The sequence below is a fragment of the Amblyraja radiata genome, chromosome 6 (genome assembly GCF_010909765.2).
Source record: "Amblyraja radiata isolate CabotCenter1 chromosome 6, sAmbRad1.1.pri, whole genome shotgun sequence".
NCBI lineage: Eukaryota > Metazoa > Chordata > Chondrichthyes > Rajiformes > Rajidae > Amblyraja > Amblyraja radiata.
The window spans coordinates 103,321,268-103,465,446 of record NC_045961.1 but is presented as its reverse complement, the minus strand read 5'-3'; the positions used below and the strand labels follow the sequence as shown (position 1 = coordinate 103,465,446).

The following is a 144,179-nucleotide window of genomic DNA, read 5'->3' as shown; positions in this document are numbered from 1 at the left end:
ATTGCATTCTATTCTATTCTATATTTAAAGTAATCCAGGAATTAGATCAGAAGAAATATCATCTTGTGTGGGAAGATCAAAGTCTTTCTGTCTAACGTTAGACTGCTCGTTAGCATGAGTGACGGTGCAGTGGCTAGGTTATGAAACTGGTCTAGACCATAGACTCAGGCACAATTCCCACCACCCTAGATGGGAATTTGAATTTGAGTAATCAAATGAATCTTGAATTTGTAAAAATAAACCAGTCTTAACAGTTGTGAGTGTGATGCATCCGAGACCATCACACGGAACGACCCAGACACCCAGACCCAGACAAAATACCAGATCTAAGGGAGGCTACAGATTTCTGGCTGTTGAGTAGAGCAACTACTCGTGGATAAAAACTGTTTTTACGTCTGGCTGTGGCAGCTTTGACAGTCCGGAGTCGCCTTCCAGAGGGAAGTGATTCAAAGAGTTTGTGGCCAGGGTGAGTGGGGTCAGAGATGATCTTGCCCGCTCGCTTCCTGCGGATCAGGCAGCATCTCTGGGGAGAAGGAATGGGTGACGTTTCATGTCGGGATCCTTCTTCAGACTGAACCTGGCGGTGTGGGATTTCATATATATTCGAGTTTGTTGATGACTCTTGGCAGATCAATCTCCCCCCTGGGATAAATCAAGTCCTATCATATCGTAACATTATTCCCGAGGACAAGACTGAGTCGGAGGGATAGTGTTGCCAACTGTCCCGTATTAGCCGGGACATCCCGTATATTGGGCTAAATTGGTTTGTCCCGTACGGGACCGCCCTTGTCCCGTATTTGACCGCTACTACTCGGGTCGAGGGGACAGTCGGGTCTGAGCGCCACGTCCGGCCCCGCCTCACCCGTCCCGACGTAGTGCAGCCCATGGAGTGCAGCAGCAGCAGCAGCAGCAGCAGCGCCTCGCTCGTGGCCCCATCGGTCGGCAGCCCGGCCAGCTGTCCGACCTTCGGACCTTCGCTTACCGCCGACACCACCACCACCCCTCCTTCTCACGACCGATCATCGGTTCATGAGTTGGACGGGGCGCCGGACTTTGCGCGTGGCCCGGGCCAAAACTCCACAGCTGGCCCGCCGGCTGGGCTTTGTGTACAGTCCAGCACCCGGGGCCAACTCATCATTCACCCAGACACGGCCCAGTCGGTCAACGAATTGCCGTCGGGAATTTGTCCCGTATTTTTTATCTTTTGTCCCTTATTTGGGAGTGAGAAAGTTGGCAAGCCTACAGAGGGGGGACAGGGAAATGAGAGATATGCAGAAGAGAAACACGTCACGCTGCCTCGGCAAGGCCAGCAGCGTGATTGAGGACGAGTCGCACCCCGGCGACTCCCTCTTCTCCCCTCTCCCATCGGGCCTACTCCTGCACCTATTGTCTATTATTTCATGTTAATAAGTGACAGGAGCAGAATTAGGTCATTCGACCCATCAAGTCCACTCTGCCATTCAATCATGGCTGATCTATCTCTCCCTCTCTACCACATTCTCCCCATAACCCCTGACACCCGCACCAATCAAGAATCTATCTATCCCCGCCTTTAAAATATCAATTTTCGCTGAAAACATTTTTTTCCACACAAAGGGCGGTGGGTGTATGGAACGAGCTGCCGGAGGAGGTGGTTGAGGCAGGGACTATCCCAACGTTTATGAAGCAGTTAAACAGGTACATGGATAGAACGGATTTGGAGGGATATGGACCAAAATGGTGGCAGGTGGGACTAGTGTAGCTGGGACATGTTGGCTGGTATGGTCAGGTTGGGCCGAAGGGCCTGTTTCCACACTGTATCACTCTGTGACTTGGCCTCCACAGCCTTCTATGGCAATGCATTCCACAGATTCACCTTCTTCTGACTAAAAAAACACACTCCAAGGACGTACAGGTTTGTAGGTTAATTGGCTTGGTATAATGTAAATTGTCCCTAGTGTGTGGGACAGCATTAAAATGCGGGGATCGCTGGTCAGTACGGACCTCGATGGGTCGAAGGGCCTGCTTTCACACTGTATCTCTAAACTAAACTAAAAATAGGGATGAGGTTTGACCATCTTTCATTATCCCTGGAAACTATTTAGCGCAGAGCACTGTGTTATTAGATTTAAAAAAAAATTAATTTCAGAAATTTATATTTGCTCATAAATAATAAAAAATAATCAAACTTTCTGATATTCCCACTAATAATTTTTGTGATATTACCAGCTGTTATCAGGCAACCGAACCATCCTATCACCAACTAGAGAGCAGTCCTGAGCTACTATCTACCACATTGGAGACACTCGGACTATCTTTAATTGCACTTTATTGAACTTTATCTTGCACTAAAAATTTATCCTTTATCTGTACAGTGTAGACGGCTTGATTGTAATCATAGACAATAGACAATAGGTGCGGGAGTAGGCCATTCGGCCCTTTGAGCCAGCACCAACATTCACTGTGATCATGGCTGATCATCCCCAATCAGTACCCCGTTCCTGCCCTCCCCGTATCCCCTGACTCCGCTATCTTTAAGAGCCCTATCTGGCTCTCTCTTGAAAGCATCCAGAGAATTGGCCTCCACTTCTCTGCCTTCTGAGGCAGAGAATTCCACAGATTCACAACTCTCTGGGTGAAAACGTTTTTCCTCATCTCCATTCTAAGTGGTCTACCCTTTATTCTTAAACTGTGGCCCCTGGTTCTGGACTCCCCCAACATCATGTATGATGTTTTCACTGACTGGATAGCATGCAACAAAAACACTTTTCACATCATCCGTCCATTCCTTCCACAGATGCTGCCTGACCTGCTGAGTTCTTCCAGCACTTTGTGTTTTGCTCAAGGTTCCAGCATCTGCATATCCTGTGTCTTCTCTCAGCCTTTTCTACCTCAATTTATATCATTTCAAGTCAGTTTAATTCATTTAAGAGATACAGCGCGGACACAGGCCGTTTGGCCCACCAAGTCTGCGCCGACCAGCGATCATCCCGTACTATCCTACACACGCTCAGGACGATTTTTAACAATTTACATAAGCCAATTAACCTACAAACCCGCACGTCTTTGGAGTGTGGGAGGAAACCGGAGCACCCGGAGAAAACCCACATGGTCACAGGTGGAACGTACAAACTCCGTACAGACAGCACCGTAGTCAGGATCGAACCTGGGTCACCGGCGCTGTGAGGCAGCAACTCTACCGCTGCGCCACTGTACTGCCATGGTATCGTTTTGAGTCTGTTTATCAAGCTAATATTGTAAGTGAAATAAGAGCAACTAGGATATTATTTAGATGTGTGCATTGTTGCACAGTTGCAGCCGGTCAGATTCATTCCAGTCCGCTTTATTTCTAAGATCCTTTTGAGGGCATGTATTCATATCCTGGGACCATTCTACGTACCGAACAAACAATTCTTCCTAGCCCAACGATTAATATCTTTGTGCAAACAGTCTTTAGTACGCCGATCCCACCATGTGAGGAAAACAAAGCATGTTCTAAATAGATACATAAACAATAGGTGCAGGAGTAGTTGAAGAAGGAACTGCAGATGCTGGAAAATCGAAGGTAGACAAAAATGCTGGAGAAACTCAGTGGGTGCAGCAGCATCTATGGAGTGAAGGAAATAGGCAACGTTTCGGGCTGAAACCCGGAAGGGTTTTGGCCCGAAACGTTGCCTATTTCCTATAGTGGAGATTGTTCAACTCTTTGCATGGAGCGAAGGAAATAGGCAACGTTTCGGGCTGAAACCCTTCTTCAGAGGTTCAGGAGTAGGCCATTCGGCCTTTCGAGCCAGCACCGCCATTCAATGTTATCATGGTTGATCATCCCCAATCAGTACCTGGTTCCTGCCTTCCCCCCATACCCTTTGATTCCGCTAGTCCTAAGAGCTCTATCTAACCCTCCTTTGAATGCATCCAGTGAATTGGCCTCCACTGCCCTCTGAGGTGGAGAATCCCACAAATTCACAACTCTCTGGGTGAAAACGTTTTTCCTCATCTTATACCCTGTCCCACAGTACAAGTTCATTCCAAGAGCTCTCCCGAGTTTGCCCTGATTCGAACGCGGAGATTTACGGTAATGGCCACTCGTCGGTACTCGGGGCTCTAGTGGAAAAATCTTTGTTGAATGTTGAAAAATCTTCACGAGTCTTCCCGTGCTTACCTGCCATTAGCGAGTCTTCCCGAGTACCTGCCGTTAGCGTTACGAGCCGCTAAGAGACGTCCCCGAGCTCCGACGTACCCGCTACGTTCATTCTCCGTGCTTACCATGAGTTTGATTTTTTTTTTTAAACTCGGGAGAGCTCTTGGAATGAACTCGTACCGTGGGACAGGGCTATTAGTTGTGTGGCTAATTGTGAGATTAAGACAGAGATGTAAAGAACTGCGGATGCAGGAATTTTGTGCTGGAAGATCTCAGTGGTCAGGCAGCATCTGCGGAGGGAACGGACAGGTGATGTTTTGGCTTGGTTCTCCAGTGATGCTGCCTGACCCGCTGAGTTACTCCAGCACTTTGTGTCTATCTTCGACATAAACTAGCGTCTGCAGCTCCTTCCTACAAGTTGAGATGCACTTGCTTATTCGTCATCACGAGATATTTGTGCCTTGCGTTACTGCGTTGCATCAGGTTGTACCTTCATCCCGTGACTGCGTGGGTTGTCTCCGGGAGTTCTGGTTTTCCCCCACACCCCTAAGACATATAGGTTCGCCTGGGCCCGGCCAAGCTGGCCATCCGCCAGTCTCGGCGCCAGGTGGAAGGGGGCTCTGCCCGAGCCGGCTGCGTGCCCCGTTTCTGGGGTTACGTCCGTGCCCGGGTGGTGTTAGAGAGGGATTACGCGCTGTCCACGGGCACCACGGGGGATTTCCGGGACCGCTGGGCACCGCGGGGGGTGGAATGCATCCTTGACAAGGATTGTAACATAGTTGTATAGTGGTTCATTTAGTATATTTGTGTGTCTTGTATTATGGTGGTGGGTTCTGGTTTGTTTTATTATATTGTATATAATCTTTTAATATTTGAATAAGTATTTTTGATTTAAATAAAAGACATATAGGTTTGTAGGTTAATTGGGAAAAACTTGTAAATTGTCCCTAGTGTGTGTAGGATCGTGTTAGTGTGCAGGGATCGCTGGTCGGCATGGACTCGATGGGCCGAAGGGCCTGTTTCCACGCTGTATCTCTAATTGAAACCTAACTAAACTAAACTGAGTGGCACTTCTGGATAAGCAAGTGGATATGCAGAGAAGGATGGAGGGATACTGATTATGTGCAGGCTGATAAGAGATGGTCTTAGCACAGATATTACGGGCCGAAGGGCCTGTTGGAAGGAACTGCAGACGCTGGTTTACACCGAGGATAGACACAAAAAATCTTCACGAGTCTTCCCGTGCTTACCTGCCATTAGCGAGTCCTTGTGGCTAAGGGGATCAGAGGGTATTGAGAGAAGGCAGGTACGGGATACTGAGTTGGATGATCAGCCATGATCATATTGAATGGCGGTGCTGGCTCGAAGGGCCGAATGGCCTACTCCTGCACCTAATTTCTATGTTTCTATGTTTCTAAAATGCCGGAGTAACTCAGCGGGATGGGCAGCATCTCTGGAGAGAAGGAATGGGTGACCTTTCGGGTCGAGACTTCGGACTTGAGAGTGGCCTGTTCTTGTGCTGTTTTGTTACAGGTTCAAGAGTCGAGAGAGTTTTATTGTCGTGTCCCAGAGAGGACAATGAAATTCTAACAGCTTCTTGAGGCTATGAAACTCTGATCTTTCCCCCCCACTCAGTCTCTGAAGCCTTGGCTTGCCACTGGAACTTTGGTTGCCTTTGGAAATGTCTTTTCCGCTGTTTGGAAGCTGTGATATCTGCCGTTCACATTGATCCAAGCCAGTTTCATTGGTTTCTTACAGCCTAGCACCAGTTTCCCCGACAAAGGAGGCAGCTTCATTTCACACAATCATTATCGTGCGTTCAATGAGAAATAGGCTGGTGATTTACAACCCCTCAAAGTATATCCCTTTGCTTATTTGTCAAACTGGTTATTAATCTGCCCTGTTCCTTAAAATATTTAAAAACCACTTTCCTCCTTTAATGACAGACAATTGAAGTTTTTGTACCCTTGAAGCTGCACTTGCAATAAAGAATCATCTTTTACTGTTCAGGGTGATGGGAAATTAAATATCGACCAGGAGTGAAAAACATACAGTGTATAATCGATGTTTACACACCAGAAAACTGTACGATAGGCAGAGAGAAAGCAAAGTTACAATAACCTTTTCTCTTTCAATTCATTGCAGAGTTACATATATAGGCATAGAGTGATACAGTGTGGAAACAGGCCCTTCGGCCCAACTTGCCCACACCGGCCAACATGTCCCAGCAACACTAGTCCCACCTGCCTGCGTTTGGTCCATATCCCTCCAAACCTGTCCTATCCGTGTACCTGTCTAACTGTTTCTTAAACGTTGGGATAGTCCCAGCCTCAACTACCTCCTCTGGCAGCTTGTTCCATGCACCCACCACCCTTTGTGTGAAAAAGTTGCCCCTCAAATTCCCATTAAATCTTTTCTCCTTCACCTTGAACCTTAAGAGTTTACATTTAGAAGGATGAGAGGGTATCTTATCGAAACATATAAGTTTATTAAGGGATTGGGCACGCTAGAGGCAGGATCTAGCTAGAGGCAGGATCCCGATGTTGGGGGAGTTCAGAACCAAGAGCCACAGTTTAAGAATAAGGGGTAGGCCATTTAGAACGGAGATGAGGAAAAACATTTTCACCCAGAGAGTTGTGAATCCATGGAATTCTTTGCCTCAGAGGGCAGTGGAGGCCTCTGGATGCTTTCAAGAGACAGTTAGATAGAGCTCTTAAAGGAAGCGGTGTCAGGGGATATGGGGAGAAGGCAGGAACGGGGTACTGATTGGGGATGATCAGCCATGATCACATTGAATGGCGGTGCTGGCTCGAAGGGCCGAATGGCCTACTCCTGCACCTATTGTCTATTGTCTATTTAGACGGAAGAGTGACACAAAACGCTGGAGTAACTCAGCGAGCCAGGCAGCATCTCTGGAGAGAAGGAATGGGTGGTGTTTCGAGTTGAGAACATTTCTTCAGACTGAGAGTCAGGGCAGCGGGAGACGTGGAGATATGGAAGGGTAAGATGTGAAACAGTAGATCAAAGGGGTGGAAGGTCAAGGAAAATGTAGAGTAGATCATGGTTAGCTAGGGGTAAGATGACAACAAGGCATACTTCCTATCCATTACATTTATACCGTGCCTCTTGAAAGGCAATTTTGTTTTCTTCTCCCCCCCCCCCACCACTCTGTTCCCTTCCATCAATATCCTATCCTCTAGCTTCACATTTCACTCATACAGTCATGGAGACTTGCAACGTGGAAACAGGCCCTTCAGCCCACTTGCCCACACCGACCAACGTGTCCCATCTACACTGGTCCCACCTGCCTGCGTTTCGCCCCATATCCCACATAATCTACCCTGCAGGTCTAAAAGACATACGACAGAAACATAGAAAACATAGAAAATAGGTGCAGGAGTAGGCCATTCGGCCCTTCGAGCCTGCACCGCCATTCAATATGATCATGGCTGAGAAGGCGGATGAAGGCTGCAACAGATCTATCAGCTTCAATCATCTTGGTTCCCTTGCCATTGGAATGTGTTGATTGATTTGTGAAGGACCGTGCTGGCTTGGAGTGCAACATCAAGTACACGTTAAACACACACACACACGCACAGGTGTCTTCGTTCTGTAAGCAACGCAATGTAGACTCTCATCCTCGACCTCGAGGAATAACCACCACCACCCTATTCATATACCTGAGTAAATGTTTCCTAAATTTTGTGATAATACCTGCTTCAACTACCTCCTCCGGCAGCTCGTTCCATGTAACCATCACCCATTGTGTAAAAAGTTGCCCCTATTGCCCATAGATTCCTACAGCAGGTACTTTGGAGCCGTCTTAATAGACAATAGACAATAGACAATAGGTGCAGGAGTAGGCCATTCGGCCCTTTGAACCAGCACCTTCATTCAATGTGATCATGGCTGATCATCCACAATCAGTACTCCCTTGATCATTATTTGCTCATATGGGAACAAAGAGGTCCTTCTGCAGTTGTACAGGGCCCTAGTGAGACCACACCTGGAGTATTGTGTGCAGTTTTGGTCCCCTAATTTGAGGAAGGACATTCTTGCTATTGAGGGAGTGCAGCGTAGGTTTACAAGGTTAATTCCCGGGATGGCGGGACTGTCATATGCTGAGAGAATGGAGCAGCTGGGCTTGTACACTCTGGAATTTAGAAGGATGAGTGGGTATCTTATTGAAACATATAAGATTATTAAGGGTTTGGACATGCTAGAGGCAGGAAACATGTTGGGGGAGTCCAGAACCAGGGGCCACAGATTAAGAATAAGGGGTAAGGCATTTAGAATGGAGATGAGGAAACACTTTTTCACACAGGGGGTTGTGAATTTGTGGAATTCTCTGCCTCACAGGGCGGTGGAGGCCGGTTCTCTGGATGCTTTCAAGAGAGAGCTAGGTAGGGCTCTCAAACATAGCGGAGTCAGGGGATATGGGGAGAAAGCAGGAACGGGGTACTGATTGTGTATGATCAGCCATGATCACATTGAATGGCGGTGCTGACTCGAAGGGCCGAATGGCCTACTCCTGCACCTATTGTCTATTGTCTATTGTCTAAATCTCTCCCCCTACCCCTTACTTTAAACCTATTTCCTCTGGTTCTTGATTCCCCTATTCTGGGTAAAAGTCTCTGTGTATTTATGCTATATATTCTTAGCTTAGGTCAGGTTAGAATTACAGTGTGGAAACAGGTTCTTCAGCCCACTGGGCCCGTGCCAACCGACAATCACCCGTGCACTAATTCTATCCCACACAACCAGGGACAAATTTCGAGCAGCCAATAAATCCCCAAACCTGCACGCCTTTGGAGTGTGGGCGGAAATCGGAGCACCCGGAGAAAACCCACGCAGGTCACTGGGAGAACGTGCAAACTCTGTACAGACAGCGCCCGACGTCAGGATCGAACTTGGGTCTCTGGCGCTGTAAGGCGGCAAATCTACTGCTGCGCCACCATGCAATCCACTACATAAAGAACACAAATGCATCGTGATCCCCATGCATAGTCCTCTATACACCTCTATAAGATCCCCCCTCATCCCCTTGTGCTCCACCTCTCCCTATAGCTCAGTCTTAGCCTGCTCCACCTCTCCCTATAGATAGGCTTGATGGGCCAAATAGCCTCCACGGATGCTGGGAGATCTCAAATGAATTGTTACAGGACTGTAATCGAGTCTAGCCTCCAGAGGACTAAAAGCCTGCTTGCTGCAGGCAAATTAGTTGAAAGGTCTGTCGGTAACTGCTGGTCAAATAAAGTGTTCCTTTGTACCAGTGGCACGGTGGCGCAGCGGTAGAGTTGCTGCCTTACAGTGCTTACAGCGCCGGAGACCCAGGTTCGATCCCGACCACGGGTGCTGTCTGTACGGAGTTTGTACGTTCTCCTGTGACCTGCGTGGGTTTTCTCCGGGATCTTTGGGTTCCTCCCGCACTCCAAAGACGTACAGGTTTGTAGGTTAATTGGTTTAGAATAAATGTTAAAAATTGTCCCAAATGCGTGTAGGATAGTGTTAATGTGCGGGGCTCGCTGGTCATAGAAAGATAGAAACTAGGTGCAGGAGTAGGCCATTCAGCCCTCTGAGCCAGCACCACCATTCAATATGATCATGGCTGATCATCCAAAATCAGTACCTCGTTCCTGCTTTCTCCCCATATCCCTTGATTCTCTTAGCCCAAAGAGCTCTATCTAACTCTCTCTTGAAAACATCCAGTGAATTGGCCTCCACTGCCTTCTGTGGCAGAGAATTCCATAGAATTCTCAAAATGAAAAAGGTTTTTTCTCATCTCAGTCCTAAATGGCCTACCCCTCATTCTTCAACTGTGACCCCTGGTTCTGGCCTCCCCCAACATCGGGAACATTGTCCCTGCAGCTTGGTTGGCGTGGACTCAGGGGGGGGGGGGGGGGGGGCGAAGATACAGTGCAGTATCTCTAGAGTAGAGTGTGGCATCTGAGATACATGGAACCATCCACCGTGGCTGTATCAAACATCTGAGCCTATGACCTGCAGCAGGAAAACCTAATCTTCAAAACTTGCTCATATGTTACTGATCTCCAGATAAGGAATTATCTAAGAGACTCTCGATTCTGCTATGTTATTTAAATCACATCCCCTCTCCGGCTTTTGAAAGGCTTAAGATAAACTTAAAGGCATCAGGCAACAGAATAAATTAAACAAATGTTGTGAAGTATTAATGTTTACGAGGGAACTGCAGATGCTGGTTTACACACAAGAACACAAAGCGCTGGAGTAACTCAGCGGGTCAAGAGCATCCCTGGGGAACATGCAGAGGTAAGGTTTTGGGTCGGGACTCTTCTTCAGACTCATGAAGGGTCCTGACCTCTGGATACTTTCAAGAGAGAGCTAGATAGGGCTCATAAAGATAGCGGAGTCAGGGGATATGGGGAGAAGGCAGGAACGGGGTACTGATTGGGGATGATCAGCCATGATCACATTGAATGGTGGTGCTGGCTCGAAGGTTCGAATGGCCAACTCCTGCACCTGTTGTCTATTGTCTATTGACCTGAAACGTCATCTATCCATGTTCTCCAGAGATGCCGCCTTGACCCTCTGAGTCACTCCAGCACTCTGTGTCCTTTTATATTAAGAATATGTTTACCGCATTCTGCTTGGGTAGCGTACAACCCAATTCATCAATTTCCGGTAACCAACCTACCATCACCCTCCATGCTCCTTTCTTCTCCCCCTCTCTTCACCTGTGAATCACCTGGATGTTCACCCATTTTCCCCTTTCCCTCCCCCCACCTCCTTCCATCCATATTCCTTCCTCTGGCTTCACTTTTGACGTCTCCTTATCTCACCACAGTTTGTCTATACATCTCAGGTCCTTGCCCAACCATCTGTTAATCAATAACCCCTCACCTGTACCAACCTTTCACTTGCCAGGCTTTGTCCCACGCCCACCTCCCTTCCAGCCATCTTCTCCCTGTTGCTCCTTGTCTGAAGAAGGGTCCCGACCTGAAAGTCACCTAACCATGTTCTCCAGAGATGCTGCCTGGCCCGCTGAGTTACTCTGGCACTTTGTGTCATTTTTTTTGTTCCAGATTCCAACTACAAGTCCACCACCACCCATTTTCCGGCAACTGCTAGTCCGGCACCTCCTTTAGTCCGAGACCCGTGGCCGATCGGCGAGTGGAATTTGCCGGAGCCGGCAGATCCGTTCCCATGGCTGACTTTGCCAGCCGGTATCTCGGCCCCTTGGCAGCTTAGGCGGACCGTTCTGGTACCATCAGACTCCTCTCGGAGGCCGTGACCTCTGTTGGTTTGGCAAAACGGATAATCATAGAAACATAGAAAATAGGTGCAGGAGGAGGCCATTCGGCCCTTCGAGCCAGCACCGCCATTCATTGTGATCATGGCTGATCGTCCCCAATCAATAGCCCGTGCCTGCCTTCTCCCCATATCCCTTGACTCCACTAGCCCCTAGAGCTCTATCTAACTCTCTCTTAAATCCATCCAGTGACTTAGCCTCCACTGCCCTCTGTGGCAGGGAATTCCACAAATTCACAACTCTCTGGGTGAAAAAGTTTTTTCTCACCTCAGTCTTGTCAAGTCAAGTCGTCAAGTCAAGTTTATTTGTCACATACACATACGAGATGTGCAGTGAAATGAAAGTGGCAATGCTCGCGGACTTTTGTGCAAAAGACAAACAACCAAACAACCAAACAAACTATAAACACAATCATAACACACATATTCTTTTACATAATAAATAATGGAAGGAAAAACGTTCAGTAGAGTTAGTCCCTGGTGAGATAGGCGTTTACAGTCCGAATGGCCTCTGGGAAGAAACTCCTTCTCAACCTCTCCGTTCTCACCGCATGACAACGGAGGCGTTTGCCTGACCGTAGCAGCTGGAACAGTCCGTTGCAGGGGTGGAAGGGGTCTCTCATGATATTGTTGGCTCTGGAGTTGCACCTCCTGATGTATAGTTCCTGCAGGGGGGCAAGTGAAGTTCCCATAGTGTGTTCGGCCGAACGCACTCATCTCTGCAGAGCCTTCTTGCCCTTGGCAGAGCAATTCCCAAACCAGACGGTAATGTTCCCGGACAAGATGCTTTCCACCGCCGCTGCGTAGAAGCACTGGAGGATCCTCGGAGACATTCTGAATTTCCTCAATTGCCTGAGGTGGTAAAGGCGCTGCCTTGCCTTACTCACAAGTGCTGAGGCGTGTGATGCCCATGTCATATCCTCGGAGATGTGGACTCCCAGATATTTAAAACAGTTCACCCTATCCACAGGATCCTCATTTATCCTCAATGGAGTGTACGTCCTCGGATGATGTGCCCTCCTAAAGTCCATGATCAGCTCCTTCGTTTTTTTGATGTTCAAGAGGAGGCTGTTATCCTGGCACCAGAGTGCTAGATCAGCCACCTCCTCCCGGTAGGCCTTCTCGTCGTTGTCTGAGATCAAGCCCACCACCACAGTGTCATCAGCAAACTTAATTAATGAGTTGTAGCTGAACCTAGCCACACAGTCATGTGTGTACAGGGAGTACAATAGGGGGATGAGGACGCAACCCTGGGGCGATCCTGTGCTCAGGGTGAGGGACTTCGATGTATTCCCTCCCATCTTGACTACCTGGGGCCTGGCGGTGAGAAAGTCCAGGACCCAGGCACACAGGGAGGTGTTGAGCCCCAATTCCATTAGCTTCCCGGCCAGTCTGGTGGGGACTATCGTGTTGAAGGCTGAGTGTGTTCTAAGACTAAGAATAAAGGGGAGGTCATTTAAGATTGAGGTGAGAAAAAACATTTTCCAGAAAGGCTCTGGAACCAAGGGTGCCCGAAAACTGATGGTGGACCTGTATTCCAACCAGATTCCAATTAGCTACTTATCAGGATTCTGGACGGTCCCTGCATAAGTGAGGTAACGTTCCAAAGATGTAAAAGTTTGTAGATTAATTGGCTTCGGTAAGAATTGTAAATTGTCCCTAGTGTGTGTGTGTGTGTGTGTGTGTGTGTGTGTGTGTGTGTGTGTGTGTGTGTGTGTGTGTGTGTGTGTGTGTGTGTGTGTGTGTGTGTGTGTGTGTGTGTGTGTGTGTGTGTGTGTGTGTGTGTGTGTGTGTGTGTGTGATAGTGCAAGTGCGCGGGGATCGCTGGTCGGCGCGGGCTCGGTGGGCCGAAGGGCCTGTTTCCATGCTGTATCTCTAAACTAAACTAAACTAAATTTGAAGATAGACACAGGAGAACTCTCTCTAACATCTACAGGTGCACAGTAGAGAGCATGCTGACCGGTTGCATCGTGGCTTGGTTCGGCAATTTGAGCGCCCTGGAGAGGAAAAGACTTAAAAAAGTAGTAAACACTGCCCAGTCCATCATCGGCTCTGACCTTCCTTCCATCGAGGGGATTTATCGCAGTTGCTGCCTCAAAAAGGCTGGCAGTATCATCAAGGACCCACACCATCCTGGCCACACACTCATCTCCCCACTACCTTCAGGTAGAAGGTACAGGAGCCTGAAGACTGCAACAACCAGGTTCAGGAATAGCTACTTCCCCACAGCCATCAGGCTATTAAACTCGGCTCGGACAAAACTCTGATTAATAGCCCATTATCTGTTATTTGCACTTTATCAGTTTATTTATTCATATATTTATATAATGGTATATGGACACACTGATCTGTTCTGTATTCATGTCTACTATGTTCTGTTGTGCTGAAGCAAAGCAAGAATTTCATAGTCCTATCTGGGACACACGACAATAAACTCACTTGAATCTTGAATCTTGAATGCTGGAGTAACTCAGCGGGACAGGCAGCGTCTCTGGAGAGAAGGAATGGGTGAAGGAATGGGAATGGTCGAGACCGGAAACGTCACCCATTCCTTCTCTCCAGAGATGTTGCCCGTCACACTGTTACTCCAGCATTTTGCGTCTATCTTCGGGTTAAACCGGCATCTACGGATCTTCCTATTCGCTGTGTCTCGGTGCATGTGTTAATAATAAACACTGAACCCAACTCTAAACCGAAAAGCATTGACCAAAATTATACACAATATACTTTGAAACAAAACCTTGTTGACTTGAAGCAACATTTAATCCCAGTGTGGGATCCTGAATCAGTTAGAACTAATTATAAGGGAATTGAAAGGATAGATAATTAAAAATTTAAAAACTGAGTAAGATCATTCGAGCAACAAAAGCTGCATTAGTGCTTGGTGTGCTCATATACTCTGCAATATTTCTTACCACTAATCCTTTATCATATCAGTCTTTTGCAGTCTCTTGTAACAGATTATATCGGTGGTGGTGTTGTATAGTTTCAATTAACATTTCTGAATTGTGCTGCAGTGCGGATCTTCATTTGGCAGACTGGGGAAGTCATAGGAGCAGAATTAGGCCATTCAGCCCATCGAGTCTACGCCGCCATTCAATCATGGCCGATCTTCTTTCCCTCTCAACTCCCATTCTCCTGCCTTCTCCCCGTAACATTACACAACGGAACGAATCAAGTACCTGTGAATCTCCACTTGTTGGATTCATGGGAGGTGGTCTCAGAGGGGAGGATGATCCTCAAAGTCGCAATCACAATCACGATAATACTTTATTAGCCAAGAATGTTTTGCAACATACGAGGAATTTCATTTGCCATACAGTCTTACAAATAAAAAGCAACAGAACACAGAACACACATTTTAACATAAACATCCACCACAGTGACTCCTCCACATTCCTCACTGTGATGGATGGCGAAAAAAAGTTCAAATCTCTTCCCTTTGCTCTCAAGCCCTCAAGCTCTCGGTTGACGGGACGATCTTGACTCCCGTAGCCGGTGGCGCTTGGGCCCTCCGCATCAGGACGATCAGCTCCTGCATCGAGGGGATGTCAGCTTCTCCGCGCCGGGCAATCGGACCCCGGGTCGGGGCTGGTTGAGCCTCTGTGTTGTTAGAGCTCCCCGACCCGGCCTCTCCCGAGACCGCGAGCTCACGATGCTAAACTCCGCAGGCCGCGGTTGGAGCGATCCCCGGCAAGAGATCGACTCCGATGTTACGTCCACGTCCCGCGGTGGGGCACAAAGTCAGTCCGAGGATGCCTCCAGCTCCATCGATGGTAGGCTGCAGATCGACCGGAGATACGACCCAGAAAACAATCGCATGTCCAGCATGGTAAGAAACCGAATAAAAGTTTCCCCCCGACCCCCACCCCCTCCCCCCACCGGAGAACATTTACACAAACTTTTAACACACACTAAAAATTAAAAAAAGACGAAAAAACGGACAGACTGTTGGCGGGGCTGCCAATCGTGCGGCGCCCCCTGGTGTACTGTGGAGCGTCCTGGACAATACATCTCCACCCCCTCCATGACACACGGGTCAACCTGAGGAGCACCTTCAGCAACAGACTGGTTCCACCAAGATGCAGCACAGAACGCCACAGGAGATCCTTCTTCCCTGTGGCTATCAACGTGTACAACTCCTCCCCCTTCTGTCGTGGGGTAGACTGACTCCCCTCCACCCCCCCCCCCCTCCAATCTTTGCACATCCGCCAAGCCTTTCCACTGCTCACTTTAATTTCATGCTTCATGGATCTTGTTGTGTATTTTATGACCGTTGGCAGATCAATTTCCATCCTGGAATACATAAAGTTCGGTCATATCATATCGTATTGTGCCGTATCGTAAAAACACCCATTGACTTGGCCTCCACAGTTGTCTGTGGCAATGAATTCCACAGATTTCACCACCCTCTGACTAAGGAAATTCCTCCTCATCTCCTTTATAAAGGTACGTCATTTTATCCTGAGGCTGTGCCCAGTGGTCCTAGACTCTCCCACTAGTGGAAACATTCTCTCCACATCCACATTATACAGGCTTTTCATTATTTGGTAAGTTTCAATGAGGTCCCTCCCCCTCATCCTGCTAAACTCCAGCGAGTACAGGCCCAGTGCCGTCAAACGCTCATCGTACGTTAACCCCATCATCCCCATTGCCACAGATGGCTGTGGTGGGCTAGCCTGGGCGGCCAAGGTGGCGCAGCGGTAGAGTTGCTGCCTTATGCCCCTGTCCCACTTAGGAAACCTGAACCGAAACCTCTGGAGACTTTGCGCCCCAAGTCAAGTCAAGTCAAGTCAAGTTTATTCGTCACATACACATACGAGATGAGCAGTGAAATGTAAAGTGGCAATGCTCGCGGACTTTGTGCAAAAAGACAAACAAACAAACAACCAAACTACAACCAGAATGGAACAGAATCACATGTTCTTTTACATATTAAATATTGTGGGCGGAAGGAAAAAGGAAAAAAACAACAGTTTACAAAAAAACAATAGAGTGGTTCAGTAGAGTTAGTCCCTGGTGAGATAGGAGTTTACAGTCCGAATGGCCTCTGGGAAGAAACTCCTTCTCAACCTCTCCGTTTTCACAGCATGGCAACGGAGGCGTTTGCCTGACCGTAGCAGCTGGAACAGTCCGTTGCAGGGGTGGAAGGGGTCTCCCATGATCTTATTGGCTCTGGAGTTGCACCTCCTGATGTATAGTTCCTGCAGGGGGGCAAGTGAAGTTCCCATAGTGCGTTCGGCCGAACGCACTACTCTCTGCAGAGCCTTCTTGTCCTGGGCAGAGCAATTCCCAAACCAGATGGTAATATTTCCGGACAAGATGCTTTCCACAGCCGCTGAGTAGAAGCACTGGAGGATCCTCGGAGACACTCTGAATTTCCTCAATTGCCTGAGGTGGTAAAGGCGCTGCCTTGCCTTACTCACGAGTGCTGAGGCGTGTGATGCCCATGTCATATCCTCAGAGATGTGGACTCCCAGATATTTAAAACAGTTCACCCTATCCACAGGATCCCCATTTATCCTCAATGGTGTGGACGTCCTCGGATGATGTGCCCCCCTAAAGTCCACGATCAGCGATTCCCGAATGTTGCAGGTAGGGAGACTGACAAAAACCTCTGGGAACCTCCGGGAACCGCACGGAAACCTTGGGTGGGGCGCAAAGTCTCCAGAGGTTTCCATTCAGGTTTCCTAACTGGGACGGGCATTACAGCATTTGCAGCGCCGGAGACCCGGGTTCGATCCCAACAACGGGTGCTGTCTGTACGGAGTTTGCACGTTCTCCCCGTGACCGTGTGGGTTTTCTCCGAGATCTTCAGTTTTCTCCCACATTCCAAAGACGGACAGGAATGTAGGTTAATTGGCTTGGTGTATGTGTAAATTATCCCTAGTGGGTATAGGATAGTGTTAACGTGCGGGGATCGCTGGTTCGGTGTGGACTTGGTGGGCCGAAAAGGGCCTGTTTTCACGCTGTATCTCTAAAATAAAAAAATAAAAAATAAAAAAGTCATTGGGTAGTTTTAAAGCTGATAGGTTCTTGATCAGTATGGGCATCAAGGGTTTTGGGGAGAAGGCAGGAAAATGGGGTTGAGAAGGAAAAAAAGAGGGTATGGAGAGAAGGCAGGTACGGGATACTGAGTTGGATGATCAGCCATGATCATATTGAATGGCGGTGCAGGCTCGAAGGGCCGAATGGTCTACTCCTGCACCTAATTTCTATGTTTCTATGTTTCTAGATCAGCCATGATGGAATGGTACAATGCACTCAATGGGCTGGATGGTCTAATTCTGCTTTTGTGCCTTATGGTCTGTGGTCTAAGAAACACACTGAAGATGTCCTAGTCATCTGTTTTTATTTATAATGGTTGAGGCACCAACTAAGACACTTGGTGGACCACCCTTCCTTTGACCAACCAATATTGCAAAGGGTTCTTTAATATTTATAGGGCTGCACTCCTCACCTCCATCATGGTCTGGTTTGCCTCAGCCACCAAGCACGACATCCGGAGGCTGCAGCGAATCGTCCGATCAGCTGAGAAGGTTGTTGGCTGCCAACTTTCCTCCATTGACAAACTGTACACTGCAAGGGCCAGGACGCGGGCGGGTAAGATCATCTCTGACCCCTCTCACCCTGGCCACAAACTCTTTGAATCACTCCCTTCTGGAAGGCGACTCCGGATTGTCAAAGCTGCCACAGCCAGACATAAAAACAGTTTTTATCCACGAGTAGTTGCTCTACTCAACAGCCAAAAATCTGTAGCCACCTTTTGCTCTGGTATTTTATTTAATTCACATGTTTAATTAATAATGTTTTATTATTAATGTTTAATGTTTTATGTGCCATTCCTAACTGTATGTCATGTTGTCACTTGCGGGCGGTGCACCAAGGCAAATTTCTTGTATGTGGATCCTTGGCCACTAAACTTATTCATTCATTCATTCATTCAAAAAGTGCAGAATGCAGTTTTGCATCGTTGTCACGTTACAGTTACAAAGAAAAAGTGCAGCATCCGCAATGAAGGTAGGTTGGAAGATCGGGACTACCTGAGGGCTACCTGACTAACAGAGGGCAGTTTAGTAGTCTGATAACTGGTGTTTAAAATCATGAGAGGAATAGATTGGGTGGACGCACAGAGTCTCTTGCCCGGAGTGGAGGAATCTAGAACCAGAGAGCATAGGTTTAAGGTGAGGGGGGGGGAAAGATTTAATAGGAACCTGAGGGGTAGCTTTTTCACGTAAAGGGCAGTAGGTGTATGCAACGGGCTGCTGGAGGGGGTGGTTGAGGCAGGGACGATCGCAACGTATAAGAAACATTTAGACAGGTACATGGATAGGACAGGTTTAGAGCGACATGGGCCAAACGCAGGCAGGTGGGACTAGTGTAGATGGGACATGTTGGTCGGTGTGGGCAAGTTGGGCCGAATGGCCTGTTTCCACACTGTGTCAAAGTCAAAGTCAAAGTATCCTTTAATGTCATTCAGACCTTTCAGTCTGAACGAAATGTTGTTGCCTGCAGTCATACATGTAATAAAATAACAAAACACACAATAAACACAAATGTAACATCCACCACAGTGAGGTCACCAGGCACCTCCTCAAGTCTTAAAGCCTTTATCTCTTCCCTCCTTGCTCTCCCTCTGCGTTGAGGCGATCCAGGCCTCCGATGTTGTGGCCCCACTGGGTGATGGTAAGTAAGTGCCGTGGCTCAACCGTGCTCCGCGAACGGGCCGGTTCAAACTCCGCGGCCCGGGGTGGTCGAAGCTGCCGAAGCTGCCGCCCTCCAGTCCAGCGGACAAAGCTGTGACTCTTTGACTCCAACAAATGAGAAGAAACTGTTCCAGAGCCATGGAATAAAAACACTAAGGCTTCATGTTCAACATAGAAACATAGAAACATAGAAAATAGGTGCAGGAGTAGGCCATTCAGCCCTTCGAGCCTGCACCGCCATTCAATATGATCATGGCTGATCATCCAACTCAGTATCCTGTACCTGCCTTCTCTCCATACCCCCTGATCCCTTTAGCCACAAGGGCCACATCTAACTCCCTCTTAAATATAGCCAATGAACTGGCCTCAACTACCTTCTGCGGGAGAGAATTCCAGAGATTCACCACTCTCTGTGTGAAAAAAGTTTTCCTCATCTCAGTCCTAAAAGATTTCCCCCTTATCTTTAAACTGTGACCCCTTGTTCTGGACTTCCCCAACATCGGGAACAATCTTTCTGCATCTAGCCTGTCCAACCCCTTAAGAATTTTGTAAGTTTCTATAAGATCCCCCCTCAATCTTCTAAATTCTAGCGAGTACAAGCCGAGTCTATCCAGTCTTTCTTCATATGAAAGTCCTGACATCCCAGGAATCAGTCTGGTGAACCTTCTCTGTACTCCCTCTATGGCAAGAATGTATTTCCTCAGATTAGGAGACCAAAACTGTACGCAATACTCCAGGTGTGGTCTCACAAAGACCCTGTACAACTGCAGTAGAACCTCCCTGCTCCTATACTCAAATCCTTTTGCTATGAACAATCAATGTTTTATAATGGAAATGACGAGTAGATTCTCGCCAGGAAGTTGATTTTGACTTGGTGCGAGCATCAAGGCATAGCTACCTCGACGAATAAATAAATGTAAAGCCAGGTGGTGTACCAGCTTGTCTTAATTTACATTGGTCTTATGTTTAAAGTTCAAGCATTGTCAGAACAGGAGCCCCGCGGTGGAACAGGTGCTGGGCGACATCGCCAAATCCTTCCGTCCCAGATGAGTGGAAAACAGTGCAATTCATCGGATGCAAAACGCTCCAAAATTCTGGCATTTGGACAAAGTGGGAGAGGGGATTACAGTCCACTGCGTGCTGTCATTAACTGAGTAAACACGGACACTGATATTCCTTCTTCTCCGTGCTGTATAGCACGCAGCACCCGACACAGAAGTGTGGAGGCTGCTAACGGATATTTATTAAGAGCAGGGAAAGATAGATTATTTGATTAGTGCGGGTGTCAGGGGGTAATGGGGAGAAGGCAGGAGAATGGGGTGAGGAGGGAGCGATAGATCAGCCATGATTGAATGGCGGAGTAGACTTGATGGGCCGAATGGCCTAATTCCGCTCCCATCACTTATGACCTTATGACATACGACTCATAGAACGTTGGACATAGAGCAGGCCATTCGGCCCACAATGCCAAGACCATCTCTTACACACAATCCCCTGCACGTAATCCATACCCTGCATGGCCATATGCCGTTACACAAGTCTCTTCAACACCACGATTGTATCTACCTCCACCACCACCCCCGGCAGCGCGCTCCAGGCACCCACCACCCTCTGTGTAAGAAAACTTGCCCCGCACAACTCCTTTAAACATTGCCCCTCTCACCTTAAAGTTCCTAGGTTCATAAGTCGTCGGAGCTGAATTAGGCCATTCGGTCCATCGAGTCTACTTTCCCATTCAATCATGGCTGATCTATCTTTCCCTCTCAACCCCATTCTCCAGCCTCCTCTCCGTAAACTTTGACGCCTTTACTAATCAAGCTTTCAAAATACCCAATGACTTGACCTCCAGTGATATCTGGGGCATAAAGCTAAGTCCTCTGGCATTTGATTTTTCTGTCCTAGAAAAAAAGGTTCTGACTGTCTACCCGACTTCTATCAAGTCTCCGCGTAAAACTTGGTGATCCTGGGAAAACAATCCAATTCTATTCAACCTCTCCCTGTAGTAAATACCCCCCTTAATCCCAGCATCATTCTGGTAAACCTCCTCTGCACTTTTTCCAAAGCCTTCCTGGAATGGGGTACAGTGCAGAAACAGGCCCTTCGGCCCACCGAATCCGTGCTGACCAGCGATCCCCGCACATTAACACTATTTTACACCCACTAGGGACAATTTTCACATTTACCAAGACAATTAACCTACAAACCTGTACGTCTTTGGAGTGTGGGAGGAAACCGATGATCTCGGAGAAAACCCACGCAGGTGACGGGGAGAGCGTGCAAACTCCGTACAGACAGCACCCGTAGTCGGGATCGAACCCGGGTCTCCGGCGCTGCATTTGCTGTAAGGCAGCAACTCTACCGCTGCGCCACCGTGACCAGAACTGCACTCAATACTCCAAGTGTTCCATATGCCCACCACCCTTTGTGTGAAAAATTTGCCCCTCGGGTTCCTATAAAATCTCTTCCCCTTCAATTTGAACCTATGTCCCCTGGTTCTCAATTCTGCCGTTCTGGGCAAAAGACTCTGTGCATCTACCTGATCTATTCCTCTCATGATTTTGTACACCTCGAGAAGATCACCCCCTCATCCGTCTGCTCTCCATGGAATAAAGTCCTAGCCTGCTCAACCTGTCCCCTGTAGCTGTGACTCTCGAGTCCTGGCAACATCCTCGTGAATCCTCTCTGCTTCCCTTTCAAGCTTGACAACGTACTCCATGTCTGGACCTATGAAAGCAACCACCACCGCACGCCTTCTTTACCACTTTGTCTACATGTGCTACCACTTTCAGCGAGTTGTGGCCCTGGACGCACGGGATCCCTGCTCCACAGTGGGGATCCCTCTGAAGCGCACATTACTATACCTGGATGACTCTACGAGACCCATGACCCATGGTCCCACCAGGTCTACCGGCAGTGAGTTCCACACCATGGCAGGTGCACGGAACGTGCTACCAGATGAAGTGGTAGAGGCAGGCACCATAGCTACACTTACAAGACATTTGGATGGGTGCGTAGACAGGACGGGTTCAGAGGGATCTGAGTCACAAGGGGGGCAAATAGGACTAGAGGAGATGGGCATGTTTAAGAAGGAATTCGGCGACAAACCGCATAAACCTTGCACGTCAGTTGAGAAAAATGGAAAAGGATCATACTATTCAAAAAATTAGATCAGAAAAAGGTGAACTGTTTACACTTCCAAAAGATATTAACGAAAGATTTGTACAATTCTATCAAAATTTATATACATCCAAAACTTCAGCAGAAATGATAAAAATTAAAAACTTCCTTGACAACTAATCTTCCATCACTCAACGTGGTGGAGCGTGAAGAATTAGGAGCACAGATCACAATTAAAGAAATCGAAGAGACTATTAATTCATTGAAGAATGGTAAAACCCCAGGCCCAGATGGGTTTAGTAATTAATTCTATTAAAAAAATTATGATGTAAACTCCCCACGTTTACAAGACCTTTATATACACGAATTTAAAGAACAGACGCTACCACAAACCTTAGCCGAATAAACTATTACATTGATACCCAAAAAAGATAAATATCTTGAAGAGCCGGGATCATACAGAGCAATTGCCCTTTAAATACAGATCAGAAAATATTAGCTAAAACTCTGGCAAGAAGACTAAGTAAGTATGTTAATAAATTAATACATTCTGACCAAACTGGGTTTATACCCAAGAGGCACTCGTTTAACAATTTTGAGACACCTGTTTAATATAATGTACTCACATAGAACGATAAAGGAAGATTTATCAATTATTTCATTAGATGCAGATAAAGCATTTGATCAAGTTGAATGGAAATATCTTTTTACAGTATTGCAAAAATTCCAGTTGGGAGAAATTTTTATTTCATGGATAAAGTTGCTATATGACAAGCTGACTGCCATAATACTGACTAATCAAATACTCACCTAAATTTCAGCTATCCAGTGTGCATTATCACCCCTGTTATTTGCCCTTGTGATTGAACTTTAGCAGCAAGTATAAGAGTATATCCGAATATTCCCGACTATAATACTAAATATGCTAATAATAAAATATCATTATATGCAGATGATGTATTACTATATATCACTAATTACCAAGTTAGCATTCCAAACATACTAAATCTTATAGAGGAATTCGGCTCCTTTTCAGGATATAGAATAAACTGGAACAAAAGTGAAATTATGTCAATAAAACCTCAAGATCCCACACACCGTCTAAAATTTCCTTTTAGAATTGCTGTGGAAAAATTTAAATATCTTGGAGTTTACATAACTAGAAAATACACTTCTCTATTTCAAGCAAAATATCCACCATTAATTACCAAATTAAATGCCCTTATTCAATTTTGGAAAACGCTTCCAATGTCTCTCATAGGTAGAATAAATGCCATAAACATAGAAACATAGAAAATAGGTGCAGGAGTAGGCCATTCGGCCCTTCGAGCCTGCACCGCCATTCAATATGATCATGGCTGATCATCCAACAGTATCCTGTACCTGCCTTCTCTCCATACCCCCTGATCCCTTTAGCCACAAGGGCCACATCTAACTCCCTCTTAAATATAGCCAATGAACTGGCCTCAACTACCTTCTGTGGCAAAGAATTCCACAGATTCACAGAAAATGTTTTTCTCAACTTGGTCCTAAAAGATTTCCCCTTTATCCTTAAACTGTGACCCCTTGTCCTGGACTTCCCCAACATCGGGAACAATTTTCCTGCATCTAGCCTGTCCAACCCCTTAAGAATTTTGAAAGTTTCTATAAGATCCCCCCTCAATCTCCTAAATGCCAGTGAGTACAAGCCGAGTCTATCCAGTCTTTCTTCATATGAAAGTCCTGACATCCCAGGAATCAGTCTGGTGAACCTTCTCTGTACTCCCTCTATGGCAAGAATGTCTTTCCTCAGATTAGGTTCCTAGATAAAGATGATCTTCCTTCCACAAATCCTGTACCTATTTCAATCAATACCGATTCATCTCCCTAAAATTTAAAAAAAAACAACCCGATTCTCTGATCACAAACTTTATTTGGGATTATAAAACACACAGAATCCATAAACGACATCTATGTAAACCCAAAGAAATTGGCGGATTGGCTCTCCCCAATTTTCTGTACTATTACCAGGCAACAAATATTAAAAACGTAATCTATTGGATGGACAACACAGGCCATCAGGTAAAATGGTTAATAATGGAGAGAAAAGATTGTTTGCCTTTTAATATAGACGCGATTCTTCTCTCTCCAATAAATTTGAAGAAAATACTATATGAGAAAAATCCGATTATCCACAGTTGACTTCAGGAGGAAGAGGAGAGAGGAACCTGCTCCCTTATACATCAAAGGAGACATGGTGGAGAGAGTCACTGGCTTTAAGTTCCTGGGAATAAACATCTCCCAGGACCTCAAATGGCAAATGAACACCGTCACTCTCGTGAAGAAGTCATGTCAGTGGCTGTATTTCCTGAGGTCTCTGCGGAGAGCAAACGTCTCACAGCCGCTGCTGTTGTCCTTCTACCGATGCGCCGTGGAAAGTATCCTCTCCTATGGAATCCTGGTGTGGTTTGCCAGCTGTACTGTGGCTGAGAGGAGGGCGCTGCAGAGAGTTATAAAAACTGCACAGAGCATTACAAACGCCCAACTGCCCTCCTTGGATGATATATATAGGGCCCGATGCTTGCGCCGGGCCACAAATATCAAGCAGGACACATCCCACCCTGCCAACCACCTTTTTACTCTGCTACCCTCTGGGAGGCGATTCAGGTCTCTGAAGGCTCGCACCGGTAGACTAAAAAATAGTTTCTACCCATGTGCGATAAAAGAACTTAATTCCAACAGAGAACACTGGGGAAGCAAAATGTAATTCCAAGAAATGCCGCCAAATTCTTTTAAAATACTTATTTATTATTTTACTAATAAGTGTACATATGTGTCAATGGTTGTCGTGTTTGTATTTTTTTAACCGGAGGAGATGTAAATGGAATTTCGTTGCACAGTATTGTGCAATGACAATAAACGTATTCATTCATTCAACCCTTAAACTGAGAAATGTATCTCTTCTCTCACCAATTGCCAATAATCCCTCGTTTAAGCCGTCTATCTTAGACAAGATGTTCATGCACTGGGAAAGATTAGGAATTAAAAAACTGGGAGATCTTTATGAGATGGGAACTCTTCTCTCATTTCAAGAATTACAGTCGAAATATCATCTGAAAGGTTGTCAATATTTTAGATATCTTCAAATACGAGACTATCTGAAATCATATATCCAAGACTATCAATATATGTTGCCAGACACACTAGACGAATGCATGAATAGAAACTCGGATTCAAACAAGTTAATCATACCTTTGTAATACCCTTTTAAATATACAAACACCATCATCGGATGTAATTAGAAGAGCTTGGGAAGATGACCTTCTCTCCATACCCCCTGATCCCTTTAGCCACAAGGGCCACATCTAATTCCCTCTTAAATATAGCCAATGAACTGGCCTCAACTACCTTCTGCGGCAGGGAATTCCAGAGATTCACCACTCTCTGTGTGAAAAAAGTTTTCCTCATCTCGGTCCTAAACAAGGTTGTTCATAAATAAGTGAAATAATATTGTTATGTGATATTAAAATTAGCAGGGGTAAACAAAACAAAATAGTTTGGGAATCCCTGCTCTAGAGCTAAAGGTAACAGTGGTATTTTAGAGACTTTTGGATGTGCACATGGATATGCAGGGAATGGAGGGATGAGAGTTACATTGCAAGCAGACACCCACAACTCTCTGTGTAAAGAGGTTGCCCTCATGTTCCTATTAAATCTTTTCCCTTCCACCTACACCTATGTCCTCCAGTTCTTGATTCTGCAAAAAGGCTCCATGCATTCACTCTATCTACCTCCCTAAGGTCACCCCTCAGCTTCCTGCTTTCCAAGGAATTAAATCCTAACCTGCCCAAACTCTCCCTATAGCTCAGGCCCTTGAATAACATACCTAGTTGTTGGAAACATAGAAAAATCAGTGCAGGAGTAGGCCATTCGGCCCTTCGAGCCAGCACTGCCATTCAATATGATCATGGCTGATCATCTAAAATCAGTACCCCGTTCCTGCTGTTTCCCCATATCCCTTGATTCCTTTAGCCCTAAGAGCTAAATCTAACTCTCTCTTGAAAATAGATTCCTATTAAACAGGAATTCACCTAAAACCAATGTCCTCTGGTTCTCGATTGTCCTACTCTGGGCAGGAGACTCTGGGCGTCTACCCAATCTATTCCTCTCATGATTTTGTACATCGCTCTAAGATCCCCCCTCAAGGGGCTGTCCCACTTGGGCGACCTAATCTGCGAGTTCTGGCGAGTTTGCCCTCGACTCATACTCGCAGCATGGTCGACACGAGGTCCTAGGAGGTCTTTGTAACTCTCCTTCATGCTCAAGAGTGGTCTCCACGTACTCGAGGCCTCAGCTAGGTCGCGGCGTTTATTTCAATATGTTAAAAAATGCCCACGAGTGAAAAAAGGTCGCCATGGAAAAAATCAATACTTTTTTTACTCGTAGGTTTAGTCGTAGTAGGTCGGCATGTTAGTCGTAGGTAATCAAGGGTAGTCGAAGATAGTCATAGATAGTCTTCATCATAGTCGAACGGAGGTTGAAGGAGGTCGTCTTCAATCACCACTATTCGGTGTCCAATGTTCCCGAAGTTAGTCGTAGCTAGTCGAAGCTTGTCGAAGCTGGTCTTCAACATAGTCGAATGGAGGTTGAAGGAGGTCTTCAACATAGTCGAAGGAGGTCTTCAACATGTCATTTTTTCAAAATCTCCTAAACTCTTCAATTAGTCCCAGCCTGTCCAACCTTTCCCTATAGCTGAGGCCCTTCGAGTCCTGGCAACATATCTGGGGAGAACGAGAGGCAAGAGGTGAACAGCCGTTACAACGAGGAAATCAATGAGAATTAAATGTAAGTCTTGTCCTAAACTGTCATTGTTTCACCTTCCACAGAGGCTGCCTGACCTACTGACTGCTTCCAGCACTTTACGTTTCCATTTCGCTTAAGGATGGAGAGGGCAGAAGCACAAAGTGTTTTACTAGAGATGAGTGAGTTTAGTTTGAGAAAAATATGATCTTGGCCTTAAAATCCCATCACCCCAGCAACGGCACTGAGTCAGTTCAGTTTAGTTGAGTTTATTGTCACGTGTACCGAGGTACAGTGAAAAGCTTTTGTTGTGTGCTAACCAGTCAGCGGAAAGAAGCTAGTCTGAAGAATGGTTACGACCCGAAAAGTCACCAATTCCTTTTCTCTAGAGAGACCGCCGGCTGCTGTTCGGCACGGACTCGATGGGCCGAAGGGCCTGTTTCCGCACTGTATCAATGGTTAGTATGGGCACAGGGGGCTGAAGGCCACAAAATGCTGGAGTAACTCAGCGGGACGGGCAGCTTCTCTGGAGAGAGGGAATGGGTGGAGAGGTTTCAGGTCGAGACCCTTCTTCAGACTGACATAGAGAGGAGGAGAGAGAAGGTAGACAAAAATGCTGGAGTAACTCAGCGGGTGAGGCAGCAACTCTGGAGCTCAGAGAGAGGAGGAGAACTTCTGCAAAGTAGACATACCTTGAGGAGATTTCGCAGTGGAATGGACAAAATGTGGAATGGACAAAGGAGAGGCTGTTTAACACTCTGTGATTCATATATAACTCCTATTATTGAAAAAGAGGGAAGGATTGCGAAGGCAAGGACTGCTAGACCGGTCATCTTGACATCAGTAGTGGGAGATGTGGCGGAGTCTGTTATTAAGGACATGTTGCAGAGTACTTGGCAACTAATGATAGAGTCATGAAAATCGTGCCTGCTGAATCTGTGTGTGTTTTTCCAAAGGAACAAATAAAGGAGAGCATGTGGATGTCGGGTGCTCTGCCTCTTAAAAGTTTTTTGAAGAGCAGTCGGCACAAAAGATCAATGTTGAACAATGTTATAGCACATGGGTACACAAAAATGCTGGAGAAACTCGGGTGCGGCAGCATCTATGGAGCAAAGGAAATAGGCAACGTTTCGGGCCGAAACCCGGAAGGGTTTCGGCCCGAAACGTTGCCTATTTCCTATAGTGGAGATTGTTCAACTCAACTGCATGGAGCGAAGGAAATAGGCAACGTTTCGGGCCGAAAACCTTCTTCAGCCTGATTAAGCACATGGGATTAGGAGTCTGAAGAAGGGTCTTTGACCCGAAATGTCACTGGAGTTTAGAAGGATGAGAGGAAGATCTTATAGAAACATACTCGCTAGAATTTAGAAGATTGAGGGAGGATCTTATAGAAACTTACAAATTTCTTAAGCTGTTGGACAGGCTAGATGCAGGAAGATTGTTCCCGATGTTGGGGAAGTCCAGAACAAGGGGTCACAGTTTAAGGATAAGGGGGAAGTCTTTTAGGACCGAGATGAGAAAAAATAAATTCCCACAGAGAGTGGTGAATCTGTGGAATTCTCTGCCACGGAAAGTAGTTGAGGCCAGTTCATTGGCTATATTTAAGAGGGAGTTAGATGTGGCCCTTGTAGCTAAAGGGATCAGGGGGTATGGAGAGAAGGCGGGTACAGGATACTGAGTTGGATGATCAGCCATGATCATATTGAATGGCGGTGCAGGCTCGAAGGGCCGAATGGCCTCTACTCCTGCACTTATTTTCTATGTTTCTATGTTTCTATATAAAATTCTTACGGGATTGGACAGGCTAGATGCAGGAAAAAATATTCCTGATGTTGGGGGGAGTCCAGAACCGAGGGGGGGGGGGGGGGTCACACCGTTTAAGAATAAGGGGTAGGCCATTTAGGACTGAGGAGGAAAAACTCAACTCAACTACCTCTTCTGGCAGTTTGTTCCATACACCCACTACCCTTTGTGTGAAATAGTTACCCCTCGGATGCCTATTAAATCTTTTCCCCTTCACCTTAAACCTCTGTCCTCTGGTCCTCGATTCCCCTACTATGGGCAAGAGATCCTGTGCTTCTACCCCATCTATTCCTCTCATCAGAGCCATGATAGATAGCACAGACATATCCCTTGATTCCGTTAGCCCTAACTCTCTTGAAAACATCCAGTGAATTGGCCTCCACTGTGTCTGTGGCGGAGAATTCCACTCAGATGAAGACTAAAGTCATCAATGGTTTAGTATTTTAGTTTGTAGTTGACAGATACAGCGCAGAAACAGGCCCCGTGGCCCACCGCGTCCGCGCCCACCAACGATCCCCGCATATTAACACTACCCTACACACACTAGGAACAATATTTACATTTACCAAGCCAATTTTACCTACATACCTGCACTTCATAACAAGAGGAATCGAATATAGGAGCAAAGAGGTCCTTCTGCAGTTGTACAGGGCCCTAGTGAGACCACACCTGGAGTATTGTGTGCAGTTTTGGTCCCCTAATTTGAGGAAGGACATTCTTGCCATTGAGGGAGAGCAGCGTAGGTTTACAAGGTTAATTCCCGGGATGGCGGGGCTGTCATATGCTGAGAGAATGGAGCAGCTGGGCTTGTACACTCTGGAGTTTAGAAGGATGAGAGGGTATCTTATTGAAATATATAAGATTATTAAAGGTTTGGACACGCTAGAGACATGTTCCCGATGTTGGGGGAGTCCAGAACCATGGATTAAGAATAAGGGATAAGCCATTTAGAACGGAGATGAGGAAACACTTCTTCACAGAGAGTTGTGAGTCTGTGGAATTCTCTGCCTCAGAGCATGATGGAGGCCGGTTCTCTGGATGCTTTCAAGGGAGAGCTAGATAGGGCTCTTAAAGATAGCGGTCAGGGGATATGGGGAGAAGGCAGGAACGGGGATGATCAGCCATGATCACATTGAATGGCGGTGCTGGCTCGAAGGGCCGAATGGCCTCCTCCTGCATCTATTGTCTATTGTCTATTGTCTATTGTCTTTCGAGTGTAGGAGGAAACAGAAGATCTCGGAGAATGTACAAACTCCGTATAGACAAGCACCAATAGCCAGGGTTGAAACTGGGTCTCTGGTGCTGCATTCGCTGTAAGGCAACAACTCTGCCGCTGACATAGAACAGAGTCTATAGAAGGGTCCCGCCCCGAAACGTCACCCATCCTTCTTCCCCAGAGATTCTGCTTGACCCGCTGAGTTACTCCAGCACATAGTGTTTGGCTTTGGTTTATACCGGCATCTGCTGTTCCTTTCTACACATGGAACAGTACAGCTCAGTAACGGGCCCTTCAGCCCACAATGTCTGTGCCAAATAAGATGCCAAGACTAACTCTTATCTGCCTGTACTTGATCTACGTATATCACTCCATTCCCTGCATATCCACTCACCTATCCAACAACCTCTTAAAAGCTAATGTCATATCAAAAGTGATTATAGGCTACAAACCTGCTCATGTTTTGGATGTGGGAGGAAACCGGGACACCCGGAGGAAACTCGTGTGGTCTCAGGGAGAACGTGCAAACTCCGCACAGACAGCACCGGAGGTCAGGGTCGAACCCGGGTCTCTTGCGCTGTGGACGCCAGTGTGGACACAGCCCAGACCCTCAGGCAAACTGGCCTCCCTTCCTATGACCCCATCTACACCTCAGGCTGCCTGAGCAAGGCCAGCCACATAATCAAGGACCAGTCTCACCCCTCTTCTCCCCTCTCCCATCAGTCAAGAGGTACAGAAGTTTTCACGTTGTATCTCTAAACTAAACTAAACATAGAATATAGAACATAGGTTTAAGGCGTAGCGAAATATATTGTCAAGCTTGAAAGGGTTCAGAAAAGATTTACGAGGATGTTGCCAGGACTAGAGGGTGTGAGCTACAGGGAGAGGTTGAGTAGGCTGGGTCTCTATTCCATGGAGCACAGGGGGGTGAGGGGAGATCTTTTAGAGGTATACAAATTTATGAGAGGAATAGATCGGGTAGATGCACAGAGTCTTTTACCCAGAGTTGGGGAATCGAGGACCAGAGGACATGGGTTTAAGGTGAAGGAAAAAACATTTAATAGAAATCTGAGTGGTGACTTTTTCACACAAAGGGTGGTGGGTGTATGGACCGAGCTGCCAGAGGAGGTAGGTACACAAAATTGCTGGAGGAACTCAGCGGGTGCAGCAGCATCTATGGAGCGAAGGAAATAGGCGACGTTTCGGGCCGAAACCCTGTGATCCCCCCTGCCCTCCAACTGATTCAAGGTATGCCAGAGGAGGTAGTTGAGGTTGGGACTATCCCATCGTTTAAGAAACAGGAAGAAGGTACAGGAGCCTGAAAACTGTAACGTCCAGGTTCAGGAACGGCTGCTTCCCCACAGCCATCAGGCTATTAAACACAACAAATAAGCTCTGAGCTCTGAACTGCAAAATACTATATTTGTTTTTTGTTATTTGCACTATATTTGTTAATTATTTAACTTTTTATTTTTCCCCCGTTATATACAATGTTTACATGTTCACATATTATGTTGTGCTGCAGCAAGTAAGAATATCATTGTCCCATCTGGGACATATGACAATAAAACACTCTTGACTCTTGGATAGGACAGGCTTGGGGAGATATGGACCAAACGCAGACAGGTGGGACTAGTATAGCTGGGACAATGTTGGCCAGTATGGGCAAGTTGGGCCGAAGGGCCCGTTTCCACATCAGACTTTTCGCTGATGATTGTTTGCTGTACCGTCCAATTAAGTCAGCTGATGATGAAGATGCTCTCCAAAAGGATCTCGATACTATGGTTGAGTGGTCACAACAATGGGGCATGCAGTTCAACCCTTCCAAATGTGAAACCATGCGTGTCACCAGAAAGAGGAATCCAGGCGTCACATCCTACAATATACTTGGTGCCACCCTTGAAGAATCCAAACAAACCAAGTATCTTGGCATCAAATTGCAGAATGATCTGCGTTGGAATGGTCAGACTCATCATGCAACGGTGAAAGCAACAGGTGTCCTAAACTTCCTGAGGCGCAACTTTCATCATTGTTCAACTTCTGTCAAGGAGAAGCTATACTTCACCCTCGTTAGACCTCATTTGGACTACGCAGTTGCAGCATGGGACCCATACACAAATAAAAACATTTCTTCCATCGAACGTGTCCAAAGACAGGCAGCTCGATTTGTTACTAACACCTATGAGAGAGAAGCGAGTGTCACCAAACTTCTGAATTCTCTGGTCGTGGTGGAACCCTCTCCAAGACAGACGTGAAGCTCACCTGTTTGACCTGTTTTTACAAAATGTTAAATGGTCAGCTCGACATAAACTACAAGACCTACACCAAACCCAAACCAATTAGGAGCAGACGAGGGCATTCGATCCAATTTGTGATCCCAGCTACAAAGACAGATGTGTACAGCAATTCGTTCTTCCCCCGCACAATTAAAGCATGGAATAATCTCCACCCTACTATAGTTACCCAACCAGATGCAACTAAATTTAAGGTAGCTCTTTCTTCCCAAAAACCCTTTCTGGTTTAAGCCCTCCCTTCACCACCTCCAGTTTAAATTCCATTTGGAATATTTTGGAGGACCAAGAGACCAAGAACCAAGTACCACTCTATGTCTCTAAGACAGTAGAACGCAGGAACAGGCCCTTATGCTCACAATATCTGTGCCGAACACAATGCCAAGTTAATCTAATCCTCTCAGCCTGCATTTGATCCATCTCCCTCCATCCTTTACCTGTTCTTGTGCCTGTCTAAATGCCATTTAAATACTGTTGTCATATCTCCTTACATTGACAGCCCAGGCAGTGTGTTGCAGGCACCTACCCCTGTGGACACCTTCAGCACAAATCTCCTCCAAACCTTTCCCCTCTCGCTTTCACTAAAACCTGATGGAAGGTTATGTACTGAGCGATACGCTCCTGGAATGATGTGATCTCAGAGGAGAATCCCTGGGATGTTTACGCTAATTGAACGGTAGAATAAAGGTCTCGACCTGAAACGTCGCCTGTTCCTTCTCTCCGGAGATGCTGCCTGACCCGCTGAGTTACTCCAGCATTTTGTGTCTACCTTCAGTGTAAACCGGCATCTGCAGTTCCTTCCTGCATGGCCGAATAAAGATGATGGGTTTGTTCTTGTTCATAGAGTGATACAGTGTGGAAACAGGCCCTTCGGCCCAACTTGCCCACACCGGCCAACATGTCTCAACTACACTAGTCCCACCTGCCTGCATTTGGCCCATATCCCTCCAAACCTGTCCTATCCATGTATCTGTCCAAATATTTTTTTAAACTTTGTGGTAGGCTGAACTACGTCCTCTGGCAGCTCGTTCCATACACGCATTATATTAAATAATGGAATGGACTGGAATAGGAATACTTTATTGCCACGAGTGACTAGGCACGGTGAGATTCTTTGCTTGCATGTCCAATGTATACAAACAGCAGCCACCCACGGCACTGACAAAGTTACAAAGCACGCCGGCTCCTCCTATTGTTCATCCCCCCCCCACCCCACATCTGTCCCCCCCACGCAGGGTCCTCCATTGTTCTTCCCCCCGCCTCATAAATAATTTTTTTAAACTTCCCCCCGTCACCTTTGACCCCCCTCACTAATCCAGAATTTGTCATCCGCCACTTTAAAAAGCAGAGAGTCCTGATGGGGTTTACAAGAATGATTGAGTTAACATATGATGAGCGTTTGTCGGCACTGGGCCTGTACTTGCTGGAGTTTAGAAGAATGAGGGGGGGACCTCATTGAAACTCACTGAATAGTGAAAGGTCTGGATAGAGTGGATGTGGAGAGGATGTTTCCACTAGTAGGAGAGTCTAGGACTAGAGGTCACTGCCTCAGAATTAAAGGGCGGTACTTATAGGAAGCAGACGAGGCGGAATTTATTTCGTCAGATGGTGGTGAATCTGTGGAATTCATTGCCACAGACGGCTGTGGAGGCCAAGTCAGTGGATATATTTAAAACAGAGATGGCTAGATTCTTGATTAGCACGGGTGTCAGGGGTTATGGGGAGAAGGCAGACAAATGGGGTTGAGAGGGAGAGATAGATCAGCCATGATTGAATGGCGGAGTAGGCAGAGTAGTGATGGGCCGAATGGCCTAATCCAGCTCCTCCGACATGACTTATCATTTACGACGCCTGGCTTCACCAACCACTGCACCTCTCAAAAGATGGGGGCAAAAAACGATGAAGTATTTTCAGAACTCACCCCTGACAAATATGCGACTACTCCTTGCTCTCCATCTCTGGAATTAGGTTCCGCTAACTGAGTTTTGGAAATAGAATGTAAGATGCAGCCGTTACTGTACAAGCCAGTTTCTAGTGTGATTGAATCGTACAAATGTACATTACCTCTGGGCTGAATGATGGATGAATTTACAATGCAACCAATAAGATAACATTCATTGCAATGGAAACGTACAAGATTGCTTTCCCAAAGACTGTGGGAAAATTAACTTTTCTTCTGTTAGACTAAAAAAAAACAAAATTCAGTTAAGTTCAGTTTAGCTTATTGTCACTTAGTTTAGTTTAGTTTAGTTTAGTTTACCGGAAACAGGCCCTTCGGCCCACTGGGTCCACGCCGACCAGCGATCCCCGCACATTAACACTATTCTACACCCACCAGGGACAATTTACATTTACCAAGTCAATTAACCTACAGACCTGCACGTCTTTGGAGTGTGGGAGGAAACCGAAGATCTCGGCGAAAACCTACGCAGGTCACGGGGAGAAGGTGCCAACTCCATACAAACAGCACCCGTAGTCGGGATCGAACCCAGGTCTCCGGCGCAGCATTCACTGTAGGGCAGTAACGCTACCGCTGGGCCACCGGGACCGCCCTTTACCGGGTTACAGTGAAAAGCTGTTGTTGCGTGCTATTCAGTCAGCGGAAAGACAATACATGATTACAATCGAGCCTTTTACAGTGTACAGATACATGATAAGGGAATAACGTCTAGTGCAAGGTAAAGCCAGCAATGTCCGATTAAGGATAGTCACCAAAGAGGTATCATGGTTAAGGTAAGAAATGTTTCTGCAGGAGTAGAGATTTAAGCGTGTGGAGCGATTGTTATACGTGGTTGTAGATCTGCTTCTGTGGCCGGCACCAAAGATCCTACCGCGAGCAAGATGGTCCACTCGACGAAAAAGACGTAGTACGGTCATGGGCAGATTCATGGGTCACTTTCGGCCCCATTTCCGTAACCGGCTTCCTTCTCAGCACCAAAGATCCCGTAGCGGAGCAAAGATACTAGTGCGGAGACGGAAGCCGGTTATGGAAACATCCTCGTAAACATTCATACCAGTGGGCCGTCACGTGCCCAAGCGAAATATGAGATGCTGTTCCTCCAATTAGCCTCACTCTGACAATGGAGGAGACATTGAAACATAGACAATAGGTGCAGGAGGAGGCCATTCGGCCCTTCGAGCCAGCACGGCCATTCAATGTGATCATGGCTGATCAACCCCAATCAGTACCCCGTTCCTGCCTTCTCCCCATATCCCCTGATTCCGTTAGCCCTAAGAGCTTTATCTAACTACCTCTTGAATACATCCAGTGAATTGGCCTCCACTGCCTTCTGTGACAGAGAATCCCACAGATTCACAACCCTCTGGGTGAAATACCAAGGACATAAAGGTCAGTGTGGGAATGGGAAGGAGAATTAAAGTGTTTAGCAACCGGGAGATCAGGTTGGTTCAAGCGGACTGTTCAGCGAAACGATCGCCCAGTCTGCGTTTGGTCTCGCCGATGTCCACATCTTGAACAACAGATACAGTAGATGAGGTTGGAGGAGGTTCAAGAGAACCTCTTTCAGGTTATGCAGAGTGTCAGAGTGAGGCTAAACACAAATTGGAGGAACAGCATCTCATATTTCGCTTGTGGGCAGCTTACAGCCCAGTGGTATGAATATTGATTTCTCTCACTTCAGGTAGCCCCGGCATTCCCTCTCTCTCTGTCCCTCCCCCACACAAGTCGCACCAGCTTCTAGTTCTCACCCAACAAATAGCATACAATGGCCTGTTTCCTTCATCATCGTTACTTGTCGTGCATATCTTTCATTCATTGTTCTTTATATCTCCGCATCACCGTCTAGATCTCTCGTTTCCCTTATCCCTAACTAGTCTGTAGAAGGGTCTCGACACGAAACGTCACCCATTCCTTCTCTCCACAGATGCCGCCTGCCCTGCTGAGTTACTCCAGCTTTTTGTGTCGACCAAGATAAACTAATCTCCCAGTCTACACTTGATCCAGATCCCTCCTTGCCCTTTCCTAAAGCCTCTTACAGGCTACTATTGTACCTGCCTTCACCACCACCCTTGGCAGAAAGTTGCAGCCACTCTGTGTAGCAAAATGTGCCCCGCACATCTCCTTTAAACTTTCCCACTTTCCCGCTTGTTTTTTTCGTTTTTTTTAGTTTATGTTAAAAGTCTGTGTAAATGTTCTCCGGTTTGTTTTGTGTGGGGAGAGGGGTCGGGGGTCGGGGGTCGGGGGTCGGGGGTCGGGGTCGGAGGAAACTTTTTTTTTCAGTTTCTTACCTTGCCGGAGCTGCGATTAATTTTCGGATCGCATACTCCGGTCGCTCTGCGGACTACCATCGATGTAGCTGGAGGCCTCCTCGAACTAACTTTGTGCCCCACCGCGGGGCGTGGACTTAACATCGGAGTCGATCCCCTGCACGGGGTTTCATCATGAGCTGACATCCCCCCCAATACAGGAACAGATCGCCTCGACGCGGAGGGCCCGCCACCAGCTACGGGAGTCAAGATCATCCCGTCAACGCAGGCACGGAAATCGTTATCAAAACATGGGGGGGACACGATTTCTTGGAGGCCGCGCGTGCATGCGCACACACGCGTGCACACACACACGCACGCACGAACGCACGCACGCACACACACACACACACACACACACACACACACACACACACACACACACACACACACACACGTGAGGCTTCGGAGGCTTCAGCCATGGGCCTGTGGAGACCCACTGTCAAAATAAACTTGCGAGAGAGGTGGCGGAGCGAGTACTCGGTGCTGGTGCTCAGTTTGTTCAGCAGCAAGGGTGAGATCAACATCAGACAAGGCGCAAGTGGGGAGAAAAAGACTCCGTACAGACAGCGCCCGGAGTCAGGATCTAAACCCGTGTCCCTGGCTCTGTGAGGCAGCAGCAACACGTGGGCCGAGTGGCCTCTCTCTGTGTACCTGCCAGCAGCCACAGCAGACCCTCGGCTTCCAGATAGAGAAGCGCTTCCCTGGCGGTGACCCGGTCATCGGGCGCCAACTCCACGCTGTACCGAATCACCCCCGAGTCAAGCGGCGCGCTGGGCAAATCAATAAATTTGGCAAACAGCCTCCCTCAGTTTGTTAAATTATAGATTTATTGCTTGGACACTCATTATTGTCTTGGGTCTCCCATCTTTCCGCTGCACCTTCAGGTTTTGTATTCCCAGATTTGGAATTCACTGATTGTTGTCTCCTAGTTTCCAGCAATGGTAACCCTCGAACTATCCCTGATTGGACATTACTGGCTTTACCTTGCACTAAACATTATTCCCTTAGCATGTATCTGTACACTACGAATGGATCAATTGTAATTGTGTGTTGTCTTTCCGCTGGCTGGTTAGCACGCGATAAAAGCTTTTCACTGTACCTCGGTACACGTGACAGTAAACTAAACTGAACTGAACATAAGTTTAAGAAGGAACTGCAGATGCTGGAAAAAATCGAAGGTAGACAAAAATGCTGGAGAAACTCAGCGGGTGCAGCAGCATCTATGGAGCGAAGGAATAGGTGACGTTTCGGGTCGAGTCTTCCGTCACCTATTCCTTCGCTCCATAGATACTGCCTAACCCGCTGAGTTTCTCCTGCATTTTTGTCTACCTTCTATAAGTGATAGGAGCAGAATTAGGCCATTCACCCCTTCAAATCTACTCCACCATTCAATAATGGCTCATCTATCTCTCCCTCCTAACCCCATTCTCCTGTCTTCTCCCCATAACCCCTGACACGCGTATTAATCAAGAATCTGCCTTAAAAATATCCATTGACATGGCCTCCACAGCCATCCGTGGCAAAAAATCCCACAGATTCACCACCCTCCGACTAAAGAAATTCCTCCTCATCTCCTTCCTAAAGGGAACGTCCTTTAATTCTGAGGCTGTGGCCTCTAGTCCTAGACTCTCCCACTGATGGGAACATTGTCTCCAGCACAACCATTGGCAGTGCCTCCTGTAGATCCCTTCCTTGGTGTGGAGAGGTCAGTACCAGTGATGGACCGGGCAGTGCCCACCACATCTGCGGGCCGACGCGGCAGTAAGCCTGAGCGAACCACAGCTGTTTAACGCGGGCAGTTGCCATGACGGAAACTCATCCCCATCTGGTTGGTAAAGAGATGGGAACATCTTGTGTGACGCCTTGTTATTCCTAACGGGCTTTGCTGACGAATTGTGAGTTCGGATAATGTGGTCACGTCTCATTAAGCTGATGGGGCTCAGTCGAAAAATTAAACGCTCGGGCTAACGAGGTTGACAGATTAATAACCCCGCCTCCTCTTTCTCTGATTGAGGTTAATGTCGCTAGACAATATTTCTGCCATTTGCCAAGGCTGTGAAATCAGTGGAGATTTAATGGAGGGATGTGAATGATGGGTGGATGGGAGTTTGGTGGAATGGGGGTGTGACCACGTTAGATAGATATACTTTACTGTCAGGTGTATCGTGAAGAGACTGGTCCCTTCATTGTCTATTGTCTATGTTACCCCCGCATCACGCGCTGCCACAGGTCCCTCTTGTTCTTGGTTCCCCTCCCACCCCCTTCGCCCGGACCCCCTTTTCTCTCGAAGACAGACAAAAAGCTGGACTGGGACAGGCAGCATCTCTGGACAGAAGGAACGGGTCACGTTTCGGGTCGAGATTCTTCCTCAGACGCTGAGTTGGGGATGATCAGCCATGATCACTTTGAATGGCGGTGCTGGCTCGAAGGGCTGAATGGCCTCCTCCTGAACCTATTGTCTATTATTGAGTTACTCCAGCTTTTTGTGTCTGTTTATCTTCGGTTTAAACCACCATCTGCAGTTCTTTCTTACATCCCCCCCCCCCCCCCCTTGTTCTCCGCGACCTCTGCCTCCTACCTCATGTTCCACTTCCCTCCTCGTTCTTGGTCATTGCCGGTGTATGGGGCCCTGAGTTTGGAGTCGGCAGTTCGAGGCCCCACTAGATCCACCGCTGGGCCCTTTCCTCCCCATCCCTGGCAACGGGCTGGCTTCACCCACCGCATACTTCACATCGATTCAAAGCGCCGGAGTAACTGAGCTGGGGTCAAGCAGCATCTCTGGAGAAACTCCCTTGGCCCGCTGAGTTACTCCAGCACGTTGCGTCTATCTTTGGTACAAACCAGCACCTGCAGTTTTTTTTATTTCTACATTTTGTCTCTTCTCCGTGGATTGTCACCTTGTCGTGGTGGAGAAGCTTGTGTGGACCTGAGATCCTGAGAGCGATGCCGTCTGGAGCTATGCTCCTGGTAGGGCCACCCATGGTGGTAAGGTCGAGGGGGAGGTCTCTGACAAAGAGCAATCCAACCAAGACCTCAACGGTGGAACAGGCGGAGGACGATGGCTGACCTTAGTGGAGCGTCACGACGGCTGGGAAGGCGGATGAAGGCTGCAGCAGAAAAGGGTCTCCGGTCGTCTTGGACTCCATGCCACTGGATCCTGACCCAGATCTGTCAAGGACCCCACGTGGGGTGGCTGTCTGTGCACCAGTCTCCCCACGTTAAACAAAGTCACGCACAGGCCTCCTCCATGAGAGGACAGTCAGACTCGTTTCCAGTGACCAGCGATGATGATGATGACATTTTGTCTGCACCACATTCTTTAGTTTAGTTTTCAACTACAGCATGGAAACAGGCCCTTCGGCCCAACGAGTGCTTCTGGATAGTCAATCACCTGTTCACACTAGTTCTATGTTATCCCACTTTCTCATCTGTAACAGGTGGACTGGATATGCAGGGAATGGAGGGATACGGATCATGAGCAGGCGGAGGAGATTAGTTTATCTTGGTTAGCACAGTTCAGTTTACGTTCAGCACCACCATTGTGGGCTGAAGGCCCTATCCTGTGCTGTACTATTCTACATACTATGTTCTGGTGAACATGGGTTTAACCATATAACAATTACAGCACAGAAACAGGCCATCTCGGCCCTTCTAGTCCGTGCCGAACACTTATTCTCCCCTAGTCCCATCTACCTGCACTCAGACCATAACCCTCCATTCCTTTCCCGTCCATATAACTATCCAATTTATTTTTAAATGGTAAAATCGAACCTGCCTCCACCACTTCCACTGGAAGCTCATTCCACACCGCTACCACTCTCTGAGTAAAGAAGTTCCCCCTCATGTTACTCCTAAACTTTTGTCCCTTAATTCTCAAATTCTAAGATGCAAGACAAAAAATGTAATAGGAACCTGAGGGGCATCTTTTTCAGACAGAGTGTGGTGGTGTATGGAACGAGCTGCCAGATGAAGTGGTTGAGGCAGGTACAATACAGCCATTTAAAATATGTGTGGGCAGGTATATGGACAGGAAAAGTTTGGATATCCAAGGGCCAGATGCAGTCAAATGGGACTAGCGTTAGTTTGGTTTAGTATAGTTTGGTTTAGTTCAGTTTTAGTTTAGTTTAGTTTAGAGATACAGAAACATGCAAACTCCGTACAGACAGCACCCGTAGTTGGGATTGAACCCGGGTCTCTGGCGCTGTGAGACAGCAACTCTACCGCTGCGTCACCGTTTAGTTTGGTTTAGTTTAGTTTAGTTTAGAGATACAGCATGGAAACAGGCCCTTCGGCCCACCGGGTACATGCCGACCAGTGATCCCCGCACATTAATACTATCCCACACACGAGGGACAATTCACAATTTTTACCAAAGCCAATTAACCCAAAAACCAGTACGTCATTGAAGTGTGGGAGGAAACCGGAGCTCCCGGAGAAAACCCACGCAGGTCGCGGGGACAATGTGCAAACTCCGTAGAGACTGCACCCCGCAGTCAGGATTGAACCCGGGTCTCTGGTGCTATAAGTCAGCAACTCCACCACTGTGCCACCGTGCTGCCCTTAGATGCTGAGCTTAGATGGGGATGAACAAGGTGGGCTGAAGGCCCTGTTCCCATAGTGTATGACTTTTTGACTGTATGACTCTAAGTGGGAGTGGAAACATAGAAACATAGAAAATAGGTGCAGGAGAAGGCCGTTCGGCACTTCGAGCCTGCACCGCCATTCAATATGATCATGGCTGATCATCCAACTCAGTATCCTGTACCTGCCTTCTCTCCATCTCCCTTGATTCCGCTAGCCCTAAGAGCTCTATCTAAAGGGCCTGTCCCACTTGGCGATATTTTCGGCGACTGCCAGTGTCATATCAGTGTCGCCAAAAGATTTTGAACATTCCAAAATCCAGCGACAACAAAAAAAACGTTGAGACACTTTAAAAAAAATACGCACGTCAATGCGCCACCACGCCGCGTCACGCCACAAATTTTTCGGTGACCTGATACGTCAGTCAATTATGCCGGCGGTTGCCGAAAAACTCGGCAAGTGGCAGGCCCTTAACTCTCTTGAAAACATCCAGTGAATTGGCCTCCACTGCCTTCTGTGGCAAAGAATTCCACAAGGGTTATCAAATGAACCTGGTCTGGTTTGGCACCTTGGCATAGTACTGGAGAATGGCCAGTTATTGGGGTTTTCCCAGTGGGAAACGTGAGAAAACTCCTTGCAGTTAAAAAAACAAAGAACACACAAAAAAACTAAGCTCTGAAAGGAATTAATAGCAACACTTTAACACTGCAAACTTTTGTGATAAATTACTTTAATTTGCAATTTCAATTGATAAGCAAGTGCTTTACGAGGGAACTTTAGCTGAGGAATGTTGTGCGAGTACATATAATGTTACCCTGGGACATGTTGCCATCTTCACAGCTTGCAATGCAATATTTCTTGCGTGTAGGCAATTCTTTTTTTGCTGGCTGCCTTCAACTATCTCTCCCCACAGAAAATACACTTTGGCGGGTGAGCTAAATCAAATTAGTCGTAATATAGAACGATGCCAGAACAATGGTGTTTTTTTTTTAACGATAGATATAAAGTGCTGGAGTAAATCAGCGGGTCAGGCAGCATCTCTGGAGAAATAACATTGGTGACGTTTTGGATCGAGCTCCGTTTGGAGAAGGGTTCCAACCCGAGACGTCACCCATCCTTTTTCTCCAGAGATGTTGCCTGACTCGCTGAGTTACTCTAGTATTTTGTGCCTATAACCATATAACAATTACAGCACGGAAACAGGCCATCTCGGCCCTTCTAGTCCGTGCCGAACACTTACTCTCCCCTAGTCCCATCTACCTGCACTCAGACCATAACCCTCCATTCCTTTCCCATCCATATACCTATCCAATGATAAAATCGAACCTGCCGCCACCACTTCCACTGGAAGCTCATTCCACACAGCTACCACTCTCTGAGTAAAGAAGTTCCCCCTCACGTTACCCCTAAACTTCTGTCCCTTAATTCTCAAATCATGTCCCCTTGTTTGAATCTTCCCTACTCTCAATGGGAAAAGCTTATCCACGTCAACTCTGTCTATCCCTCTCATCATTTTAAAGACCTCCATCAAGTCCCCCCTTAACCTTCTGCGCTCCAAAGAATAAAGACCTAACTTGTTCAACCTTTCTCTGTAACTTAGTTGCTGAAATACAGGCAATATTCTAGTAAATCTCCTCTGTACTCTCTCTATTTTGTTGACATCTTTCCTATAATTAGGCGACCAAAATTGTACACCATACTCCAGAATTGGCCTCACCAATGCCTTGTACAATTTTAACATTCCATCCCAACTTCTATACCCAATGCTCTGATTTATAAAGGCCAGCACATCGAAAGCTTTCTTTACCACCCTATCTACATGGGATCTTTGGTAGAAACCGGCATCTGCAGTTCCTTGTTTCCAAGTATATATTTTGTATAGCTGTGTGAATGCCAACTAACGCTTCCGTAACACATGCTATGCTGTTGATAAAAAAAGACACAAAATGGTGGCATAACTCAGCGTCTCTGGAGAACATGGGTGGGTGATGCTTCGGGTCGAGCCCAACTCGGTGGGCCGAAGGGCCTGTTTCCGCACTGTATTCCTAAACTAAACTCGGGGTGTATGGGATGTGCTGCCAGAGGAGGTAGTGTCAAAAGCTTAAAGCGGGACTGTTGTATGCTGAGAGAATGGAGTGACTGGGCTTGTACAGTCTGGAGTTTAGAAGGATGAGAGGGCATCTCATTGAAACATATAAGATCGTTAAGGGTTTGGACACGCTAGAGGCAGGAAACATGTTCCCAATGTTGGGGGAGTCCAGAGCCAGGGGCCACAGTTTAAGAATAAGGAGTAAGCCATTTAGAACGGAGACGAGGAAACACTTTTTCACACAGAGTTGTGAGTCTGTGGAATTCTCTGCCTCAGAGGGCGGTGGAGGCCGGTTCTCTGGATACTTTCAAGAGAGAGCTAGATAGGGGTCTTAAAGATAGCGGAGTCAGGGGATGTGGGGAGAAGGCAGGAACGGGGTACTGATTGTGGATGATCAGCCATGATCACATTGAATGGCAGTGCTGGCTCGAAGGGCCGAATGGCCTACTCCTGCACCTATTGTCTATTGAGGCAGATACGATCACGACATTTAAACAGGAAAGATTTAGAGGGACTTGGACCAAATACAGGCAAATGGGACTAGTGTAGATGGAACACCAAATGTCGGCATGGGCAAGTTGGGCCGAAGGGCCTGTTTCCGTGCTGTATGACTCAATGACGAGAGGAATAATGTAGGTGGAAGGGAGATGCTGAGTCAAGGTGGGGAGGGGGGGGGGGGGGGGCAGGGGGGTGGAGACTGGGAAGGTCAGAGGGAAGAGGTTGGGGGAGCTAGGATTTGTGTTTATCTAAAAATCAATGTTCACACCGTTGGATTGTGACCTACCCGAGGGGATTGCGCAAGAATCCCTGTGGGCGCAAGAACGAAGGGGGACGGTAGGAGGATCCGGGGTCTTGCCCTCCGCACCCTCAAGGTGGTGGGATGACGGTTCGCTGGACGAGCCGGATGGAGGAGACGGCTGCAGGCCACACAGACAGGGCAACGGGCTTTTATACAGCACCCGCAGTCAGGATCGAACCCGGGTCTCCTTCGCTGCATTCGCTGTAAGGCAGCAACTCTACCGCTGCGCCACCGTGACCGTCCTAACGTGACTATGTCAAGTCAAGGGTCAAGAGGGTTTATTGTCATGTGTCCCAGATAGGACAATGATATTCTTGCTTGCTGCAGCACAACAGAATATTGTAGTCATAAATACAGAACAGATCAGTGTGTCCATATACCATAGAATATATATATACACACACATAAAAAACAGATAAAGTTCAATAGGCTGTTATAGTTCAGAGTTTGTTGTGTTTAATAGTCTGATGGCTGTGGGGAAGCAGCTATTCCTGAACCTGGATGTTGCAGATTTCAGGCTCCTGTACCTTCTACCTGATGGCAGCGGAGAGATGAGTGTGTGGCCAGGATGGTGTGGATCTTTGATGATGTTGGCAGTCTTTGAGGCAGGGTGGGAGGAGGTGAAGTCCAGATAAGGGTGGGAGTCAGTGGGTCAATAACTTGGTGGCATGGTGATGGGGTGAGCTTATGCATAGTAACAATTTACTGAAGTGTAGGCAAAAAAGTGAATTTCACTGTTCCTCTCTACGTGTAATAATGAAGAACTATCGAACCATATGAGGTGCTGTTCCTCCCGTTTGTGTTTGGACTCACTCTGGCAATGGAGGAGGCCCAAGACAGAAAGGTCAATATGGGTACACACAACATGCTGGAGTAACTCAGCGGGACAGGCAGCATGTCTGGAGAGAAGGAATGGGTGATGTTTCGGGCCTTCAGCCTGAAGAAGGGTCTCAACCCGAAACTTCGCCCATTCCGTCTCTCTAGAGATGCTGCCTGTCCCACTGAGTTACTAAAACATGTTGTGTCTATCTTTGGTTTAAACCAGCATCTGCAGTTCCTTCATACACACAAGGTCAATGTGGGAATGGGAAGGGGAGTTAAATGGTTACCAACTAGGAGATCCAGCAGGCCTTGGTGAACTTGGCAGGCTGATACGGGCCCAGGAAAGTAGCAATGGGAGCAGGTTACTGTAGGGTGCAAAGCACATGAAGAGTCCATTCAATCCAACATGTCTCTGCTACCCTCATCTCTCCCTGAACATCTCACCGCAGCACCATGCCACCAAGTTATTGACCAACTGTCTCTCACCCTTATCTGGACTTCACCACCTCCCACCCTGCCTCTTGCAAACACGTTATCCCCTACATATGCGGCACGGTGGCGCAGCGGTAGAGTTGCTGCCTCACAGCACCAGAGAGCCGGGTTTGATCCCGGACTACGGGTGCCGTCTGTACGGAGTTTGTACATTCTCCCCGTGACTTGCGTGGGTTTTCTCCAAGTGCGCCGGGGCACAGAAACAGGCCCTTCGGCCCACCGAGTCCGCGCCGATCGGCAATCACCCCGTACACTAGCACTATGACTTGACTTGACTATCCTACGCACACTAGTAACAATTTTACAATTTTGCCAAAGCCAATTAACCTACAAACTTGCAAGTTATTTGGGATGCGGGTGGAAACCGGAGCACCTGGAGAAAACCCACGTGGTCACGGGGAGAACGTACAAGCTGTGTACGGACGGCACCGAATCCGGGTCTGGCGCTGTAAGGCAGCAACTCTACCGCTGCGCCACCGTGCCACCCTAAATGTGGATGAGAATTGCAAGATTTACAAGCCTTCATGCCATTCATTTACCTATGGGCCTGCCCCACTTAGGCGATTTTTTTTGGTGACTGCCGGTGACTGTCATAGTCGCAGCAGGTCGCCGAAAAAACGGCGACTGGACCTCCCCTATGAAAATGTCTACGACCATGTTTTAACAACCTACCACGTAGTCGACGTCCAGCTACGGCAAGCTACCAACAACCGGCGACCCATTCGGACGCCCACCTACGACCACACCTACGACAACCTACGTCCACCCGCGGCAAGCTGCGGCAAGGTACGACCCTGTCGGCGACAACTGAAGACAATTCAGTCGCCGGTACCTGTCGCTGGTTGACGTAGGTAGTCGCCAATGGACTTCACCGAAGTCAGCACCGGCAACAACCAATGTCATCCTGGTGACAACCTGCGTCAGGCTAGACAATAGACAACAGGTGCAGGAGTAGGCCATTCGGCCCTTCGAGCTAGCACCGCCATTCAATGTGATCATGGCTGATCATCCCCAATCAGTACCCCATTCCTGCCTTCTCCCCATATCCCCTGACTCCGCTATCTTTAAGAGCCCTATCTAGCTCTCTCTTGAAAGTATCCAGAGAACCTGCCTCCACCGCCCTCTGAGGCAGAGAATTCCACAGACTCACAACTCTCTGTGAGAAAAAGTGTTTCCTCGTCTCCGTTCTAAATGACTTACCCCTTATTCTTAAACTGTGGCTCTTACAATACAGGCCACACTCCAGTGACCATGTGGTGACAGCCTAGTCGCCTGTTAGTCGTTCCTGGCGGCCAGGTTCAGCAGTAGCTCTTCAGTAGCCGGGAATGTGTGAATGTATGTACAATGGGAGTGAATTGTCAATATACAAGCCTTAACATCACAGCATTACTAACTCATCCACTCAACCATTCAAATGAAACACAAACAGACTTACATTTAATGTGCAAACATCGATTCAATTCAAGAACGTTTCAATGCATCTTGGTGCTCACTGACGGCAGATTTATGAGTCCCACCAGTTTTGTAATTAAAATCTTGATAATTCAAAGTCTGACAACATTAAGCATCATTGTCGCAACAAAGTAAAGGGCAGAATTCTGCAAGAGAACACTGCAGCACAGTAACAGGCCCTTCGGCCCACAATACCTGTGCCCACCCCGATGCCAATAGGAAAACAGGGAATTGTGAGAATGTTCATAATACATAGATACATAGAAAATAGGTGCAGGAGTAGGCCATTCGGCCCTTCGAGCCTGCACCGCCATTCAATATGATCATGGCTGATCATCCAACTCAGTATCCCTCAGTATAATGCCACGGAAAACCGAAGCACGTTATGTATGTTATTGGAGGTACAGCGGGTGCAGCAGCATCTATGGAGCGAAGGAAATAGGCAACGTTTCGGGCCGAAACCCTTCTTCAGACATGTATGTATGTTATTGTTGTTTAGTTTAGGTTAGTTTAGAGATACAGCTTGGAAACAGGCCCTTCGGCCCACCGAGTCCACACCGACCAGCGATCCCCGCACACTAACACTATCTTACACACACTGGGGATAATTTACAATTATACCAAGCCAATTAACCTACGAATCTGTGTGCCTTTGTAGTGTGGGAGGAAACTGGAGCACAAGGATAAAACCCACGCGGGTCACGGGGGATAACAAATTCAGTACAGCGAGAACCCGATGGAACCCGGGTCTCTGGTGGTGTAAGGCAGCAACTCTACCGCTGCCCCACCGTGCTACCCCTGTTGTCACATGTTGATTCAAGATTCACGATTCAATGTAATTGTCACATGTACCAATTAAGGTGCAGTGAGATTTGAGTTACCAAACAGCCATACTAAGTAGAAAGCAAAAATACACACAGCACATGAAATAAAGCTTAACATAAACATCCACCACAGTGGAATCCACATTCCTCACTGTGATGGAAGGCAATAAAATTCAGTCAATCTCCCTCCTTTGTTCACCCGTGGTCCGGGCCTTGAATCCTCCGCAGTCGCTGCTGCCGACGGTCCGATGTTCAAGCCCTCTCGTCGGGATGATCGAAACTCCGGCATCGGGATGGATCGGAACACTCCTGTCAGTGTGGAGTTCCCGAATCGTCCGCTTCTTACCGGAGACCGCGGCTTCACGGTGTTAAAATCCACAGGCCCCGCGATCGGTGCTCCAACACTGGCAATCCTTGGCAAAAGATCCCAAGCTCCGCGATGGTGAGTCCGCGCCGCTCCCACGTCCGCAGCACTCCACGTTGTAGGCCGCAGGGGGGCGGGGGGGGGGGGAGGGGGCGGAGATGCGACACGAAGAAAAATTGCATCTCTGTCGAGGTAAGTGACTGGAAAAAGTTTCCTCCGATTCCCCTCCCCCACATAAAACATACCAAGAGACATTAAAACAAACATTCAAGACATAAAGGCAGAAAAGGGACAAGACAGACTGCTGGTGAGGCGGCCATTGCTGGCGCCACCCGGTGGTGAGATGGGATGATGGAGGGGCAGGTGGTCGGGAGACCAATACTCTCAGGGTGACTAGTCTCACCTTCTTCTCTCCCTATCCCATAAGGCAGGAGGTAGAGAAGTGTGGAAACGCACACCTCCAGATGTGCAAAACCTGCACGTCCTTTGAATGTCGGAGGAAACCAGAGCAACCCGAGAAAACCCACATGGTCACAGGGGGAACGTACAAACTTCGTACAGACATCACCCGTGGTCAGCATCCAACCCGGGTCTCTGACGCTGTGAGGCAGCAACTCTTTATCTCTGTGTCTCCCTCTCCCCTGACTCTCAGTCTAATGAAGGGTCTCGACCCGAAACGTCACTCATTCCTTCTATCCAGAGATGCTGACTATCCTGCTGAGTTACTCCAGCATGTTGTATCTGTCTACCGCTGCACCATTGTGTTCATAGGGCTGTTGTGCTGCCACAGGGAAGAAGTTTGTTGTTCATTGTCGGTACATATGGACATGAACCAACCTTGAATCTCTTGACTCGCGAATTGCAAACGAATGATTCAAGAGGAAAATCGTGACTGGAAGTTGCCCTTAACGAGCGAAGTTAACACCAGCAGAAGGCAGGTGTTCTAATGAGGTTAGACAGCAAAATATAGTTCTCAGCATTGTAGCGCAACTGTTCCAGGGACAAAGTCCACAATGTCTGCAATGCGGTAGAGGTGAATCGGAGAGTACCCCAGCTTCTGGAAGGACCGTTCAGAAGGTCCACACTTCTGATCTACATCTTAATGTGTCAAAGACTGTCTGTATGTTTTTCTCCAAAAAGGCAAGTACTGATGGAGATCCTGATGTGTTTGTACATGGAACAAAACTTAAAATTGTACATGAGTTTAAATATTTAGGAATCGTGATCGATTCACAGCTCTGCTTCAAACAACAGGTGAAAAGAACAGTAAATTTAATAACATTTAATTTGTCCAACTTTAGACATATTAGAAATAATTTAACTATTGATTCAGCCAAACTATACTTGAATGCAATGATTGTGCCATACATGACCTACTGTATAACAACTTGGTCACTGGCATGTAAGTCCACACTAAAGCCTGTTGAAATTGCTTATAAACAAGCCCTAAAAACTCTTGACAAGAAGCCCAGAATGTACCATCACTGTAGCATCCTGAAGAAATTTGATCTGCTGAGCTGGGAAAACGTAATAAAATATTCGGACTCGATTTTGGTTTACAAAATCTTCCGTGGACTAGCCCCACCTTCGTTAAAGGACTTCATAAAGAAAAACATGAATAGGTCGACAAGAGCAGCCTCCAGGGGTGATTGTATAATCCCGTTTAGGAAAAGTGTCTTTGGGCAGTCAGTACTTTCATATCGAGCGTCGCAGACCTGGAACGCGATGCCATGCGTCATACGGGATCTGCCAACCCTTACCTCATTTACCAAACATCTAAAAACATGGTTACTGCAAAATCAAAATTGCAATCATAATCTACATTAAAAATAACCTATGGCACTCTTTTATTGCTACTTTTTTACTTTATTGTTTGTTTTGTTTTTGTTTTTGTCTTTTGTTTTTACCTTGTTTGGGATGTGTTTACCTTGTGTTGGGACTAAAGATGGAAATTAGCTACTGGCTACAATCTTGCATATTACATGCAAATGTTTATTAATATGCACCGTCCCTAATAAAATCAATTAAAAAAAAAAAAAAGAAAAAAAAAAGCCTGATAACTATAGCCAGGATGTTATAGCCAGATTAAAAAACTCTGAAATAGGCAGGCAGGCAAATAGGCGTAATAAAATTGCAAAAAAGGCATGAAAAAGGCATTTATTGACCAAAAAAGGCATGTATTTCCCCCACCAAAATATGGTTAAAATTGGTAATATATACATTAAATGACCAAAGGACACAAAGCCGAATGGGCACGATACCGAATGAATGCAGGGGTCTGGACCAATCGCTGACCTTTGTCGATGACTGACAAGGTTATCGATCCAATCCCTGGAGACGTCATGTGCGTTCGGTGGCTTTTCAATGTCATGTCCGTTCGGCGTCGTGTCCTTTCTGCTTCGTGTCCGTTCGGCTTCTCGGCCTTTCAACGTGATGTCCGTTCGGCATCTTGGCTTCGACTTCTTGGCTTCGGCGTCTCGTCCTTCGGCGTCGTGTCCAGGTAAAACGGCCAATTTAGGCACCCGGTGGTGAAAATGGCATTATCTTGGTGAAATCTTATAGATACTTACAAAATTCTTAAGGAGTTGGACAGGCTAGATGCAGGAAGATTGTTCCCAATGTTGGGGAAGTCCAGAACAAGGGGTCACAGTTTAAGGATAAGGGGGAAATCTTTTAGGACCGAGATGAGGAAAACATTTTTCACACAGAGAGTGGTGAATCTGTGGAACTCTCTGCCACAGAAGGTAGTTGAGGCCAGTTCATTGGCTATATTTAAGAGGGAGTTAGATGTGGCCCTTGTGGCTAAAGGGATCAGGGGGTATGGAGAGAAGGCTGGTACAGGATACTGAGTTGGATGATCAGTCATGATCACATTGAATGGCGGTGCAGGCTCGAAGGGCCGAACGGCCTACTCCTGCACCTATTTTCTATGTTTCTAAATACAATACGATACGATATAATACGATACGATACAACGATACGATACAATTTATTTGTCGTTTGGACCCCTTGAGGTCCAAACGAAATGCCGTTTCTGCAGCCATACATTACAAACAAATAGACCCAAGACACAACACAGTTTACATAAACATCCATCACATTGCTGTGATGGAAGGCCAAAAAAACTTATCTCTACACTGCACTCTCCCCCCCGATGTCAGAGTCAAAGTCAAAGCCCCCGGCTGGCGATGGCGAATTGTCCCGCGACCATTAAAGCCACGCCGGGTGATGCAAGGTCGCTCACCGGGTCTTGGTGTTAGAGCCCCCGTCGTGCGCTCGCAGAGTCCCGCGGCCATTCCAAGCCGCGCGGGGCGATGGTGTAAGGCCCCGCTCCAGGAGCTCTTCAACCCCGCAACTCGGGCAGGAGAAGTCGCCGTTGCGGGAGCCCTGAAAAGCGGTCTCCCTCCAGGGACCCGCGGGCTCCCGGTGCCGCCGTCCACCAAACCCGCAGTTGCAGCCTCCGAATATCCGGGGGTCGGGCCGCAGCAGCGTCCACCACAGCTCCACCCGCTCTGGACTCGGCCAGCTCCGCGACGGTGAGGTGAGTAGTCGGCACCAGAGCCCCCGGTCTACCTGTTGGAGGCCGCTCCACGTTGCAGCCCCAACGACAACAGAGACCCGACAAAGAAAAGGTCGGGTCTCCCGTGCAGGGAGAGATTTAAAAGTTACCCCCTCCCCCCCCACACACATACCCCAACAAAAAATAACAAAAACTACATAAAAATATAGACATAAAATAATAAAAACGCAGACGGACTGCAGAGGCCGCTGCTGACGAGAGTCGCGCCACCCACCGCAAATCATCATAAAGGGCATGAAAAGGCACATATGGCCAAATCCGGGCTCTACTGATAACAATGGGGAAGAAGCTGTTCCCGAGTCTGGTGGTGCGCACTTTCTGATTCTGTACCTTCCGAAGATAACAAGGAGGGACTTGAGAAGTTGGCCCGTCAGAATGGGGCAGGTACAGTTGCCTCCGAGCTCAGGTGATCTTGGCTTTGAGCCCGACCTCTGGTCCTCTCTCTGTGGAGAGTTTGTAAATTCTCCCATCGGTGAACTAATGGGTCACCAGGAAATGTGTGTGAGGGGGCTGGGGGGAGATTTGTAATGGACCTGAATTGATGGCGGTAAGATCCAGAATGGACTCGATGGGTCAAATGGCGACCTGTTAAAGAATTGAAAAACATAATTCTCGTTTTAACATCACTTTGTGCCTCTTGCCTCTTCTCCCCTCTCCCATCAGGCAAGAGGAACAGAAGTGTGAAAACGCACATGTCCAGATTCAAGGATAGTTTCTCCCCGGCTGTTATCGGGCAACTGAACCAGCCTAGTGTAGTCCAGTTCAGTTTTATTTGTCCTAGGTAGGTTAACACAGGTCAACGGTACAATGAAATGTTTTTGACAAGACAACGGGTCACCTCAGCAATGATATTACAAGGATAATAATAAGATTAAAAAAAAGATAAAAGTGACAATGGTGGGTAAAAGACAATAATAAATAAAAATAATCAACATATATGATGTGTTTATGAGTTCAGAAGCCTGATGACATGATAGTAAAAACTGTTCTTCAGTCTGGTGGTACGTTCAGCCCTGCTCCTATATCGTCTGCCTGACGGTAACAGTCTGTGTGCTGGGTGGCTGTGGTCCTTGATGATGCTCTGTGCCTTCCACAGGCACCACCAGTGGCAAATGTCCTGAATGGCCGGGAGACAGTTGCCAGTGATGTGATGTGCCACCTTCACCACTCTCTGTAGTGATTTGCGGCTGTGGGCAGAACAGTTCGCGTACCAGACTGTGATGCAGCCCGTCAGCAGACTCTCGATGGTGCAACTGTAGAAGTTTGTGAGGATGCTGGCGGCGTTCATGCCAAACTTCCTCAGTCTTCTCAGGAAAAAGAGCCGCTGGCGGGCTTTCTTAGTTATTGTGTCCGTGTGCAGTGTCCAAGAGAGGTCCTCAGTGATGTGCACACCGAGGAACTTGAAGCTGCTGACCCTTTCAACCTCAGCATCACCGATGTGGATGGGGAGGTGATCACTCCCCTGCTGCCTCCTGTAGTCCACGATCATCTCTTTAGTTTTGCTGACATTGAGAGTTTATTTTCCTGGCACCAGCTGCTTAGTGCCTTTACCTCCTCTCTATCGGCCGTCTCATTATTGTCTGTGATGAGGCCCAGGATGGTCGTGTTGTCAGCTTGGCGGTACAGTTGTGCGTGAACAGGGAGTACAGGAGAGGACTGAGCACACAGCCCTGTGGTGTGCCTGTGTTGAGGATCAGTGAGGAAGAGGTGTGGCTGCCAATTCTCACCACCTGGGGCCTGCCCGTCAGGAAGTCGAATATCCAGCCTCAGATGGAGGTCTCCAGTCCAAGAGCAAGGAGCTTGGGGACGAGTTTTGAGGGAATGATAGTTTTGAATGCCGAGCTGTAGTCAATGAAGAGCATTTCTATCACCAACTACAGTGCAGTCCTGATCTACCATCTACCACGTTGGTGATCCTCGGACAATCTTTGATTGGACTTTACTGGACTTGACCTTGCACTAAACGTTATTCCCTTTACCCTGTATCTGTACACTGTAGACGGCTCGATTGTAATCATGTATAGTCTTTCCACTGACTGGTTTGGCATGCAACAAAAGCTTTTCACTGTACCTCAGTACAAGCGACAATAAACTAAACTCAACAAGAAAGTGGCTGCTGTCAAGGAAACCAGAAATAATTTGGGAATACTTAATGCTTATAAACAGTTTCAACACTTACAAATAATGCACAACTCAGATATCTGAGAAGGGATGAGACTGGGCTCCATAAAAATAAATGGTGCAACTCCAGAATAGTTCGACAGCCTGAAACATTGCTAAAACAGAAAACACCGGGAACAAAACTAGATCAGATCGTCACAGACACCACGACGAGTGCACCTCAAGTCACGGCACCCCTTTGTCACGCACGCCCAAGAGCTGCTCTGCACAACACCAGCTGACACTTCTAAGGCCACCTGGGTCAAGACGAGATGGAGAGACCAGTGGAAGTCAGCGGAACCATCTAGGTTACACCAGTACATCAATGACCCCATGGACGTCCCTGGCTAGGACCTTCCCTGAAAGCAGTGGACAACCCTCAACCGCTTGAGGACAGGCGTCGGACGCTATTATTTATTTATATTATTTTTATTTAACCTTTATTTAACCAGAAGAAGTCTCATTGAGATTAAAAATTTCTTTTACAAGAGAGTCCTGGCCAAGACAGGCAGCAGCACAGTTCCACAGTTACAGACAATCATTTAAAAACAACAGAGAACATATCAATAGAGTCACAGTCAGAACATCATCAAACAAAGCATGTACAGACAGAAGAGCCCGCTTCAACATCATTAAGAAGGGATTTAAATCTGTTTATAGAAACCAGCTCCTTAAGTTTCAGTTCATTCTGCAGCTGGTTCCATGCGAAGGGAGCAGCATAACTAAATGCCCTTTTCCCCAGTTCAGTACGGACTTTAGGTACAGTTAGTAAGAACAAATCCTCAGAGCGGAGCTGATAAGTTCCTGTGCTTTTTCTAATTACATACTTCTGCAGGTCTGAAGGAAGAACACCGAGGATAGTCTTATAAATAAGGATATGCCAATGATGGAGTCTGCGGGTGGACAGGGCAAACCATCCCACTTGAGCATACAAAGAGCAGTGGTGCGTGAGGGTTTTAAAATTAGTAACAAATCTCAGTGCTCCGTGGTAGACTGTGTCCAAAGACTGTAGGCATTTTGAAGATGCATTCATATATAAAACATCACCATAGTCCAACACAGACATAAACGTTGCAGCAACAAGTCTTTTTTTGGCTTCAAAAGAAAAACAAGATTTGTTTCTAAAGTAAAAACCTAATTTTATCTTTAGTTTTTTCACAAGTTGCTGGATATGAGGTTTAAAAGAGAGAGAATCGTCAATTATAATTCCCAGATATTTATATTGAGACACAGATTCAACCACAGAGCCCTGCAAAGTGGTGATAGGAGGGAGGTCCGAGGGCTTTGATTTAGCTTTAGTGAACAGCTATGGAGTAGCGATGAAGAGGTGGGGCCTCGTGGACAGTGAGCGCCTCCTGCCAGTGTGAGGACCCAACACAGACAGTGGAGCACATCGTCACCAGTTGCCCCAAACACCGGCCACCGGATGGTGAACGAGGACTGATTGACCTGGACGATGACATGTTGGCCTGGCTCGCCTCAACGGAGCTGCAGGTCTAAAAGACATACGACAGAAACATAGAAAATAGGTGCAGGAGTAGGCCATTCGGCCCTTTGAGCCTGCACCGCCATTCAATATGATCATGGCTGATCATCCAACTCAGTATCCTGTACCTGCCTTCTCTCCATACCCTCTGATCCCTTTAGCCACAAGGGCCACATCTAACTCCCTCTTAAATATAGCCAATGAACTGTGTGGCCTCAACTACCTTCTGTGGCAGAGAGTTCCACAGATTCACCACTCTCTGTGTGAAAAATGATTTTCTCATCTCGGTCCTAAGATACTTCCCTCTTAAACTGTGACAGAAGAAGAAGAAAACTAGGTCAGGCAACATCTGTGGAAGGAGACAACGTTAAAGACCCCGTCGTCTGAATCTTTCACCTGATGCAACCTTTGTCTTTCCACAGATGCTGCCTTAAGGGCCTGTCCCACTGTACGAGGTAATTCAAGTGATCTCCCGAGTTCTCCCCTGATTCGAGCTCGTGTAATGTACGTAGCGGGTATGTAGCGGCTCGTACAAGTAAAAAGTAACCATTTTTTTCATCACAAGTATTTTTTTTACTCGTGGACATTTTTCAGTGTTGAAAAAACATCACGAGTTTACCGTGTTTCCCGGGTACCTACCGTTACTCGTACGAGCCTCTACGGGACATCCACGAGCTCCTATGTACCCGCTACGGACATTACACAAGCTCGAAGTTGAGGCCAGTTCATTGGCTATATTTAAGAGGGTTAGATGTGGCCCTTGTGGCTAAAGGGATCAGGGGGTATGGAGAGAAGGCAGGTACAGGATACTGAGTTGGATGATCAGCCATGATCATATTGAATGGTGGTGCTGGCTCGAAGGGCCGAATGGCCTCCTCCTGCACCTATTTTCTATGTTTCTATGAGCTTGGACAATTTTACTTAAATTTTTTTTTTTTAAACCAAGCCAATTAACCTACAAACCTGTGCGTCTTTGGAGTGTGGGAGGAAACCGAAGATCTCGGAGAAAACCCACACAGGTCACGGGGAGAACGTACAAACTCCATACAGACAGCACCCGTAGTTGGGATCGAACCCGGGTCTCTGGCGCTGCATTTTGCTGTAAGGCAGCAACTCTACCACTGTGCCACCGTGATCGCCCTATATGCTGCCTGACCCGCTGAGTTACTCCAGCACTTCGTGCTTTGCGCAGAATTCCAGAATCTGCAGTTTCTTGCATCTCTTTCTGCTCTCGCCCTTCTTTGCCACAAATAAGGCATCGGTTGCTTTTAAAATAAAGGAAGACAGATGGGGGTGACAGCCTACCCGGGGGTAGCGACAGCGGACGGGCCTCCAGCACAGAGACCGGCCCTGTTGCTCCCAAAGGTAGGGACAAAAAGAAGAGGGCAATTGTAATTGGGGACTCTATTGTTAGGGGGTCGGATAGGCGTTTCTGTGGACGCAGTCGGGAGACCAGGATGGTGGTCTGCCTCCCTGGTGCCAAGGTCTCGGACGTGTCTCAACGCATGCAAGATATCCTGAAATCAGAGGGAGAGGAGCCTGAGGTAGTGGTACATATAGGTACCAATGACATAGGTAAAAAAAGGGAAGAGGTCCTGAAGGGAGGATTTAGGGAGTTGGGAGGAGAGTTAAGGAAAAGGACCAAAAAGGTAACAATCTCAGGATTACTGCCTGTGCCACGCGACAGTGAGAGTAGGAATGGAGCGAGGTGGAGGATAAATGCGTGGCTGAAAGACTGGTGCAGAGGGCAGGGATTCAAGTTTCTGGACCATTGGGACTTCTTTTGGGGAAGGTGGGACCTGTACAGAAAGGATGGGTTGCACTTGAACCCGAGGGGGACCAACATCCTGGCGGGGAAATTTGCAAAGGTCACTGGGGAGACTTTAAACTAGAATGGTTGGGGCGAGGGACTCAAATAGAGAAAGCTAGTAGACAGAATGTGAGGCAGGAAGCAGAAAAGGGAAGCACTCGGACACAAGAGGAGAAAGAAAAAAAAGGAAATAAACAGAGAATAAGCGACGGGGGGTTTCTTAAATGTGCATATTTTAATGCTAGGAGCATTGTAAGAAAGGTGGATGAGCTTAGAGTCTGGATAGACACCTGGAAGTATGATGTTGTGGCGATCAGTGAAACATGGTTGCAGGATGGCTGTGATTGGAAACTAAATATTCCAGGATTTCGTTGCTTCAGGTGTGATAGAATTGGAGGGGCAAGAGGTGGAGGTGTTGCATTGCTAGTCAGGGAAGATATTACAGCAGTGCTTTGGCAGGATAGATTGGAGGGCTCATCTAGGGAGGCTATTTGGGTGGAACTGAGAAGTGGGAAAGGTGTAGCAACACTTATAGGGGTGTATTATAGACCGCCAAATGGGGAACGAGAATTGGAAGAGCAAATATGTAAGGAGATAGCAGATATTAGTAGTAAGCACAAGGTAATGATTGCGGGAGATTTCAACTTTCCACACATAGACTGGGAAACACATTCTGTAAATGGGCTGGATGGTTTGGAGTTTGTAAAATGTGTGCAGGATATTTTTTTGCAGCAATACATAGAGGTACCTACTAGAGGAGGGGCAGTGCTGGACCTCCTGTTAGGAAATGAGACGGGACAGGTGGCGAAGGTATGCGTTGGGGAGCACTTAGGGTCCAGTGATCACAATACCATTAGTTTCAATATAATTATGGAGAAGGTCAGAACTGGGCCTAGGGTTGAGATTTTTGATTGGAGAAAGGCTAACTTTGATGAGATGCGAGATGATTTAAAAGGAGTGAACTGGGACATTTTGTTTTATGGGAAAGATGTAGAAGAGAAATGGAGGACATTTAAAGGGGAACTTTTAAGAGTACAGAATCTTTATGTTCCTGTTCGGTTGAAAGGAAACAGTAAAAATTGGAAAGAGCCCTGGATTTCAAGGGAAATTGGACATCTTGTTCGGAAAAAGAGGGAGATCTACAATAATTATAGGCAGCATGAAGTAAATGAGGTGCTTGAGGAGTATAAGGAATGTAAAAAGAATCTTAAGAAATAAATTAGAAAAGCTAAAAGAAGATATGAGGTTGCTTTGGCAAGTAAGGTGAAAGTAAATCCAAAGGGGTTCTACAGCTATATTAATAGCAAAAGGATAACGAGGGATAAAATTGGTCCATTGGAGAGACAGAGTGGACAGCTATCTGCAGAGCCAAAAGAGATGGGGGAGATATTGAACAATTTCTTTTCTTCGGTATTCACCAAGGAGAAGGATATTGAATTATGTGAGGTAAGGGAAACTAGTACAGTAGTTATGGATACTATGAGTTTCAAAGTAAAAGAAGTACTGACACTTTTGAAAAATATAAAAGTGCATAAGTCTCCAGGTCCTGACAGAATATTCCCTAGGACATTGAGGGAAGTTAGTGTAGAAATAGCCGGGACTATGACAGAAATATTTCAAATGTCATTAGAAACGGGAATAGTCCCCGAGGATTGGCGTACTGCGCATGTTGTTCCATTGTTTAAAAAGGGTTCTAAGAGTAAACCTAGCAATTATAGACCTGTTAGTTTGACTTCAGTGGTGGGCAAATTAATGGAAAAGATACTTAGAGATAATATATATAAGCATCTGGATAAACAGGGTCTGATTAGGAACAGTCAACATGGATTTGTGCCTGGAATGTCATGTTTGACTAATCTTCTTGAATTTTTTGAAGAGGTTACTAGGGAAATTGACGAGGGTAAAGCAGTGGATGTTGTCTATATGGACTTTAGTAAGGCCTTTGACAAGGTTCCTCATGGAAGGTTGGTTAAGAAGGTTCAACTGTTGGATATAAATGCAGGAATAGCAAGATGGATTCAACAGTGGCTGAATGGGAGAAGCCAGAGGGTAATGGTGGATGGCTGTTTGTCGGGTTGGAGGCAGGTGACTAGTGGGGTGCCTCAGGGATCTGTGTTGGGTCCTTTGTTGTTTGTCATGTACATCAATGATCTGGATGAAGGGGTGGTAAATTGGATTAGTAAGTATGCAGATGATACCAAGATAGGGGGTGTTGTGGATAATGAAGAGGATTTCCAAAGTCTACAGAGTGATTTAGGCCATTTGGAAAAATGGGCTGAAAGATGGCAGATGGAGTTTAATGCTGATAAATGTGAGGTGCTACACCTTGGCAGGACAAATCAAAATAGGACGTACATGGTAAATGGTAGGGAATTGAAGAATACAGTTGAACAGAGGGATCTGGGAATAACCGTGCATAGTTCCTTGAAGGTGGAATCTAATATAGATAGGGTGGTAAAGAAAGCTTTTGGTATGCTAGCCTTTATAAATCAGAGCATTGAGTATAGAAGCTGGGATGTAATGTTAAAATTGTACAAGGCATTGGTGAGACCAAATCTGGAGTATGGTGTACAATTTTATTCGCCCAATTATAGGAAGGAATTCAACAAAATAGAGAGAGTACAGAGGAGATTTACTAGAATGTTGCCTGGGTTTCAACAACTAAGTTACAGAGAAAGGTTGAATAAGTTAGGTCTTTATTCTCTGGAGCGCAGAAGGTTAAGGGGGGGGACTTGATAGAGGTCTTTAAAATGATGAGAGGGATAGACAGAGGTGATGTGGACAAGCTTTTCCCTTTGAGAATAGGGAAGGTTCAAACAAGAGGACATGACTTCAGAATTAAGGGACAGAAGTTTAGGGGTAACATGAGGGGGAACTTCTTTACTCAGAGAGTGGTAGCGGTGTGGAATGAGCTTCCAGTGGAAGTGGTGGCGGCAGGTTCGTTGGTATCATTTAAAAATAAATTGGATAGGCATATGGATGAGAAGGGAATGGAGGGTTATGGTATGAGCGCAGGCAGGTGGGACTAAGGGAAAAAAGTTGTTCGGCACGGACTTGTAGGGCCGAGATGGCCTGTTTCCATGCTGTAATTGTTATATGGTTATATGGTTATATGGAATCAGTTTGGATTCTGATTGTTATTCTAAACCTGTGAATGACTGCTAATTGGGGAATTTTGACAATGGCGGGAAGCATTCTGATAAATTTCAGGAAGTCATTAAAGAGATTTCACCACAGGTCTGTAATTGGCACATTAACTTCAAGATGAATAAATGTGAGCGAACACGTTTTGTTGGGAGAATTAAGACTCCTGGAAAATTAAATGTCTAAATGGGATAAAGGAACTGAGTAATCTGTGGGTGTTTGAGGCACAGTCCATTAAAAGTAATGACACAGGCTGATAATATCCCAGTATCTCTCATTCACAGATTTCTGAGACGTCAAAAATAGTTGATGATTCAAACCAATAAATAGATGCTTTATCAAAGACAGAGGAAGGCAACTTTCTGCTGCAGGAAGGAACTGCAGATGCTGGTTTAAACCGTAGGCACAAAAACCTGGAGTAACTCAGCGGGTCAGGCAACATGGAGAAATGGAATAGGCGATGTCTCTGGTCGAGACCCTTCTTCAGACTGAGTCTGGGGCAAGGGAATCGAGAGATATAGATGGTGATGTAGAACAAATGAATGAAAGATATGCAAAAAAGATAAAGGAGACAGATAAAAATGCTGGAGAAGATTGAGGGGGGATCTTATAGAAACTTACAAAATTCTTAAGGGGTTGGACAGGCTAGATGCAGGAAGATTGTTCCCGATGTTGGGGAAGTCCAGAACAAGGGGTCACAGTTTAAGGATAAAGGGGGAAGTCTTTTAGGACCGAGATGAGAAAAACATTTTTTACACAGAGAGTGGTGAATCTCTGGAATTCTCTGCCACAGAAGGTAGTTGAGGCCAGTTCATTGGCTCTATTTAAGAGGGAGTTAGATGTGGCCCTTGTGGCTAAGGGGATCAGGGGGTATGGACAGAAGGCAGGGATGGGATACTGAGTTGGATGATCAGCCATGATCATATTGAATGGCGGTGCAGGCTCGAAGGGCCGAATAGCGTACTCCTGCACCTATTTTCTATGTTTCTATGTAAACTCAGCGGGTGAGGCAGCATCTATGGAGCGAAGGAATCAGTGACGTTTCGGGTTGTGACCCTTCGTCTGAAGAAGGGTCTCAACCCAAAACATCACCTATTTCCATTGCTCCATAGATTCTGCCTCACCCGCTGAGTTTCGCCAGCATTTTTATCTACCTTCAATTTTTCCAGCATCTGCAGTTCCTTCTAAAACATGATAAAGGAGACAGGCTATTGTTAGCTGTGGCCTAGGTGAGAACGAGTTCCACTCAAGACAATGAAACTCAACAAGACGACTTTGAAACTGGATACTCAGCTTGTACTCGCTAGAATTTAGAAGATTGAGGGGGGATCTTATAGAAACATACAGAATTCTTAAGGGGTTGGACAGGCTAGATGCAGGAAGATTATTCCCGATGTTGGGGAAATCCAGAACAAGGGGTCACAGTTTAAGGATAAAGGGGGAAGTCTTTTAGGACCGAGATGAGAAAAACATTTTTCACACAGAGTGGTGAATCTGTGGAATTCTCTGCCACAGAAGGTAGTTGAGGCCAGTTCATTGGCTATATTTAAGAGGGAGTTAGATGTGGCCCTTGTGGCTAAAGGGATCAGGGGGTATGGAGAGAAGGCAGGGATGGGATACCGAGTTGGATGATCAGCCATGATCACATTGAATGGCGGTGCAGGCTCGAAGGGCCGAATGGCCTACTCCTGCACCTATTTTCTATGTTTCTAGTACGACTTGGGTGGGGATGGGATGGAGAGGGAATGAAAGGGTTACTTGAAGTTAGAGAAATCAATGTTCATACCGCTGGGTTGCATGCTGCGTAAGCATAATATAAGGTGCTACTCCTCCAATTTGTGTTTGGCCTCATTCGGGCCGTGGAGGAGGCCCAGGACAGAAAGGTCAGTGTGGGAATGGGAAGGGGGAGTGAAGTGTTTGGCAGCCGGATAGTCAAGTAGATCCAAGCAGACATACTGCAAAATCTACAGATCCTTGTAGCTTTTGTCCCTCCTCTTTACCTTCAGAAGGCACAGAAGCTTGAAAGCACGCACAATGCTGAGAACTATATTCTCCACTCTGTATCTTCCCCTTTGCTCCATCTAGTTTTTAAGAATAGTTTCAATTTCAGAGATACAGCATGAAAACAGGCCCTTCGGTCGACCGAGTCCATGCCAACCATCAATCACAAATTCACACTAGTTCTACACACTAGGGGCAATTTACAGAAGTCAATTAACCTACAAACCCACGTGTCTTTAGGATGGGGAGGAAACGTGAGCACCTGGAGGAAACCCACGTGGTCACAGGGAGAACGTGCGATTTCCACACGCAGATAGCACCCAAGTTCAGGATCGAGCCCGGGTCTCTGGCGCTGTGAGGCAGCAGCTCTACCAGCTGTGTCACTATGCTGCGTATTGTGCTTGAGTTTGTCTTGATTGTATTTACGCCTAGTATTATCTGATGTGATTGAATGGCATGCAAAACAAAGCTTTTCACTGTACCTCGGTACACATGACAATAATAATAAACCTAAACCTATTACCTCTGACCTACTGTGACATTAACTTTTGGCTTTTGAATGCCAGTTAGAACAGTGATACGGACAGGTCCGAAAAAAGGTCTCGATCAGAAACGTCACCCATTCCTTCTCTCCAGAGATGCTGCCTGTCCCGCTGAGTTACTCCAGCATTGATCTGTTTAATTGAATTGAATTGAATCCTTTATTTGTCATTCAGACCTTTCGGTCTGAACGAAATGTTGTCGCCTGCAGCCATACATGTAATAATAACAACACACAATAAACACAAATTAACATCCACCACAGTGAGTTCACCAAACACCTCCTCACTGTGATGGAGGCAAAAGTCTTAGGGTTACTGTCTCTTCCCTCCTCTTCTCCCTCTGCGCTGAGGCGATACCCCACCGGGCGATGGTAAGTCAGTCCCGCGGTTCAAGCTCCGCGGCCCGGGGGTGGTCGAAGCTGCCGCCCTCCAGTCCAGCGGATGCAACTGTTGCCACGGGAGCTCCGAAAACAGGCCCCAACCTGTGACCTGCGAGCTCCCGACGATGTCGTCCACTGGCCCGCGGCCGAGCCCCGGATTCAGGTCGCTGCCGCCAAAACGTCGCCTCAGCCACCGGAGCACCGTCTCCGCCCCGCACCGGGCCACCCACACGAGAGCGTCTCAGCCCCGCACCGGGCTGCCCCCACGGGAGCGCATTCCAGCCGAGAGCCGGGCCGCCCACACGGGAGCGCCTTCCAGCGGGAGCCGCGCCGCCCTCACGGTAGTGTCTCAGCCCTGTGCCGTCCGCCCTCACCGGAGCGCCGAGTCGTGCCGCTACTAAAACGTCGCCGCTGCTCGAAGTCGGCCAGCCTCGCGTTGATAAGTCCTGGCTGGCTCTACCTCCGGATCCTCGAGGTCGGTCGCAGGTTGGAGACCGCCAGCTCCGCCATTAGGCCTCAGCTCAGGCGGGGGAAGAGAAGGGGGATACGACAAAAAAAGTCGCATTCCCCCGAAGGGAGAGACAGAAAGCCCTGTTTCAGCCCCCCCCCACACATAACACAACCTAATAACCAAAAGTTTAACTGAACTAAATAAAAACACAAAAAAAAGTAAAAACAGACAGACTGCAGGCGAGCCGCAGCCGTCAACTTCATCCAAGTCAACTTCACTTTTCATCTGAGTATCAAAGCCTTTACCTCACCTTTCACATATAAAGCTGGTGTGGTAGTCTCACTACTGGACAAAGAGGCAGAGTTTAGCTCATAGATAACAAAATGCTGGATAACAAAGGTCAGGCGACATCTCTGGAGAAAAGGAATAGGTGACATTTCGGGCCAAGACCGTTCTTCAGACTGAGAGTCAGGGGAGAGGGAAGCTAGGGGTATGAAAAGGTACAGAACACATGGTGCTGAAGAAGGGTTTCGACCCGAAACCTCACCTATTCCTTCGCTCCATAGATGCTGCCTCACCCGCTGAGTTTCTCCAGCATTTTTGTCTATCTTCGATCTTTTCCAGCATCTGCATCTCCTTCTTGAACAAAAGGTACAGTAAGCTTAGTTTTGTTTAGAGATACAGCGTGGAAACTCAGCATGGTCCATCAGCCCCCGAGACCATCGATCACCCTTACATTCGTACTCTGTTATCCCAGCTTTGCATCTTTCACACTAGCGGTAATGTACAGAGGCCAATTAATCCACAAACCTGTCTGCAGAAGGGTCTCGACAGGAACCGTCGCCCGTTCCTTCTCTCCAGAGATGCTGCCCGTCCCGCTGAGTTACTCTAGCATTTTGTGTCAAGCTACAAACCTGCACGTCTTTGGGATGTGGGAAGAAACCAGGGCACCCGGAGGAAACTCACGCGGTCACAGGGAGAAGGTAGAAACTCCGTACATATTCAACCCGGGTCTCTGGCGCCGTAGAGGCAGCAACTCTACCACTGCGCTACAGTGCCGCCCATGGATGCTGGCATCAATTGGATCCATTTGGTGCAGGAATTCCCAGAGGCTGCAGAGAGAGGTGTACTCAGTCCAGTCCATCATGGGCACAGTCCTGGTCACCAACTGCACCAGGCGCTGCCTCAAGAAGATGGCATCGATCATCAAGGATCCCCACCACCCGGCCCGTGCCCTCTTCTCACTGCTACCCTCGGGCAGGAGATAGACAGGGCTGAAGTCCTAGGCTGCTTCCTACAACCATCAAGGTCTTGAACTGACCTGCACCACCCTAATCCTTCCTCGACAATAGAACACTAGAGACCACCTACCATAGGGTGGTCTACTATGGACTACCATAGACTTGTTTTCTAATTATATTGCACTGAGGTCTTGTTTTATTTATTTTCACTGACATAGAGTCATAGAGTGACACAGTGTGGAAACAGGCCCTTTGGCCCTTCTCGCCCACAACAATGTCCCATCTAGACTACTCCCACTTGTCTGCGCTTGGTCCATAACCCTACAAACCTGTCCTAGCAACATACCTGTCCAACTGTTTCTTAAACGATGGGATAGTCCCAGCCTCAACTACCTCCTCTGGCAGCTCGTTCCATACACCCACCATCCTCTGTGTGAAAAGGTTACCCCTCGGATTCCTATTATATTTTATCCCCTTCACCTTGAACCTGTGTCCTCTGGTCCTCGATTCCCTTCCTCTGGGTAAAAGACTGCATCTACCTGATCTATTCCACTCATGATTTTGGACGCCTCTATAACAATTCCCAACCTTTTTCATCCCGTTTACCCCAGGCAACTTTAATAGCACCCAACAAAGTTATTTCACTTATTTATGAACAACTAACGATGAACAGATACCGGTATACTAGAACCAAACACAGTCAGTCAATGAGAACAAATATGTACAAATCCACAATCAACACATTTACCCCCTGGGTAGGTGACATTTTCCCCCTGGGGACAATTCACAGAAGCCAATTAACCTACAAACATGCACGTCTTTGGAGTGCAGGAGGAAACCAGAGCACCCGGGGAAATCCCACGCGGTCACAGGGAGAACAAACAACTCCATACCCGTGGTCTGGGTTGAACACGGGTGTGACTAGCGCTGTAAGGAAGCAACTCTACCGCTGTGCCACCGTACTGCCTCTTATGGATGAGGAGAGATAGAAGCAGCTCGGAAGGAAGCAGAAACACCGGCATCGACCTCTTGGGATGTATATTCTATGTAATCCTACGTGTTGTGGAATTAAGCACCGATTATGCCACATTATGAATCTATCTGGATTAGCGGGTTTAGTTTAGTTTAGTTTAGAGATACAGCGCGGAAACAGGCCCTTCGGCCCACCGGGTCCGCGCCGACCAGCGATCCCCGCACACTAACACTACTCTACACCAGCGAGGGACAATTTTTACATTTTTTCAAGCCAATTAGCCTACATACCTGTACGTCTGGGGGAGGAAACCAAAGGTCTCGGAGAAAACCCACGCAGGTAGCGAGAACGTACAAACTCCGTACAGACAGCACCCGTAGTCGGGATCGAACCCGGGTCTCCGGTGCTGCATTCGCTGTAAGGCGGAACTCTACCGCTGGGCCACCAGGAGAGGTTGGACAATGGTGGATTGTTTTCTCTGGGAACGTCGGAGGTTGAGAGGAGAGCTGAGAGAAGTGTATCACAAATTAGCCAGGCAGAACCTTATTCTCAGGGCGTAAATGTCAAAGATTAGACTGCACAGCTTTGGAGTATTACGTCAACCACATTACAGGAAAAATGTGGAGTGTGCAGAGGAGGTTTGCCAGAATGCTGCCTGATTTAGAGGGGTTACGCTACAGGGAGAGGTTGGACAAACTTACACTGATTTCTCTGAAACATCGGAGGTTGTGGGGTGACCTGATGGAAGTATTAAAAAAAATGATGAGAGGCATAGACAGTCAGAACCTTTCTCACAGGGCGGAAATATCAAGAGATGTGTAGGGCAAGTTGATTCACACAGAGGGAGGTGGGTGCCTGGAACGCGCTGATAGGGCTGCGGGTGGAGGCAGATACAATCGTGGCGTTTAAGAGGCTTTTAAATAGACACGTGGATATGCAGGGAATGGAGTGATATGGATTACGTGCAGGCAGAGGAGATTAGGTTAACGGCATCATGTTCGTCACAGACATTGTGGGCTGAAGGGCCTGTTCCTGTACTGTTCTATGTTCAGCACAGATATTGTGGGCCGAAGGGCCTCGTACCTGTGCTGTACTGTTCTAGGTTGTTTATCCATATCCTCCTTTTGTTTTATCTTATTTACCTTTCCTGGTGCAGACAATTCCACTTCTGAATTCCTCCACTGACAGAAAGATAACAGTCTAACACACATTTTGCAACATTCAGACATTTTGCAAAATTACACAACATTCATATCCTTGATAGGCTATTTTTAAAATTTAAAATTCCTCTCATAAATGATATTCAAAATTCTTACTTTGATTAACACATAACGACAATGGACGTGGCTTATAATAGGAAAAAAATAATAATTGATGAATGTAGGGGGTTTTGAAAGGGCAGTGTATATCAGTATTCATTTGCTTGTCAAACGCGTCTATTGGCTTCTTTCTTGGCATGACTGAGTTTTAGGATCACAGATTATTTCCCCCTCCTTCAAAAACTCTTTCGTTGGTGTCAAACACCCTCTGGGGACATTTAAGGTAATTAAATTTGCTATTCCTTAATACAATCGTAATTTTTATTGTCTGATTTTTCCTATTGAACTCAGCTTCGAAATCAACGTGTGGGAAGGAACTGCAGATGCTGGTTTAAACCGAAGATAGGCACAAAAAACTGGAGTAACTCAGCGGGTCAGACAGCACCTTGGAGAAAAAGAATAGGTGACGTTTCGGGTCGAGACCCTTCTTCAGACAGAGTTTCACAGAGTTCTCTTGTAAATAATATGGTCCAATTCTTCCAAGATGAAGTTCTGTGCCACTTTGGCTAATCATCACAATGCCAACGAGATGGTTTACTGCCCATTTTACAGATCCTGCGACAAGTGAGGAGATAGGTTGCATGGCTGGGAATATCCTTTCAGTTTGTGCAAATACTCAATAATGATTAGCCTCCGGATGGCTGTATGGAAGGGGCTGTCAGAGGAGGTAGATGACGCTGGTACTATCACAGCTGGACCAATTGCGGGTAAACGGGACCAGCTTGGATGGGGCATCTTGGACGAGATGGGCCAAAGGGCCTGTTTCCGTGCCACATGACTAGGATCTAGAACAGGCCACTGGAAGATAGTTGCGTCTCTTTCCTTTAGTCGATTCTTCTCTTAGTATGGCGTAAACATCGTAACAATGGGTAACCGGGACAAGGATGCCATGCAGCTCGTGGAGCATCCTTGATTCAAGATGGAGGTAAACTTCCTATGCTGAATTTTGTGTTCTTTCCTAAAAATGGCCAACGGCTTCCAGTTGCTGATTGCGTTCCCACTTTGAAATAATGTCTCAAGGTGCTTTGCAGAAGATATGAGGTGCTGCATCCGGGAGGAGGCTGGACAAAGATGGCCATCTTTATTTAGAGAGCGGAACGTTCGAGAAGCTCAATTCTCCTGACGGGAACTCTGATGGAAGAACTGGCTTGACTTTGAGCGGGGGGTGAAGGACGCATTTGAGGAGCTGGAGGTGTGCAGGAGAAAGAGTGGGAGAGGAGAGGGCAAAGCCAGCGAGCAGGTTGGAGAATGGGGCATGTTGTCCTCTTTGAACAACCTGCAGGTTTACCAGATAGGGGAGAGGTTTAAGTGGACAATTTACCCGAGGGGCAGTCAGGGGGATGGGCGGGGGAGGGCAGGTGGAGTTAGAGAAGGGGGATGGGAGAGGTTGGATGGCAAAGAGAAGAGAAATGGAGGGGTGACTCATCAATGCAGAAAGTGTGAATGAGAAAGAGGGATGGTGAGGGGGGACGGAGAGGGGGAGGGGGGGGACGGAGGGGGGGGGGCAGGGAAAGAGAAGGGGGGTGGAGAAAAAAGGTGAAACAGAAAGACGGAGCAGAGAGAAAGCGGGGGGACGAGAAAGAAAGGGGGGACAGAGTGAGAGGGGGGAATGGAGAGAAGGGGAAAACGGAGAGAAGGGGGTGCAGAGAGAAGGAGGGGTGAAGAGAAGGAGGGGAGGGGAAAGAAAGGGAGGATAGAAAGAAAGGGGGGAGCGAGGGGGGGCAGAGAGAGAGAGAGGGGGCGGCCAGAGAGAAGGGGGGGGGGGGCAGGGAGAAGAGGGTACTGAGAGAAAGCGGGGATGAAGGGAGAGGAAGGACGGGGAGAAAGGGGAAGGACGGAGAGAGATGCATGTAGAGAGAGATGAAGAGAGGGATGGAGGAAGGGGAGTCGGATGGTCAATGAAAGGAGGTGTGGAGGAAGAGGGGGAAGAAAGCGAGGGGGTCAGAGAAGGAGGAAGGAGAGAGGGGGAATGGAAAGTGGTGGAAAGAGAGGAGGGAATGGAAGAGGTGGCGGAGGAAGCGAGGGTGGACACAGCAGGCCGAGGCTCAACACCCGTGGGAAGCACGCAAACCGTGGCATGGATCACGGAGCAAGGTGGATCTGGATTGCAGTCAAGCTGGGGTTTGGGATGGGGAATACCCGTCCTGCGGGGTACTCTTGCCCCCTTCCTGGTGGTCACAGTGGCAGAGCTGCCAGGAGCTACCACAGCAGGGCTGGAGCCAGGGTTTCCACACCAGGTTACCCACGGACAGCTGATCGGGGACTGGCCCCAGGGTCCTCCGGTGGTCCTCCACCGCGGAGGAGATCACCTCCAAGATGCGCTGGTGGCGGGGTTCAGAGGCGGGGGTCAGCGGTCGGGTCTCCCCGGGGTCTCCCAGCAGGTCGTACAGGAGGGGTGGGCTGTGGTGGCTGACATAGCGTCCGTAGCAGAGACAAACATGCTTGTCAAAGCAACCCTGCGACCCTTCTGGGTAGAAGTTGGGGGTGAAGAAGTGGACCTTCCAAACTGCGGAGCCTGGGAGAGACAAAACGGGGCGGGTTATTCAATACGCCTTAAAATAACAGTTTCCGATTTCAGAGAGACACAGTGCGGAAACAGGCCCTTCGGCCCACTGAGTCCGCGCTTACCGTGATCACCCCGTATGTTAACACTATCCTGCACACTTGGGTCAAGCCAGAAACCCATTTATTTATTTATTCATTTAATTTTTCCACTTAAGTATTTATTGATTTTCCACAGAGATATATACAAAACAGTGCAACACCATCACCATAAATAAAACACAATAAGAAAACCAATAATCAAAATTAAAAAAATAAATAAATAGGGAAAAAAAGAAGTAAATAAATTTAAAAAATGGAATAAGACTTTGGTTAAACTTACCAAATTAAAATAAAATTACAATGATTAGTTATCTGGAGATATTTCAATATTTGCACAAACATACCATCTAGTTGTATATAACACAATCTTAGAAACATAGAAAATAGGTGCAGGAGGAGGCCATTCGGCCCTTCGAGCCAGCACCGCCATTCATTGTGATCAGGGCTGATCTTCCCATATCTAGGTCGGCATTTATAACCATATAACAATTACAGCACGGAAACAGGCCATCTCGGCCCTTCTAGTCCGTGCCGAACACTTATTCTCACCTAGTCCCATCTCAGATTCAGATTCAGATTCAGATTCAATTTTAATTGTCATTGTCAGTGTACAGTACAGAGACAACGAAATGCATTTAGCATCTCCCTGGAAGAGCGACATAGCAAATGATTTGAATAAATAATAATGTGATAATAAGTGTCCGGGGGGTGGGGGGGTGATTGGCAGTCACCGAGGTACGTTGTTGAGTAGAGTGACAGCCGCCGGGAAGAAGCTGTTCCTGGACCTGCTGGTCCGGCAACGGAGAGACCTGTAGCGCCTCCCGGATGGTAGGAGGGTAAACAGTCCATGGTTGGGGTGAGAGCAGTCCTTGGCGATGCTGAGCGCCCTCCGCAGACAACGCTTGCTTTGGACAGACTCAATGGAGGGGAGCGAGGAACCGGTGATGTGTTGGGCAATTTTCACCACCCTCTGCAATGCCTTCCGGTCGGAGACAGAGCAGTTGCCATACCATACTGTGATGCAGTTGGTAAGGATGCTCTCGATGGTGCAGCGGTAGAAGTTCACCAGGATCTGAGGAGACAGATGGACCTTCTTCAGTCTCCTCAGGAAGAAGAGACGCTGGTGAGCCTTCTTGATCAGAGTTGAGGTATTGTGGGTCCAAGAGAGGTCATCGGAGATGTTGACTCCCAGGAACCTGAAGCTAGAAAAACGTTCCACCTCCGTCCCGTTAATGTGGATGGGGGTGTGCGTGCCGCCCCTGGACTTCCTGAAGTCTACAATGAGCTCCTTGGTCTTCTTGGAGTTAAGGGCCAGGTATTGGAGCCAAGGGCCATCTACCTGCACTCAGACCATAACCCTCCATTCCTTTCCCGTCCATATACCTATCCAATTTATTTTTAAATGATAAAATCGAACCTGCCTCCACCACTTCCATTGGAAGCTCGCTGGTGTCATGGCTCAAATAAACGGTCCATTTTTCCCAAGATCTTCTCAAATGAATTCTCCCCGACTCAAGAAACACATCAGTTTCTCCAGAGTAAAGATATCTCACACAATTTCTAGCCACAGTTCCTGTTTTGGGGGTTATTTTCATTAAGCCACTGCCAATTTTACCGAAGCTACAAAGCTGTACGTCTTTGGAGTGTGGGAGGTAACCGGAGCACCCTGAGAAAACCTACACACAGAGGGAGAACGTACAAACTCCGTACAGGCAGCACCCACAGTCAGGATCGAGCCCGGGACTCTGGCGCTGTAAGGTGGTAGCTCTACCACTGCGCCACAGGGATGCCCCTTGGCTAGCTTACTTTCATATTTCATCTTTTCTGCCCGTCTTGGCTTTTTAATTACCTTCTGTAGTGTTTTACAAGATTCCAATCCTCCAGCTTGCGATTAATCTCTGTAATGTTATATGCCTTCTCTTTTAGTTTTATGCTGTCATTGACTTCCCTTGACAGCCGTGGTCACCTCATTCTCCCTTTAGAATCCGTCTTGCTCTTTGGAATGAAAAGATCCAGCATCTTGCGAATATCATTCCCAGACATTCCTGCCATTGTTGTTTCACCGTCATTCATGCTAGGGTCTCTTTAGTTTTAGAGATACAGTGCGGAAACATGCCCTTCGGCCCACCGGGTCCATGCCGACCAACCATCACCATTTAGTGCGGTGCCGATCCTGACTCCGGGTGCTTGTCTGTATGGAGTTTGTACGTTCTCCCCGTGACCGCGTGGGATTTCTCCGGGTGCTCCGGTTTCTTCCCACACTGCAAAGACGTGCAGGTATGTAGGCTAATGTGCTTCTGTAAATTGTTCCTCATGCCTAGGATAGAACTAGTGTGTGGGCGATTGCTGGTCAGTGCAGGCAGGTCAGCCTAAAGGCCTGTTTCAATGTTGTAACGTGCAAACTCCACACCCACACAGACAACGCCCGAGGTCAGGATCGAACCTGGGTCTCTGGCGCTGTGAGGCAGTGGTTCAACTCGCAGAGCCACCGTGTTGCCCTAAAGCATCAGACTTCTGTGACGGCTCATGGTGTTGCTGTGACAGTGGAGGATGAAGTTTCTCTAACGTCAAGTAACCCTCGCCTTCCCTCTCTCTCTCTCCATCCCACCCCCGGCCTAATTCTCTGAATAGTTCCACTCTCCTCCTAATTAAATGTCGCTGATAGTATGATCAGCCATGATCACATTGAATGGCGGTGCAGGCTCGAAGGGCCGAATGGTCTACTCCTGCATCTATTGTCTATTGTATGCCTCGTTGTCACCTTCCCCTCAGCTAACAATGTACCATTCTACATTGCCTTGATCATTGTACCCATTGATCAATGTTTTCACACCGTATCCTTCCATATCTCTATGTCTCCCTCTCCCCTGACTCACAGTCTGAAGAAGAGTCTCGACCCGAAACGTCACCCATTCCTTCTCTCCAGAGATGCTGCAGGTGCTGCTGAGCCACTCCAGCATTTTGTGTCGTATCTTCGGTGTAAACCAGCATCTGCAGTTCCTTCCTACACACTAAGTTCCTTCTGTGTTTCACCCATTCTGATTACATAACCCTAACCCTTAGAGGGTGGCATGGTGGCGCAGCGGTAGAGTTGCTGCCTTAGAGCGCCACAAACCCGGATTTGATCCTGACTACGGGTGCTGTCCGTACGGAGTTTGTACGTTCTCCTCGTGACCTGAGTGGGTTTTCTCCGAGAGCTTCAGTTTCCTCCCACACGCAAAGGTTTGCAGGTTAATTGGCTTGGCATCAATGTCCCTAGTGTGTATACGATAGTGCTAATGTGTGGGGATCGCTGGTTGGTGTGGACCCGGTGGGCCGAAGGGCCTGTTTCCACGCTGTATCTCTGAACTAAACCAAACATTAGCACGTGTCAGCACCTGAGAGTGGCAGTCATGGCTGGCCAACACATCCACGTCATGTACTCCTTTAATATGCAAAAGTAATTACAGGAGGATAATATTTCATACACCTGACAGATTTACGGTACGGCAGCTGTGTGATTGGTGACTGCGCCAACAACCCTCTCAAATAGCATTTCTGTGTAATATATCTATAACTTTCCAAATTGATAGACCATATTTCCATATTTTCTGTGTCACCCTGGACCACATTACACATTTTAATAATAAAGTCAAGTGACGTAAGCTTGTCACTCAGGAGATACTGCAGGAAGGAACTGCAGATGCTGGTTTACACCCAAGATAGACACAAAGTGCCTCGGTGGGACAAGAACCAGGGGCCACAGTTTAAGAATAAGGGGTAAGCCATTTAGAACGGAGATGAGGAAAAACATTTTCACCCCGGGAGTTGTGAATCTGTGGAATTCTCTGCCTCAGAAGGCAGTGGAGGCCAATTCTCTGGATGCTTTCAAGAGAGAGTTAGATAGAGCTCTTAAACACAATAAAGAGCAGCCGGAAGCCAGAGGATTGGAAAACTTTCATAGGACAACAGAAGGAAACAAAACGGGCAATACGGGCTGAAAAGGTGAAGTACGAGGGGAAGCTGGCCAGGAATGTAAAAAAACGACAGTAAAAGCTTCTTTAGATATGTTAAGGGAAAAAGAGTAGCAAAGTCAAATGTGGGTCCCTTGAAGGCAGACACGGGTGAAATTATTATGGGCTACAAGGAAATGGAAGAAGAGTTGAATAGGTACTTCGGATCTGTCTTCACTAAGGAAGACACAAACAATCTCCCAGATGTACTGGAGGACAAAGGATCTAAGGGGGTAGAGGAACTGAAATAATTTTTTATTAGGCGAGAAATAGTATTGGGTAGGCTAATGGGACTGAAGGATGATAAATCCCCTGAACCTGATGGTCTGCATCCCAGGGTCCTCAGGGAGGTGGCTCTAGAAATAGTGGACGCATTGTTGATCATTTTCCAATGTTCTATAGATTCAGGATCAGTTCCTGTGGATTCGAGGATAGCTAATGTTATACCACTTTTCAAGAAAGGAGCGAGAGAGAAAACAGGGAATTACAGACCAGTTAGCCTGACTTCGGTGGTGGGAAAGATGCTGGACTCAATTATTAAAGAGGTAATAATGGGGCATTTGGATAGCAGTAAAGGGATTAGTCCAGTCAGCATGGATCTATGAAAGGAAAATCATGCTTGACTAATCTTCTGGAATTTTTTGAGGATGTGACAAGCAAAATGGTTGAAGGGGAGCCAGTGGATGTAGTGTATCTAGACTTTCAGAAAGCCTTTGATAAGGTCCCGCACGGGAGACTGGTGACTAAAATTAGAACACATGGTATTGGGGGTAGGGTGTTGACGTGGATAGAAAATTAGTTGGCAGACCGGAAGCAAATAATAGGAGTGAACGGGTCCTTTTCAGAATGGCAGGCAGTGGCGAGTGGAGTGCCGCAAGGCTCGGTGTTGGGGCCGTAATTGTTTACCATATATATTAATGATTTGAAAGAGGGAATTAGGAGTAACACTAGGGGGCAGATTATTATCTCAATGCGGTTAGGTAAGGGGGTGGTACAGCGAGACCTGGGTGTCCTTGTACACTGGTCACTGAAAGTTGGCGTGCAGGTACAGCAGGCAGTGAAGAAAGCTAATGGAATGTTGGCCTTCATAACAAGAGGATTTCAGTATAGTAGAGACGTTCTTCTGCAGTTGTATAGGGCTCTGGTGAGACCACATCTGGAGTATTGTGTACAGTTTTGGTCTCCTAATTTGAGGAAGGACATCCTTGTGATTGAGACAGTGCAGCGTAGGTTCACGAGATTGATCCCTGGGATGGCGGGACTGTCATATGAGGAAAGATTGAAAAGACTAGGCTTGTATTCACTGGAATTTAGGATGAGGGGTTATCTTATAGAAACATAAAATTATAAAGGGATTGGAAAAGCTAGATGCAGGAAAAATGTTCCCGATGTTGGGCGAGTCCAGAACCAGGGGCCACATTCTTAGAATAAAGGGGAGGCCATTTACGACTGAGGTGAGAAAAAACTTTTTCACCCAGAGAGTTGTGAATTTGTGGAATTCCCTGCCACAGAGGGCAGTGGAGGCTAAATCGCTGGATGGATTTAAGAGAGAGTTAGATAAAGCTCTCAGGGATAGTGGAATCAAGGGATATGGGGAGAAGGCAGGCACGGGTTATTGATTGGGGACGATCAGCCATGATCACAATGAATGGCGGTGCTGGCTCGAAGGGCCGAATGGCCTCCTCCTGCACCTATTTTTTATGTTTCTATAGCAGAGTCAGGGGAAATGGGTAGAAGGCAGGAACGGGGTATTGATTGGGGATGATCAGCCATGATCACATTGAATGGCGGTGCTGGCTCGTAAGGCCGTATGGCCTACTCCTGCACCTATTGTCTCCTGGCAGCGTCTCTGGATAGGAATGGGTGACGTTTTGGGTCGAGACCCTTCTTCATCCCTCTCCCCTTACTCTCAGTCTGAAGACGGTTCTCGACCCGAAAGGTCACCGGTTCCTTTTCCCCAGAGATCTGATGTGCCTGAGCCTGCTGAGATATTCTAGCAGTTCGTGTTTATCTTGAGATCCTGTTGAGCATGGACTGGACATTGTATGGCTGGGAATATCCTTTCAGCGTCTGTTCCTGAAGAAGGGTCTTGACCCGAAACATCACCCATTCCTTCATACTTGAGATGCTGCCCGTCCCGCTGAGTTACTCCGGCTTTTTGTGCCCTCCTCTGTAAATAGTGATCTAACCAGGCTGGTTGGTGGAGAGTTTATCGTCAAGTGTACCGAGGTGGCGAGAAGCTTTTTTTGTTGCGTGCTATCCAGTCAGCGTAAACTCGATCCATGATTACTAAGCCATCCACAGTATACAGATACACTGTAGTGATAGAGCTACTACCTTACAGTGCCAAAGACACGGGTTCAATCCTGACTACCGGTGCTGTATGTACAGAGTTTGTACGTTCTCCTCGTGACCTGCGTGGGTTTTAGTTTAGAGATACAGCGCGGAAACAGGCCCTTCGGCCCACCAGGTCCGCACCGACCAGCGATTCCCGCACTTTAACGCTATCCTACACCCACTAGGGGCAATTTTTACATTTATACCAAGCCAATTAAGCTGCAAACCTGTACGTCTTTGGAGTGTGTGAGGAAACTGTAGATCTCGGAGAAAACCCACACAGGTCACGGGGAGAACGTGCAAACTCCGTACAGACAGCACCCGTAACCGAGATCTTTGGTTTCCTCCCACATTCAAAAGACGTACAGGTTTGTAGGTTAATTGGCTTGGTATAAATGTGAAAAAATAGTCCCTAGTGTGTGATCATTCTATCACCAACTAGAGAGCGGTCCTGAGGTAATCGTACTTTGCTGGACTTTATCTTGCACCAAATGACATAGCCTTTATCCTCTATCTGTACACTGTCGATGGTTTAGTTTAGTTTGGTTTGGAGATTCAGCGTGGAAACAGGCCTTTCTCTGTACCCTCATCTCCCATCCCCGAGTCCCTCATTTCCCTGTTATCCCCCTTCTTTCCCATCCCCTGCTGTCCCCTATCATCCATATCTCTTCCGTGCAGCTTTATATTTCACTCCTACTCTTCTCCCCTCATCTGACACCATTTTGTCTCCTTTTCACCTGTAGCTTTTGTCATTTACTCCACCCATCTGCCGATCCAAACCCACTCATCTGTATCCACCTATCACTCGTGAAGTGTTCAAAAAAGGACTGCAGATGTTGGATAAATCAAAGGTAGACAAAAATGCTGGAGAAACTCAGCGGGTGAGGCAGCATCTATGGAGCAAAGGAATAGGTGGCGTTTCGGGTCGAGACCTTCAGACTGATGTGGAGGGGGGGGGGGGGGGGGAGAAGAAAGGAAGAGGCGGAGACAGTGGGCTGTGGGAGAGCTGGGAAGGGGAGGGGAAGGATGGGAAAAGGACTGCCTGAAATTGGAGAAGTCAATGTTCATACCGCTGGGGTGTAAACTGCCCAAGCAAAATACGAGGTGCTGCTCCTCCAATTTGCGGTGGGACTCACTCTGACCATGGAGGAGGCCCAGGACAGAAAAGTCGGATTGGGAATGGGAGGGGTAGTTGAAGTGCTGAGCCACTGGGAGATCAGGTTGGTTAGTGTGAACCGAGCGGAGGTGTTGGGCGAAGCGATCGCCAAACCTGCGCTTGGTCTCAACGATGTAGAGCAGCTGACACCTAGAGCAGCGGATGCAATAGATGAGGCTGGAGGAGGTGCAGGTGAACCTCTGCCTGACAAAAATGCTGGACAAAAAAAAAATAACTCGTGTCGGAAGGATCTGCAGATGCTGGTCCCATATACTGGTGAAACCAAGCGTAGAATGGGCGATCATTTCGCTGAACATCTACACTCAGTCCGCCTTGGCCTACGCCATCTTCCCATTGCCAAACATCTTCCCTTCCCTATTCTGTCCTGGGCCTCCTCCACTGTCAGAGAGAGAGAGAACATGCAAATTGGAGGAACTGCACCTTGTATTTCGTTTGGTCAGATTACAACAGCGGTATGAAAATTGATTTCTCTGATTTCAAGTAACCCTTGAACTCCATCCTTCCCCCACCCTAGTTCTCCGACTAGTTTCACTGTCCTTCTGATTAATTTTACTGGTTGCATGCCTCCTTGTCACCTTCCCCTCAGCTCACAATAAACCATTCTACATTTCCTTATCTTAGAAACATAGAAATTAGGTGCAGGAGTAGACCATTCGGCCCTTCGAGCCTGCACCGCCATTCAATATGATCATGGCTGATCATCCAACTCAGTATCCCGTACCTGCCTTCTCTCCATACCCTCTGATCCCCTTAGCCACAAGGGCCACATCTAACTCCCTCTTAAATATAGCCAATGAACTGGCCTCGACTACCCTCTGTGGCAGAGAGTTCCAGGGATTCACCACTCTCTGTGTGAAAAAAGTTTTTCTCATCTCGGTTTTAAAGGATTTCCCTCTTATCCTTAAGCTGTGACCCCTTGTCCTGGACTTCCCCAACATCGGGAACAATCTTCCTCTGCTTTGATCAGTCGTTTTCACACCCTGCCCATCATATCTCTTAGACTCCCTCTCTCCCAATTCCCAGTTTGAAGAAGGGTCTCGACCCGAAGCGTCACCCATTCCTTCTCTCCAGAGATGCTGCCTGTCCCGCTGAGTTACTCCAGCATTTTTCCGTGAGTAGTAGCCCTATTCAATAACCAAAAATCTGTAGCCTCCTTTTGCTCTGGTATTTTATTTAATTCACATGTTTAATCGATAATGTTTTATTATTGTTTAGTGTTTCATGTATATTTCTTAACTGTTACTGTATGTCATGTTGTCACTTGTGGGAGGAGCACCAAGGCAAATTCCTTGTATGTGAATACTTGGCCAATAAACTTATTCATTCATTCATTTTATATCTCCAGAGATATGAACGTTGATTTCTATATTTCAAGTAACCCTTGCATTCCCCCCCCCCCAACTTCTCACCCTACTCTTAACTCTTACCCCGCTGTGTTCCTCCAGCACTTTGTGTTTTGTTCAGGATTGCGGCAGCTGCAGTTCCTTTGTCTCCAATGCATAAACCGAGCCCGCGCCAATACAAACACACCTGGGACCAATACAATGGAAAGAACTTACTATTCCTCGGATGCCAGCGAACAGCACTTAAGTATCCGTTACAATAATGGAAGAGAAACTCGTGTTCCGACCACAGTGCTTCATCTCGGAGCAAAGGCATCAAGTCCCGACCGTCGATTATCCTGGGGGAGGGAAAAGTCAAGGCAGATTTCAGTTTTCTGTCACTAAAGCAGAGCAGTTGGCCAACCACAGACCACTGTCTTTTTCACACCTTACCCTTCCATATCTCTCGACCTCTCTCCCATGACTCTTCGGCTGAAGTAGGGTCTCGACACAAAACATCACTCATTCCTTCTCTCCAGAGATGCTGCCTGTTCCCGCTGAGTTACTCCAGCATTTTGTGTCTCTCCATTCGGACTATCGATGTGAGAGTCCCTGGGGATGATGAAGGGCCATTGGAGAGGGATGATTATGTCAGGAGAGAGTTGTCTCTGGAGAGAGCCAGAGCTCTGTACAGGGCTGCTTGAGCCGATCTGAAAAGTGGAATTAAAAAAGCCAAGGTGGACCATAAGAGGAGCATAGAGTCCCACCTGTCCAGCAATAATACACGGGAGGTATGGCGGGGCATACAAGACATCACAAACTACAGAGGCTATGCCACAACGACAGAAGACCTGAGTGCGCCGCTGGCAGAGAAGCTAAATTGCTTCTTCTCCCGCTTTGAAACACCACAACAGCAGCACTCATCTGCTACAGCCCTGCTCCCACCCTCACCTGGCTCCTGTACTACTCCACTCACTGTAAGGGAGCACGATGTCAGACGGGTGCTCCTGGCAGTAAACCCCAAGAAGGCTGCCGGCCCAGATGGAGTACCTGGTAAGGTGCTCAAAGCGTGTGCCCACCAGCTCACCGTCATCTTCACCAGAATCTTCAACCTCTCCCTGGACCAGGCAGTTATCCCGTCCTGCCTAAAATCAGCCACAATCGTCCCAGTGCCGAAGGAGTCTCCCATCACCAGCCTAAATGATTACCGTCCCGTGGCCCTCACTCCGGTAATCACGAAGTGCTTCGAGAGATTGGTCCTCCAGCACATCAAGGACTATCTCCCTCCAGACTTCGACCCCCACCAATTCGCCTATCGCCCAAACAGATCCACAGAAGACGCCATCACCGTAGCTCTCCACTCTGTGCTGAGCCACCTGGAGCTGGGGCAGAGCTACGTCCGGATGCTCTTTGTGGATTACAGCTCAGCTTTCAATACTATCATTCCGGACATTCTCATCGACAAACTGGTCACTCTCGGCCTCCCCACTCTCACATGTGCCTGGATAAAGGACTTCCTCACCAACCGGCCCCAGACTGTGAGACTCGGCCCCCACCTCTCCTCCACTCGCAGGTTGAGTACCGGCTCCCCACAGGGCTGTGTGCTAAGCCCCCTCCTATACTGTCTCTACACCCACGACTGTAGTCCGGCCCACAACAACAACCGCATCGTCAAGTTTACTGACGACACTACAGTAGTTGGACTCATCTCAAGGGGAGTCGAGGCAGCCTACAGAGAGGAAGTCCTGAAGTTGACAGCCTGGTGCTCAGAAAACAACCTGGCTCTGAACACCAAGAAAACAAAAGAGCTCATTGTTGACTTCAGGAGGCACAGCACCGACTTAGCCCCCCTATACATCAACGGCGAGTGTGTGGAGAGGGTCTACATCTTCCGGTTTCTCGGCGTCCTCATCTCCGCTGACATCTCCTGGACAGACAACATCACAGCGGTCATCAAGAAGGCTCAGTAGCGGCTGCACTTCCTGAGGGTTCTCAGGAAGCACAACCTGGACTCCAACCTGCTGCTGACCTTCTACCGCTCGTCCATCGAGAGCCTGCTGACATACTGCATTACAGCATGGTACGGCAGCTGCACCATGGCAGACAGGGAGAGGCTTCAGAGGGTAGTTAGGGCAGCACAGAAGATCATTGGCTGCCCTCTCCCCTCCCTGATGGACATTTACACCTCCCGCTGCCTCAGCAGGGCGAAGAACATCATCAAGGACAGGTCCCATCCTGCATTTGGCCTGTTCGACCTGCTGCCCTCAGGGAGGCGCTATAGGTGCATCAGAACAAGGACAGACTCAAGAACAGTTGCTTTCCAAAAGCCATAACCTCTCTGAACTCACACATGTACTGACTTCACAGCCTAACCCCCGGACTTCCATCTATCCACCTACTGTAATTTGTACTGTAACTGTAACTTTAATTTTTTTTTTAAATATGTGCAATAACCCATACTGCATATAGGAATCCTATTTATTCACTCTATTCATCCATTGTCGTTTTATAGATATGTATATAGCGCCGCAGAACTGTGCACCTTATCCCCCCCCCTTTGTTTTTTTGCACTAATTACATGTCTGCACTGAGTAGGAGCTGCTTTTAATTCAGATTCAGATTCAGATTCAGAAAACTTTATTGTCTGTCGTAACAGAAAATCTTCTTTGACGTGGCTCAACATACAGACAGGACAATAATCTCATTGTACATGCGTATAGTGACAATAAAATGGCATTCTAATTCTAATTCTAAAAGCTGGGAGGAGGGGTGGAGCAAAGGGAAGATAGGTGAACATAGGCCTGGGAAGGAACTGCAGATGCTGGTTTACCCTGAAGAAAGACACAAATTGCTGGAGTAACTCAGCGGGTCAGGCAGTATCTCTGGAGAAAAGGAATAGGTGACGTTTCGGGTTGAGGGTCTGAAGAAGGGTTCCGACCCTAAACGTCACCTATTCCTTTTCTCCGAAGACGCCGCCTGACATGCTGAGTTACTCAAGCATTTTGAGTCTAGCTTAGGAGAACATAGAACAGCACAGCACAGGAACAGGCCTACACTTTCAAACTATGCTCATGCCAAACACGTTGCCATGATGAATTAAACACAGCTCAGAATTTACATAAAATGTCATTCATGATACTCTTTTTTTAATGAGGATGTGGCTTGGACTTGGTTGCCTGAGCTATAGGGAGAGGATGGAAAGGCTAGGATACCCTGATTAGTTCTGACCTCTTAGAGTCATAGAGTTATACAGCGTGGAAATACATCCTTCGGCACAACTTGCCCACACAGGCCGACATGTTCTATCTACACTAGTCCCACCTGCCCGCATTGGTCCATATCTCTCCAAACCGCCTCCTATCCATGTATCTGACTGTTTCTTAAATGTTGAGATAGTCCTAGCCGCAACTACCTCCTCTGGCATCTTGTTCCATACACCCACCACCCTTTGGCTCCTCCAGTTCACTTCTACCACCCCCCCCCCCCCCCCCCCCCACCCACCACCTCGACTCTCAGTCTGAAGATGGGTCCCGACCCGAAAGTCAGCCATGATCACATTGAATGGTGGTGCTGGCTCGAAGGGCCGAATGGCCTACTCCTGCACCTATTGTCTATTGTTACCCATTCCTTCTCTCCAGTGATGCTAGATACAAAAAGCTGGAGTAACTCAGCGGATCAGGCAGCATCTGTGGAGAGAAGGAATGGGTGACGTTTCGGGTCGAGACCCTTCTACAGACTAGTTAGGGATAAGGGAAACGAGAGATCTAGACGGTGATGCATAGATATAAAGAACAATGAATGAAAGATATGCACAACAAGTAACGATGATGGAAACAGGCCATTGTTAGCTGTTTGTTGGGTGAGAACTAGAAGCTGGTGCGACTTGTGTGGGGGAGGGATAGAGAGAGAGAGGGAATGCCGGGACTACCTGAAGTGAGAGAAATCAATATTCATACCACTAAGCTGCCCAAGTGAAATATGAGATGCTGTTCCTCCAATTTGCGTTTAGCCTCACTCTGACAATGGAGGAGACCGAGAGCAGAAAGGTCTGTGTAGGAATGGGAAGGAGAGTTAAAGTGTCCAGCATCCGTGAGATCAGGTTGGTTCACGCGGGCTGAACGAAGGTGTTTCACGAAACGATCGCCCAGTCTACGTTTGGTCTCATTGAGTCTCGCCGATGTATAAGAGTCCACATCTTGAACAACGGATACAGTAGATGAGGTTGGAGGATGTGCAAGTGAGCCTCTGCCTAGCCTGAAAAGACTGACGGCGCCCCTGTACAGAGTCGAGGGAGAAGGTATAGCGACAGGTGTTGCATCTCCTGCGGTTGCAGGGGAAGGTACCTGGGGAGGGGATGGTTTGGGTTGGAAGGGATGATTTAACCAGGGAGTTGCGGAGGGAACGGTTTCTGCGGTAGGCAGATAGGGGTGGAGATGGGAAGATGTGGCTAGTGGTGGGATCCCGTTGGAGGTGGCGGAAATTTCGGAGGATTGTGTGTTGTCCTGTCATGCAGCCATGTCCAGCTGAGTTACTCCAGCTTTTTGTGTCTATCTTCGGTTTAAATCAGTATCTGCTGTTCCTTCCACCTATTCCTTTTCTCTCGAGATGCTGCCTGCCCCGCTGAGTTACGCCTGCACTTTGTGTCTATCCTTGGTTAAAATGCAATGTTGGCAACCTTACACTTGCCTCTGGAAGCCCAGCCGCTTACCGGTCGCTTGGCATTGTGGCTCCGGCCAGCTTGGCGATCGTTGGGAAGAGGTCCATGTTACTGGTCGGCCCGTGGATTTCCTTGCCCGCTGCCAGAACTCCAGGCCATCGGAGGAGACCTGGAACCCGGATACCACCTTCCCAGTTTGTGCCTTTTCCTCCTTGAAACAAAAACAGGGAATGCCAGGCCCGTTACAGGAAGGATGTACGGGGTGATTAGTACGGTGATTAGCAGTTTAATTTGATTAGTACGGGTGTCAGGGGCTATGGGGAGAAGGCAGGAGAATGGGGTTAGGAGGGAGAGAGAGACCAGCCATGATTGAATGGCGGAGTAGACGTGATGGGTCGAATGGCCTGATTCTGCTCCTATTACTTGTGAACATGATGTGGAGGCTTTGGAGAGGGTGCAGGAGAGGTTTACCAGAATGCTACGTGGGTAAGAGGGTATTAACTATGTGGGTGGGAAGCACCATTCAAGTCCCCTTTGAAATTCCTAGACAGGATCTTGGAGAAGTGTCCTTCCTTCTGACCCAGGTGGAGGTTATTTGGCCCATCTAGTCCATGCTGGATTTTGGAAGAGAAATGCTCTTATTTCTGACCCAGGTCGGGGGGAGTTCCCCCCGCCACAAGTACTATTTAATCCCGTGCTACCCGCTCCATGGTTGGATAGTCGGCGACTAAACCGTCTCCCCCACCTGGTTTGCCAAGCGAGGAGGGGGCTGTGGACCCCCAGCAGGACCAAAACAAGACCTGTCAAAGGGCGGATGAGCTCCTAGCGAGCCAACGGCCATCCACACTACAGTCGAAGTTGCGATCACACAGCATTGTAAGGCACCGTGCCCTTTGATGTTGTCAACGATGATGATGATGATTGTCCATGCTGGCTCTTGGAAAACAAATATCCTTCCTTCTGACCTAGATAGCCCATCTAGCCCATGCTGGGTCCCCGCATATTCTCATTCATCCCACCCAATCCTCCCTGTAAAGGCCCTGTCCCAGGATGCGAGTTTACCCAAGAGCTCTCCCAAGTTTGAAAAAAAAAATCAAACTCGTGGTACTTCATCACGATTATTTTTTTTACTCTTGGAAATTTTTCAGTGTTGAAATAACTTCACGAGTTTCACGAGCTTACCGCGTTTCCAGAGCACCTGCCGTTAGCATTACGAGCCGCTATGAGACATCCGCGAGCTCCAAAGTACCCGCTACGTACTTACCACGAGTTTGATTTTTTTTAAACTCGGGAGAGCTCTTGGGTAAACTCGCATCGTGGGACAGGGCCCTTAACTAATCTTCTCCCACATACCTTCCCTCCCCCCATCTTTATTCCCCTGCCACCAATGCTCACCATGGATAATGGCTCACAACTAACTACCTGCACCTCTTTGGGGCATGAGAGGAAAGGTCAGGACTAAACCTGCGGTCGCTGGGAGAACGTGCAATCTCCACACAGACAGTGCAGGAAGTTAAGGGACAAGAGCCAAGAGTGTCATTGCCATATGCACCAAACACGTAACAAGGAAATTCATACTTGCATAACAGGTCTGTCGACACAGTACCCAATAGATTACATAATGAAACAAAAACAAAAAAATCAATTAAAAAATCACAATATTCATGCAAAACAAAACAACATCCCAAAGTCTGCATGTTCAAAGTCTAGTTGGTGTTTATAGGGTTCAGGAGACTTATAGGGTTCAGGAGACTTCCGGAAGTGGCGGCGCTGTTGAACAGCTGCGGCTCGCCTGCAGTCCGTCTGGTTTTACTTTTTTTGTTGTTTTTTTTTGTCTTGTTTTAGTTACATTTTAGTTTATTAGGTTGTGTTATGTGTGGGGGGGGGGGGTGAAACATGTTTTTCTGACTTCCTTCGGGGGAATGCGACTCTTTTTGTCGTATACCCCTTCTCTGCCTCCGTCTGCGCTGATGCCTAATGGCTGAGCTGGCGGCCTCCAACTGCGACCGACCTCGAGGCTCCGGAAGCAGAGCCAGCCAGGACTTACCAACGCCAGGCTGGCCGAATTCGGAGCTGTGGCTGCGTTCCGGCATCAGCGGCACGACTCGGGGCTGAGGCGGTGCTCCGGTGGCTGAGGCACGACTCGGGGCTGAGGCGGTGCTCCGGTGGCTGAGGCGGTGCTCCGGTGGCTGAGGCGGCGTTCCGGCGGCGGCGACCTGAATCCAGGGCTCGGCCGCGGGCCAGTGGACGACATTGTCGGGAGCTCGCAGGTCACAGGTTGGTGACCTGTTTTTACGGAGCTCCCACAACAACAGCTGCGTCCGCTGGACTGGAGGGCGGCATCTTCGGCAGCTTCGACCACCCCGGGCCTCGGAGCTGAACCGGCCCGTTCGCGGAGCTCGGTTGAGCCGCGGGACTTACTTACCATCACCCGGTGGGGTAACAACATCGGAGGCCTGGATCGCCTCAGCGCAGAGGGAGAATAAGGAGGGAAGAGACAGTGACTTTAAGACTTTTGCCTCCATCACAGTGAGGAGGTGCCTGGTGAACTCACTGTGGTGGATGTTAATTTGTGTTTATTGTGTGTTTTGTTGTTTATTATTATATGTATGACTGCAGGCAACGAAATTTCGTTCAGACCGAAAGGTCTGAATGACAAATAAAGGAATCTAATCTCTAATCTAAGATAGCTGTTGGGAAGAAGCTCTTCTTCAATCTGGAGGGAAAGGCTTTCAGGCTCCTGTACATTCTTCCCGATGGCAGGGGTGAAATGAGAGCGTGGCCAGGATGGTATGTGGGTCTCTGGTGATGCTGGCTGCCATTTTGGGGCAGCGACTCCTGTAGATCCCTTCGATGGTGGGGAGGTCAGAACCCGTGATGGACCGGGCAGTGGTTTTCACCACTTTTTTCATCTCCTTCGTTCCCGGGCGTTCAGTTGTTGAACAAGGCCGTGATACAACCAGTCAATACACTCTCTACCATATACCTGTACAAATTCATGAGAGTACTCGTTGACATATCGAATCTCCTCAATCAATGTAAAGGCGTTGATGGGCTTTCTCTATGATTGCATCAATGTGCACAGTCCACGACAGATCGTCAGAACTGTGTATGCCCAGGAACTTGGAAGTTAGACTTTAATACTTTAGAGTATTTATGTATGGACTTAATCTATGAACCAATGTAGTATAACTTTAGTACCTCCACCAATGTAAAGCACTTTGGTCAACGAGAGTTGTTTTTTAAATGTACTATAGAAATAAAAATGACTTTACTTGACTAGACTAGAGATACAGCATGGAAACAGGCCTTTCAGCCAATCGATTACATGCTGACCAATGATCGGCCCGTGCACTGGGACAATTTACAAATTACACAAGCTATTTAACCTATAAACCTAGACGTCTGTGGAGTGTGGGAGGAAACGGGAGCTTCTGGAGAAAACCCATGCGGTCACAGGGAGATCATACAAACACTGTACCAACAGCACTTGTAGTAAGGATTGAACCCGGGTCTCTGGTGCTGCAAGTCAGCAGTGCTACCGCTGTGCCACTGTGCTGCCCCTACGACACTGTGCCACCCTATGTTGTACAACTGTAGCATAACTTCTCAACTTCTATACTTAGTAGCCTGTTGAAGGCCAATGTACCCTATCAGCACCCGCAGTCAGGAATGAGCCTGGGTCTCTGGTGCTGTAGTGGGGCCTGTCCCACTTAGGTTATATTTAGGCGACTGCCGGCGATTGTCACAGTCGTAGCAGGTCGCTGAAAAACCAGCGACTGGACCCCTCTTGACATAAAATTTGAAATAGAATCATTACTTTAACAATAAAAAAAACAGAAGTCGGCACCGGCGACAACCTACGTTAACCTGGCGACAACCTACGACAGCACCTACATCAGGAGGTCAAGCTACGCTCATTGGCGTCAAACCCATTGTTGCCGATAAAGTTTTGAACATTTCAAAATCCAGCAGTGACCACTAGCAAAACGCTACGATTCTTTGGGCGACTGAGGAGACTAGCCATGACCACACAGACGACACCCCGGTGACCATGTGGCGACAGCCTAGTCGTCTGTAGTCGTCTAAAAAAAACCGGCTAAGTGGGACAGGGGCACAAGGCAGCAACTCTACCGCTGTGCCACCGCGCCACCTATCACTGACCAGTTGGGATGGAACCCAGGTCTGTGGAATTAAACCACAGTGTGAATGCGCCATCCCAAGTCTTTCCAAAGCAGATTCCTGTACCTCTGTGTCACTGAGCCAGATCACTAAATGTCTGTAATCCAGTTAGCGCAAGGTTAAAGGGGCCGTGACAGTTTGTGGAGACTCCAGAAGGCACTCACCAGCCTTTCATTCTGGAGAGGGTTGAAGAAAGATTTGCCCTGCTCCAGTAAATTCCATTTAAAAATTAAAAGAAGCGTTGCGTCTCGGTTTTGTTGGGTGATCATTAATTACTTAGACGAGGCTGCAATGCAAAGAGCTTTGAATAAAACATGAGCTTGACAAATATGTACCAAAGTTATCCTTTTAGAATGAAAAGCTGTTGAAGCCACAGCAAGCGTTTAACACACTCTATTAAAACAAACAGAAGACAGTAATTAGGCAAGAAACGCTTTCGTGACCGGCTTAATTTGGAGTCTTGTTTTGAGTCTTGTTAATTAATAAATTGAAGGTTTAGAAGGAAAACAATGTAGAGGCAGATGTTGCTTATTGGAAGGCAAAGCACTGATAGTAACTACAATTGTTGGGAGCAGGAAGGTGTGATCTTGCACATGAAAGTAGAAAACTATTTCAGGATTAGTGCCATAGTGTGATACAGTGTGGAAACAGGCCCTTTAGCCCACCTTGCCCACACCGGCCAAGAGGTCCAGCTATACTAGTCCCACCTGCCCGCGTTTGGCCCATATCCCTCCAAACCTGTCCAATCCATATACCTGTCTAACCGTTTCTTAAACATTGGGATAGTCCTTGCCTCAACTACCTCCTCTGGCAGCTTGTTCCATACACCCACCACGTTTTGTGAGAAAAGGTTACCTCTCAGGTCCCTATGAAATCTTTTCCCCTTCACCTTAAACCCACTCACTGTATGTCCTCTTGTCCTCGATTCATCTACTCTGGGCAAGAGACTCTGTGCATCTAACCGATCTATTCCTCTCATATATACCGAAGATAGACACAAAGTGCTGGATTAACTCAGCGGGTCAGGATGCATCTCTGGAGAAAAAGGATGTAATTCTCAGCATTATAACACATCAGTTCCATGGACAATGTCCAATGTCCACATTGGGGTAGAGGTGAATTGGGATTGTACCCTATCTTTGGAAGGATCATTCAGAAGCTTAATAACAGAGGGGAAAAAACAATGACCATATGATATAGGAACAGAATTAGGCCCAATTGGCCCATTGGGTCTGTTTCGCCATTTGATCATGCCTTCTCTCCATTACCTTTCACACCCTTACGAATCAAATACCTGTCGATCTCCACTTTAAAAATGCCCAAACGCTTGGCCTCCACAGCCATCGGTGGCAATGAATTCCACAGATTCAGCACCCTCTGGCTGAAGAAATTCTTCCTCATCTCCATTGTAAAAGTATGCCCTTTTATTCCGAGGCTGTGCTCTCTGGTCCTAGACTCTCCCACTTCTTTTTACAGTGGTCCTTTTGGTTAAGTGGAGTGCATTTACCCAAGTTTTTCACCAAAGATACCATGTGCCATGGTGGTTAATCTCGAATGAGACTATAATTAAGTTTGTTACTCAAGCAACTTATATTTGGGGTGGCACAGTGACGCAGCAGTAGAGTTGCTGCTTTACAGCATGTTTTGATATCTGTCTGCTTATAAAATAAGTAAACTAGTACATAATAGAAACATAGAAGCATAGAAACATAGAAATTAGGTGCAGGAGTAGGCCATTCGGCCCTTCAAGCCTGCACCGCCATTCAATATGATCATGGCTGATCATCCAACTCAGTATCCCGTACCTGCCTTCTCTCCATACCCTCTGATCCCCTTAGCCACAAGGGCCACATCTAACTCCCTCTTAAATATAGCCAATGAACTGGCCTCGGCTACCCTCTGTGGCAGGGAGTTCCAGAGATTCACCACTCCCTGTGTGAAAAAAGTTCTCCTCATCTCGGTTTTAAAGGATTTCCCCCTTATCCTTAAGCTGTGACCCCTTGTCCTGGACTTCCCCAACATCGGGAGCAATCTTCCTGCATCTAGCCTGTCCAACCCCTTAAGAATTTTGTACGTTTCTATAAGATCCCCTCTCAATCTCTTAAATTCTAGAGAGTATAAACCAAGTCTATCCAGTCTTTCTTCATAAGACAGTCCTGACATCCCAGGAATCAGTCTGGTGAACCTTCTCTGCACTCCCTCTATGGCAATAATGTCCTTCCTCAGATTTGGAGACCAAAACTGTACGCAATACTCCAGGTGTGGTCTCACCAAGACCCTGTACAACTGCAGTAGAACCTCCCTGCTCCTATACTCAAATCCTTTTGCTATGAAAGCTAACATACCATTCGCTTTCATCACTGCCTGCTGCACCTGCATGCCCACTTTCAATGACTGGTGTACCATGACACCCAGGTCTCGCTGCATCTCCCCTTTTCCTAGTCGGCCACCATTTAGATAATAGTCTGCTTTCCTGTTTTTGCCACCAAAATGGATAACCTCACATTTATCCACATTATACTGCATCTGCCAAACATTTGCCCACTCACCCAGCCTATCCAAGTCACCTTGCAGTCTCCTAGCATCCTCCTCACAGCTAACACTGCCCCCCAGCTTAGTGTCATCCGCAAACTTGGAGATATTGCCTTCAATTCCCTCATCCAGATCATTAATATATATTGTAAATAGCTGGGGTCCCAGCACTGAGCCTTGCGGTACCCCACTAGTCACTGCCTGCTATTGTGAAAAGGACCCGTTTACTCCTACTCTTTGCTTCCTGTTTGCCAGCCAGTTCTCTATCCACATCAATACTGAACCCCCAATGCCGTGTGCTTTAAGTTTGTATACTATGTACAGAGAAAGATGGCTGCACACACACTTGTGTTGGTATCAAAAAAAGGAATGATTTATTTCCAAGTCAAAGGTCACTGATTTAGTGAGCATGTGCGAGAATGAGCACAGCACATATGCATAAATTACAGGGATATTGTCATACAGCGCCAGAGACCTGGGTTCGATCCTGACTACCGGTGCTATCTATATGGAGCTTGTACGTTCTCCTTGTGACCCCAAGGGTTTTCTCCGGGTGCTCCGGTTTCCTCCCACACTCCAAAGACGTACAGGTTTGTCGGCTAATTGGCTTGGTGTACAGTGGCTTGCAAAAGTTTTCATACCCCTTGAACTTTTCCACATTTTGTCACGTTACAACCACAAACGTAAATGTATTTTATTGGGATTTTATGTGATAGACCAACACAAAGTGGTGCATAATTGTGAAGTGGAAGGAAAACGATACATGGTTTTCAAATTTTTTTACAAATAAAAAACTGAAAAGTGTGGCGTGCAAAGGTATTCAGCCCCCCTGAGTCAATACTTTGTAGAACCACCTTTCGCTGCAATTACAGCTGCAAGTCTTTTGGGGTATGTCTCTACCAGCTTTGCACATCTAAAGACTGACATTTTTGCCCATTCTTCTTTGCAAAATAGTTCAAGCTCAGTCAGATTGGATGGAGAGCGTCTGTGAACAGCAATTTTCAAGTCTTGCCAGAGATTCTCAATTGGATTTAGGTCTAGACTTTGATTGGGCCATTCTAACACATGAATATGCTTTGATCTAAACCATTCCATTGTAGCTCTGGCTGTATGTTTAGGGTCGTTGTCCTGCTGGAAGGTGAACCTCCGCCCCAGTCTCAAGTCTTTTGCAGACTCTAACAGGTTTTCTTCCAAGATTGCCCTGTATTTGGCTCCATCCATCTTCCCATCAACTCTGACCAGCTTCCCTGTCCCTGCTGAAGAAAAGCATCCCCACAGCATGATGCTGCCACCACCATGTTTCACAGTGGGGATGGTGTGTTCAGGGTGATGTGCAGTGTTAGTTTTCCGCCACACATAGCGTTTTGCATTTAGGCCAAAAACTTCAATTTTGGTCTCATCTGACCAGAGCACCTTCCTCCACATGTTTGCTGTGTCCCCCACATGGCTTGTGGCAAACTGCAAACGGGACTTCTTATGGCTTTTTTTCAACAATGGCTTTCTTCTTGCCACTCTTCCATAAAGGCCCGATTTGTGGAGTGCACGACTAATAGTTGTCCTGTGGACAGATTCTCCCACCTGAGCTGTGGATCTCTGCAGCTCCTCCAGAGTTACCATGGGCCTCTTGGCTGCTTCTCTGATCAATGCTCTCCTTGCCCGGCCTGTCAGTTTAGGTGGACGGCCATGTCTTGGTAGGTTTGCAGTTGTGCCATACTCTTTCCATTTTCGGATGATGGATTGAACAGTGCTCCGTGAGATGTTCAAAGCTTGGGATATTTTTTTATAACCTAACCCTGCTTTAAACTTCTCCACAACTTTATCCCTGACCTGTCTGGTGTGTTCCTTGGGCTTCATGATGCTGTTTGTTCACTAATGTTCTCTAACAAACCTCTGAGGCCTTCACAGAACAGCTGTATTTATACTGAGATTAGATTACACATAAGTGGACTCTATTTACTAATTAGGTGACTTCTGAAGGCAATTGGTTGCACTGGATTTTATTTAGGGGTATCAGAGTAAAGGGGGCTGAATACTTTTGCACGCCACACTTTTCAGTTTTTTATTTATAAAAAATTTGAAAACCATGTATAATTTTCCTTCCACTTCACAATTATGCGCCACTTTGTGTTGGTCTATCACATAAAATCCCAATAAAATACGTTTACGTTTGTGGTTATAACGTGACAAAATGTGGAAAAGTTCAAGGGGTATGAATACTTTTGCAAGCCACTTGTAGATACATGATAAGGGAATAACATTTAGTGCAAGGTTAAGTCTGATCAAGGACACTCTGAGGGTCACCAATGAGGTAGATGGTAGTTCAGCACTGCTCTCTGGTTGTAGTAGGACGATTCAGTGGCCTGATAACAGCGGCAAATAAACTGTCCCTGATAGTACTAGCGTACAGGGTGATCGGAGATTGGCACGGACCTAGTGGGCTGAAGGGCCTGTTTCCGTGCCGTATCTCAAAAAAAAAGTAGACTCGATACGTCCAATGTGTGCTCTGGTAAGCAGCCATCCATGGTGGAGAAAAACACATTGATGTTGAATTATTTGCGTATTATCACGGCAATCTCCACTTACCCCTGTAGATGCCGTTCCATCCTCCGTGCATCTCCCCCTCGTCAGAAATCTCTTCAACGTGGGCACCTTGGTCTGAAGTGAAGTAGACCAGAGTCCGCTGACTCAGATTCAGCCTTTCCAATGAAGCCAGGATTTCTCCTTAAAAAAAAAATCACAAAGAGGGCATAGGTTTGAGGTGAGAAGGAAAAGATTTAAAAGGGAGCCGAGAGGCAACCTGAGATGAGCAGGAATTTCTCTAGTCGAACAGAGGGTGGTGAATCTGTGGAATTCATTGCCACAGAAGGCTGTGGAGGCAAAGTCAGTGGATGTTTTCAAGGCAGAGATAGATAGATTCCTGATTAGTACAGGTGTCAGGGGTTATGGGGAGAAGGCAGGCGAATGGGGTTAGTAGGGAGATAGTTGAACCATGATTGAATGGCGGAATAGACTTGATGGGCCGGATGGCCTAATTCTGCTCCTATCACATTTGACCTTAACCTTTTCACACTGAAGGTGGTGGTTATGTGGAACAAGCTATCACGGGAAGCTGGACAGGCAGGTACAATCAGAATGTTTAAAATACATTTAAACTGGGGGGTTTTTTGCATTAGTATTGGCACTATTATTTTCTTACATTTTTATTTGTTATATATTTTCTCCATATATAGTGTTGGCAGGCCATACAATGTAGTTTACGGTGTTTCTATGCGTTTTGCCTTTATTCTGCTTGGGTAGCTTCCAACCCAATGGTATGAACATTAAATTGTCCAGCTGGTCTGCACTGTCGCCCTCTCACCCAGGTCTACAAAGGACTGGTAGAGAGCATCCTCACCACAGGCATCACGGTGTGGTATGGAAACACCACACAGACAGAGAGGAAGGCTCTGCAAAGAGTCATAAAGACTGCAGAGAGGATTATCAGAACAGAACTCCCCTCCATGGACACAATCTACACACAGCGCTGTCAAAAAAGGGCAGAGAGAATCATCAGAGACACACTACATCCAGCTCACTCCCTGCTCAAACACAAAAACTGCACATACAGCCTCAGGCACAGACGAGCGGACAGCATCGCCACAAACAGAACACGCTTTTTTAAGAGCTTCTTCCCTGCCACAGTGAGACTCTTGGCCAAAACAAAATGAACTGATGTCCTGACCTACCTCATAGTATATCATATTATATCATATTATATTGTCTCTCTTTAATTTTTGGAGAAGTATATGTTTTTATAGATTATGTGTCTTTCTGTGTGTCTTTTTTAATTTGACTTGACTTGACTCTCTGAACAACCGCACAAGAGTTCCTATTTGTGGAAGCACAAATAGCAAATAAAGTTTTTGACCTTTGGGTAAACCGCCCTCCTCCCGCCCCCCTCCTCCCCCCCCCCCTCACCTACCTTCTTTCCTCGTCCCACTCCCCCCTCTCCTCCATACCCGTCCCCTACCTGTACTACCATTTTCTTCTCTTGAACCATCTGAAGAAAAGGTCCCAACCCAAAACATCACCTAAGCATATTCTCCAGGGATGCTGCCTGACCCGCTGAGTTACTCCAGCATACTGTGTCTTTCCTTGGTGAACAAGCATCTGCAGTTCCTTGTTTCTACTGGCTGATATTTATTTATTTTTGCTGCTGTTGCATTTGCTGTGCCTGAAAAGCTGCAATGAGTCAGAATGTCATTGTTTCCTTTCACATCATATTGTTGCACATGACAAGCACACAGTCTAGACTTAATGTAATAAATAGGAACTGCAGGCGCTAGTTTATACCACAGGGACAAGGGAGCGGACTAATTGCATTGCTCTTTGGTTTCCGGAGCTGCACCCATGACGTTGCAGCATGAATGGAGGGCGGCACAGTCGATGCAGCGGCAGAGTTGCTGCTTTACATCGCCAGAGACACGCGCTCGATTCTGACTACGGAATTTATACGTTCTTCCCGTGACCGCTTGAGCTATCTCCGGGTGCTCCGGTTTCCTCCCACATCCCAAAGAACGTGCAAATTTGTAGGTTAATTGGCTTCGGTAAAACTGTTAAATTGCCCCTGGTGGTCGCTGGTCGGCGCGGACCCGGTGGGCCAAAGGGCCTGCTTCTACGTCCGGAGTGCCTGGAGAAAACCCACGCGGTCACGGAGAGAAAGTACCTGTTTCCATGGAGTATCTCTAAAACCTATAAAGTGTCAGTTAAAACTGCACCTCCAGCATGCGGATGTTTGACTGGCGTTTAAAAGAACTAAAGAAAGGAGTCAACCTAGTTAATGTTCTAATTTCTGTCTCGAATGCATGTTCATCCTTCCTTGAATATGATGACCAACACTACGCAGCTTTCCAAGTAAGACGTATTACTAAGAACGAGCAGGATTGTTGTATGTTCTGTCCGATGAGTAAAAGATTCAATCAAACTCCAATGATTAATGTTAAAAGCCCTGTGAAAAATGACGGGATTGGATTAGCCACCTGTCCTGCTGATTACAGTGAGGTATAACATTGGGCAGGAGCGCTAAACAGGCAGCTGATGTGATCTGATTCAATCTTGCCAAGTTTTCATATTCTATTTGCCAGCTGAAAATGACTTCCAACAACTTCAGCTCCAGATACAAAACCTGACTGTGGGCACGGATGTAAACAGGCCGCAGCAAAGTAATGATAATAATAATAATAATGCATTTTATTTGCTGGCGCCTTTCTGGACACCCAAGGACACCTTACAGGACATAAAATCATAATACATTTATCAATATTAAAATCAAGTTGATTAAAAACAAAAAACAAAAATAAAATAAAAAAATACACAAAACATTTTATGTCATTAAAATCAGGGTGAACATGGTGGAAGTTATGTCGGGTAAGCTAATCTAAACAGGTGTGTTTTGAGTTGTGATTTGAATTGATCGATAGTGTCCAGGTGACGGATGGGAGGTGTCTACATTGTTGTGTTCAAGAAGGAACTGCAGATGCTGGAAGATCGAAGGTACACAAAAATGCTGGAGAAACTCAGCGGGTGCAGCAGCATCTATGGAGCGAAGGAAATAGGCGACGTTTTGGGCCGAAACCCTTCTTCACACTGGGGAAGGGTTTCGGCCCGAAACGTCGCCTATTTCCTTCGCTCCATAGATGCTGCTGCACCCGCTGAGTTTCTCCAGCATTTTTGTGTAGTCTACATTGTTGTTTGGAAGCAAGAGTCATGCACTTCTCGCTAGCTGGAACAAAGCTGAGTTCAAGTCTCCTAAGACATAGTTCTGATGAACAATTTGGCTCCTCGGTTTACTTATATAACAACCCGCATTTCAAAATAACTTGTCATTCTCTGCACACCTCAGGGGCATTCCTGGTGATTTGATATGAGGGTATAATTGTACTATTTCCTCTTTTGCCATTCTCCAGGGATTCCAGCTAGAAATACGTGTGTCTAATGCAGATGGTAAAATTTCTCTCCATTACTAGGCTTCCAATTCTCTTTCTGGTATGCACAGTATGAACGTTTGCATCAGGGTGGAGTGACTGGGTTTGACTTTACTCCGAACCAGAAAGAGGAATGAATACTTTATTGTCACGTGACAAGTCACAGTAAAATTCTTTGTTTTGCTTACATATAACATATAACAATTACAGCACGGAAACAGGCCATCTCGGTCCTACAAGTCCGTGCCGAACAACTTTTTTCCCTTAGTCCCACCTGCCTGCACTCATACCATAACCCTCCATTCCCTTCTCATCCATATGCCTATCCAATTTATTTTAAAATGATACCAACGAACCTGCCTCCACCACTTCCACTGGAAGCTCATTCCACACCGCTACCACTCTCTGAGTAAAGAAGTTCCCCCTCATGTTACCCCTAAACTTCTGTCCCTTAATTCTGAAGTCGTGTCCTCTTGTTTGAATTTTCCCTTTTCTCAAAGGGAAAAGCTGATCCACATCAACTCTGTCTATCCCTCTCATCATTTTAAAGACCTCTATCATGTCCCCCCTTAACCTTCTGCGTTCCAGAGAATAAAGACCTAACTTATTCAACCTTTCTCTGTAACTTAGTTGTTGAAACCCAGGCAACATTCTAGTAAATCTCCTCTGTACTCTCTCTATTTTGTTGACGTCCTTCCTATAATTGGGCGACCAAAATTGTACACCATACTCCAGATTTGGTCTCACCAATGCCTTGTACAATTTTAACATTACATCCCAGCTTCTATACTCAATGCTCTGATTTATAAAGGCTAGCATACCAAAAGCTTTCTTTACCACCCTATCTATATGAGATTCCACCTTCAAGGAACTATGCACGGTTATTCCCAGATCCCTCTGTTCAACTGTATTCTTCAATTCCCTACCATTTACCATGTACGTCCTATTTTGATTTGTCCTGCCAAGGTGTAGCACCTCACATTATCAGCATTAAACTCCATCTGCCATCTTTCAGCCCATTCTTCCTAAATGGCCTAAATCACTCTGTAGACTTTGGAAATCCTCTTCATTACCCACAACACCCCCTATCTTGGTATCATCTGCGAATTTCCCCGCCAGGATATTGGTCCCTCTCGGGTTCAAGTGCAACCCATCCTTTCTGTACAGGTCCCACCTTCCCCAAAAGAAGTCCCAATGATCCAGAAACTTGAATCCCTGCCCTCTGCACCAGTCTTTCAGCCACGCATTTATCCTCCACCTCGTTCCATTCCTACTCTCACTGTCGCGTGGCACAGGCAGTAATCCTGAGATAGTTACCTTTTTGGTCCTTTTCCTTAACTCTCCTCCCAACTCCCTAAATCCTCCCTTCAGGACCTCTTCCCTTTTTTTTACCTATGTCATTGGTACCTATATGTACCACGACCTCAGGCTCCTGTCCTTCTGATTTCAGGATATCTTGGACGCGTTGAGACACATCCGAGACCCTGGCACCAGGGAGGCAGACCACCATCCTGGTCTCCCGACTGCGTCCACAGAATCGCCTATCCGACCCCCTAACAATAGAGTCCCCAATTACTATTGCCCGAGAGGTATGCAAATAATCACCATATAAAGGGCACTGACAAAGTTACAAAGTATCCCGCACCTTTGTTCTCCCCCTCCCCCCCCTCCTGACGTAGCCGAGACTTCCATTGTTCTTCCTCCCCTCCCCCCCCTCACGGCGGTCCCCACCCCCACCCCCCCCCCGCCGGTTCCTCCTTTCTCCCACGTGGCCCATCCTCGACCGCCGACCGCCGCACCGACCCACTCCACGATCGCTGGCGGGTCCCCTCCAGACGCTGGGGCCGGCCACGAGCTCGGTTGACCCAGGCTCCGTCGGGCGCGAGTCTCCGGCGACTCTGCAAGGCTCAGGCTCGGGCTCCGACGCCCAGCTTCTAGGCGGCCTCCTGGGAGACATCGAGGCGCATGGGCAAGAAAAGACATTCAGCTTGTCGTGCTGGAACAAGTCAACGGGTCAGGCAGCATCTCTGGAGAACACAGATAGATGGCCTGGAGAAGGATCCTTGTACATTGTCACAGATTGGCATTGGGGGACAAACTGGTGTGGATGATGCCCACCACTGATTAATTCCCTCATGGAATCTCAAATAGGGAATGGCCATTTGCTGAGTTAAACAATGTCCTCTGGTCATTGACACCTCTGTCATGAGGAGGTGTCCTAAGATTAGATTAGATTAGATTAGATTCGTTGATTGTCATTTTGTTTCCCTGCAGTCATACATATAATTTAAAAAATGACAAAAACACACAATCAACACAAATTTAACATCCACCACAGTGAGTTCACCAAACACCTCCTCACTGTGGTGGAAGGCAAAATCTTAAAGTCTCTGTAATATATATCCTGTCTTTGTTCCTCATAATTATTTTAAATCGCTACCTCCTCCCTGTGTTTAGTTTTTTGAGTTGAGTTTGCACAGCATGTAAACGGGCCCTTCGGCCCACCAGGCCCGCTCCGACCTGTTTTCACCCGTGTAATAATTCTACCCTGCACACTAGGCACAATTTTTAGAAGCCAGTTTCACCACAAGCCTGTGCGTCTTTTGGAGTGTGGGAGGAAACTGGAGCTCCCGGGGAAAGCCAACTCAGAAACAGGGAGAACGTACAAGTTCCGTACGGACAGCGCCCGTAATCAAGATCTAACCCGGGCCTTTGGCGCTGTAAGGCAGCAACTCTACCGCTGCGCCACCGTGCCGCCGCACTCTAGATCGCAGGCGAGGCCATCAATGCTATATTATGTATTGTAATGCAATGCAATACAGAGCACAGTCCCAGTCTCTTGAAAATTAAAGGCATACTTAAAAAACAGACAATCATTTAAAAAGTGTTAACCGACCATTTCTATTGTTCAATTGCTACATTGATGCTCCGAACACATTAAACATTCTGGGCATCGAGGACAGAGATGCTTATTTACTCAATAGTTCCACCTCATTTAACTTGCAATTCCCTCGTATACTTAATAAACTCTCAACAGCATCGGGTCAGAGCTCACACAGCTCAGCACGGACTGCATTAACAAACCTGTTCAATAAGTAAACAGCACCTCATTAAAAGGTGCATTCAATCTCCCCTAACTGGTAGCCAGCTTCATCAGGCAGTGCAGTAGCATAGCGGTAGAGTTGCTGCCTTGTAGGGCAGGAGACCGGGTTCGATCCTGACCATGGGCGCTGTCTGTGTGGTGTTTGCACCTTCTCCCCGTGGGATTTCCTCGGGTGCTCCATTTTTCTCCCACATCGCGCAGACATGCTGGTTTGTGGGTTCATTCAGTGTTTCCACTTTGAAGGAAATTACCTGAAATTCTGGAAATTCGGGTTGTCATCGGGTAATTTTAGGGAAATGAAATAATTCGGGGAAATTTCGGGAAATTTCCTGGCCCGGTAAGCCTTCCCCGACTGCGCACGCGCGGAATCCTGGCCCACTGCGCACGCCCGCGCGGGGAGATGCCAAAGGTTCCAATCGGGCCCGCGGGATGATTTGCGGAAAAAAAGTATGTGCCTGTATATTTATGACAGTCCGCGCCCGCGCAGTTGGGGGAGGTCCGTCAGTTGCGTCACAATTGAAAATGGCGCCGGTGACGCGGTAGGGACGACTCCCCGCGCGGGCATGCGCAGTGGGCCCGGTATCCGCGCGTGCGCTGTTGGGGAAGGCTCACCGGACTGGGAAATACCATCAAATTCCAGGTCATTTGAAATTCTATTTCAGGAATAATTTTTTTTTTGAGGTGTGGAAGCACTGGGTTAATTGGCCCTCTGTAAAATTGCCCTTAGTGCGTAGGGAGGGGATGCAAAAGTGGGATAACATGGAACTAGTGTGGACGGGTGGATCGATGGTTGGCGTTGGCTTGATGGGCCGGAGGGAACATTTCCAAGTGGTATCTTTCAGTCAATCAATCAATCAATCAAAAGCTTCATTCAACAGTTGCAAAATCATTTTTGCAAACTTTGGAGACGACCCAGTCTCCACTCTTGTTCCACTTAAAATAAAAATCACCAAAAACCACCTGAACGCTACGCCCTCTAGTCTTTGATATTTCCACCCTGGGAAAAACGCTCTGACTGTTCACCCTATGTATGTATATCCCTCTCATAACGTTACGCACTTCTGTTAGATCTCCTCTCGGCCTACGATGTTTCAGAGAAAACAATTCAAGTCCGTCCAACCTCTGCTTAAAAAGTCAAGTTACACCAATTCTTAACAAGTGAATAATTCTTTGCATTGCCATATTTATATTGAACGGGAAGGGGAAGACGGGAGTTTTCCTGCAAGCTCAATAGTTTTTGTGCATTAACTGCAGCATGGGTAGATTAATAGCCGCTTAAACACTGGAGCCTGTAACAGCACTGGCTTGTTGCAGTATTTATAACTGCTTCCAGGGTGGCACGGTGGTAATGTCTATGCCTTACAGCGCCAGAGACTTGGGTTCGATCCTGACTACGGGCGTTGTCCGTATGGAGTTTGTATGTTCGCCCTGTGACCGCGTTGGTTTTCCTCCCACACTCCAGAGACGTGTAGGTTTGTAGGTTAATTAGCTACGGTAAAGATTGTAAATTGTCCCTCGTGTGTAGGATTGTATTAAAGTACAGGTGATCGCAGGTCGGCGCAGACTCAGCGGGCCTATTTCCGCACTGTGATTCATAAGGTCATGTGATAGGAGCAGAATTAGGCCATTCGGCCCATCATGTCTGCACCGCCATTCAATCATGGCTGATCTATCTCTCCCTCCTAACCCCATTCTCCTGCCTTCTGCCCATAAACCCCTGACATCCGTACTAATCAAGAATCTATCTATCTCTGCCTTAAAAATATCCATTGACTTGACCTCCACAAGGCAAAGAATTCCACAGCTTCACCACCCTCTGACTAAAGATATTCCTCCTCATCTCCCTAAAAGAACATCCTTTAATTCTGAAGTAATGACCTCTAGCCTAGACTCTCCCACTAGTGGAAACATCCTCTCCACATCCACTCTATCCAAGCCATTCTAAACTAAAATAAATAAACAAGCACTTATGGCCTTTGGGGTAACAACCATCTGAACTTGTTATCATCTGATTTTGTTTGCACATTAATGAATAATAGAAGTAAAGGGCCTGTCCCACTTACGCAATTTTTTCAGCCACTTGCCGGCACCCGTCATAGTCACAGCAGGTGGCCGAAAATTCTCAACATGTCGAAAATCCAGCGGCGACCAGAAAAAGGCACGACTCTTTGGGCGACCACTCACGACCAGACATGTACCTTGTTCTGGTCGCCGCTGGATTTTCAACATTTTGAAAATATGGTCTCCATTTATTGATTTTATGAAAGTGTAAATTGGTCCAGCACAGAAGCCTGACTGAAACTTGAATCCAGGATTAGATGAATAGTTACGTTTTATAATCTACAGACCTATCTCCAAAGCTGTATTATTGGTAATTTATTCTATTTTTTCATCTTTTTTTAAATTTCTTTCTATCTATAAAAAAAATAAACAAATAGAAGCTGTGTTAGTATGTAATCGATAAACGAGGACCCCAGCTATTTTGATAGCTAGGTTCCCAGCTATTAACAATATGTAATTGATAAACAAATTGTGTTTTGATTACAATATGTATATGCTTTTAATAAAATTATTATTTAAAAAAAAAAAATGTTCGGCGACCTGCTGCGACTATGACGGGTGCCGACGAAAAACATCGCGTAAGTGGGACAGGCCCTTAAAGAAGACCTTGAACAGAGATGCATTTCACTGTTACGTGGGATTCTAAGAAACATTGATTTGAAGGCCTTATTTGTGCAAAGTGGCTGGTTCAAACCAATTGTTCGGTAAACAACTTCAAATACATTTCCTTGCAGCTTCAGGGACTTTGATTAAAAGCAGAGATCTTGAAGCCACGTAGACTGCAGAGTCGGATTCTCTTGCTCATCGGAACACAAGGTCCGGGCACTGGGGCATGAACCAATTTTTAACAACTTTCAATACAAAGGGTAACTTTGAGGAGGAAGGGAACGGCCTTCTGCAGGCTGGATCTCCCAAAGGTACCGAGCAGAAAGGAACAAAAGGGATGCAGAAGACTCTGTGTGTAAGAAGGAACTGCAGATGCTGGAAAATCGAAGGTAGACAAAAGTGCTGGAGAAACTCAGCGGGTGCAGCAGCATCTATGGAGCGAAGGAAATAGGCAACGTTTCGGGCCAAAACCCTTAATTTCGGAGAAAACAATCCAAATGTCTGACCTCTCCTTGTAGTCAATACTCTCTTATCAGCATTCGGCAACACTCTTCTGCACCCTGCCCACAGCCCCACGTCCATCCGGTAATGGGGCGACCAGAACTGCGCACAATACTCCAAATAAGATCATTCAATAATAGGCAATAGATAATAGGTGCAGGAGTAGGCCATTTGGCCCATCGAGCCAGCACCGCCATTCACTGTGATCATGGCTGATCATCCACAATCAGTACCCCGTTCCTGCCTTCTCTCCATATCCCATGACTCCGCTATCCTGAAGAGCTCTATCTAACTTTCTCTTGAAAACATCCAGAGAATTGGCCTCCACTGCCTTCTGAGGCAGAGAATTCCAGATTCACAACGCTCTGGGTGAAAACGTTTTTCCTCGTCTCCGTTCTAAATGGCTTATTCCCTTATTCTTAAACAGTGACCTCTGGTTCTGTACTACCCCAACATCGGGAACATGTTTCCTGCTTCTAGTGTGTCCAATCCCTTAATAATCTTATATGTTTCAATAAGATCGTCTCTCATCCTTCTAAATTTCAGTCTATACAAGCCCAGTCGCTCCATTCTTACAACATATGACAATCCCGCCATCCCGGGAATTAACCTCGTTAACCTTCACAACTTTCTGGGTGAAGACGTTTTTTCTCATTAAAAAAGATCACAGATGATCTTCTACCTCATTGGGCTTAGAACTCTGAAGGTCCTGTTCTTGTGCTGCAGGCTGTTCCATGTACCACTAAATATTTAGGAAGTATAGAATAAGGGGCAGGGATAATGCATGGTTCACGTCAGAGTTATCCATCTTACTCCATGAGCGCAATGTGGCATGGTCTAAAGCCAGGAGTACTGGTCTTGGATCAGACTGGTTGCTCTTTAGGCAGCTGCGAAATGCAAGCACAGTTGCAATTAGAAAAGCCAAAGCCGGTGGTGATGAAGTGCTTTGAGAGGTTGATCATGGAGCAAATCAACTCCTACATCGACAAAAACCTGGACCCACTGCAGTTCGCGTACCGCCACAACAGATCAACGGTGGATGCGATCTCGCTGGCCCTCCACTCCGCACTGGACCACTTGGACAACAAAAACTCATATGTCAGGCTGTTATTCATTGATTACAGCTCGGCATTTAACACAATCATCCCCTCCAAACTGGTTACCAAACTCGCAGAACTGGGTCTCTGCGCATCCCTCTGCAACTGGATCCTCGACTTCCTCGTCCACAGACCACAGTCTGTTCGTATTGGTGGAAATGTGTCAGCCTCAATAACAATCAGCACGGGAGCACCTCAAGGCTGCGTGCTCAGCCCCCTGCTGTACTCACTCTATACCCATGACTGCGTAGCGAACCACAGTGCGAACTCCATCATCAAGTTCGCTGACGACACCACTATTGTGGGGCGTATCACTGATGGGGATGAGTCATAGTACAGAAGAGAGATCGAGCAACTGTCCATATGGTGCCAGCGCAATAACCTGGCCTTGAACACCAGCAAAACCAAGGAACTGATTGTGGACTTTGGAAGGAGTAGGAGGGGGACCCACAGCCCCATTTATATCAACGGGTCGATGGTTGAAAGGGTCAAGAACTTCAAATTCCTGGGGGTGCACATCTCTGAAGATCTTTCCTGGTCCGAGAACACTAACGCAATTATCAAAAAAGCTCATCCGCGCCTCTACTTCCTGAGAAGATTACGGAGAGTCGGATTGTCAAGGAAGACTCTCTCTAACTTCTACAGGTGCACAGTCGAGAGCATGCTGACCGGTTGCATCGTGGCTTGGTTCGGAAATTTGAGCGCCCTGGAGAGGAAAAGACTACAAAAAGTAGTAAACACTGCCCAGTCCATCATCGGCTCTGACCTTCCTTCCATCGAGGGGATTTATCGCAGTCGCTGCCTCAAAAAGGCTGGCAGTATCATCAAAGACCCACACCATCCTGGCCACACACTCATTTCCCTGCTACCTTCAGGTAGAAGGTACAGGAGCCTGAAGACTGCAACAACCAGGTTCAGGAATAGCTACTTCCCCTCAGCCATCAGGCTATTAAACCTGGCTCGGACAAAACTCTGATTATTAGCAACCACTTTCTGTTATTTGCACTACCAGTTTATTTATTCATGTGTGTATATATTTATATCATGGTATATGGACACATTTATCTGTTTTGTAGTAAATGCCTACTATTTTCTGTGTGCTTAAGCAAAGCAAGAATTTCATTGTCCTATACAGGGACACATGACAATAAACTCACTTGAACTTGAACTTGAACTTGATCATTTCCTTACTGAAACTTCAAATAACCTAAACAATCCGTTGAAATTCTGGAAAACCATTAAATCAATAACTGGAAATAAAAATGTTATTGAGCTACCTCCATGCATTGTCAAAGACTCTACCCAAATTTATGAAAAGGCTGACATGCTTGGTTGTTTTAATGAGCATTTCATTGCCTCTGGTTCACTTTTCAACTCTCAAAAGACAGCTCAAGGCTCCTCTGCTTGCTCTGATAGTAGTTGTTTTTTTGAGGGACAAGTCTTTACTTTTGACGCTGTTACACTTTCAGAGGTGCATAAGGCCCTGAGATGTTTAGACACAAACAAATCGGCAGGTCCAGACAACCTTGAGCCTTACTTCCTAAAGTTAGCTGCTGATTTTATTGCATTGCCTCTGACTTATCTTTTTAATCTATCCCTGGAGACAAACGAAATTCCCCTTATTTGGAAATCTGCCTTTGTTCTCCCGCTGTTAAAAGGGGGGGACCCCACTGTGCTAAACAACTATAGACCCATCTCCAAACTGTCTGTTTTAATTAAGGTGCTGGAATCCATTGTAAACCAACAACTGAAGGACTTTTTTATCAACTAACAGTATTTTATCTGAATTTCAATCTGGTTTTAGGAAAAAATATAGTACGTCAATAGCTGCTTTAAAAGTAGTAAATGATTTTATTGAATTTTTAGACAATAAGCAACACTGTGCAGCCCTTTTCGTTGACCTATCAAAGGCTTTCGATACTGTGGATCATGCCTTATTGTTACAAAGACTATGCAGCATCGGTTTGTCTGATCAAGCTGTCTGTTGGTTTAAAAACTATCTATCAGGCAGATCCCAGTGTGTGCGAGCAGAAGGTATTACTTCTAGCTCTCTTAATGTATCCAAGGGTGTGCCACAGGGATCGGTTCTAGGACCTTTATTATTTACTATTTATATTAATAGTCTAGATCATAAAGCTCCGAATACAAATTTTCACTTTTATGCTGACGACACAGTGATATATTGCTCTGCGTCTACCCCAAATCAGGCTCTCTGTCAGCTCCAAACTGCTTTTAACTGTGCAACGTAACCTGTGTGATTTAAAACTTGTTTAAATGCTGACAAGACAAAGCTCATGCTGTTCACTAAAGCTAAATCAAAGCCCTCGGACCTCCCTCCTATCACCACCTTGCAGGGCTCTGTGGTTGAATCTGTGTCTCAATATAAATATCTGGGAATTATAATTGACGATTCTCTCTCTTTTAAACCTCATATCCAGCAACTTGTGAAAAAACTAAAGATAAAATTAGGTTTTTACTTTAGAAACAAATCTTGTTTTTCTTTTGAAGCCAAAAAAAGACTTGTTGCTGCAACATTTATGTCTGTGTTGGACTATGGTGATGTTTTATATATGAATGCATCTTCAAAATGCCTACAGTCTTTGGACACGGTCTACCACGGAGCACTGAGATTTGTTACTAATTTTAAAACCCTCACGCACCACTGCACTTTGTATGCTCAAGTGGGATGGTTTGCCCTGTCCACCCGCAGACTCCATCATTGGCATATCCTTATTTATAAGACTATCCTCGGTGTTCTTCCTTCATACCTGCAGAAGTATGTAATTCGAAAAAGCACAGGAACTTATCTGAGGACTTGTTCTTACTAACTGTACCTAAAGTCCGTACTGAACTGGAGAAAAGGGCATTTAGTTATGCTGCTCCCTTCGCATGGAACCAGCTGCAGAATGAACTGAAACTTAAGGAGCTGGTTTCTATAAACAGATTTAAATCCCTTCTTAATGATGTTGAAGCGGGCTCTTCAGTCTGTACATGCTTTGTTTGATGATGCTCTGACTGTGACTCTATTTATGTGTTCTCTGTTGTTTTTAAATTATTGTCTGTAACTGTGGAACTGTGCTGCTGCCTGTCTTGGCCAGGACTCTCTTGTAAAAGAGATTTTTAATCTCAATGAGACTTCTTCTGGTTAAATAAAGGTTAAATAAAAATAAAAAATAAAAATATTTTAATATCCACTTTTAGTCAAATATCAAGGCTAAAATTAAGCAAAACTTTGCATAAAATGTCCACATCATTTCTCAGCAACACAGCACAAAGTCGAGCCTCATGTGGAAGGGCTCAGAACACCTACCTACACTCCAGTCCATCTCCTCCACACTGTCACCGTACAAACCGTGTTTGCTTTTCCCCAAAAACTCCTGAGAAGCATATAGTGCCGTGTGGACGTGTAAGTAGGATGTGAACAGCAGGAACGGACGGCCCAAATTCCTGCAGAACAAGGGAACATTACAAAACACTTGTCAAAGGGAGTAAGGATACAATGCAAAGGCGTACACGGAAGATCAACACAAAATGCTGGAGTAACTCAGCGGGACAGGCAGCGCCTTCCCCTCAGCTAGCAACGAACCATTCTACATTTCCTCATCATCGTCTGCTTTGATCTGTCGTTTTCACATCTTGCATTAAATGTTATTCCCTTATCACGTATCTATTCACCTGTGGTCGAACTATTTAAAGACAAGTATGCAGAGACTAAAGGTGGCATATAATGATGCCATGAGAACACTGCTAAGGCAACCTAGATGGTGTAGTGCCAATAATATGTTTGTGGCTGCAGGAGTCAGTACTTTAGAAGCTATCCTAAGACACCACATGTATAAATTCATTTGCAGGATAAATGACTCTAAACATGTGCTTATTGTGGCCTTGACAAACATAAGGGTTAGCACTACACGCTACGAATCCCAGTTGTGGAGACACTGGTATCGTTGTCTCGTTGTAGGACATTGATCATCTTTTAATCTGGATTTTTAACTTAAGTATTGTGGGTTTTTGTTAAATATAAATTATGATGTTTTTATGTGATATACCATGATTTTATATATATTTATGATATTTGATATGCAATGCATTTTTAATGTAATGTTGCCCCTTGTCTGGACCTTGAGTCCGTAATAAAGTTTATTATTATTATTATTATTATTATTCACTATAAATGGCTCAATTGTAATCATCTATTGTCTTTCAGCTGATTTGATAGCACGCAACAAAACCTTTTCACTGTACCACGGTACACGTGACAATAAACTAAACTAATTACCCCTCTATATCTCTAGACTCCCTCTCCCCTGACTCTCAGTCTGAAGAAGAGTCTAGACCCAAAATGTCACCCGTTCCTTCTCTCCAGAGAGGCTGCCTATCCCGCTGAGTTACCTCAGCATTTTGTGTCAATCTTCTGCAGTTTCTTCCTACACCTTATACCTGGTACCTTCTGAAGAGTCCACCTGGAAGTTGGACAATTTTATACTGGACAATTTTTACATTTATCAGGCCAATTAATCTACAAACCTGTACATCTTTGGAATGTGGAGGAAACCAAAGATTTTGGAGAAAACCCACGCAGGTCACGGGGAGAACGTACAAACTCTGTACAGAAAGCGCCCGTAGTCGGAATCGAACCCGGATCTCCGGCGCTGCATTCGCTGTAAGGCAGCAACTCTACCGCTGCGCCACCGTGACTGCAAAGGCATACATTCCATATTCGTTACCCAAACCGCTGGAGATGGTTGGTGAGGTGCCATGTTGATGCCAGTATATTGAGCAACTAGTGCACCACGCCAGCATGCAACTGCGAATGGAGCTTAATGCAGATAAGTGCAAGGGGTAGAACAGGAGGGAGGATGCGGGAGGAAACCAGGACAGGGCCTTCACAGTGAATGGGAGAACCCTATGCAACTGTTGTAAAGCAAAGGGATATAGTTCGGGTACATGTGTAGGGAGGAGTTGCAGATGCTGGTTTACACCATAGACAGACACAAAAAGCTGGAGTAACTCAGTGGGTCAGGCAGCATCTCTGGAGAAAATCCTTTTACATCATAGTTTCCTAAAGGTGGCATCACTGGTAGATAGGGTGGTCAAGAAGGCTTTTGGTACATTGGCCTTCATCAGGCAGGGTATTGAGTATAGAACGTGGGAAGTTGTATGTGGTTCCCAGAGCAGACTGCCCAGCTTGCCTGGCAAAATGCCTCACGACCAGAACTCACCAACAAGCACCAAGAAGTGGCTTGGCTGGCAGTGAGGGGAGCCCTCCCAGTCAGATCCTTCCTGCACCTTCGGAACCTCACTACCAGCGCACGCTGCCCTCGGGAAATTTGCTGCTATGGAGAGGAGACGGTTGCCCACCTCTTTGCAGAGTGTGGATTCGCAAAGAGAGTCTGGAGAGGTTTGCAAGGGTCTCTGTCACGGTATGCTCTGCACAGCTCCATCACAGAGGACTCTGTGATTTACGGACTGTTCCCAGGGACGCATTCAGAGACTGACACCGAGTGCTGCTGGAAGGTCATCAACTCGGTGAAAGACACTCTTTGATCTGCCCGAGCGTTGTTGACCTCCCGGCGGAGCGAGATGTCCGTCGGGGAATGTTGCCGACTGGCCCGCCGCAGACTGCAGGAGTACGTGCTGAGGGACGCACTGAAGCTCCGTGCAGCCAACGCCAAGGCTCGGTGTGGGATGACCACAGTCTAGTGTCCTTCCGCTGCTGGACATGGGGGGCAGGGTGTGGTGGAGACGCCCCTGAAAATAAGGGAAGGGATTCCACACCAGGGGGCCACATGGGTGGGGGAGAAATGTTGTGAAATTTGGGGTAAAGTGTGTAAACAGTATTGAATGTTTGTATAGGCTCCAAGGAAGTCGGATTAGTATTTTGACTGGTTCCTGTACTGTATATATTTATTACTTGAATAAAGTCTATTTTGAAATTAAATTAAAAAAAAAAAGATGTATTACAGTTGTACAACACGTTGTTGAGGCTGCATTTGGAGTACTGCGCTCATTTTGGGCACCCTGCTATAGGAAGGATATTGTTAAGCTGGACAGAGTGCAGAGAAGTTTTATGAGGATGTTGCCAGGACTCGAGGGCCTGAGATAATGGAAGAGGTTGGGCGGGCTAGAACTTTATTCCTTGGAATGCAGGTTAATGAGGGGTGATTTTATGAACATTGACTTCTCTAATTTCAGATAGTCCTTGCTTTCTCCTTCCTTCCCCTCCCCCTTCCCAGCTCTCCCACAAGCCTACTGTCTCCGCCCCTTCCTTTCGTTTTCCCGCTCACCCCCCCCCCCCCCCGACATCAGTCTGAAGAAGGGTCTCGACCGGAAACATCGCCTATTCCTTCTCTCCATAGATGCTGCCTCACCCGGTGAGTTCCTCCAGCATTTCTGTTTACCTTCGATTTTTCCAGCATCTGCAGTTCTTTCTTAAACATGCTAGTTAGTCCGTTTAGTTTAATGTCACGTTTATTTTTCACTACACTCTAGGGATGATTTTTACAATTTTACCGAAGCCAATTAACCTACTAACCTGCACGTCTTTGGAATGTGGGAGGAAATCGGAGCACCCAGAGAAAACCCCTATGCGGAGAGAACGTATGGGGGAAGAACGTACAAACTCGGTGAAGGCAGCACCTGTAGTCAGGATCGAGCCCGGGTCTCTGGCGCTGTGAGGCAGCAACTCTACTGCTGCGCCACCGTGCCGCTCAAATCTCCAAATGAGAAGCATTCATTTTCATGGAACATGCAACGGTACAGCCCCGGCCCACAATGTCCCTGCGTGGTGAACCTGATGTTGGGTTAAACTAATCTACTCTGCCAGCACATCATCCATGTCTCTCCATTCCCTGCACATACATGTGTGTCCAACATGATAGAAACATAGAAAATAGGTGCAGGAGTAGGCCATCCGGCCCTTCGAGCCTGCACCGCCATTCAATATGATCATGGCTGATCATCCAACTCAGTATCCCATCCCTGCCTTCTCTCCATACCCCCTGATCCCTTTAGCCACAAGGGCCACATCTAACTCCCTCTTAAATATAGCCAATGAACTGGCCTCAACTACCTTCTGTGGCAGAGAATTCCACAGATTCACCACTCTCTGTGTGAAAAATGTTTTCATCATCTCGGTCCTAAAATATTTCCCCCTTATCCTTAAACTGTGACCCCTTGTTCTGGACTTCCCCAACATCGGGAACAATCTTCCTGCATCTAGCCTGTCCAACCCCTTAAGAATTTTGTAAGTTTCTATAAGATCCCCCCTCAATCTTCTAAATTCTAGCGATTCTAAATTCTAAATGATACCGTTAAACTTTAAAGATGTGTAAAATCATGAATGGAATGGACAGGGTGAATGCCGTCTTGTACCCAGAGTAGGGGAATCAAGAACTAGAGGACATAGGTTTAAAGTGAGAGGGGAAAGATTCCAGAGGAACGAAGGAGGCAACTTTTTTCCACACAGAGGGCTCTGGGTATATGGAACAGGTGGGTAGTTGTGGGAGGTACTGTAACCACATTTAAAAGACACTTGGACAGATATATGGATACAGAGAGAGAGGAAAGAGAAAGGGAGAAAGGGAGAGAGAGCGAGAAAGGGAAAGAAAGAGAGAGAAAGAGAAAAAGAGAAAGAATGAAAGAGAAAGACGGAGAAAGAGAAAGAGTGAAAGAGAGAGAAAGAGATAAAAAGAGAAAGGGAGAGAGAAAAGAGAGGGAGAAATCATGCTTAGGTATGACAGATTGCTTTCTGTTATCTGCAGAAGCTTCTTATTACAGCTTGGAAGAAAATACTGAGACTACAAAGCAAAATAAGCAGAGAGCTAAGGCTTCAAAGTAAATAGGTGTCAAAGCCACACACTACAACAATGGCCCTGACCATTATCAGTAGGAACTGACAGGGAACAAACAGACAGCTGCACTGAAGTAATGTCTCTGAATCGACATCACTTAAATAGCAATGACACCGGAAATGAAGGCAGTGGTCTTTAATCCATCTCCTTCTCCACTGGAACCCGTTTGATGTAGACATGAAAGCAGAGATGTGTGGTAAAGAAGGTAAGACATATCAACCAAGGTGTGCCGACAAAGCCTGGAGATTCTAGGGAAGTTGAGACGTCACAGAATGTTGAGGTCCATAAACACAAAGATGCAATGAAACCAATTTGCTGGGTTTGCTCCCAGGATTGAGAATAAGAAGGGACTGTAGATGCTGGTTTAAACCGAAGATAGACACAAAAAGCTGGAGTAACTCAGCGGGACAGGCAGCATCTCTGGAGAGAAGGAATGGGTGACGTTTCTGGTCGAGACCTTGCTTAAACATTTGGTGGTTGGACACAGCATCCATCAACCCCAAGGTTAACTGTGAGAAAGACACAGAGTGCTGGAGTAACTCAGCGGGACAGGCAGCATCTCTGGGGAACATGGATGGGTGAGGTTTTGGGTCGGAGCGGACTGTTGTCGGTCCTACTCATCTCTGCAATGTATGCCCACTTTGAAGAAGTCCTCCTCCTCTCTCCGATGTATCTGAAGGGTCTCAAACCGAAACGTCACCCAGCCTTTTTCTCCAGAGATGCTGCCTGAGCCCACTGGGTTACTCCATCACTTTTTGTCTACCTTCGGTGTAAACCGGCATCTCCAGCTCCTTCCTACACGCCCAGGTTAGCGGTGCCCGACCCCTGACACCAATACTAATCAAGAATCTATCTGTCCGGTGTTAACTGGCATTCACACCCGACAAGGTGTCAAGAATATAATTTTGTGCTAATCAGCTTGTTGGCACTGGTTTTCACTGGGCCATAGTCTAGGGTCATAGAGTGTGGAAACAGTTTGTTTAAGAAGGAACTGCAGATGCTGGAAAATCGAAGGTAGACAAAAGTGCTGGAGAAACTTAGCGGGTGCAGCAGCTTCTATGGAGCGACGGAAATAGGCGACGTTTCGGGCCGAAACCCTTCTTCAGACTGATGGAGGGTGGGGGGGGAGGGGGAGGAAGGGGTGGGGAGAAAAAAGGAAAAAACAAGAGGAGGAGCCAGAGGGCTGAGGGAGAGCTGAAAAGGGGAGGAGACAGCAAGGGCTACCGGAAATGGGAGAATTCAATGTTTATGCCTCTAGGGTGCAGACTGCCCAAGCGGAATATGAGGTGCTGTTCCTCCAATTTCCGGTGGTGCTCACTCTGGCCATGGAGGAGATCCAGGACAGAGAGGTCGGATTCGGAATGGGAGGGGTAGTTGAAGTGCTGAGCTACCGGGATGTCAGGTTGGTTTATCGGCGGAGGTGTTCGGCGAAACAATCGCCAAGCCTATGCTTGGTCTCACTGATGTAGATCAGCTGACATGTAGAACAGCGGATGCAATAGATGAGGTTGGAACAGGCCCCTTGGCCAGATGTGCCCACACTGACCAACATGTCCCATCTCCGCTAGTCCCACCTGCCTGCATTTGGTCCGTACCCCTCTAAACCTGTCCTATCCATGTACCTGGCTAAATGCTTCAATCAGCATCTCAAAGGTCAAGGTCAAAAACTTTATTTGCCATTTGTGCTTACACACATAGGAACTCTTGTGCGGCTATTCAGAGAGTCAAGTTACGTTAAAAATTAAAATTAAAAATTAAAAAATTAAAGAAAATTTAAAAAGACACACAGAAGCCACATAGAGCATTGTAGCTTGCACAAACACTATATCAGGACATCAGTTCATTTTGTTGTGTTTTGGCCAAGAGTCTCACTGTTGCAGGGAAGAAGCTCTTAAAAAAGCGTGTTCTATTTGTGGCGATACTGTCCGCTCGTCTGTGCCTGAGGTTGTATGTGCAGTTTTTGTGTTTGAGCAGGGAGTGAGCTGGATGTAGTGTGTCTCTAATGATTCTCCCTGCTCTTTTTTGACAGCGCTGTGTGTAGATTGTGTCCATGGAGGGGAGTTCAGTTCTGATGATCCTCTCTGCAGTCTTTATGACTCTTTGCAGAGCCTTCCTCTCTATCTGTGTGGTGTTTCCATACCACACCGTGATGCCTGTGGTGAGGATGCTCTCTACCAGTCCTTTGTAGACCTGGGTGAGAAGGCGACAGTGCAGACCAGCTTTTCTGAGCAGCCTGATGAAGTACAGTCTCTGCTGGGCTTTTTTCACTGTGGCTGCAGTGTTCAAAGTCCAGTTCAGATCTGATGTTATTTGTAGTCCCAGGTATCTGTAACTGTCAGCCCTCTCCACCACAGTCCCCTTGATGATGAGGGGCTGCAGGGGGGGTGGATTTTTTCTGAAGTCCATTATTATTTCTTTTGTCTTGTCTGCGTTGAGGCTTAGGTCGTTCACCTCACCATAGGCAAGAATGTCGTTCACCAGACTCCTGTAGCCCGACTCGTCCCCCCCCCTTGATGAGGCCCAGGATGGTGGTATCATCCGCATACTTAATAATGATGGTGTTTTCCTGGGTGGAGACACAGTCGTGTGTGTACAGGGTGAAAAATCTGCACTTCCTTCTCAGCAGGTCGTGACACTTAGTGCCCATGTGCCTTGGCTCTACGCTCCACCGGATGCAGCCACATACAATACAAATTTATTGTCATTTGAGCCCCAGTGAGACTCAAACGAAATTTTGTTTCCACGGCCATACAAACAAAAACAATGTCCTACAGACATACACACAATTAAGTTCACACAAACATCCATCACAGTGAACCCACTGTGTTGGAAGGCAAAGTCTTTTCTCTCCCCTGTTCTCCATGTCTCTCCCGATGTCCAAGCCCCAGGCGGGTGATGCTAAGTCCCACGGCCATTTTAGGCCGTGCCGGGCGATTTAAGGCCCCGCTCCCGGTCTAGAAGTCTCGAAGTTGGAGCCCCCGGCGGGCGCTGTAATGTCCCACGGCCATGAAGCCGTGCTGGGCGATGTATGACCCCGCTCCGGGTCGTTCCAACCCCGCGACACGGGCTGGAGAAGTCGCGTTGCGGGAGCTCCGGGAAGCGGTCTCTCTCTCCCCCCGGACCCGTGAGCTCCCGATGTCCCAGTCCACCGGACCTGCGGCTGCGTTGCTGGAGCCTCCGAGCCCCAGGAGTCGAGTCGCAGCAGCGAGTCACCACCGCTCCCCACGCACCGAGGCCGGCCAGCCCCACGATGGTGAGTAGTTCGCAGATCCACAGTCTCCCGAGCCCCCGGGTCGTTCAGGTTGGAGGCCGCTCCACGGTGCTAGGCCCCAACGACAACGGAGACCCGACAGGGAAAAGGTCGGGTCTCCCGAACAGGGAAGAGATTTAAAACGGTTTCCCCCTCCCCCCCGCCCCCCACATATACACATTTAAAACCAAGCTTAAAAAAACACAAACACTACATTTAACTAGACAAAAAAAAAAAAAAAAAAAGACAGGCTGTAGGAGCCGCTGCAACGAGTCGCGCCGCCACCAGGAATACCAAGGTGATACTACAATTGGTCAGCCAAAAGGCCGAGAAATATAGACAATAGGTGCAGGAATAGGCTGTAGGTGACATATGCATGTGACCCTTAATATAGTTACCTCATCACTACTAATCACTCCCCATATCACAAGTATAATTACAACCTCCCTACCCACATATCGCTCTCTAGTTTCCGTGACAGACCACGTACAGCTAGTGCTCTCTGTAATGCCACAGTATGAATGTAATAAAGAAGTAAAGTCACAGTTTGTCGATAACAAATCTTTACATGGTGTCAGAAGTGGGATTCACACTGGAACTTTCAAAGTCGTTTTCCGGAAAGGCAAAGACATGTTCGTGGCCGACACGCTATCCCGCGCCCCGCTAACATCCACCGATTGCCACCCCTATGAAATGTCTGACCTGATGGTGCTCAATGTCAATATTGTCCCTTCACAGCAGATGAAGTCCCTGGTCAAGCACTGCCGATGATCCTGCCCTGCAACAGCTTGCTGCCATCGTTCCGCTCTGCCGGCTGGCGCCGTGCCCTACTTCCTGGTCCGTGATGAGCTCGTACTCCACGACGGCGTGATTGTGAAAGGACACAAGGTAGTAGTGCCTGCTGCTCTGCACGACCAGTATTTTCAGGCCGCTCATAACGGTCATCCTGGGGCCGAAGCCACCTTGTCTCACGCCCAGAGCCAGTTCTACTGGCCTGGTATGGCTCAATACATCCGGGAGAGGGTCTCTTCATGTTCCACCTGCAACAGCCTCGCCCCCCACCAGCAACGACAGCCGTTTCTGCAGCAGCCTGCACCCGAACTGCCCTGGATGGCGGTTGCCACTGACATTTTCGAGTGGCGAGACAAACACTTCCTGGTACTAGTCGACTCCTACTCCAACTGGTTCGAGATTGACCAGCTGCATTCCCTCACCTCTTCGGCCGTTGTCGAAAAGCTGCGCCGCCATTTCTCTACCTTTGGCACCCCGGCCAGCCTGCAGTCGGACAACGGCAGCCAATTCACGAGCTCCGAGTTTCGGGCTTTTGCAACCAGCTGGAACTTCCGCCACTACACCAGCAGCCCTGAGTACCCGCAAAGCAACGGTCTGGCCGAGCGCTCCGTTCGCAGTGCAAACAACTTACTGGAACAATGTCGTTTGTCTAACTCTGATTTCTTTCTAGCCCTCCTCAACCTTCGCAACATATCCCGTGACCCTGCCGTGGGCTCCCCTGCTCAGCGGCTCATGTCTCGCACTACCAGACCACCGATCCCGGTGGCCCAGCGCTCACTCATCCCCTCTGTCCTCAAGCCCGCTGCTGTTCAGGAGCGCATTGCCCTTAAGCGCAATGTTCAGAAACGCTCCCATGACAAGTCTCCTGCCGCGCCTTTTCCCCGGTCAGGTTGTCCGCATGCAGACCCCCACCGGTCACTCCCGGCTTGCTACCGTAGTCGCCACTGCTGGGTCGCCTCGGTCCTATCTCGTCGACCATGCAGGAACCATCTACCGCCGGTCCCGCCAACATCTGCGGCTTGTCGATGAGCCGCGACCACCACCAGCAGATCCTTTTGCTCCCCCGCTGAAATTTAAGCCTCCAGGCGATGCTCGGCCCATCGCTCCTCGCATGCCACGGTCTCTACCCTCACAGCTCTATCCGTCTGCTCCTCCTCCGGCTCACCCTCCCTCGCCTGCCCGCGCGCAGTCCTCTGCGAGTCCCGCATCCCCTCGTGCCCTTCTGCCCTTGTCTTCTCCGTCCCCGCCCGGCTCACCTGTTCCAGTGCAGCCGTCTGCACCTGTTGCCGTACTGCCTCCGCTTGTTCCTGCAGGGAGGGGAGATGGCGAGATGCGAACCCGGTCGGGACGTGTTGTCAAGCCGCCTGTCCGCTATGGCGATTTTGCTTAACCATTTCTACTCATTTGATTGTCAGCGCATGAGACGTGGTCGCCCTGTCGCTACTTTGTTTGTCTTTCGTTTCCAAGGGGAAAGATGTAGATGACATATGCATGTGACCCTTAATATAGTTAACTCATCACTACTAACCACTCCCCATATCACAAGTATAATTACAACCTCCCCACCCACATAGCGCTCTCTAGTTTCCGTGACAGACCACGTACAGCTAGTGCTCTCTGTAATGCCACAGTATGAATGTAATAAAGAAGTAAAGTCACAGTGTGTCGATAACACTTCTTTACATAGGCCATTTGGCCCTTCGAGCCTGCACCACCATTCAATATGATCATGGCTGATCATCCAACTCAGTTTCCTGTACCTGCCTTCTCTCCATACCCCCTGATCCCTTTAGCCACAGGGGCCACATCTAACTCCCTCTTAAATACAGCCAATGAACTGTGGCCTCAACTACCTTCTGTGGCAGAGAGTTCCAGAGATTCACCACTCTCTGTGTGAAAAATGTTTTTCTCATCTCGGTCCTAAAAGATTTCCCCCTTATCCGTAAACTGTGACCTCTTGTTCTGGACTTCCCCAACATTGGGAACTTCCTGCATCTAGCCTGTCCAACCCCTTAAGAATTTTGTAAGTTTCTATAAGATCCCCCCTCACTCTTCTAAATTCTAGCCAGTACAAGCCCAGTCGCAGGACCCTTCTTTGGACTGTAATGTTGATTATTCGCTGGAGTTTAGAAGGATGAGGGGGCGGGGAACCTCAGTGAAACTTACTGAACAGTGAAAGGCCTGGACAGAGTAGAGGTGGAGAAGACGTTTCCACGAGTGGGAGAGTCTAGGACCGGAGGGCACAGCCTCAGAATGAAAGGACATACCATTGCTAAGGAGACGAGGAGCAATTTCTTTAGTCAGAGGGTGGTGAATTTGTGGAATTCAATACCACATAAGACCATGGAGGCCCAATCAATGGATATTTTTGAGGTGGAGATTGACAGATTCTTGATTAGTACGGGTGTCAAGTCGTGATAGTTAGATCAACCATTATTGAATGGCAGAGTCGATGCGATGGGCCGAATGGCCTACTACTGCTCCTGTGACTTATGAAAAGGGTCTCGACCCGAAACGTCACCAATTCCTTCCCACCAGAGATGCTGCCTGACCCGCTGAGTTACTCCAGCACTTTGTATCTATCTTCAGTGTAAACCAGCATCTGCAGTGCCTCTCTACACCATTGGAGTAAAGGGTGGTAGAATTGCTGCCTTACAGCGTTTGCAGCCGGATTCCATCCCAACTACAGGTGCTGTCTGTACGGAGTTTGTACGTTCTCCCCATGACCTGCGTGGGTTTTCTCCAAGATCTTCAGTTTCCACCCACGCTCCAAAGACATCCAGGTTTGTAGGTTAATTGGCTTGCTATAAATGTAAAATGTAAATTGCCCCTAGTGTGTGTCGGATAGCGTTAATGTGCGGGGATCATTGGTCGTCGGTATGGACTGGGCGACCTGATAGAATGAGAGGCGGTCACACACTAAGGATACCTTCAAGTAAACAGGTGATTGGAATCAGGTCACCTACCGTTCCATGAAGCTCGTGGCCTGGTTGGTCAGTCTCTGCGTCAGGCTGTCAAACGTAAAGGGCTGCTGAATGATCTTGTCATTCTGCATCAGGATGCAGTTGAGTTGGCGAAACTGGGACAGGAAGAGCACGACCGCGCCGATCAGCAGAGCGGCGGCCAGCAAGACGAAGCCGAGAACTCTCCAGGGGACGGTCAGGAGAGCCAGGTAGTCCAGTAGCAGCAAGGTGAAGAGCGCCAGGGTGATGAGCGGTACCGCCACGCGGATGGCACTCCGAGACCCCGCCATAAAGATGTCACCGCTGTTGGGCTTGCAGTTGCGCATGTTGGTCAGTGGCAGGCCGTAGAAGTAGTCAAAGCCGTGGTTGGCTGGATGGTGGCAGTGGTCGCCGCTGGCCTCACAATTCAAACCAAGGTGCCACTTCCCTGTAAAGCAGATCGCCAGGTCAAGTTCAAGTTCAAGTGAGTTTATTGTCATGTGTCCCTGATAGGAATATGAAATTCTTGCTTTGCTTCAGCACAACAGAACATAGTAGGCATTGACTACAGAACAGATCAGTGTGTCCATATACCATTGTATAAATATATACACACATGAATAAATAAACTGATAAAGTGCAAATAACAGATGATGGGTTATGAATGTTCAGAGTTTTGTCCGAGCCAAGTTTAATAGCCTGATGGCTGTGGGGAAGTAGCTATTCCTGAACCTGGTCGTTGCAGTCTTCAGGCCCCTGTACCTTCTACCTGAAGGTAGCGGGGAGATGAGTGTGTGGCCAGGATGGTGTGGGTCCTTGATGATACTACCAGCATTTTTGAGGCACCCTGATGTACAAACTCAAAGATCCTGCATTCACAGGCACTCGTTGGGCTACCTTGTGTTCTATCCCCGGGAGCTGTTTGATTTACTTGAGATACAGCGTGGAAACAGGCCCTTCGGCCCACCGGGTCCGTGCCAACCGGCAATCACCCAGTACAATTACACTATACTAGTTAGTCCTCATATTTCGCTTAGGTAGTTTACACCCCAGCGGTATGAACATTGACCTCTCTAACTTCAGATAGTCCTTGCTTTCTCCCTCCTTCCCAGCTCTCCCACAGCCCACTGTCTCCGCCTCTTCCTTTCTTTCTCCCCCCCCCCACCCTGACATCAGTCCGATGAAGGCCTCGACCCGAAACGTCGCCCATTCCTTCGCTCCATAGATGCTGCCTCACCCGCTGAGTTCCTCCAGCAATTTTGTCTACCTTCGTTTTTTCCAGCATCTGCAGTTCTTTCTTAAACATGCTAGTTAGTCCGTTTAGTTTAATGTCACGTTTATTTTTCACTACACTCTAGGGATGATTTTTACAATTTTACCAAAGCCAATTAACCTACTAACCTGCACGTCTTTGGAATGTGGGAGGAAATCGGAGCACCCAGAGAAAACCCCTATGCGGAGAGAACGTATGGGGGAAGAACGTACAAACTCTGTGCAGGCAGCACCCGTAGTCAGGATCATACCCGGGTCTCTGGCGCTGTGAGGCGGCAACTCTACTGCTGCGCCACTGTGCCGCCCAAATCTCCAAATGAGAAGCATTCATTTTCATGGAACATGCAACAGTACAGCCCCGGCCCACAATGTCCCTGCGTGGTGAACCTGATGTTGGGTTAAACTAATCTCCTCTGCCAGCACATCATCCATGTCTCTCCATTCCCTGCACATACATGTGTGTCCAACATGATACCGTTAAACTAACCTTATCTGCCTCTACATGATCCATATCTCTCCAGAAGGGTGGGAGAGAGGGGAGGGTGATGGGGTGGGGAGGATTTGGGCGGATGGGGCAGAGAGGGGGGGGTGGAGAGAGGGAGAGAGATTGAGAGGGAGATTTCTATAGGAAGTGGACGGGCAGACTATAACTTTATTCCCTGGAGTGCAGGAGGCTGATGGGTGATCTTATGAGGTGAATACAACCATAAGAGGGGGTGGGGGGGGGGAGAGATAGTGTGAATACAGAGTCTTGTAGTGGAGTCAGGAACCAGAGGACATAGGTTTACGGTGAGAGGGGAAAGATTTAATGGAAATGAAGGGCAACTTTTACACACAGTTGGTGCGGTGGGTATATGGAACGTGGTGCCAGAAGAGATGGAAGTACAGACTATAACAGCACTTAAAAGACACTTGTGCAGCAAGGAACTGCAGATACTGGTTTACACTGAAGATAAACACAAAATGCTGGAGTAACTCAGCGGGTCAGGCAAAATCTCTGGAGAAAAGGAAAAGGTGAGGTTTCGGGTGGAAACCCTTCTTTAGACTGGACCCAGTTTCACCCTGTCTGAAGCAGGTTCTTGACCCGAAATATTCAGCATATTCCTTCTCTCCAGAGATGCTGCTGACCCGTTGAGTTACTCCAGCTTTTTGTGTCTATCTAAAAGACACTTGGACAGGTACATAGATAAGAACGGTTTAGAGGGACAAATGTGGGCAAATGGGAGGGCGGTCAGGGTGGTGCAGCGGTAGAGTTACTGCCTTACAGGGTTCAATCCTGACTACGGGCGCTGTCGGTACAGAGTTTGTACGTTCTCCCCGTGACCTGCGTGGGTTTTCTCCGAGATCTTTGGTTTCCTCCCACACTCTAAAGACGCACAGGTTTGTAGGTTAATTGGCTTGGTAAATGTAAAAATTGTCCCTAGTGGGTGTAGGATAGTGTTGAAGTGATCGCTGGTCGGCATGGACCCGGTGGGCCGAAAAGCCTGTTTCCGCGCTGTATCTCTAAACTAAACTAAAACTAGACTGGGGCAAGGTGGTCGGCACGGACAGGTTGGGCCGAAGGGCCTATTTCAATACTTTATGACTCCATGCGTGTGGCGGAACACACGTCAGTGTGTGCAAAGAAAGAAGACAAAATGGATTTGTTTAAGAAGGAACTGCAGATGCTGGAGAAGTAGACTATTATCTAAATGGTGGCCGATTAGGAAAAGGGGAGATGCAACGAGACCTGGGTGTCATGGTACACCAGTCATTGAAAGTAGGCATGCAGGTGCAGCAGGCAGTGAAGAAAGCGAATGGTATGTTAGCATTCATAGCAAAAGGATTTGAGTATAGGAGCTGGGAGGTTCTACTGCAGTTGTACAGGGTCTTGGTGAGACCACACCTGGAGTATTGCGTACAGTTTTGGTCTCCAAATCTGAGGAAAGACATTCTTGCCATAGAGGGAGTACAGAGAAGGTTCACCAGACGGATTACTGGGATGTCAGGACTTTCATATGAAGAAAGACTGGATAGACTCGGTTTGTACTTGCTAGAATTTAGAAGATTGAGGGGGGATCTTATAGAAACTTACAAAATTCTTAAGGGGTTGGACAGGCTAGATGCAGGAAGATTGTTCCCAATGTTGGGGAAATCCAGAACAAGGGGTCACAGTTGAAGGATAAGGGGGAAATCTTTTAGGACCAAGATGAGGAAAACATTTTTCACACAGAGAGTGGTGAATCCCTGGAAATCTCTGCCACAGAAAGTAGTTGTGGCCAGTACATTGGCTATATTTAAGAGGGAGTTAGATGTGGCCCTTGTGGGTAAAGGGATCAGGGGGTATGGAGAGAAGGCAGGTACAGGATACTGGTTGGATGATCAGCCTACTCCTGCACCTATTTTCTATGTTTCTAATCGAAGGTAGACAAAAATGTTGGAGAAACTCAGCGGGTGCAGCAGGAAATAGGCCCGAAATGTTGCCTATTTCCTCCCCTCCATGGATGCTGCTGCACCCGCTGAGTTTCTCCAGCATTTTTGTCTACCGAAGACAAAATGGAGTAGTCCGAGAGAGAGGGCAGAAAATAAGAGACAGAGGAGGAGTTACAGATCAAAGGAGCGAGGGATCAGAGGGTAAGGTTGCTCGCTCTTACCTATCAAGGCAGTGGAATAGCCCTGTTCCTTCAACAGTTTGGCAAAGGTGGTCTCGTTGGTGGGGAGTCCTCCTGACCCAGCAGTAAAGAGAAAGACACCGATTCTGCTGAAGGAGGCCATCCCTGAAAAAGAGAGAACAACGTTCTCCTTTAGATCACGCAGCCGGACAACACAGAAATAGGCGGCAGATAAAACACACTAAAAGCTGCTGTAACTCAACGGGACAGGCAGCAAGCATCTCTGGAGAGAAGGAATGGGTGACCCTTCTTCAGTCTCAATCGGAAATGTCACCCATTCCTTCTCTCTAGAGATGCGGCCTGTCCATAGATTCATGTGATAGGAGCAGAATTAAGCTATTCGGCCCATCAAGTCTACTCCGCCATTCAATCACGGCTGATCTATCTCTCCCTCCTAACCCCATTCTCCTGCCTTCACCGCATAACCCCTGAGGCCCGTACTAATCAACAACCTATCTATCTTTGCCTTCAAAATATGCATTGACGGCCTCCACAGCCATCTGTGGCAATGAATTCCACTAAAGAAATTCCTCCTCATCTCCTTCCTAAAGAAACGTCCTTTAATTCTGAGGCTGTGACCTCTGGTCCTGGACTCTCCCACTGGTGGAAACATCCTCTCCACATCCACTCTATCCAGGCTCTATCTGACCCGCTGAGTTAATCCAGCTTATTGTGTTTGTCTTTAGTGTAAACCAACATCTGCAGTTCCTTCCTATACAGAAACAGGCCATTCAGCCCACCTTTGTACTAGCACACTCTACCACTAATCCCATGCACCCATATATGGTCCATAGCCTTTCCATGCCATGGCGACTACAGAAAGTGGGATAACATAGAACTAGTGTACAAAGTTGTTGATGGACTCGGTGGGCAAAAGGGCCTGTTTCCATGTTGTATCTATAACACAAACACTAATTGGCCCAATGTTTCCAACAGTTCACCACCAGACAGCAATTCCCCGAGTCCCTTAAATTTTGCATTACCCCGAGTTGCACATTCATAAGCCACTCAATCATGTCTGATCTATCTTTCCCTCTCAACCCCAATTCTCTCCTTCATCCCCATAACCCTTGACACCCTTACAAATCAAAAATCTATCAATTTCCACTTTAGAAATTCCCAATGACTTGGCTTCCATCACAATCTGTGGCGATTCACCACCCTCTGACTAAAGAAATTGCTCCTCATCTTCTTTCTAAAGGTACGTCCTTTTATTCTGAGGCAGTGCCCGCTGGTCAAAGGGTCAAAAACTTCAAATTTCTGTGTGTGCATATTTCCGTAGATCTTTCCTGGTTCCAGCACACTGATGCAATTATAAAGAAGGCACGTCAGCGCCTCTACTACTTGAGAAGATTACGGAGAGTCGGGTTGTCAAGGAGGACGACTCTCTCGAACGTCTATAGGTGCACATCATCCTTCTAAACACCAGCGAGTGCAGGCCCAGTGCCGTCAAACGTGCATCATACATTAACCCAGGCATCCCCGGCCGAGTTCCATCTCGTAAACCTCCTCTGCAGCCTCTCCAACGCCAGATGTGTGGCCCAGGTACACGCACTTACCTGACCTGACTGGATATCTGCCCGTCAGAAAGGCAGCTCTGCTCGGGGTACAGAGTGACGCAGCAGCAATGTGTTGGGTCAACAACACTCCATCATGTGCCAGGCTGTCAATATGAGGGGTCCTGCAACAGGAGAGGAAAGTACAGTTGAAGATTCACAAATTCATAAGATATAGAAACAGAATTAGGCCATTCAGCCCAATGGGCCATTCAATCACGTTCACGTTAGAGGAGTAGAATTAGGCCGTTCGGCCCATTGAGTCTACTCCGCCATTCAATCACGTTGATAAGTTATAGAAACAGAAACAGGCCCTTCAGCCCACTGGGTCCGCGCCGACCAGCGATCCCCGCATATTAACACCATCCTACACCTACTAGGGATGTTTTTTTACATTTTTACCAATCCAATTAACCTACAAACCTGTAGGTCTTTGGAGTGTGGGAGGAAACCGAAGATCTCGGAGAAAACACACGCAGGTCACGGGGAGAACGTACAAACCCCGTACAGACAGCCCCCGTAGTCGGGATCAAACCCGGGTCTCCGGCACTGCATTCGCTGTAAGGCAGCAACTCTACCGCTGCACCACCGTGACTGCCCACGTTCACAAGTTATAGGAGTAGAATTAGGCCATTCGGCCCATCGAGTCTACTCCATCATTGAATCATGGTTGATCTCTGCCTCCTAATCCCATTTTCCTGCCTTCTCCCCATAGCCCTTGACACCCGTTCTAATCATGGCTGAATTTAATTTTGCACCGCTCAACAAGAGGGCGTCTCAGTGGCGCAGCAGTAGAGTTGCTGCTTTACAATGTCTGAGACCCGGGTTTGATCCTGACTACAGGTGCTGTCTACGTCCTTATTCCTACTATCAAAACGCACAACTCTGCTGCACTATATTCCATCAGCCACTTGTCTGCACTCTCCCAACCTGTCCAAGTCCTTCTGCAGAGTCCCTGCTTTCTCTACACTACCTGCCCCTCCACCTATTTTCGTATCATCTGCAAATTTGGCCACAAAGCCTTCAATCCCTTCATCCAACTCATTAATATACAACGTGAAGACCAGCGACCCCAGCATCGACCTCTGCGGATCTCTGTTAGTCACTTGCAGCCAACCAGAAAATGCCCCCTTTGTTGCCACACTGTCTTCTGCAATCCAGCCAACCTGCTATCCACGCTAGTATCTGCCCATTTGATAGTATGGGCTCTCATCTTCCTCAGCAGCCTCCCGTGTGGCACCTCATCAAAGGCTTTCTGAAAATCTAGGGAAACATCATCCACTGTCTGTCCTGCTATTTACTTCTTCAAAGAGGAATATTGTTTTTTTTTTGTGGGATTTGGGCCACAATTTGTAAAACATTACACATAGGAAATATGTGGGAAGGAACTGCAGATGCTGGTTTAAACCGAAGATAGACACAAAATGCTGGAGTAACTCAGCGGGACAGGCAGTATCTCTGGAGAGAAGGAATGGGTGACTTTTTGGGTCGAGACCCTTCTTCAGTCACGGGAAAGGAAAAGGAGAGATATAGACAATGTTGTAGAGAGATATAGAACAATGAATTAAAGATACTGTATGCAAAAAAGCAACAATGATAAAGGTCATTGTTAGCTGTAGCTAGGTGACAATGAAAGCTGCCGTGACTTGTGTTGGGGAGGGATGGAGGGAGAGGGGATGCAGGGGTTACTTGCAGTTAGAGAAATCAAATTTTCATACCACTGCGTTGTAAGCTGCCCAAACAAAATATGAGATGCTGTCGTGCCAATTTGCATTTAGCCTCACTCTGACAGTGGAGGAGGCCTAGGACAGAAAGGTCAATGGGAAAGGGAAGGGAATTAAAGTGTCCAGCAACCGTGAGATCAGGTAGGTTCAGGCGGGCTGAGCGAAGGTGTTATGCGAAACGATTGCCCAGTCTGCGTTTGGTCTTGCTGAAGTATAAGAGTCCACATCTTGAACAACGGATACAGTAGATGAGGTTGGAGGAGGTGCAAGTGAACCTCTGCCTAACCTGAAAGGACTGTCGGGGTTCCTGGACAGAGTCGATGGAGGAGGTATAGGGACAGGTGTTGCATCTCCTGTGGTTGCAGGGTAATGTACCTGGGGAGGGGGTGGTTTGGGTGGGAAGGGATGAGTTAACCAGGGAGTTGCGGAGGGAACGGCCTATGCGGAAGGCGGAAACGGGTGGAAATGGGAAGATGCGACATGGTGGGAATCCCATTGGAGGTGGTGAAAACGTCGAAGGATTACGTGTTGTATGCGATGGCTGATGGGGTGGAAGGCGAGGACTAGTGGGAGTCTGTCTCTGTTGCGACTAGGGGGAGGGGGAGAAAGGGCGGAGCTGTGGGGTACCGAAGAGACACGTGTGAGGGCCTCATCTATGATGGGAGAGGGGAACTCCCATAGCCTAAAGAATGAGGACATCTCGGATGTCCTAGTATGGAACACTTCATCGTGGACGCAGATGCGGCGTAGACGGAGGAATTGGGAGTAGGGGACAGAGTCTTTCCAGGAAGCAGGGCGGGAAGAAGTGCAGTCGAGATTGTTGTGGGAGTCAGTAGTTTTGTAATAGACGTCGGTCGATAGTCTATCTGTGATGGAGGGGGTGAGATCAAGAAAGGGGAGGGAGGTGTCGGAGATGGTCCAAGTGATTTTGAGTGCAGGATGGAAATTGGTGGTGAAGTTAATGAAGTCCATGAGTTCTGCATGGGTGCCCGGAGGTAGCACCAATGCAGTTGTCATTGTAACGGTGATAGAGTTCGGGGATAGGGCCAGTGTAAGCCTGGAACACGGATTGTTCAACGTATCCCCATGCGAGTGCCCCTAGCTACTCCTTTGATTTGGAGGAAATGGGAGGAGCCAAAAGAGACCATGTTAAGGGTGAGGACCAGCTCCGCTCGGCAGAGGAGAGTGTTGGTAGAGGGAAATCGGCAGGTTCTGGGGCCGAGGAAGAAACTGAGCGCTTTAAGGCCTTACTTGTGGGGGACAGAAACATAGAAAAACAGGAGCAGGAGTAGGCAATTCGGCCCTTCGAGTCAGCACCATCCTTTAATATAGTCATGGTTGATCATCTAAAATCAGTACCCCGTTCCTCCTTTTTACCCATATCCCATGATTCCTTTAGCCCCAAGAGCTAAATCTCTCTCTTGAAAACATCCAGTGAATTGGCCTCCACTGCCTTCTTTGGCAGAGAATTCCACAGATTCACACCTCTCCGAGTGAAAAAGTTTTTCCTCATCTCAGTCCTAAATGGCCTACCCATTATTCTTAAACTGTTCTGGACTCCCTCACCATCGGGAACATTTTTCCTGCATCTTGCCTGTCCAGTCCTTTAAGAATTTTATATGTTTCTATAAGATCTCCTCTCATCCTTCTAAATTCCAGTGAATACAAGCCCAGTCTTTCATCATATGTCAGTCCTGCCATCCCGGGAATTAACCTGATGAACCTAGGCTGCACTCCCTCAATAGCAATAATGTCCTTCCTCAAATTAGGAGACCAAAATTGCACACAATACTCCAGGTGCGGTCTCACCAGGGCCCTGTACAACTGCAGTAGGACCGCCTTGCTCCTAAACTCAAATCCTCTCGCATTGAAGGCCAACATGCCATTAGCTTTCTACACTGCCTGCTGTACCCGCATGCTTACTTTCAGTGTTCAAAAGGGAACTGCAGATGCTGGAATATCGAAGGTGCACACAATTGCTGGGGAAACTCAGCGGGTGCAGCAGCATCTATGGAGCGAAGGAAATAGGCGACGTTTCGGGCCGAAACCCTTCTTTTCGGCCCGAAACTTCGCCTATTTCCTTCGCTCCATAGATGCTGCTGCACCCGCTGAGTTTCCCCAGCAATTGTGTGTACCTTGCTTACTTTCAGTGACTGATGTACAAGCACACCCAGGTCTCGTTGCATCTTGAGATGTAGAGTGACTGAACGCCCATGGTAGAGATAAGGGAGTGGGGGCTTGGAAAGCAGAAAACAGAACTGCAGATGCTGGAAAAATCGAAAGTAGACAAAAATGCTGGAGAAACTCAGCGGGTGAGGCAGCATCTATGGAGCGAAGGTATAGGTGAAGTTTCGGGTCGAGACCCTTCTTCAGACTGATGTGGGGGTGGAGGGGGGGGGGGCAGGAAGAAGAAAGGAAGAGGCAGAGACAGTGGGCTGTGGGAGAGCTGGGGAGGGGAAGGAGGGAGAAAGCAGGGACTACCTGAAATTGGAGAAGTCAATGTTCATATCACTGGGGTGTAAACTACACAAGCAAAATATGAGGTGCTGCTCCTCCAATTTGCGGTGGGACTCACTCTGGCCATGGAGGAGGCCCAGGACAGAAAGGTCGGATTCGGAATTGGAGGGGGAGTTGAAGTGCTGAGCCACCGGGAGATCAGGTTGGTTAATGCGAACTGTGCGGGAGGATCATGTTAAAGTCAGAGGCTTAAGAATCTGACCAAACCAGTTGGCTCAGTCTAAATTATAGCTTTCATGCCAATTTACTAAGTTCCTCCCACTGGCACTATCAGCAATGTTGCATGTTTATCCACATTTCTACAGCAGCTTGAGTACGACTACACTTTCATCTTGAAGTGCAATGCAAATATAGTTGCAATAAAATATGTAAGAAAGAACTGCAGATGCTGGTTTAAATCGAAGGTCGACACAAAATTCTGGAGTGACTCAGTCTGAAGAAGGGTCTCGACCTGAAACGTCGCCCATTCCTTCTCTCTAGAGACGTTGCCTCACCCGCTGAGTTACTCCAGCATTTTGTGCAATAAAATATGCTACTATGTAGTTTAACGAACAACCAAAAAATAAATGCCAGCAATGAATAAAAATATTTGTCCTTTTTACTTTGCTCTGGCTAATTCTAGACGTTCTCAGCATCACCATACACAGGTTCTATCGGGTGTGACCATCATACTTTCCAACCCCAAAGCCTCAGCGTTAATGAGAGAGAGGTAAAGGTCATCTCTAACTCAAGATCAGCAAGATGAAGGAGTTAGTTATTGACTTCAGGAAGCATGAGTGGTGGAGTACATGCACACAGCATGGAAACAGGCACTTTGGCCCACTGAGTCTACGCTAGGGTTGTCAACTGTCCCGTATTAGCCAGGACATCCTGTATATTGGTTTGTCCCGTACGGGACCGCCCTTGTGCCGTATTTGACCGCTACTACTTGGGTCGAGGGGACTGTCGGATCAGAGCGGCGCGTCCGGCCCCGCCTCACCCGTCCTGATGTAGTGCAGCCCTTGGAGTGCAGCAGCAGCAGCAGCAGCAGCAGCGCCTCGCCCGTGGCCCCGTCGGTCGGCAGCCCGGCCAGCTGTCCGACGTTCAGACCTTCGCTTACCGCCGACACCACCACCACCCCTCCTTCTCACGGCCGATCATCGGTTCATGAGTGGGACGGGGCGCCGGACTTTGCGCGGCCCGGACCAAAACTCCTCAGCTGGCCCGCCAACTGGGCTTCATGTGCACTCAGCCACGGCCGAGTCGGTCAACGAATTGCCGTTGGGAACTTGTCCCGTATTTTGACCTTTTGTCCCTTATTTGCGAGTGAGAAAGTTGGCAAGCCTAGTTTACGCCGACCATCGATTTCCTGTACACACTAATTCTATGTTATGATATTTTCTCACCCACTCCTTCAGCTGCGCCGCCCTTTCAGATCTGATCGACACAGAATAATCCCACCTCATGGTACCCACGGTTTAGATTAGTTTCAAGATACAGCACGGAAACAGGTCTTTTGGCTCACCGAGACCGCACCGACAAGAGATCCCCGCACACTAACACGATCCTACGCACAGTAGGGACATAGATAGACATAGAAACATAGAAAATAGGTGCAGGAGGAGGGCATTTAGCCCTTCGAGCCTGCACCGCCATTCATTGTGATCATGGCTGATCGTCCCCTATCAGTAACCCGTGCCTGCCTTCTCCCCATATCCCTCGACTCCACTAGCCCCTAGAACTCTATCTAACTCTCTCTTAAATCCATCCAGTGACTTGGCCTCAATTGCCCTCTATGGCAGGGAATTCCATAAATCTCTGGGTGAAAAGGTTTTTTCTCACCTCAGTCTTAAATGACCTCCCCTTTATTCTAAGACTGAGTCCCCTGGTTCTGGACTCGCCCAACATTAGGAATATCTTTCCTGCATCTAGCTTGCCCAGTCCTTTTATCATTTTATATGTTTCTATAAGATACCCCCTCATCCTTCTAAACTCCAGTGAATACAAGCCTAGTCTTTTCAATCTTTCCTCATATGACAGTCCCGCCATCCCAGGGATCAATCTCGTGAACCTACGCTGCACTAGGGACAATTTACAATTTTACCAAGCGAATTAACCTGCAAACATGTACGTCTTTGGAACGTGGGAGGAAACCGGCGGAGAAAACCCACATTGGTCATGGGGAGAAGATACAAACTCCGTACAGACAGCATCCGTAGTCAGGATCAGGATCGAACCCGATTACTGATGCTGTGAGACAGCAACTCTACTGCGGCGCCACCGTGCCGCCCCCAGTTATGGTTCAGTTGCAGCACTGATACCACTGCAACAGCAGGCGGTGGCTTCAAGTCTAACTGAGAAGATTCCAAGTCATTATTCGACACAAGCGTGTCCTCCTTTGCTACCCAAAGAGGTAGGGGTGTTAAACCGAGAAACGATGCGCTGAAGAAGGGGTTGGACCCGAAACATCACCCATCCATGGAGACCCTTCCATATCTCTTGACTCCCTCTCCTCTGACTCTCACTGAAGAAGGGTCTCGACCCGAAACGTCACCCATTCCTTTTCTCCAGAGATGCTGCCTGTCCCGCTGAGTTACTCCCAGCATTTTGTGTCCACCTTCAGTGCAGGCACGTGCCGTGAGTAATTACTCAGGGTATGCAGTCAGTCAGCTTTTAAAAAATCTTAAACCGCGCATGCGACATTGTTCACTCAGCTGTCAGTCAACTTTAATAAAGTCTTCAAAAGCCAAATCTCTTAATAAAGTACCGTATTTCCTGGCAATGTAAACGCACCCGAGTCGAAGTTGCACCCCCATTTTGAGTTGCTGAATCTTGAAAGAAATTTCTCACACTCAAAAAATTAAAAATAAAGAAAGCAATTTGCCCATGGCTTCCAAATCTCTTTCATTCTGAATTACTGAATGGGTGGGGGATGGAGGGTGACGGCAGGTGGAGACATGGTGGGAAAAACGGGAGCACACCGGGACAAGTTGAATCAGTTGTGATCTTATTGAATGACATTACTTGTTCAAGGGAGAGTTCAGTGTGTGGGGAGTCTGGCCCGGGGTAAAGTTGCGGGGGGGGGGGGGGGCAGGAGCATTGAGGAGGAGGAGGTTGGGGATCATGCCAGTAACTCACTCACTGCTGCCGCGGCACTCCGGGCGCGGAGCCACCGCATTGTGGCCGGGGAGGGAAGCAGCTCGGGTGGCTGCGAGCGGTCTCGGTCCAGACAGCAGAACTGGCTGACACCTCAGTGCCTTCTGCCGGCCCGCTCACGTCTGGCAGTGCTCTCCGTCTGAACATCTCTCACCTGCCGCTAGCCGGCTTCGCTCATGTCAGCCGCTTCCCGCAAATCCTTAAATTCCGACAGCCGAGGAACCTCAATTGGTCTCTTGATCGCGCTGTCGGAATTTAAGGATTTGCGGGAAGCGGCTGACATGAGTGAGGCCGGCGAGCGGCAGGAGAGAGGTTTTCAGATGGAGAGCACTGCCAGAGGTGAGCGGGGGCCGGCAGAAGGAGCTGAGGTGGTCCCGGCGGCCGCTCGCAGCCACCCGAGCTACTTCTCCCCCCAGCCACAATGCGGTGGCTCTGCGCCTGGAGCGTCGCGGCAAGTGAGTTGCTGGCATGATCCCAGACCCCCTCCTTCTCAACGCTCCTGCCCTCCCCGCAACTTTACCCCGGGCCAGACTCCCCACACGCTGTGAAAGGAACTCTCACCTCCCCAGTGGCGCTGTCCTTTTACAGCCGCTTCCCATCAGCTGCCTGTAATGAGGGATAGAAACATAGACCTAGAAAATAGGTGCAGGAGTAGGCTATTCGGCCCTTCGAGCCTGCACCGCCATTCAATATGATCATGGCTGATCATCCAACTCAGTATCCTGTACCTGCCTTCTCTCCATACCCCCTGATCCCTTTAGCCACAAGGGCCACATCTAACTCCCTCTTAAATATAGCCAATGAACTGGCCTCAACTACCTTCTGTGGCAGAGAATGCCAGAGATTCACCACTGTGTGAAAAATGTTTTCATCTGTGTGAAAAATGTTTTCCTCACTTAGACTTGGCTATCCCTCAATAAAACAACTTTGTTCTTGATGTTGCTGTACTGAGGGATAGCCAAGTCTATCTTTCTTGGCTAACAATCTTCCAACTTCGGCTTCCAAGACACATGTAAATTTTTGTGTCTTATTTTTGGGTAAAAAATAGCGTCTTCATTGCCGGGAAATACGGTATTTAAAAACATATAGCTCAAAGAAAAGTACTTACCACATCAGTTGCACACAAACTCCTTTCTTCTATCTTTGTTTCTTAAGATACTCTTAAGATAATGACAATCCACGTTTGAAAAACCCACCAAGAAACTCACGCTGTGCATGCGCAGTACTGCAAAGGCAGAATTTCAGCTGCCTTCAGTCCCCTGGAAATTGACGGCTTGAAGCAGCCACGACGGCACGTCAGCTGCACAGACCTTCGCGTGCTACATGTACTGCGGATGAAAGGCACCGAGAATTATGCCTACCTAATAGATCAATCTCTTAGGTAGGCATTATTCTCCCATGCCTTTACTATTTATATTTAATAATTACCATTTTATTATTTTGTCAGGGTAGGCAGTGCCTACCTTGCCTACCCTGACGGCACGTGCCTGCTTTGGTGTGAACCAGGATCTGCAGTTCCTTCCTACACACATCGGCCATCCATGTTCTCCAGGGATGCTGCCCACACCCGCTGAGTTACCCAAGCACTTTATGTCCTTGCCAATATCCCTCATGCATACAAGGGATGTGTGAAGCTTTTCCAATACCCCTTACACACACATACACACACACGTGCACACACAGTGAACTTCAAACCTGAGAGTGGTGTTTCCGTAACATCCTAGGTCTCCAATACCGAGATCATCGGCCATGAAAATTACATAGTTGGGCCGCTGATCTGGACCTTGGCCGAGAATTGGTTGTGCCAAATGGAGGAGAAGAAACACTGCCAAGATATTCATGTTGCTGAAATATAAATGATAGAAGTAAAGTTAGCAAGGTTACTTGATAGAAAGTTAATTCTGTATTAGAAGTGCCCCTGGTCTGATCCAGACCGCAGGTGCTGTCTGTGTGGAGTTTGTACATTCTCAGCGTGGCTGCGTGAGTTCCTGTATCCTTCCACATCCCCAAAACGTACAGGTTTGTAGGTTAATTGACCTCTGTACATTACCCCCTGGTATATAGGCAGTGGAAGGAAGGTATAGAGGGATTATATAGAACTAGTGTGAATGAGTGTTCGATGGTTGACGTGGACTGTAGGGCCTGTTTTACTAGTTCCACGTTATCCCACTTTCTCATCCACTCCCTACACACTAGCGGCAATTTACACAGGGTCGCAGGGAGAACATGCAAACTCCACGCAGCCAGCAAGAAGTCAGGATTGAATAAGGGTCTCTGGCACTGTGAGACAGTAACTGTACCATCTGCATCATTGTTTTCTGAACCCTCTCTGGCTTAACTACATCTATTATATCATTTCCCACTAACTCATGCACAGGGCTATGTTTTGCTATTCTACAAAGGGGCTGGCCGTAGTGCAGCTACCAATATCTTAGATCGCTGCATGTGCACATTCTTACACCACAGTTAGAGGTAGAGTCATTCAGCGGAAATGGGCCCGTTAGCCAAACTCTTCCATACCAATCAAGATGTCTCATCTAATCTAGGGTAGACAAAAATGCTGGAGAAACTCAGCGGGTGAGGCAGCATCTACGGAGCGAAGGAAGACATGACGTTGCGGCTCGAGACCCTTCTTCAGACTGATGTGGGGGAAAGATGGAAGAGGCGGAGACAGTGGGCTGTGGGAGAGCTGGGAAGGGGAGAGGATGGAGGGAGAAAACAAGGACTACCTGAAATTGAAATTGGGGTGTAAACTACCCAAGCAAAATATGAGGTGCTGCTCCTCCAATTTGCGGTGGGACTCACTTTGGCCATGGAGGAGGCCCAGGACAGAAAGGTCGGATTCAGAATGGGAGGGGGAGTTGAAGTGCAGAGCCACCGGGAGATCAGGTTGGTTAATACGAACTGAGAGGAGGAGTTGGGTGAAGCGATCGCCAAGCCTACGCTTGGTCTCACCGATGTAGAGCAGTTGACACCAAGAACAGCGGATGCAATAGATGAGGTTGGAGGAGGCGCAGGTGGGTGGGAAGGGAGGAATTGACCAGGGAGTTACGGAGGGAGCAGTCTCTGCGGAAAGCCGAAAGGGGAGGGGATGAGAAGATGTGGCCAGTGGTGGGAACCCGTTGGAGATGTCGGAGGATTATCTGTTGTATGTGATGGCTGATAGGGTGGAAGGTGAGGACAAGGGGGACTCTGTCCTTGTTACGAGTGGGGGGGCATGGGGAGTGAGAGCGGAGCTACGGGATATAGAGGTGACACTGGTGAGAGCCTCATCTATAGTCGAAGAGTGGAACTCCCGTTCCCTAAAGAATGAGGTCATCTCCGATGCCCTGGTTTGGAACACCTCATCCTGGGTGCAGATGCGGCATAGACTGGGGAATTGGGAGTAGGGGAAAGAGTCCTTACAGGAGGCAGGGTGGGAAGAAGTGCAGTCCATCTAATCTAGTGTCTGTTGAAGATGGTTTGTGTTAAAATGGCATACTTGTAACTTTGTCAACGCCCTTTCTGTGGCAACTCTTTGCATACCTTGTTTTAGTTTTCTCTTTTATTTTGTTTGGAGATGCAGTGTGAAAACAGGCCCTTCGGTCGACTGAGTCTGAGTCGACCAGTGATCCCCGTACATTGTCACTACCCATCGTACATTAGGGACAATTTTATTTTACATTCTTCTTCTTCTTTTCGTGTCTTTGAAGCTGGTTGGTTATATGACAGTTTGCCATTCCTTTACACAGTCCTTTGCGTTTTTATTGAACACTGCAAGATCCTTTGAGCTGCACTGGTTGGGTAGTAGGAGGCAGACAAGGCAGTGCTGCATTGTATGGTCCTCTTCTCCACATTCACAGATGGTTTGGCCAGTTTCATAGCCCCATCTGGCCATGGCAGCTTTTGATCGCCCTGTTCCTGTTCTCAGGCGGTTGAGTGTCTTCCACTGGACCCATGGTGCTTCTGAGCCCGGAGGGAGGGCTTCAGAAGGAGGGATACCCATGTCAGTAGGAGGGGGGTCGTCCTCAAGCCTTTCTGTCCATAGTTGGAGTCTGGTTTCTTCCCGTGATGTTATTAGGGGCTGGGCATGGCTGAGAAAGCTGCTATTGGACTTCAGCCGTTGGGCCGGGGGTACACGTCCATAGAGGAGGTGGCGTTCATCACTGGTGGCCTTGGTTATCTCTACTCGGCTGGCGACTTCCCGTCTCACATCAGCAGGGGCAATGCCAGCGAGGAGGTGCAGGTTGTTTATGTTGGTGGGCTTCAAGCAGCCAGTGATTGAGCGGCAGGTGTTATTCAACACTGGGTCTAGTTTCTTGGCATGGGATGATCTCTCCCAAACAGGACACGCATACTCCGCAGAGGAGTAGCACAGGGCCAGAGCAGTAGATCTTAATGTGTGTGCTGTGGCTCCCCATTTGGAGTTGGTCAGCTTCCGGAGGATTTTATTTCGGGAGTTAACTTTCAATTTGGTGTTTTTGACGTGTTCCTTATAGGAGAGAGTGCGATCCAGTGTTACACCGAGGTAGGCAGGGTTGGTGCAGTGCTCAAGAGGTGTTCCAGACCATGTGATGTTAAGGGGTCTGTTTGCTTCCCGGTTCCTGAGATGGAACGAGCAGGCTTGGGTCTTCGCAGGGTTTGCGTGTAGGTGGTTGCGCTCGTAGTAGAGGTGTAGCTCATCTAGGGCTGAGGTGAGATTCGCTTCTACAGCTTCAAACGTACTCTCTTGGGATGTTACACAGAGGTCGTCGGCGTAGATGAACCGCTCAGTGTTCTGGTCCATTGGCTGGTCATTGGTGTAGATTATTTTACATTGATACCAAAGCCAATTAACCTACAAACCTGTACGTCTTTGAAGTGTGGGAGGAAAACAAAGATCCACACAGGTCATGGGGAGAACGTACAAACTCCAAACAGACGGCACCCTTGGTCAGGGTCGACCGAAGCAGTAGCTCTACCACTGCTCCACCGTGCCGACCGCCAAACCTTGAGTACGCAAAACAAAGAATATCACTGTGACTCAAGGGTCAAGAGTGTTTTATTGTCATACGTCTCGGACGGGACAATGAAATTGTTACTTGCTGCAGCACAACACAATATGTGAATATGTAAACATTGTACATAACGGGGAAAAAAAAAAAAGAAAAAGTTCAATGCAAATAACAAATAATAATATAGTCTTTTGCAGTTCAGAGCTCAGAGCTTATTCATTGTGTTCAATAGCCTGATGGCTGTAGGGAAGAAGCTGTTCCTGAACCTGGACGTTACAGTTTTCAGGCTCCTATACCTTGTTTCCGATGGCAATGGTGAGATGAGTGTGTGGCCAGGATGGTGTGGGTCTTTGATGATGTTGGCTGCCTTTTTGAGGCAGTGACTATGATAGATCCCTTCGACGGTGGGGAGGTCAAAGCCGGTGATGGACTGGGCAGCGGTCACAACTTTTTGTAGTCTTTTCCGCTCCTGGACGTTCAAGTTGCCGAACCAGGCCACGATGCAACGAGTATTAAACGACGAGCGGTAGTCTATAAACAACAGCCTGACGTAGGTGTTTTTATTGTTCAAGTGGTCCAATGCGGAGTAGAGCCAGTGAAATTGCATCCTCCGTTGACCTGTTGTGGCGGTATGCGAACTGTAGTTGATTGCTCGTCACATGTGACAATAAAATATAATTCAATAATTCATTCATTTGTTCACTTTTTGGCCCATAGCCCTATCCACTTGCTATCCATCTACTTGCATAAATGACTTTTAAATCGTCTTATTGTGCATGTCTCACCTAGCTCATCTGGCAGCTGGTTCCATATCACCCTCTGAGTGAACAAGTTGCTCCTCAGGATCTGATCTTTCCTCTCTCACCTTAAATTTATGTCCTCTGGCTCATAATTCTCTGTCGGAGTAAATTGTTTCGCTTTAGGTTAATTTCTGGAGGACCCTCGCGATTTTATCCACCTCTATAAGATCACCCCATAGTGTCCTGCGTTCCAAGGAATAAAGTCCTAGCCTGCTCAACCTTTCCCTATATCACAGACCCTTGAGTCCTGGCAACATCCTTGTAATGTTTAATGTTTTATGTGTCATTCCTAACTGTCATTGTATGTCATGTTGTCACTTGCGGGCGGTGCACCAAGGCAAACTCCTTGTATGTGAATACTTGGCCAATAAACTTAAACTTATTATTAAACCTTCTCTGCACCCTTTCCAGCTTAATGACATCCGTTCTCCAGCAGGGTGACTAAAACAACACGGTACTCCAGTCTGCGTCTGAAGAAGGGTCTCAACCTGAAACGTCACCCATTCCTTCTCCCCAGAGATGCTGCCTGTCCCGCTGAGTTGATCCAGCATTTTGTGTCTATCTACAGTACTCCAAATGCAGCCTCACCAACATCTTGTACAAATGAAACATAATGTCCCAATTTCTATACTCAATACCCTGATCAATGAAGGCCAATGTCCCAAGAACCTTCTTGACCACTCTATCTATCCGTGATGCCACTCCGGTAGCCTCGTACATGTATTCCTAGATCCGCATTACATATCCGCTTTTCCAGGTGTGGACTCCTGTATATTGGCGAGACCAAGCGCAGCATCGGCGATCATTTCGCTGAACACCTCCGCTCGGTCTGCGCAGACCTACCTGATCTCCCGGCTGCTCAGCACTTTTACTCCCACCTCCCACACTGACCTTTCTGTCCTGGGCCTCCTCCATTGTCAGAGTGAGGCCCAGCGCAAATTGGAGGTACACACTGTACTTCATATTTCGCTTGGGCAGCTTACACCCCAGCGGTATGAACATTGACTTCTCCGTGATAGCCCTTCCTTTCCCTCTCTCTGCATCCCCTCCCCAGTTCTCCCACTGGTCTTAAGTTCAAGTTCAAGTGAGTTTATTGTCATTGTCATATTGTCAACATAATTTCGTTCAGACCGAAAGGTCTGAATGACAATAAAGGAATCTAATCTAATCTAATCTAATGTGTCCCTGTATAGGACAATGAAATTCTTGCTTTGCTTAAGCACACAGAAAATAGTAGGCATTTACTACAAAACAGATAAATGTGTCCATATACCATGATATAAATATATACACACATGAATAAATAAACTGGTAGTGCAAATAACAGAAAGTGGTTGCTAATAATCAGAGTTTTGTCCGAGCCAGGTTTAATAGCCTGATGGCTGAGGGGAAGTAGCTATTCCTGAACTTGGTTGTTGCAGTCTTCAGGCTCCTATACCTTCTACCTGAAGGTAGCAGGGAGATGAGTGTGTGGCCAGGATGGTGTGGGTCTTTGATGATACTGGCAGCCTTTTTGAGGCAGCGACTGCGATAAATCCCCTCTATGGAAGGAAGGTCAGAGCCGATGATGGACTGGGCAGTGTTTACTACTTTTTGTAGTCTTTTCCTCTCCAGGGCGCTCAAATTGCCGAACCAAGCCACGATGCAACCGGTCAGCATGCTCTCTACTGTGCACCTGTAGAAGTTAGAGAGAGTCTTCCTTGACAAACCGACTCTCCGTAATCTTCTCAGGAAGTAGAGGCGCTGATGAGCTTTTTTGATAATTGCGTTAGTGTTCTCGGACCAGGAAAGATCTTCAGAGATGTGCACGCCCAGGAATTTGAAGTTCTTGACCCTTTCAACCATCAACCACCCGTTGATATAAATGGGGCTGTGGGTCCCCCTCCTACTCCTTCCAAAGTCCACAATCAGTTCCTTGGTTTTGTTGGTGTTGAGGGCCAGGTTATTGCGCTGGCACCATATGGACAGTTGCTCGATCTCTCTTCTGTATTCTGACTCATCCCCCATCAGTGATACGTCCCACAACAGTGCTGTCGTCAGCGAACTTGATGATGGAGTTCGCACTGTGGTTGGCTACGCAGTCATGGGTATAGAGTGAGTACAGCAGGGGGCTGAGCACGCAGCCTTGAGGTGCTCCCGTGCTGATTGTTATCGAGGCTGACACATTTCCACCAATACGAACAGACTGTGGTCTGTGGATGAGGAAGTCGAGGATCCAGTTGCAGAGGGATGCGCAGAGACCCAGTTCTGCGAGTTTGGTAACCAGTTTGGAGGGGATGATTGTGTTGAATGCCGAGCTGTAATCGATGATGGCTGATAACAGTCTGACATATGAGTTTTTGTTGTCCAAGTGGTCCAGTGCGGAGTGGAGGGCCAGCGAGATCGCATCCACCGTTCATCTGTTGTGGCGGTAAGCGAACTGCAGTGGGTCCAGGTTTTTGTCGAGGTAGGAGTTGATTTGCTCCATGATCAGCCTCTCAAAGTACTTCACCACCACCGGCGTTAGTGCCACTGGTCGATAGTCATTGAGGCACGTCACCTTACTCTTCTTGGGCACCGGTATAATTGATGCCCTTTTAAAGCAGGTGGGGACCTCAGACCTCAGAAGTGAGAGGTTGAAAATGTCCGTAAAAACTCCCGCCAGTTGGTCCGCACAGGTTTTTAAAACACGACCGGGTATACCATCAGGACCAGGTGCTTTTCGGGGGTTCACTCCTCTGAAGGATTTCCTGCCGTCGGCCTCTGTGACTGAGACTGAAATGCCATCACAGCGAATGGGGGATCGGGAAGGCACATCAGTATTCTCCCTGTCAAAGCGTGCGTAAAACGCATTGAGCTCGTCAGGAGTGATGTTTCACCGACATTCGAGCTGCCTCCTGGTTTCACCTTGTAGGAGGTGATTGCATTCAGGCCCCGCCACAGCTGCCGAACATCTGTCTCATCCTCCAGTTTGGAGCAGAAGTCCCTTTTGGCCTTTTTGATGGCCTTACCAAGGTCGTATCTGGACTTCATGTAGGCCACTGTATCATCGGACATGAATGCCTTGTGTCTGGACATTAGAAGAGTGCGGATCTCAAAGTTCATCCAAGGTTTCTGATTGGGAAACACTCGGAAGGTTTTTGTAGGGATGCAGTCTCCACACATTTCTTTATGAAGTCTGTAACGACTGTGGCGTATTCGTTCAAGTCCGTTGCCGAGTCCTTGAACATTGCCCAGTCTACAGACTCCAAACAGTCCTGGAGTTGTTCTTCTGCCCTCCCCCCCGACCAGCTCTGTGCTGTCCTCACTGTCTCCGACTACATTCTATCTCTGTCCCGCTCACTCCCCTGACATCAGTCTGAAGAAGGGTCTCGACCTGAAACGTCACCCATTCCTTCTCTACAGAGTTGCTGCCTGTACCGCTGAGTTTTTCCAGCTTTTTGTGTTCATCCTCGGTGAAAACTAGCACCGGCAGTTCCTTCCTGCACAACTAATTTATAAATTAGATATTCTCCCCTTCATAAATGAGATAAAGGCCAGTAGCGGGGGTGACAGCTTCACATGTCACTGGATGAGTCCCTGGGGCTGCAAATAAACATTTCATTGTTCTGTTTCGCCACATATGATAATTAAACACTCTCACCCTACCATAGTTACCCAACCAGATACAACTAAGTTTAAGCTAGTTCTTTCTTCCCAAAAACCCTTTCTGGCTTAAGACTTCCCTCCACCACCTCCAGTTTAAATTCCATTTGGAATATTTTGGAGGACCAAGAAACCAAGGCTGTGGCAGCGACTAATTCAGCTTCGGTCTACAGTAAACAAGCGTGCAGGTTGGAGACTATTTGTAAACAGAGGAGGGAAAGATAAAGGAGGTTGGAGGGGAGGTTGGATTGGAGGGGTAGAACTAATGCTGAATATTGGCGGATGTTTACGAGATGAATGTTACCTGTAACCAGCTGCAGCCTGGATGTGCACACCTTGGGCGGGGAGGTACACCTTTATACTGGGCCTGGGCCTGGGCCTGCCCACACTGGCACAGGTAGCACCCCCCACACTCACTGGAATATCCCCCACCCTTCCACAGCCACCTGTACCCCCACTGGCACAGCTGTCACACACCCACACACATACATACGTACCCAGGCTACTTCCCCCTCTCACCGCCGCTCCCCGTCAGCGGACTCGCCCCCACCGTCCGGTCGCCCCACCCCCAACCATGGCCCCGCCGCCTAGCAACGACCACCCACCCCCACCTGCCACTCACTGACCTAGTCCCCACCACCTACCCGCGCTGTGGCCCCGCCCCGCCTCTAGATCCCGCCCCCCCTCCCTGCATCATGGCCCCGCCCTCAAGCAACGAACCTCCCAACCCCAACCCCTCCTGCCACTCACTGACCCAGGCCCCGCCCCCCGCCCTGAACATCGCGCCGCCAGCTCCCCGCCCCACTTGCCTGGAGGCCCCGCCCCCTCCCGCTATGAGCCACAACCCTTCACCGCATATGACCCCGCCCTTCCCTGCCCCTTGGTCCCGCCCCTCCCAGTCCCGTGGCCCCGCCCCTCCCTGCCCCGTGATCCAGCCCCTCCCTGCCCCATGGCCCCGCCCCTCCCTGCCCCATGGTCCCGCCCCTCCCTGCTCCATGGCCCCGCCCCTCCCTGCCCCTTGGCCCCGCCCCTCCCAGCCCCATGGCCCCGCCCCTCCCTGTCACATGGCCCCGCCCCTCCCTGCCCCATTGCCCCGCCCCTCCCTGCCCCATTGCCCCGCCCCTCCCTGCCCCGTGGCCCCGCCCCTCCCTGTCCCATGGCCCCGCCCCTCCCTGCCCCATGGCCCCGCCCCCGACCAGGAATTTAAAAGGATGCGAGGGCTATAAAAGAACCATATAAAATGTTCAAGGTTTTGGACAGGCTGGATGCAGGAAACATGTTCCCGATGTTGGGGGGGAGTCCAGAACCAGGTGGCACAGTTTAAGAAACCAAGAAGAAATAAGGACTGAGATGAGGAAAAACTTTTTCACGCAGAGAGTTGTGAATCTGTGGAATTCTCCACCTCAGACTCAGTTTGCCTACCGCAAGAACAGGAGTACGGAGGATGCCATCTCAACGGCACTTCACTCCGCCCTCTCCCACCTCGACAACAGAGACACTTACGTAAGAATGCTGTTCATCGATTACAGCTCAGCATTCAACACCATTATACCATCTAAACATCCGAATGGCCTACTCCTGCACCTATTTTCTATGTTTCTATGTTTGTATCTCTAAGCCTAAACCTAAATTAGAGAGGCCTACTTAATTTAAACCAAGAGTGATTGATGGATATCAAGAACCCTACTGCAGTTTTCAATATTGGCTCAAAACAACTTGCTCTGTGAAATTAGATTCTGTTAGATTCGATTTGGAGTTACTGTTTTAATTTATATATTAATTGATATTAATAACTGGCAATTCTAGTTTCCTTGGTGATAGGAGACTGGGAATGTCAGGATAGACACAAAAAGCTGGAGTAGCTCAGCGGGACATTGATTCCTACACATCCTCTATTCTGGACTTTATAAACTCCACCATCAATAGTGTTACCTCCCTCAAACAGGTGACCATATTCCCGAATCAGAAGCCATGGATGAACAGCGAGGTCAGGCTACTGCTGAAAGCACGGGGCACCGCTTTCAGGTCAGGCGATGCTCGAGCCCACAGTTCAGCCAGGGCTAACCTGAAGAGGGGCATCAAGAAGGCCAAGCACTGCCATAAGCTCAGGATTGAGGAGCACTTCAACAACAACTCTGACCCCCGACGCATGTGGCAAGGCATCCAGGCCATCACGGACTATAGACCCACCAACACCACCCCCACATCCAGCGACGCCTCCTTCCTTGAGGAGCTTAATCACTTCTATGGCCACTTCGACAGGGACAATCTAGAGACAGCCATCAAGGCTGTGCTACCTGCCGATCACCAACCCCTCACACTCACCCCCTACGACGTGTACGTGGCACTGAGTAGAACTAATGCACGTAAAGCTGCTGGCCCTGACGGCATCCCCGGGCGCGTCCTCAGGGCCTGTGCTGCGCAGCTGACAGACGTCTGGACTGACATCTTAAACCTGTCACTTGCCCAAGCAGTTGTCCCCACGTGCCTTAAAACCACCTCCATCGTGCCAGTGCCAAAACACTCCACTGCGGCAAGCCTCAACGACCTCTGCCCAGTTGCACTTACCCCCATCATCACCAAGTGCTTCGAGAGGCTGGTCCTGGCACACCTCAAAGGCTGCCTACCCCCCACACTGGATCCCTATCAGTTTGCCTACCGCAAGAACAGGAGGACGGAGGATGCCATCTCAACGGCACTTCACTCCGCCCTCTCCCACCTCGACAACAGAGACACTTACGTAAGAATGCTGTTCATCGATTACAGCTCAGCATTCAACACCATTATACCCTCTAAACTGATCACCAAACTCGGTAACCTGGGCATCGACCCCTCCCTCTGCAACTGGATACTGGACTTTCTAACCAACAGACCCCAGTCTGTTAGGTTAGACAAGCACACCTCTTCAACCCTCACCCTGAGGGCTGTGTGCTGAGCCCCCTCCTCTACTCCCTCTTCACCTATGACTGCACACCTGTACATGGTACTAACACCATCATCAAGTATGCAGATGATACAACGGTGATTGGCCTCATCAGCAACAACGGTGAGTCGGCCTACAGGGAGGAGGTCCAGCACTTAGCAGCATGGTGCGCTGACAACAACCTGGCCCTTAACTCCAAGAAGACCAAGGAGCTCATTGTAGACTTCAGGAAATCCAGGGGCGGCATGCACACCCCCATCCACATTAACGGGACGGAGGTGGAACGTGTTTCTAGCTTCAGGTTCCTGGGTGTTAACATCTCCGATGACCTCTCTTGGACCCACAATACCTCAACTCTGATCAAGAAGGCTCACCAGCGTCTCTTCTTCCTGAGGAGACTGAAGAAGGTCCATCTGTCTCCTCAGATCCTGGTGAACTTCTACCGCTGCACCATCGAGAGCATCCTTACCAACTGTATCACAGTATGGTATGGCAACTGCTCTGTCTCCGACCGGAAGGCATTGCAGAGGGTGGTGAAAATTGCCCAACACATCACCGGTTCCTCGCTCCCCTCCATTGAGTCTGCCAAAGCAAGCGTTGTCTGCGGAGGGCGCTCAGCATCGCCAAGGACTGCTCTCACCCCAACCATGGACTGTTTACCCTCCTACCATCCGGGAGGCGCTACAGGTCTCTCCGTTGCCGGACCAGCAGGTCCAGGAACAGCTTCTTCCCGGCGGCTGTCACTCTACTCAACAACGTACCTCGGTGACTGCCAATCACCCCCCCCACGGACACTCCTCCCACAGGTAAAACACTATGTCTGTATATATGCTAATGTAAATATTTATTCAAATCATATGCTATGTCGCTCTTCCAGGGAGATGCTAAATGCATTTCGTTGTCTCTGTACTGTACACGGACAATGACAATTAAAG

The 144,179-nt window shown here is 47.7% G+C and overlaps 1 protein-coding gene across 2 annotated transcripts; it reads right to left on the bottom strand.

Moving 5' to 3' along the window:
* Nucleotides 1–68,900: 68,900 nt before the first annotated feature.
* On the bottom strand, nt 68,901–140,882 carry sts (steroid sulfatase). 2 transcript variants are annotated; one of them, XM_033023363.1, is made up of 10 exons: nt 140,819–140,882; nt 132,620–132,769; nt 123,552–123,673; nt 121,975–122,097; nt 118,094–118,517; nt 106,543–106,679; nt 92,485–92,622; nt 83,239–83,398; nt 78,768–78,889; nt 68,901–69,613 (listed from the first exon to the last, which is right to left on the bottom strand). In XM_033023363.1, exons 2-10 carry the CDS (start codon nt 132,763–132,765, stop codon nt 69,210–69,212), a joined length of 1,776 nt encoding a protein of 591 aa, XP_032879254.1. In that variant the 5' UTR covers nt 132,766–132,769; nt 140,819–140,882; the 3' UTR covers nt 68,901–69,209. The 2 variants fall into 2 exon arrangements, with proteins under 2 accessions (XP_032879254.1, XP_032879255.1); XM_033023364.1 differs by lacking the exon at nt 140,819–140,882 and adding an exon at nt 140,626–140,710.
* Nucleotides 140,883–144,179: the final 3,297 nt, after the last annotated feature.

Bases quoted from the DNA above. Each gene is read 5' to 3' on its own strand.
- sts (XM_033023363.1), bottom strand. From the start codon at position 132,765: ATGAATATCTTGGCAGTGTTTCTTCTCCTCCATTTGGCACAACCAATT. The intron at 106,680-118,093 runs GTAGGTGACCTG...CTTGTTCTGCAG, and splicing joins GCCACGAGCTTCATGGAACG to GAATTTGGGCCGTCCGTTCC. The intron at 78,890-83,238 runs GTAAGCGGCTGG...TCCCTCCCCCAG, and splicing joins GCCACAATGCCAAGCGACCG to GATAATCGACGGTCGGGACT.